Source organism: Xenopus tropicalis, chromosome 10, assembly GCF_000004195.4.
Source record: "Xenopus tropicalis strain Nigerian chromosome 10, UCB_Xtro_10.0, whole genome shotgun sequence".
NCBI lineage: Eukaryota > Metazoa > Chordata > Amphibia > Anura > Pipidae > Xenopus > Xenopus tropicalis.
In genome coordinates this window covers 38,588,733-38,732,911 of record NC_030686.2, presented here as the reverse complement: position 1 = coordinate 38,732,911, position 144,179 = coordinate 38,588,733, and the positions used below count along the sequence as shown (strand labels likewise).

The following is a 144,179-nucleotide window of genomic DNA, read 5'->3' as shown; positions in this document are numbered from 1 at the left end:
AAGGAAAATCGAAAAAATAACTTTAAATAAAAGATAGCAACTGATGTGCATTTCATTGAGTGAAATAAGTTTTTGAACCCCTACCAACCATTAAGAGTTCTGGCTCCCACAGAGTGGTTAGACACTTCTACTCAATTAGTCAACCTCATTAAGGACACCTGTCTTAACTAGTCACCTGTATAAAAGACACCTGTCCACAGAATCAATCAATCAAGCAGACTCCAAACTCTCCAACATGGGAAAGACCAAAGAGCTGCCCAAGGATGTCAGAGACAAAATTGTAGACCTGCACAAGGCTGGAATGGGCTACAAAACCATTAGCAAGAAGCTGGGAGAGAAGGTGACAACTGTTGGTGCGATTGTTCGAAAATGGAAGGAGCACAAAATGACCATCAATCGACCTCGCTCTGGGGCTCCACGCAAGATCTCACCTCGTGGGGTGTCAATGATTCTGAGAAAGGTGAAAAAGCATCCTAGAACTACACGGGAGGAGTTAGTTAATGACCTCAAATTAGCAGGGACCACAGTCACCAAGAAAACCATTGGAAACACATTACACCGCAATGGATTAAAATCCTGCAGGGCTCGCAAGGTCCCCCTGCTCAAGAAGGCACATGTGCAGGCCCGTCTGAAGTTTGCCAATGAACACCTGAATGATTCTGTGAGTGACTGGGAGAAGGTGCTGTGGTCTGATGAGACCAAAATAGAGCTCTTTGGCATTAACTCAACTCGCTGTGTTTGGAGGAAGAAAAATGCTGCCTATGACCCCCAAAACACCGTCCCCACCGTCAAGCATGGGGGTGGAAACATTTTGCTTTGGGGGTGTTTTTCTGCTAAGGGCACAGGACAACTTATTCGCATTAACGGGAAAATGGACGGAGCCATGTATCGTGAAATCCTGAACGACAACCTCCTTCCCTCTGCCAGGAAACTGAAAATGGGTCGTGGATGGGTGTTCCAGCACGACAATGACCCAAAACATACAGCAAAGGCAACAAAGGAGTGGCTCAAGAAGAAGCACATTAAGGTCATGGAGTGGCCTAGTCAGTCTCCGGACCTTAATCCAATAGAAAACCTATGGAGGGAGCTCAAGCTCAGAGTTGCACAGAGACAGAAACCTTAGGGATTTAGAGATGATCTGCAAAGAGGAGTGGGACCAACATTCCTCCTAAAATGTGCGCAAACTTGCTCATCAATTACAAGAAACGTTTGACCTCTGTGCTTGCAAACAAGGGTTTTTCCACTAAGTATTAAGTCTTTTTTTGTTAGAGGGTTCAAAAACTTATTTCACTCAATGAAATGCAAATCAGTTGCTATCTTTTATTTAAAGTTATTTTTTCGATTTTCCTTTTGATGTGCTATCTGCCACTGTTAAAATAAACCTACCATTGAAATGATACTGTTCTGAGACTTTTCATTTCTTTGTCATTGGACAAACTTACAAAATCAGTGAGGGGTCAAATAATTATTTCCTCCACTGTATATATATATAGCACCAACATCATTGGCTTCAAACACAAGAATCACGAAAATCAACTTGAGAAGAAGCAAAGCTGGCCATACAGATTGACATCTGGTGAAGTTGCCAATGGATCGGATCTCTGCCAATGGCCACCAATGTGCTAGGCCACATTCAGCTGATCTGACCTGGGTATAGCAAGCCTACCTGTTGGGTGAGGAGCACATAAGTGCACCAATATGGTCCTCATCCAACGTGAATTTTAAATCTGTTGGCTAAATATCTGGACAATTTTCAACCAAATATTGCCAAGGAGTGTTGCCAAGATGGAGTTCAGAGAGGAAGATCTATGGGTTCCTCCAACTTTTATAGACTAGGGAACTGGGAAGTAGCCATAATACAGAACAAGAGGCTATGCACACTATCAGCTTACAGGGGGCTTTATATGGTAGGAAATCTTGTTTTTATTCAACCAAAACTTGCCCCCAAGTCAGGAATTCAAAAATAACTCCCTGGTTTGGGGGCACTGAGAGCAACATCCAAGGGGTTGGGGAGCAACATGTTGCCCCTGAGCCACTGGTTGGGGATCACTGATGTAAAGGATATCTGCCAGCACAGTGTGAAAAGAGAGAATACTGTATCATTCTTCCCCTTTGAATAACACTCAGCATTTTGCTCTCAACTGTTTCTAAAAGCAGCAGGGGAAAGCACCCCCACACCTGATTAAGGCACCTCATTTCCATTTAGTGGCACATAAGAACCATTCTAATGACTAAATCTGGCTGCAGTTCTCAGAATGTTCTTTGGCACGCTGTCATTTATTAGCATAAACACGGCTTTTACATTCTACCATTCCTAAGTAGTACATCACTACGTTTCAAAAACAAGGACAGCCGAGCTTTCATTAATAATTACATATCAGAAGTAAGGAAAACAAAATGTTTGCTAAATATACATAATTACATTGAGGGCACAGTATGCTAATGGGCACAACGGGAAATGGCGAAGATGATAAATGAAGAAAGGAATGTTGGTTAAGGCTTAATGGGAAAGTACACCCTCTTTATACCACAAGGAGGCTTTATTTGTCATTTAACTTCCCAGTAAACAAAAAATAAGGACTAGGGTCGGACTGGGGGGTGCAGGGCCCACCAGGGCTGTCACCCCAGGGGCCCTGCAGGTGCTCCTGCCGGCTGCATCCCCCGCACCCCTTAACCCCCCCCCCCCCCACTGTAGCTGCTTTAATGCTCTGGGGCCCAGGCAACAATATAGTTAGTGAGTCCAACCAGGTCTGGACTGGGTTTAAGAATAGGCCCTGGCATTTCAAGTACCCAGAGGCCCAAACAGCCCCCCAGCCCAATAAATAGTGACTGTCTATGGCATCTTACAGCAGCCCCTCTGGCATTTGCCTGAACCCACAGATTGCCAGTCTGGGCCTGGGTCCTGGCATTCCAAGTACCCAGAGGCCCAAACAGCCCCCCAGCCCAATAAATAGTGAGTGTCTATGGCATCTTACAGCAGCCCCTCTGGCATTTGCCTGAACCCACAGATTGCCAGTCCGGGCCTGAGACCAACACACCCCCTGTAATAGGTGTATCAGTGGAGCTAGTTTTGCTGAACTGCACATAGTAAATGACAATAATATGATGGCTCTTATGGAAACACCAAGAATAAATCTGGGAGGCTGTTCCTCCTGAATTGCAGCTGCACAGGCTATGAGCTAACATATATATATATATATATATATAGCTTTCCCTGCTGAATTGTGCTTAGTACAGGGGAAATTTTCTCATTTATTTTCTTAATTATTCAGTTGCATCCTGATACAACAAAGCAAAAAAAACAACATAACAAATATACTCAGCATTAAACCTAACTGTATCCAGTGCAAATCCTTATAGTGCAGGGGGATCATTTCCCATACAGGGGGTGCGGCACAGCAGCTGTAGAAGATTGACCTGGTTGCATGCACAGGGAAGGCAAGTAAGTGGGGGGGCAAGGGGGTTCTCCCCACTCAATAGTCCCGTAAGGCTGACCATCACTTCTCTCCAACAGCCTTCTGTTTCTTTTGGCCAGGACCCTCTTCTCCTCCTGTTTCACAATGGCCACCCTTTTCTTATAATACACTTTAATAGTCATTGGTGCTGTTCTCTTCAGTGTCAGCAAAGGAGCACCTACGTCTCCCAGGAAGTCATTCTCACAAAATGTAAATAAAACAGTTAATTCCCACTATTTAGCGGGCTGAAAACAGGATGGGTGCCAAACCTGTAGCAGATATGTTAATTGAAGCAGGGATTTTCTTTGCTAAGCATGATGATTAATAGCCCTTTATCTAACTGTGTGCCAATGCTGTACATGATTTCCAAAACACTCTTTCAGGCATGTCATGGCTCATTTCCAGAGAGAAGGGTGCAAACAGCGTGCAGCCATCATGTTTTTTGCACCTTGTGCCATGGATGGACAAGAACCTGTGCTTTCTGTATGAATAAAGCTGCTTTTGCAAGTGTTTCCTACATGAGGGTCAGGCTGGGCTAGGTGTCCTTCTCCTTGTTCCCTAACGCAGGCCAGTGGGTGCAGTGTGCATAGGAGCCCTGTCCTTATGAGCCCTAAGGGGTGTGATTGTGCACCCCCTTGCACTTGCATCTGGGGCATCTGTAAATGAGGCCCATACCTAGGGACACAAAGATGAACATTCCCATGCCTTGTCCTTTTCAAAGTCTGTCAAAGGCAACACATTTCACATTCATATAAATGGGATTTGCCAGAAGTAGGGGTTCCCTGCAGGAACATGCCTTGGTAGCAACTGGGAAGGCTTAATAATAGTGGCAGTGACTGTTTGTGGCAGGAACAAAGGGTGGAAAGCAGTAACCAACCATCCCCTTCCCACCCACAAGCAACTTAGGAAAAGTATCTTTGGCTACACTTTTATTAAAAACTCCTTGAGAAAGAACCCACCTCAGCACATTTCAATTTTGCAATAAATCAGTCAGAAAGCAGCACTAATGTGCTGTCACCATAGGAGCACATCAGCATCAGTCACATTCAGTAAATATCAGGGTCTGGCACAAAAGGAATAACTCACAGTTCTGTAACATCAACATTACTAGGCCTACACCGTCTCTGTTCAACAAAAAGCCTCTTCAATTGGCAACTGATGTGGAAATGAAATCTAGTCATTCTTAGCCTACTTCACAAAAACTTCTTTGCAGCACAGGTGAAATGATCTGAAGATAGTTTTGCCAGAGATAGCGAGACGCATTTAGAAGCATCCATGAGAAGCTTTGATACAAAAGATTGTTTGCATCTCCCAGAAGAAGTTGTGAAGAGGCTGACTCACTGCAAGCGTGCCTTCATATTGCTCAGTGGTTTCCCTTTGTATAATAAGCAGATTCACTTTCCAAATAAAGTAACTTACTGTATAACTGGGCAAGCATAAAATATGTGGGATTCAACTTGCATCTAAATGACCCAGCCAAGGCTAAGGCTACTACCTATAAACACAGGCCTAGTCATAAGGTAGCCATACACTATAAGATCTGCTCATTTGTCGAGGTTGCCAAACGAGAAGATCATTCTACTGATTTGCTCACCTGGAACATCAAACCTGCCCGATAGACATCTGCCCAATTTTCTTCCTGTCATGATGCACTACTGCTGCCGAACCTGGCCACTACGTACAGTATTTGTTACACAACTGCAAGTAATTGGGTAAGCGCACTTTTACACGCACCAATTATTACAATGTTCAGTGTTTACTGTACTAAGGTTTTGTTTTCACTTTTACAAACCTGGAACTGATTTTGGCACACATATGGGATGTGTTGATGGACTATATTATGGACTATTTTTCACATCTAAGTGTGGGATGTTGTGGGACACATTGGGTTGTGTTGGTGGCTCTGCCCTATAATAGGCAGATACATAGCAAGCAGGGAATAAGGTTGTGTGTGAGATCAGCCATTTATACCTTCACCTGAAGAAGGGTCTTCACACCAAAATGTTGTGCACTTTCCCTTTTCTCTCAGATAAATGTGGATATAAGCCTTGTATTTTCCTCACTTGTGTTGCCCCCACGTTCCTAGTTTTGTTTGAGTTACATCCTCATTGTTGGTTCAATGACGTCTATGTCATCATGACACATTATATGATAATTCAAGCTCTTTCCCTGCTATATGTAGACATTTAAAGGCCACTGATGCCAATGTCCATTAGCAGGTCATTGGTCCCCTTCCCTACTGGTCACTCTTCCTGTGATTGGTGCACCTTGCTGATCAGTTCCCATTGCCTACCTTGCCTGCTAGCCCTGACCTGTTGCCTGAACATAACGCAGACACTTTGCATGATGGGAAGCTCCTGTGACAAGTTAAAGTCCTGGATCATTGCTGCTATTGAGATGCTGAAGCTTGAGGCTGGTGCAGTAAATACAGTATATAAATATAGCATTTTATCCATATTCATTTTTAAGGTTTAGTTCTTCTTTAACACTTGCTGTGCTGACTCCATGACTTTCTCCCTGCCTTCCCTTGTTCTAACCAGTGCAAACACCTGAAAACACTCATTTTTTCTGCCCATAGAGCTTTCTGTGTAGAACTATATGTTCCTTCCAAGATTTTTCTCGTAACCGTGCCTTAATACCGACATGCATACGAATGTTACAGCCTTTCCCATTACACCTGATCATTTCGTTCCTGAACATTAATATTCAGCCAACTGCTGTGACCTTTCAGATTGCCCATCTGTTCCACCAACCACCTTGCGGCGCCCATCTCAAATCAGCATCATGTTGCTTTTCATTAACAGCTCTTGTTTTACCTTGTGCCTCGGGATCAGGATTTCAGAATTGTTTTTTTCTGCAGAACCCACAGTAATTACCGAACCCAGCCTTAATAACTTAATAACAGGCGAGGAACAAATTGGTAACATAGTGCATAAAATCACAAAAACACAAAAGAGATTATTTGTCGACTTCTCTTTGGTGTGTGGCGGGGGGGGGGGGGGCACAGAACAGTTAATCCTTATTCTGTTTCTTACTTGGTATTAACAGGCTAATTGGCAAAGAATAGATATTTTGGTAGCTGCGGTTACTGAGACATGGTCACCAAAATGAAACGGAATGGGGGATTGGGTGGTGCCTGCTGCTTATAGGGACATATATACCTGCAAGAATGCTTTAGAAATGGTATGGTTTTATTTTTTATGAGGATAAACCAATATTTGCAAGAGCTTGAAGGCCACAGGATGAACATTCCCACTAAACATAATAATGAATACATGCAATCGGTAGCCTTTACCTACTAACGACCCTCAACCTTATCCAAAAGCCTCTAGGGGCAACGTATGCTTGAATGAACAGCTTGCAGGAAAATGACTGTACACTCGGCTGTGCAGAGAATAAACTATCCCAGAGATAATGACGGCAGCATAAAAAAGTCCATTAAAACATAAAAGGAGAGTTAATGACCTTATTTGCCCACAGTTTGATTCTAGTTAATTAAAGTGTTCACAGGCTTAAATGTGCACTTGTGACCTTATATACAGTCTGCTTATCTGCTCGTTGCAGTAATCAAGCTTTGCCCTATTGTACTTGAGGCGCAGAGGTTTTTTACCTAAAGGTTGAATATAGGATCACCTACTGAGCAATGTTATGGCACCTATGTCTTGCATTTACTGGCCAGCTGTTTGGTTGTACGGAGTAAAAATTACTATACTCTTTGGAGCATTTTTCCCTATCCTTCAGAAATGGCTGCCCTTATATACAGGTCCTTTTCAAAAAATTAGCATATTGTGATAAAGTTCATTATTTTCTGTAATGTACTGATAAACATTAGACTTTCATATATTTTAGATTCATTACACACAACTGAAGTAGTTCAAGCCTTTTCTTGTTTTAATATTGATGATTGTGGCATACAGCTCATGAAAACCCAAAATTCCTATCTCAAAAAATTAGCATATCATGAAAAGGTTCTCTAAACGAGCTATTAACCTAATCATCTGAATCAACAAATTAACTCTAAAAACCTGCAAAAGATTCCTGAGGCTTTTAAAAACTCCCAGCCTGGTTCATTACTCAAAACCGCAATCATGGGTAAGACTGCCGACCTGACTGCTGTCCAGAAGGCCATCATTGACATCCTCAAGCAAGAGGGTAAGACACAGAAAGAAATTTCTGAACAAATAGGCTGTTCTCAGAGTGCTGTATCAAGGCACCTCAGTGGGAAGTCTGTGGGAAGGAAAAAGTGTGGCAGAAAACGCTGCACAACGAGAAGAGGTGACTGGGCCCTGAGGAAGATTGTGGAGAAGGACCGATTCCTGACCTTTGGGGACCTGCGGAAGCAGTGGACTGAGTCTGGAGTAGAAACATCCAGAGCCACCGTGTACAGGCGTGTGCAGGAAATGGGCTACAGGTGCCGCATTCCCCAGGTCAAGCCACTTTTGAACCAGAAACAGCGGCAGAAGCGCCTGACCTGGGCTACAGAGAAGCAGCACTGGACTGTTGCTCAGTGGTCCAAAGTATGTCATTCGGAAATCAAGGTGCCAGAGTCTGGAGGAAGACTGGGGAGAGGGAAATGCCAAAATGCCTGAAGTCCAGTGTCAAGTACCCACAGTCAGTGATGGTCTGGGGTGCCATGTCAGCTGCTGGTGTTGGTCCACTGTGTTTTATCAAGGGCAGGGTCAATGCAGCTAGCTATCAGGAGATTTTGGAGCACTTCATGCTTCCATCTGCTGAAAAGCTTTATGGAGATGAAGATTTCATTTTTCAGCACGACCTGGCACCTGCTCACAGTGCCAAAACCACTGGTAAATGGTTTACTGACCATGGTATTACTGTGCTCAATTGGCCTGCCAACTCTCCTGACCTGAACCCCATAGAGAATCTGTGGGATATTGTGAAGAGAAAGTTGAGAGACACAAGACCCAACACTCTGGATGAGCTTAAGGCTGCTATTGAAGCATCCTGGGCCTCCATAACACCTGAGCAGTGCCACAGGCTGATTGCCTCCATGCCACGCCACACTGAAGCAGTCATTTCTGCAAAAGGATTCCCGACCAAGTATTGAGTGCATAACTGAACATAATTATTTGAAGGTTGACTTTTTTTGTATTAAAAACACTTTTTTTTTATTGGGCGGATGAAATATGCTAATTTTTTGAGATAGGAATTTTGGGTTTTCATGAGCTGTATGCCACAATCATCAATATTAAAACAAGAAAAGGCTTGAACTACTTCAGTTGTGTGTAATGAATCTAAAATATATGAAAGTCTAATGTTTATCAGTACATTACAGAAAATAATGAACTTTATCTCAATATGCTAATTTTTTGAAAAGGACCTGTAATAACAGTTATCATGAATTTTCTGTTTTCCATCAGGGCCTTATTTTCTATATAGGTACCTGAGCGTCCATACTTAGGGTGGCAGTTTTAGGGGGTAGCCTTTGGGTGCCTTTAGAAATAAAATAGTGTTATAAGAATTCCCCTAAGCCCACCATCAGACTCTTGTGGGTAATTTCTAAGGGGTGGGGGTTACCCCTATTCTTGATTGTATTGTTCATACAGTGATCAGCAAGGAGAGGGGTAGCCTTTGGGTGCCTTTAGAAATAAAATAGTGTTATAAGAATTCCCCTTAGCCTGGGGATATCTTTCTTCTTGATTGTATTGTACATACAGTGATCGGCGAGGAGAGTTCATAGGACAGCAGCAACTCAAATAAAGTGCAGCTTTACATGATAAATCCTTGCATTGACGGCCCCTGTTGGTAGCTTCCTGGTATTTTTTGCAAGCCTGGAGGTGATGGTGCCTCACAGGGCCTTTTTAATAAATAGATAAAAGGGGCATTTACCCAGGGCCCAACAAGATACGGGAACCCATTAGCGCACCTTTCATCAGGGATAACTTTTGGCATAATCATCCTGCAGAAATGGTAGGTAATGTATTTGGGTAATGTAGGTAATGTATTTGCTTTTTTTTCCTGTGGTATCACCATTTTGTATTTTTTCTGCTCCCAGGGCTGTTGGTCTAGGGTGGCACGCCTGAGCATCATGTCTACTTTAGCAAAGGCAGACCACTTCTTCACTGCCTGCCTTACTATATTAAAGCTTATCTGCCTAAGGGTAGCTCTATCACAGATATCATAAAATTTTGCCTAGGGCCCACTGGTACCTTGAAGCAGCCCTGGTGCCTCATTATAACATCTAAGACTCCTAGGGTTGCAACCTTTCTTCTATGTTCATACCGGCCTTCGGGATAAGGGAAAGGCAGGGACGTCACTTGCTGTATTAAGGTGACTTCCAATTATCTGGTTTAGTCCTGATTGTAGTGTCCATAACTGGGCTGACTGCCGCTTGGGGCTTCTATGCAATAGAATCTGTATGTGTCTTGTGTGGAGACAGAGAAGATATTTTCCCCTCTCAATACACCAGGATTCTGAGAATTTGCTGTAATCTCTACACATTGATATCCTGGGGGTCCCACCTGGAGACGTTTCTATGTATTACTGATTATTTCCTGTGACAAACACGATGCATTACAAACTAGGAATATTTATTGATCATATTATGGCCAAAGTGATGAATTGTATGACTTATCTGAGTTCACTAGAAACTCATCATCTTATAAATTACCTTATGGCAGTGTCTTATTTTCCAAGTTTATGTGCTAGTAATTGCACTGTCTAGTTAATTAATACATATAGTCAGTGAATGGATATATTAATATGCCCTGTTTTCATGGATTAGGTGCAATGTATGGCTTTGATGTAACCTGAATAAAATGTTATATCATTTGCAGGATCAGATTTAGCCAGTTTCTTGGGCCCCCTAGACTTAAAGGGACACTGCTGTTTGATTAATTACTGGGGCAAGACCCAAGGTAGCTTAGTGACCCCCCCTACAGACAGAGGGGAAGGTGAGGGGTACATACAGACTGAGGAACCACAGATGGACCCTGCCCAGACAGAGGGGAAGGTGAGGGGCACATACAGACTGAGGAACCACAGATGGACCTGCCCAGACAGAGGGGAAGGTGAGGGGCACATACAGACTGAGGAACCACAGAGGGACCCTGCCCAGACAGAGGGGAAGGTGAGGGGCACATACAGACTGAGGAACCACAGATGGACCCTGCCCAGACAGAGGGGAAGGTGAGGGGCACATACAGACTGAGGAACCACAGATGGACCCTGCCCAGACAGAGGGGAAGGTGAGGGGCACATACAGACTGAGGAACCACAGATGGACCTGCCCAGACAGAGGGGAAGGTGAGGGGCACATACAGACTGAGGAACCACAGATGGACCTGCCCAGACAGAGGGGAAGGTGAGGGGCACATACAGACTGAGGAACCACAGATGGACCCTGCCCAGACAGAGGGGAAGGTGAGGGGCACATACAGACTGAGGAACCACAGATGGACCTGCCCAGACAGAGGGGAAGGTGAGGGGCACATACAGACTGAGGAACCACAGAGGGACCCTGCCCAGACAGAGGGGAAGGTGAGGGGCACATACAGACTGAGGAACCACAGATGGACCCTGCCCAGACAGAGGGGAAGGTGAGGGGCACATACAGACTGAGGAACCACAGATGGACCCTGCCCAGACAGAGGGGAAGGTGAGGGGCACATACAGACTGAGGAACCACAGATGGACCCTGCCCAGACAGAGGGGAAGGTGAGGGGCACATACAGACTGAGGAACCACAGAGGGACCCTGCCCAGACAGAGGGGAAGGTGAGGGGCACATACAGACTGAGGAACCACAGATGGACCCTGCCCAGACAGAGGGGAAGGTGAGGGGCACATACAGACTGAGGAACCACAGATGGACCTGCCCAGACAGAGGGGAAGGTGAGGGGCACATACAGACTGAGGAACCACAGATGGACCCTGCCCAGACAGAGGGGAAGGTGAGGGGCACATACAGACTGAGGAACCACAGAGGGACCCTGCCCAGACAGAGGGGAAGGTGAGGGGCACATACAGACTGAGGAACCACAGATGGACCCTGCCCAGACAGAGGGGAAGGTGAGGGGCACATACAGACTGAGGAACCACAGAGGGACCCTGCCCAGACAGAGGGGAAGGTGAGGGGCACATACAGACTGAGGAACCACAGAGGGACCCTGCCCAGACAGAGGGGAAGGTGAGGGGTACATACAGACTGAGGAACCACAGATGGACCTGCCCAGACAGAGGGGAAGGTGAGGGGTACATACAGACTGAGGAACCACAGAGGGACCCTGCCCAGACAGAGGGGAAGGTGAGGGGCACATACAGACTGAGGAACCACAGATGGACCTGCCCTGCTAAATAAAAACGGGAGGGGGGGGGGTTGATGCCACATAGAATGGGACCCAAGATATTTATTAGTAAGCAACTCATTTCATCTTCCTCCACTAACCATTTATTTTCTTCCCTTCCCTACCACCGATAACACAATGCACATTTCTGTCCCTCTTTTTATATATTAATGTCGACTGAATGGGGAAAAATACATTTCCGGTGTATTTTCCGGTGTATACAGAAAACTGTATGTTAAATAGATACACATCATAAAGGGTTTGACATTAACTGCAGGAAAAGAAGTATTCGTGTGTAGCATGTGATGTAAGCAGATGCACGCATCAGTCAGTCATGAAATGGATATATGGAGCTAATGCACCCCCAGCCACATGGAACCAGCATCCGGGTAGCAATTTCCATCCATCTGAGGAGCTGGTGCTTTGTCTTCCCAGCGACTTTGTTATAGTGTGCCACAGCATGGGAGCTGCCTATAAAGGCACCCAATCTTCCCTAAATCACCGTTAGAGCAGTTTAATAGGCGGTTTGAGGCATGGAGTTTACAATATATAGCATTGTCCCCTCGTGATACCAACAACAATACACATTATAGTGTAATTTGTGCATCACGGACAGATGTAGCTGGCGTTGCACGGCAACGAGTACAATGGCGGGGAAATGTCTCCTAATGCCCTTTCCTACATTCGTTCTGATTATTATTCACAACCGAAAATATCTGTAATTATTTCTCTAATCAGCATTCCTGTTAAAATTATCATTGGAAATGAAATGGGCTTATTTCATCGATGATTAATGCTGATTTGTTTTGTTTTTATTTCTTCTGTCTTTTCTTTCTTTGCAGAGTTTTGGAAAGCGGAATGTTAATGCAGGGGCCCTGTCACATTTTCATACATTAGGGGTAGGGGTTTATAAAGAGACAATTAACCTGCCTGTATGCATATGCAATGTGGGGGGGAACCAATGTACCCATAGGAACTCATGCAGACATGAGGAGAACGTACACACTCCTTGCAGATAATGCCCTGGGCAGAATAGAACTCATGGACCCTACCTTCAGGGCCCTACTTTCAAGCCCAATGGGTCTCTTAAATAAAGGGGTGAAACCCTGCAGTGCTGCCTGCTCAAATATAAAGTGGGAAATAGCTGCTGCATTGTGAGAGAAAGCAAGCAGGCTTTTCAGACAAAGTTGGGCATCACAAGAGGACATTGGTGGATCAGGAAGCCCAAAGGGGTACCCTGAGTGGGATCAACATCTGTATCTGACATTTGACTCAAGGCTGGTGTCAAGGGGACAGTTCTAATTCATCATTGTCTTCTTTTATATCCTATTACATTACATAAAATAAATAAGCCCCTTTCTCTAGCTGACTGCTGCCTGTCTGCCTGACTAACGCCTGTAGCCCCTGAAGCGATTTTGGATGTTTTTTCATCAAGCCAATTGAAACAGAGTATCTAGTAGAGCAGTGATCCCCAACCAGTAGCTCGGGGGCAAAATGTTGCTCACTTGTGATGAGCGAATCTGTCCCGTTTCGCTTTCGCGAAAAAGATTTGAAAAGATTTCAAAATCCGTCAAAAGATTTGTGAGACGGAGAAAATGTTGCATGTCAAAAAAAATTGTCGCGCAGCTATTCTTTTGTCACGCGGCTATACTTTTGTCACCCGTGGCTATTCTTTCGTCACCCGCGGCTATTCTTTTGTCGCGCGGCTATCCTTTTGTTGCTCGTGGCTATTCTTTTGTTGTGCGGCTATTCTTTTGTGGCGCAGCTATCCTTTTGTTGCCCGTGGCTTTTCTTTTGTTGTGCGGCTATTCTTTTGATGCGGGGGACAATTTTTGGACGCACGGCGAATTTTTCTGCTGCAAATTATTTCATCTGTTTCGCGAAACAATCCGCCAATGGCGCAACGCAGAAATTTGCCGCGAATCCATGCCTGGCAAAACATTTCGCCCATCACTATTGCTCCCCAACACCTTGGATGTTGCTCTCAGTGCCCCCAAACCAGGGAGTTATTTTTGAATTCCTGACTTGGGGGCAAGTTTTGGTTGAATAAAAACAAGATTTCCTACCAAATAAAGCCCCTGTAAGTTGATAGGGTGCATAGAGACTGCCTAATAGCCAATCTTAGCCCTTATTTGGCTCCTCCATGAACTTTTATGGTGCTTGTGTTGCTCTCCAAGTCTTTTTATATTTGGCTGTGGCTCACGAGTAAGAAAGGTTGGGGATCCCTGCCGTAGATGTTCAGATGAGAACTTCTTTAAAATGATTTCCCTGGGTTTTTCTTGTCTAGTTTTGTCCTGTGCCAAAACTCTACAGTCATATCTCCTCTCTCTATCTCTTATGCTCAAAACAGCATTTGCCCTGTTTCTAAGCTACAGTCCTTTGTGACTCCCTCTACCAGAAGCTTCTTGGGAATCTTAACCAAGGCCCAACCTTTGATATACATGATACAGTCTGTGCCTCTAGTAAGTAGGCAGACACACACAGCCAGCCCAGGGACTGTTTATTGGGTTCGTGTTAAAGTGCACTTTAAGCACAGACGGAATCAGAACTCTCAAAAACGATATTTTCAATTTTGATCAGATACATTCTATATCTCCAGATTAAAATCCAGAAGAAAGAGATGTTGGATAAAGCAAATACCCTTATAAATAGCGTTTTGAATTTAAACATGACTATACAGAATCCCTAGAGGGATAAGTACAAAATCCAAGCGGAAAAGGATATAATATCTTATTAATATTCATGCATTTGTGTGTAATCCGTTGGCTTTTAATGGCTTTCCGAGATTATCTCAGAGAATCCACGAAAAAGAGATGCAAATCAGTTGTTGAAAAACTTTGTATCAAATTAAATATGAACATTCACTAATTACTATTCCATTTCAGCAGTTCCTTATGCAAAGGGTTTCTCCAATCAGAAGATTCCGTGCAATTTCCATCCTTCCATTGCCAATAGTCTGGCCTCTGAAAGAAAGGAAACAAGTTTGGAAGCTACAATCTCTGTTTATGTCTAAAGAGAAGAGGCAGCATCCCTGAGCCCAATGTGGAGCCCAATGTGGAGCCCAAAGTACGGTCACTGGTATCATGTTAGACCAGCTAAGGTATCCTGGATTTTCATGCCAAACACAATACGGTTAGCAGTGTAATCTTTTAAGACTCAGTGGTGGGCTCAGTGACAATGAGAAGAGCTCAACACGGGGACATAATAGCCTAAAAACAGCCAGGGCCGGAGTACGCATGCACGATACAGGGGGAGAGGGGTTTGCGTGTGCATGAGCGAACGGGGGGGGGGGGCGGGCCGCCTTGGGTCAAACTTGGATACGGAGCAGTGGGGAGAAGTCCCCCCATTGCTCTGTATGGATACAAAACTTTTTAGATTTTGGTGCGGCGGGGCCCCCAGGTTTCTACCACCCTAGGCCCGGGCCTTTGTGGCCTCTCCACAAATCCGGGCCTGGAAACAGCTTTGTGCATATACTGTAGAATTAACCTTGGGCCACTCAATATCTGCAGGAGCTCCCAGTGATAAAGAGGCTTTTACAGGGGACATAACCCTTCTATAACATTGTTCATCCACCCAAATGTTGCTGAAACAAAACCCCAGTATTCTGCATTATACTGTCATGGATTAGGGCTTGATTGGAGCTGTTTTCCAGCAAGGTGGAATCATAAAGAAACACTGTTTAATAAAACTTTTCCCAGGTTCTCCAGTGCGAGTGGCTGAATTGATGCCCAAGGATCCTCCAATGAGAATTCTGCCTGTTTTGTTTACAACTGAGGGCTAACTTGACACTAGTAGGGATGGTTGTCCTCTTTCATCTGGAAGTTTTGGATGTGAGCTAAATAATCATTTTTCTGGAAGGCTTATATGTCCTCTTTAAAGCTGAAAAAGTAGAGTAGGAGTGCCCAAACTTTACCAATGTGGGGTCAGGGTTTTGGGAAAGTCACATCAGGGTCAGTGCTATATTACCAAATAAACCTGTAATGTCATTGCATCAAACTGAGAGAAAACAGATAGTGTTGTATTGATGAACAACACACATTTCTAATGACTGTTTACTAATGAAAAGTTCACAGAAAGGTGGTACAGTAAAGCTGTTTTTGGACACTTCTTGGTCGTTGTGGTCTCCTGAGCACTGGCTCAAGAGCATAACCTAACTTTTGGGAAAGGGACACTTACTTTTAAAATAACATTACCAAGACCAGTCTGACCCTCTTAGGGGAGCATAGGGAAGTGGTGGGAGGCTTAGCTTGAAGTTACAGATACACCTGAAAGCCATTTAGTGTGAGGTTTGGGGGTGAATATACATTTGCTGTTATATTATTATTCTTGGAATAATATTATATTATTCTTGGAACTATGGCTGAATTTATGATACAAAGGTACCTGTACCCATTTCATGAGCTAAGGGCAGCCCTGACCAAAGACCCTCGAGGGGGCCCTGGCTAAAAATCTGACCTTCAAGACAGGTTTCAACTGGAAGAATCTAACAACTACTGCTCCAGAATGTCCATTGGAGAATTGTATATTGAAACCTCTCATACACAGAAGTACCTGAGGTGATTACTGTTATTGCTCTCCTATCCTTTGGAGTCAACTGCCTCTCCTACTTGCTCGTCCTATTAGTAAAAGTTACGTTCTATCTTTCATTAATAGAAGTCTTAGGACAAATTGTGGTCTCTTCCCTTTTTCGTTGCAAAAAACATTCTCAAAATACCCCAAATCACCTTCCATTTCCCCACTGCTCCCTATAAGAATACTGTAAAAAACATCAGCATAGGCAACTGATTCTCGTCTAATGCCCTACTAAGAACTTTCTGTCGGGTCAAGTAACATCCAGTTAAATACTGCACTCCAGTTGAACAGTGCATTGGTTCTTCCTTGGACTTATTTCCCTCCTCAATAGCTTTAATACATTATTAGAGAACGGGTTCCTTTGGTTCATGACTCTATTAAGAAGCCTTCTGTTTGTTAAGAGCTGCCTTGCCTTCAATTTCCAACCAGCCCCACACTCTCTGCTTTATATTGTGCAGCTTCCCAGAGGCAAGACCAGATTGTTTCATATTAGCTGCCATGAATCAAGGGCTGATTGAGATAATGCATCACAGAACTGGGATAAATGGAGCTGCCGCATTATTTGGAGCCTCTCCTGAACCTAAGATTTCAGAGCCATTTATTCTGTTGTTAAACCGTTAGAATGGGCCTGAAAGCTGCATCTTTTTCTACATCCCATAGAACACAAAATTGCACTTGTCAAGCATCTTAAAGAGCTTATTGTGCCCCTTTCATTCTTCGCAGATTGGCTTTGTAGGCAGGGGGTTATAATAGTGATGTACCAATGGACACTGGTGATAGACTGAGGTGATTACTGTTTGAACCCAATAAGGAGCAGAGTAAGCCAAGACCTGCGGCAATTTTCTCAATCTGCAGAACATGGAACTTTACTCCCTGCCCTTCATATAATAATTGAACCCCTGTGGACTTCCAAGTACCAAATTGCACCCTGAAGTCCTGGAAATTAGTGATGAGCGAATTTTTTTGCCAGGCATGGACTTGCAGCGAATTTCCGCATGTCGCCATTGGCAAATTGTTTTGTGAAACTTCCATGAAAATTTGCAGCGGAAAATTTTTATCGTGCAGAATTTTTTTTGTTGCTCGTCAAATTAGATGCGGTCGCATAAAAAATGGTCACGTCAAAAAAGAGTGCAGGCGCGTCAAAATTGGGCATGGTCACGTCAAAATTGGGCGCAGTCGCATCAAAATTGGGCGCAGTCGCGTCAAAAAAGCGCAGCCGACAAAAAAATATCCGCGGGCGACAAAAAAAAATTGCGCCACAAATGCCGTTTCCCAAATTTTCTTGCCATTTCGCAAATTTTATTGCGAAACGGGACAGATTCACTCATCACTACTGGAGATGACATTCCAATAAATAAATGTGTCCATATCATTTCAATTATTTTTTACAGCTGCTTTTTTTATTGTAAATACAGATCTAATTATCTTTCTAACAACTTTCTCAATGTCCTTCACCCCCACCAAGGTATCGCATTGATTTGAATCCAGTTCACATTCAGGTTGTTATTGAGTTGCCCCATTCGATATTCCCCAAAGGATGGGGTTGCAGCATTTTGCGCTCGGCCGCTTTTTATTTATTTTTTCTCTGTGTACACATCTAACGCTGTTTGTTTTCTGTAAAATCTATTTTCTTTTGTACCTTCACTGGGGAGAACAAGAGAGCTGGGCTAGGAAATGTATAATAGAAACTGCCAGTATAATAGTGACATTGATTTCATTTTAAGGTGTTACTGTTGTGGAATAAACATCAGATTTGTGTTTGCACATTGTCATGCCCTGACACATGTTGGGTGGGCAAGACTCATGCAAAAAACAATAGGTACTGTCTTCTCATTCTGCATACCATTATTTGTAGACTACATTATAAAACACTATCATATCTCTACTCATATCTCTCCTGGAATCTGTATATCTAAGGTATTCCAAAATCTCAGGCAACTGGCTAAACAGAATTCCTAGGAATAATCATAGTGGAAATATAGTTTCAAAATCCTCATTCTTGGCCCCTTTCTCTATATGAAAAATTATACTGTCATCCCTGAGCTGGATATGGCTTGCTCTTTGTGAAATGAAAAAGCAGTTAGTATGGAGTATGGAGTGCTTGGCCAAGGATCTTTGGCACCCAAGTCATGGATGGCTATCTGTATCCCCTTACCACTGTAATACCTGTCCTGTCGTACCTATGGATCCCTAGCTAAATTCCCCCAAAATGTACAAAATGAAATAAAATTGTGGGTGGATGAGCATTTAGTTGGGTTTATACTGTACATGGGTGGATGGATACCAATACAGTTTAGATGGATGAATGGGTGGATGAGCATTTAGTTGAGTGTATAGATGTGTGAAGGGATAGCATATGGTTTGGATGGATGAATGGGTGGATGAGCATTTAGTTGGGTGTATAGATGAGTGGGTGGATACCATACGGTTTGGATGGATGAGTGGGTGGATGAGCATTTAGTTGGGTGTATAGATGAGTGGGTGGATACCATACGGTTTGGATGGATGAGTGGGTGGATGAGCATTTAGTTGAGTGTATAGATGTGTGGGTGGATACCATACGGTTTGCATGGATGAGTGGGTGGATGAGCATTTAGTTGGGTGTATAGATGAGTGGGTGGATACCATACGGTTTGGATGGATGAGTGGGTGGATGAGCATTTAGTTGGGTGTATAGATGGGTGGGGGGATACCATACGGTTTGGATGGATGAGTGGGTGGATGAGCATTTAGTTGGGTGTATAGATGGGTGGGGGGATACCATACGGTTTGGATGGATGGATGAATAGGTGGATGAGTATTTAGTTGGGTGTATAGATGGGTGGGTGGATACCATACGGTTTGGATGGATGAGTGGGTGGATGAGCATTTTGTTGAGTGCATAGATGAGTGGGTGGATACCATACGGTTTGGATGGATGAGCATTTTGTTGAGTGTATAGATGTGTTGGGGGATATCATATGGTTTGGATGGATGAGTGGGTGGATGAGCATTTAGTTGGGTGTATAGATGAGTGGGTGGATACCATATGGTTTGGATGGATGTGTGGGTGGATGAGCATTTACTTGGGTGTGTATTGGGTGGGTGGATACCATACGGTTTGGATGGATGAGTTGGTGGATGAGCATTTAGTTGTGTGTGTAGATGGGTGGGTGGATACCATACGGTTTGGATGGATGAGTTGGTGGATGAGCATTTAGTTGTGTGTATAGATGGGTGGGTGGATACCATACGGTTTGGATGGATGAGTGGGTGGATGAGCATTTAGTTGGGTGTATAGATGTGTGGGTGGATACCATACGGTTTGGATGGATGAGTGGGTGGATGAGCATTTAGTTGGGTGTATAGATGTGTGGGTGGATACCATACGGTTTGGATGGATGAACATGTAGCTGGGTGGGTAAATAACAGCTAGTATTCGGCATGAATGGGAAGATGCATGTGTAGGCAGGTGAATGCATGGGTGGGGGCTAGCATTCAGTATTTATGCCATGGGGTGACTATATGAGTGTGTTATATATGTCTATGAATATAAATCCATGGCTGTGATGTTGGACGTAGGTTACTGGATATCTATATATTAATAAACAGATGAGAGGGTGAATAAAAATAACATGATGTAAGGGCTGCCAGACAGGGAACGAAACAGAACATTGGCAATACTTTATAGCTCATTCCCTTTTCACCCGGGGAGCTTTCAGCCTTCGATAAAGTCTGTTCTGGAAAACCCATTCAACGCCAGCAATGAGAATCAAAGTACAGCACCTTTGCGACCTTTCTAAGACAATTAGGCTGGTTATTCCGACCAGGAACACATACAAGTTACCAGCATGCCGCTGCCACCGCCGGCTCCGGGGAAGGAACACTTCTCTGCACTCAATCTGAATAGATGAGCCTATGGGGGGGAGGAATGGGAGGCCAAGCCATTTCAATACAATTACTCAGTAACAAACTCAAGTACATTGAATAAATCAAATAAAAAGGGTTGCACTCAAGCTTTCCCTAAGTGTATGTGCTACTGTATATTATATGGGCCATTCACAAAATGCCCGGATATGATAAATATGATATAATAGCGTGGGAGGCAGAAGCAGAACATTCTGATTAAGCGACATTTATCGTGGGAGCCCTTTTACTAAATCTGTAGAGAGGCCAGTTGTGTCTGCAGCGTTGGCTACCAAGCTCATTCTGTGGCTATAGATCTCTGCGCGTAACACATGGGTACCACCATGACACAATGAGGAATCATAGCCAGGCAGGTTCTATGAGCTGTCTCTTACTGACAGCTGCCCCCATACGGCAGAACTATTGACTTAACCCTTTAACTGCTGAATGCCAGCAATCATTTTCTTACATGCAGGTTGTACTAGCACTTACAGATGACTCAGATCTGACTCAGATCATCTGCCTGCCTTTGGAATACCCACCACGGTGTCTCCTATGTGTAATAAATGTGGGGATGATATTAGCAAATAGAACTTCTGGGTGCAAAAGAATCACTTTTAGGGTGGCATTTACATCCAATAGAAATTTTACCCAGTCCTCCAGATCCAGTGGCTGAATACAAGGATAAGAGTTCTGCTCTATGTACCCCTATGTACCCCCAAGTGTATTTCTGATACCCTATAGGCTAAAACTCACTGCTGGGGTATTACATTTCAGCCAGGGCAGTTGCTGATCAGCAGATAAATAGAACCCTTACTGGGGCTCCTCAGTGTAGAGCAGAAATTCTGATTAATCCCATACAAGTTGACCCACATAAAAGGCATTTTGAGCAAAGAGATCCTCTCCTCGGTTATATGAAAAGCATAACTAATCCTGGAAAACTACATATACAATGTATTTTGGTGATTAATACGCCTGATCCTTTTTAATATAGAGATCCAATAATCTCATTTTTAATATGTGATAAAGTCATACAGTGGCAACCAATATTACCATCCCATGACATAAAGATGCCTCAGTGTATCTGATCCATAGGGGTCCAGTCCCCATTGGACATCCATATATACCCAACGCCTTGTAGATTGTAAGCTCTTTTGGGCAGGGCTCTCTTCCCCTCTTGTATCGGTTATTGGTTGCTTTATATGTTACTCTGTATGTCCAATGTATGAAACCCACTTATTGTACAGCGCTGCGGGATATGTTGGCGCTTTATAAATACATGTTAATAATAATAATAACGTCCTAGGTGCAAGCATGCCATTATATAAGAACAGGAATATAAGGATATAGCAATACTTTGCATTTGGGCCTAAATGTTTCTTTATTGAGCATACACACAAATATAAATCATGACTTTTTAGGGACAAATTATTTGTTTAGGGACAAGCTGATATTGCCAAGATCACATTTGTGCTGCTGAACCAATGAGGCTGTAAATCAAACCACAGGGAAACAAATACAATACAGAGGGGTTAGTAAACTGAATTGTAACCAAGCCTATGCTATATTATGTTAATAGCTATCATAGAATGTGTTTATGGTGCAGAGGAGCTGTCACTTCTTTTGAAATTGCAATTTAATTAGTGTCTGCTGATGTAGCGCAGCTCCTCTCCCGGAGAACGTTGGAATGGAAGTCTGAAATTGCTGAGCCGCCTCAAAGCCGCAGAGGGCAGTTTAATTTGCTTAGGATTGATGGATGTGGAGACACTGCATGATACAGACCAATCCAATTTTAATATTGGGAATCATGCCGGTTTGAGAATGTGGCTCAGAAGCAAGAAACCATTGGAAGGTCTAAAGAAAGAAAGGATTCTGTCAATCCCTCTACTCGGCAGTTACAGTTGTGTGCCTGTGTATCTGCTTTACCTGCACAGTGCAATATAAGTACAGGTATGGGATCTCTTATCCAGAAACCTGTTATCCCGAAAGCTCCAAATTACGGAAAGCCCGTCTCCCATAGACTCCATTTTAATCAAATTCAGAATTTTAAAACTGATTTCCCTTTCTCTGTAGTAATAAAACAGTACCTGTACTTGATCCCAACTAAGATATAATGACCCCTTATTGGGGGCAGAACAGCCCTATTGGGTTTATTTAATGGTTAAATGATTCCCTTTTCTCTGTAATAATAAAACAGTACCTGTACTTGATCCCAACTAAGATATAATTACCCCTTATTGGGGGCAGAACAGCCCTATTGGGTTTATTTAATGGTTAAATGATTCCCTTTTCTCTGTAATAATAAAACAGTACCTGTACTTGATCCCAACTAAGATATAATTACCCCTTATTGGGGGCAGAACAGTCTTATTGGGTTTATTTAATGGTTAAATGATTCCCTTTTCTCTGTAATAATAAAACAGTACCTGTACTTGATCCCAACTAAGATATAATTACCCCTTATTGGGGGCAGAACAGCCCTATTGGGTTTATTTAATGGTTAAATGATTCCCTTTTCTCTGTAATAATAAAACAGTACCTGTACTTGATCCCAACTAAGATATAAATAATCCCTTATTGGGGGCAAAACAATCCTATTGGGTTTAATTAATGTTTTATTGATTTTTTAGTAGACTTAAGGTATGGAGATCCAAATTACGGAAAGACCCCTTATCCAGAATACCCTTGGTCCACAGGAATCTGGATAAGAGGTCCTATACCTGTATATAAAAAAACTGCCGTCCATTTGTTGATGATTGAAAGCTACAGTTTAATCCTGCAAATTATCTAGATCTAAAAGAATTATGTTTTCATGTGTTCAATACCAGTAAGATGGTGCTCAGTAGCTGATTGTTCCTAGCCATGGAAAAAGGTAGCCATTCCGGCCTCAACAAATCTGTAAGCTCATCTGAGAGCTGCAATTGGCCTCGCAGTCCGGGTTAGAGATACCCCATAAAGTCCTACGACCACAAGAGGCTGCCAGTATAAACATGATAATGTGTGGGGGCTATAAACTCTGGTCATACAAATTAATGGGGAAGTTGAGCATATGGCTCCCAAACAATATCATACAGTATCCTGTGCTCTTCCAATATAAGTCCTTCCCAATGTTCAACCCCAAATCCAAGGCAGACAGAAAATCCACATGCAAAGCCTTACAATTAGCCATTCTAAGATCAGGTCCTATTGCCCCCAAGGCCAGTGCTTGGCATGTCCCCTGAGCAAATCTAAGCTTATTTTATTATCAATAGGAATTGACGGCCAACAGTTTTCCAGACGGTCAGTCACTATTGAGTTATTGTCTGTGTTTTCTGTTTTTCTAACAAGTTGAAGAATTGTCACATAGAATGGTATTTGCTATTGTGTTTTTGCTTTGGAATATTAATTTTATGTCAAAATTCCATTATTAAAGTAGGTCCCTTATTACATAGATCCATAAATAGCCACATAGATATACAATAGATCATTAAACTGATTGAACTATAGGCCTCAGTCATGTGGCTCGCTATGCAGGCTGAGTTATACAGGGAACTCTGAGTATCACTCATGTATTATAAGGGATAATGTACCCCCTACTGTAAATGATAAGGATATTAGCAGTCACTGAGGGGTTCTGTGCCCATATAAAGGCACAAGGCTGCAGGCTGAGTTATACAGGGAACTCTGAGTATCACTCATGTATTATAAGGGATAATGTACCCCCTACTGTAAATGATAAGGATATTAGCAGTCACTGAGGGGTTCTGTGCCCATATAAAGGCACAAGGCTGCAGGCTGAGTTATACAGGGAACTCTGAGTATCACTCATGTATTATAAGGGATAATGTACCCCCTACTGTAAATGATAAGGATATTAGAAGTCACTGAGGGGTTCTGTGCCCATATAAAGGCACAAGGCTGAAGGCTGAGTTATACAGGGAACTCTGAGTATCACTCATGTATTATAAGGGGTAATGTACCCCCTACTGTAAATGATAAGGATATTAGAAGTCACTGAGGGGTTCTGTGCCCATATAAAGGCACAAGGCTGAAGGCTGAGTTATACAGGGAACTCTGAGTATCACTCATGTATTATAAGGGGTAATGTACCCCCTACTGTAAATGATAAGGATATTAGCAGTCACGCTGAGATGTTCTGTGACCACATAAAGGCACAAGGCATTCAAATTCAAGGGTATAATGATCCGCAATGTAGCTTACAAATCCATCTACTGCCACTTTTTGTGAAATCCAGTTGACAGACAGACAGATGCTGAGGTGAGCATAGAATTGTTTATTATTGCACATAGTATACTCACATTTAACAGGAGTTTTATGGACATTCCTACAAACATTTTAATATGAATGCACAATTTGCGGCAGTTTCCTGTGCACAACAATAGAGATGCGTTTATCAATCCACCAAAGGGTAAAAAGGAAAAGGGAATCGTCTGAAGGGCTCACTGTGCCACCCTAATTGCCCCGTCTCCCCCTGTAATGCCATATGGGGGCACTATATCTTTGTTTGCCTGAGATATTTAGCCTCTGGGACTTAAGCTGGCCATACACGCACCGATAATATCGTACAATATCGTTTCATACGCTATTCGGTGCGTGTATGGCAAGTCGGCGAGTCGACCAATATCGCAGGAGGCTGCTGATATCGGTCAACTCGCCAATCGGCCAGGTCAAAAGATTTTGATCAGGCGCCATAGAAGGCGCCTGAGCAAAATCTGCCGTCAGCGCTGAATCGACAGAAGGAGGTAGAAATCCTATTGTTTCTACCTCCTTATCTGCCGTTTCAGCCCTGAACAGTTAGTGGCCGATTGTACGATCGGAAATCGACACGTGTGTGGCCACCTTTAGTTGTGCCTTCCTGGAACAAACTGAGTTTCAGCAAAGCAATCCTATATCAGATTGTTGTGGAGGGGTTAAATCCCTGGGAAGAGTTGAATAGGCAGATCAGAAATTGTGTGGTTTAGGCTGATACAGGATGCCCCAATGTGCCAAGGATGTACCCAGTTATTAATGGGGACATTGACCTTCCATAGTAATGGTGCTCTACCCAAATGCTGCTGGACTACAAGTTCCAGAGTCCTGCAGCTTCAGCACCCATACATAGGGTTGCCACCTACACAATCTGCCCATGCAGGACTCTCAAGTCATAAGCCCTGCCCATAACATTCTCTGTCCTGCTCCTGTGCCCCCATCTACCCCCTCATCCTGCCTGGAGTTGCTTATGACTGAAGTTTGCAACCCTACCAATAAAAGTGGATTTGAAAGCAACACTGCGCAATAAAGCTTTCTCCAAGTCCTCCAGAGGTGAAACGGATGCAAGACCTCCAGTAAGATTCTATAACCTCTTTCTGGCTGTAATACAGACAAGTCCAGCTAGTAATAGGATAGAGCATGAATAGAGTCCCTTTATTAAGGCAGCAGAGCCTATAAAGGAGAATACTCCCAGCTATCTCTCCTGGTTGGAGCCAGAAAGCTGCTCTTCGTTCCCTGCATCCCAACTTCTCCAAAGGTTATGGTCCCTCTGGGGCAAGGTGACGTTACTGGGGGTATAATTCTCATTTGCTGGTTCCTATCCTCTTTCAATATAGGTTGGATTGGTAGGGTGTGCAAACAGTTTGGGGAAATACTGTATGTTATTCCATTCACATTGGTAACTTACTTTGGGTTCATGTATTACATTATTTTTAAAATTAGAGTCATTTATTAAAAGCCACAATGCTAACACCAGGGGGCACGTGTTTGCAGGGCCGTATTTACCATACCTAGGGTGGCAGATATAGGGGGCGGAAATACAAATACAAAAAAAAAAATCTCTCCTGCCACTGGGTAAATCTGGCTGTGGAGGAAGGGGAGGGGCTCCACATTCATATTACGTTACCTCCACATATGTACATTGCATAACCTCCATACTATACTGCCCAAAATACAGCATTACATGTAGTGCAATTTTGAGTGCAATCACCATTTTTCCCACAAAGCAGCATTTTCCCCAGAATTATGGCTGCCACAAAGGGGTGATGCTCTTGACACAATTGCGCTGCACCTACCGCAACTGTTTTTGCTTATTCGCCAAAAATCAAAGCCTGCCTGACGATATTTCTAGTGTTGGGTGTGTGAGTGACACGTGCACCCTATACCTTCAGTGCAACTGAACTGTGCTGATTGACGTGGGGCTTTAAGGAGGCCCCAGAGCTACCGTCTGGTCCAGAAGAGGTGGTAGCTCCAGGGTTTCCCTGTGCCAACAGGTGCAGCAGTGTCTGATTCGGAACAAAAAGCAAGTACAGAGCGGCACAGAGCGCAACTATAGGGAAGGGCAAGGTTTTGTGCACAATTGACTGCGGGGAAAAAGTACAGGAACCACTTGGAGTCCAGTGTAAAATAAAAAGTCATGATCCTTATGGAAAGATCTGGCATCAGAGGTTACATCTACAAATGCCATTAGGTTTTGTAATGTTACTATAAAAGGTGATGAAGAGTATATGTCAGTAAATGTTTACTTGTTATTCATACATTTGTCCTCAAATCCAGTGATAAAACAAAAATATATACAAAGATGTGTGTGAAATGTCATTTATTTGGCTTCCAATTCCATTAAAGATTGAGACTTGGGTTGGGAAAAGGCAGGGATAAAATAGAAATGATTCATCCTGTTCATGGAGAAAAAGAACTTGTATCCCTGTTCATGTACGCTAGTGATATGTGGCCACCTAGTGGCAGTCCCTTGAATCTTCTTGATCTTAAGGAACTCTTGTTCAATATAAAAAGATTCACTTTCTTAGTCAGGGATAACCAAATATATTCTTAGAATACACAAGAGCCATAAATATCCTAGAAATTATAAATGGTACTAAGTGATGTCATTTCTGTCACATGACTCACTGAAACTTGTGTATTATAATAAATAATGTACCCCCTGTTGTAAAACATGAGGATATTAGAAGTCGCCAGCAGAGTACCTTTACAGTATATGGTCATGGAACTCCTCTGTGACTTATAATATCCTTATATTTAACAAAATGGGGGTACTTTATTCACTATAATAAGATGCATAGTGATAGCGTTAGTTATATTCAGAGCTTACTGATATTATTTGCGTCACTCACTGAAACTATTAGCAAAACAAATCTACTCCTTGCTGTAAAGCAATAGGATAGACGATAGAGATTGTCACCTTAAAGCTCCCTAACCTGTATAAAGGAGCTCAACACATGGCCTTGTGCCTTTATATAGCTACAGAATCCCTCAGTGACTTCTTATATCCTTATGATTTACAGTAGGGGGTACATTATCCCTTATAATACATGAGTGATACTCAGAGTTCCCTGTATAACTCAGCCTGCAGCCTTGTGCCTTTATATGGTCACAGAACCCCTCAGTGACTGCTAATATCCTTATCATTTACAGTAGGGGGTACATTATCCCTTATAATACATGAGTGATACTCAGAGTTCCCTGTATAACTCAGCCTGCAGCCTTGTGCCTTTATATGGTCACAGAACCCCTCAGTGACTGCCAATATCCTTATCATTTACAGTAGGGGGTACATTATCCCTTATAATACATGAGTGATACTCAGAGTTCCCTGTATAACTCAGCCTGCAGCCTTGTGCCTTTATATGGTCACAGAACCCCTCAGTGACTGCCAATATCCTTATCATTTACAGTAGGGGGTACATTATCCCTTATAATACATGAGTGATACTCAGAGTTCCCTGTATAACTCAGCCTGCAGCCTTGTGCCTTTATATGGGCACAGAACCCCTCAGTGACTGCTAATATCCTTATCATTTACAGTAGGGGGTACATTATCCCTTATAATACATGAGTGATACTCAGAGTTCCCTGTATAACTCAGCCTGCAGCCTTGTGCCTTTATATGGTCACAGAACCCCTCAGTGACTGCTAATATCCTTATCATTTACAGTAGGGGGTACATTATCCCTTATAATACATGAGTGATACTCAGAGTTCCCTGTATAACTCAGCCTGCAGCCTTGTGCCTTTATATGGGCACAGAACCCCTCAGTGACTTCTAATATCCTTATCATTTACAGTAGGGGGTACATTATCCCTGATAATACATGAGTGATACTCAGAGTTCCCTGTATAACTCAGCCTGCAGCCTTGTGCCTTTATATGGGCACAGAACCCCTCAGTGACTTCTAATATCCTTATCATTTACAGTAGGGGGTACATTATCCCTTATGATATCCTAATATCCTTTAGAATTTACCCTAACCCATCCTGTCCTAAACTAAGTACCCATAATGTATTTGTAGTATTTAAACTCCAGTAAAAGTACTGAATACTGCAAAGAGAAGCTGGTTAATTGTCTGTCCTATGGGGCAAAGAATGGAAAAAGTGTTGGGGAGCAACACAAGCATGAAAAAGGTTCCTGGAGGGCCAATAAGAGCTGTAATTGGCTATTTAATAGGCCCCATGTGGACTGGCAGCCTACAGAAGGCTCTGTTTGGCTTTATACTTGGTTTTTATGCAACCAAAACTTACCAAAAATTCAAAATAAGCAACATCCAAGGGGTTGGGGAGAACCATGTTGCCCCTGAGCCAATGGTTGGGCATCACTGCATTAGGGATTCTTTACAAAACGGGGGGGGGGGGCACACTTAACAAGAGGGTCCAAAACTCAGATTTTTGTATCAATTTCAGCACTTTATTGGGAACTCTAAGCGCACAAATTGGCAGACACGTTCAACTAAGAGTGAAGCAAATACACTTTCACATTACACATCAGCTTTAGTTCCTTCATCCGTGAACCCTGATTTCATGGATGGAATTCATGTGGCTGTTGTCATAGTGGGTCTAATAAACAGTCCTTCCAGGTACAGGTATGGGACCCGTTATCCAGAATGCTCGAGACCTGGGGTTTTCCAGATAAGGGGTCTTTCCATAATTTGGATCTCCTACCTTAAGTCTGCTAAAAAAATTATTTAACCAGTAATTAAACCCAAAAGGACTGTTCTGCCCCCAAAAAGGGGTAATTATATCTTAGTTGGGATCAAGTACAGGTACTGTTTTATTATTACAGAGAAAAGGGAATCATTTAACCATGAAATAAACCCAATAGGGCTGTTCTGCCCCCAATAAGGGGTAATTATATCTTAGTTGGGATCAAGTACAGGTACTGTTTTATTATTACAGAGAAAAGGGAATCATTTAACCATGAAATAAACCCAATAGGGCTGTTCTGCCCCAATAAGGGGTAATTATATCTTAGTTGGGATCAAGTACAGGTACTGTTTTATTATTACAGAGAAAAGGGAATCATTTAACCATTAAATAAACCCAATAGGGCTGTTCTGCCCCCAATAAGGGGTAATTATATCTTAGTTGGGATCAAGTACAGGTACTGTTTTATTATTACAGAGAAAAGGGAATCATTTAACCATGAAATAAACCCAATAGGGCTGTTCTGCCCCCAATAAGGGGTAATTATATCTTAGTTGGGATCAAGTACAGGTACTGTTTTATTATTACAGAGAAAAGGGAATCATTTAACCATTAAATAAACCCAATAGGGCTGTTCTGCCCCAATAAGGGGTAATTATATCTTAGTTGGGATCAAGTACAGGTACTGTTTTATTATTACAGAGAAAAGGGAATCATTTAACCATGAAATAAACCCAATAGGGCTGTTCTGCCCCCAATAAGGGGTAATTATATCTTAGTTGGGATCAAGTACAGTACAGTTTTATTATTACAGAGAAAAGGGAATCATTTAACCATTAAATAAACCCAATAGGGCTGTTCTGCCCCAATAAGGGGTAATTATATCTTAGTTGGGATCAAGTACAGGTACTGTTTTATTATTACAGAGAAAAAGAAAATCATTTTTAAAAATGTGAATTATTTGCTTATAATGGAGTCTATGGGAGATGGCCTTTCCATAATGTGGAACTTTCTGGATAATAGGTTTCCGGATAAGGGGTTCCATACCTGTACCTCAAGAACAGGGATTTATAACTTTTTTTTCTTGTGGGAACCCAAAAAAAAAATCAGCAAACCACTGCTGCCACCCAATAATTGTTGTAGGATCCATTGTGCACCTCATTTTAGTATCATACGACAATAATTCACTGATGACGGCAATCACCAATACCCACATTAATAATGGGGTCCCATTTATAGGTCCCAGCCTAGCTATGAATCCCTGCTCTGCAAGTTAAAAACAATAGCAAAAAACAAGACGACTATGTACCTTGTGCTTCATCCAAAACCTTGCATTGTCCAAACAACATTTAGCAGTACCAATTCATCTGAAGTCCCTTTAAAGGGGCAGTACACTCTTTTGTTCAACATGAGTGCAACACATAGGGCTTGGGCTGAAAATATGTTTTGCCTAGCCCTTAATCATGAAGATTCTATGGTTTTTCAGGGAAACTGAAGCTACTCCATGTTTTGTCCTTGTTAGGCCAATCATTAGGTTCTTGGTGCCTTACAAGGTCCAAGGAAGTAGCTTAACTTCCCCTTCCTGAATCGTTTAGCTCAAAATGTATTTCATGATTGAAACAATAAGCAAAAAGTACATTTAGCACCTACCCGATTCCTCGCACTTGTGTTGAACAAGAGGGGTATACCGCCCCTTTAACAGAAAAAAAACATGCTTGAACTTACAGAATGCCCCTCCTCCTTTTCAGTCCTATTACCATTATCTATTACCTTTTTGCAAGGAGGGGGCCAAACATTCACAAATACACAAAAGCAGAAGACGCGGAAACTTTGAGTGGGGATTTTTCATTGTACACGTTTCACAGCCTGTGGGTATCTTTAAAGGAAAAATGTGCACTCCCCTTTAGGAAAAGAAAAAAAGCCTTTATCACATGCAGAATATAGCAGAAAAAGTCTATATTTAAGACATGGGGGTGACTGGCGTGTGTGTTTATGGATTTATAGAAATAAACGTGTAAACAAAATTCATTATGGGGCAGCCATTTTGAAAAAACAGGTGCAAATGAGCTCAGATAAGTTTAAAATGATATAAATGAGGGTAAAAGTGGGGCTTTTTTGTTTATACAATTTTTTTTAATTTATTCTGTTTTTTTATTGGTTATTGCCTAAAAGGGTGTCCCTTCCCCCACCCCACCTTTAAGTTTTTCCAAGGTCTAAGGGCATTTTAAACCTATGAGCGATAGTGCTAAATACCGCTCTTTATATAGCTGCACCCTGCCTTCAAAAATAACTGATCCATGAACATTTGATTCCTACAGCTAAATCCGGCACACACACACACACACAAAAAACAAATTGTCAGCAACGTCTCAAACTAAGAACAAAAAGCCAAAGCGTAAATGGATTTAAGGTCTCTCTGACGGGAACTTTTTCTCTTATCCGCGTGTAATGGTTCCATTTATGGAGCGCCTAACACATACGTACTTGTATCTTAAGAAAAAGAAATGATATATTTTCTCTTGAGTGCTCGCATTCACAGGTTACAAAAACAAAAATCCTTGTGTATTGTCAGTGATGTATGTCAACTCAACCCAATGTTTCTCTTTCCGAACAAGACCAGCTTAGCATCTGAGCGCGGTGGGAGGGCTCATTGCTTCCATACAACAGGCGAATAAGTAGCAGTGAAGATTAAATCAGTTGTCGATGACTTGCTGCCGCTTCGACGCCCATCATATAGATACTGACATGGCTTCTGACATCATCATGCGTGGTCTAGCAGAAAGGCTGCTTGTGAGAATCCATGGTTGGCATTCAATTCTTTCCTATAGAGGCAAAATTTAAAAGGAAGAATGGGTCATACGGATACCATTGGACAGTAGCAATGGACAGTAGTAGTTCCCAACCTTCCTAATGACTCTTTAATACACTTCCTCATGTTGTGGTGACCCCCAACCATAGAGGAGCGGCGTCTCGGTTCCTAAGACCATCAGAAATATGTGTTTTCCGATGGTCTTGGGCGACCCCTGTGAAAGGGTCGTTCGACCCACAGGTTAAGAACCACTGATTTATAAAGAGGTTCCCACTGCAGTGCAACTGATCTGGTATTTGATATTGAAAGGGGAGAATCTAGTCCATGAGTATCTCAGGAAACCAACGAAGTTCCATGGAGCACTTAGGATAGACAACCAACTGAAGGTATGTGATAGGGTGGCCACCAACACAGCAGACAAGTGTAGAATAAAAAAAAAAAACCTTGGTAGCTACAAGACCCCAACCATTTCTCATGAAACCAACGAGGTGTCTATGGTCACAAGGCATTAGATGCAAGTCAAGCAAAGTGGATGGACTGTTGAGGTGATGACAGCTCCCTGAGGACTTTTCCTTATACCAGAAAGATTCTCAGTGGCTACAAGACCCCAATCGTTTCTCATGAAACCAACAAGGTCTCTAAGGTCACAAGGCATTAGATGCAAGTCAAGCAAAGTGGATGGACTGTTGAGGTGATGGCAGCTCCCTGAGAACTATTCCTTATACCAGAAAGATCCTCAGTGGCTACAAGACCCCAATCATTTCTCATGAAACCAACGAGGTGTCTATGGTCACAAGGCATTAGATGCAAGTCAAGCAAAGTGGATGGACTGTTGAGGTGATGGCAGCTCCCTGAGAACTATTCCTTATACCAGAAAGATCCTCAGTGGCTACAAGACCCCAATCATTTCTCATGAAACCAACGAGGTGTCTATGGACACAAGGCATTATATTCAAGTCAAACACAGTGGATGGACTGTTGAGGTTGTGACAGCTCCCTGAGGACTTTTCCTTATACCAGAAAAACCCTTGGCGGTTACAAGTCCCCAATCATTTCTCATGAAACCAACAAGGTCTCTATGGTCACAAGGCATTAGATGCAAGTCAAACACAGTGGATGGACTGTTGAGGTGATGACAGCTCCCTGAGAACGATTCCTTATACCAGAAAGATCCTCAGTGGCTACAAGACCCCAGTCGTTTCTCATGAAACAAACAAGGTCTCTATAGTAACAAGGCATTAGATGCAAGTCAAACACAGTGGATGGATTGTTGAGGTGATGGCAGCTCCTTGAGGACTTTTCCTAATACCAGAAAAATCCTCAGTGCCTACAAGACCCCAATCGTTTCTCATGAAACCAACAAGGTCTCTATGGTCATAAGGCATTAGATGCAAGTCAAACACAGTGGATGGATTGTTGAGGTGATGACAGCTCCCAGAGGACTTTTCCTTATACCAGAAAAATCCTCAGTGGCTACAAGACCCCAATCATTTCTCATGAAATCAACAAGGTCTCCATGGTCATGTAGAGACTAGTAATGTAGAGACCCCAAGGACCAGAAACATCCTCAATGGCTACCAGATTCCAAATACATTATATATATATTTATATACTGTATATATCCAGCTAAATAAGCATCTGTCAAAGGAATGGTTGTTTATCCAATGAAATGAATAAAACTGTTTTAAATGGAAGCAATACTTACAGCTCGACTTCATGTCAGTAAATGTACAAATAAGATGGATAATCCAATATTCAATAAAATTACCATACAGATCATGATTGTATCAGGTCTCTGGAATAAAACAAAACAAAAAAAAATAGAGAACAAATTAGTTTCAAAGACACCCATTTACTGTCTTCACACATGAATATATATATTAGAGGGCCTAGGTCACTCCATTGTACTGGACAGAGTGGCAAAAATTGGGAGATGAGCAAGTTTTTCTGATTCTGGAGGTTTTGCCAAGGCGCAAGCTGTGGCTGCTATTTAAGAGGTGGGCCATTGGTGTGACCTAGTCACCATTCTGTTGCCCCTTACTTGCTAGTTATTACCCAAGTACAAGAACCAACATCTCTAGGCGCTAGGTGTGTAGCATCTTGACCCTGATGCAATCAGCTAAGCACAACTGCTTCTTTAGGAGACATTTTATTAATATATCCTATATATCATCAGCTTCAAAAAACTCACACATGCTTCGAACTCCAGACTGATAGCAGCAACAGTCGGTTGAACCAAATAAAAATTGTTGAGGAACCTTGTGTTTTCCCTGGTCAATGCAGCATCAATCATTGGTTTGGAATGTCCAACTCTGATGGTCCATTTTGATCAGCATTACAATACAAACCATCAAAAAGCCAGAATTAGTAATTGCTATCCGAATGAAAAAACATAAGGGCTGAATAATTTTCACTCGGACTAGATGTAGTCATGATATGGGGCCATGTCTGGCACTGTGATAAGTGGACATTTTAGGTGGGACAGGATGGTGAGATTCCTAATGTTTAAGGGGCTTCCTCAAAACTTTGCCTTTATATTTTCTGTCACTCACCTCCCCCTTAGAATGTTTTTGTCTGAACAGTGCGGGTAAAATAGCGAATAAAACTTCAACGACTGGAATTTTTTTCTCTACATACAAGGTAAAGTAGAAAGGGGTCAAAATATGGGGTAAGGGGCAAATGACTATGCTCAGTGTTCTTATTATATTAGATCCACTTGATGTCTCCCTTAGTATAAGACATTATTGGTGGGCGAATATTTCTGCCAGGCATGGATTCACAGCGAAATTTCGTATTTCACCATTGGCAAATTGTTTTACGAAACTTCAAAAAAGTCGCACAGTACTTGTGTTTCGTGAATTCTTTACCGTTCCGTGAATTGTTCCATAGTTTCTAGAATTTTTCAGCAAAGCTAAACAGAACAGATTGCCATTCGATCAGCTCTCAGCAAAGAGACCTCACAGCAAGTGATCCGGTGTCAGACTGCATATGAAACCCCTTACAAAACCTAATATGGTTGAGTTGTCCCACCAAAGTACCAATCAAAACCCAGGAGGCCACGTTTCAGTGGGTGCTTTGTCCACCCATATTGCCTTTTGTGTTTGGACCATGATCATTTACCCTTCCTGTGTGATGTTGGGGCATAAGAAAAGACAAAAACAGAAAAAAGGAATTAGACAAAACAGGATGAAGAGGACACTAATTCTGAAGGGCAGATCCCAAGTTTTTCTTGTAGTGTACCTATTCTGTAATATAGCCAGCATTGGCCTGGCCAGCGGGAGACTGGGAAAAAACCCAGTGGACGCCAGCCCTACTGGGCCCTGTGGACCCTGCCAGCCCAGCCTGCTCCAAAGCTGTGGCCCCTGCCGGCCTGTTCTTCCCACCTGTGTGTCTGCGCTCCCCCCTCTACCCATCTGGAACTGGTGGGGGCGTGGGGCGTAGGGCCGGGGTCCACCGGGTTTTTTCCCAGTCTCCCACTGGCCAGGCCAACTCTGGCTATATTACAGAATAGGTACACTACAAGAAAATCTGCCCTTCAGAATGAGTTTCCTCTTCATCCTGTTTTGTCTAATTCCTTTTTTCTGTTTTTGTCTTTTCTTATGCCCCAACATCTCACAGGAAGGGTAAATGATCATGCCCCTGGCACCCCAGTCTGACACTCTAGCACATCAAGGGAAATTCTGACTTCATGCAAAGAAGTCTATAGGGAGTTTGAGTAGTCTTGGGGCTTAAAATTCCCCAGGAGGTGCGCATTCAGCCCCAGTCTACCCTTATGTTTGTCGGAACAGTGGACCACTTATGTCTACATATTTACTGTAACTGTGTAATAAATACTGAGCAACCATGGAAATTCAGGTCAGAGGCCTCACCTCCTCAATCTCTTCCTCTGTATTTGTAACCGCTGCAACCTGGACTCCCTTTTTAACCAGACTTTTGGTTTCAGCCTTCAGCGACGCCTTAGACTCAGACTTTGCCACAGACTTTGGTTCAGGTTTTTGAGGGGCGGCTTTTGGTGCTGCCTTCGTCTCTGGTTTTGCCACAGCAGCTTTTGGTGCTGCCTTTTGTTCTGCTTTCTGCATTGCCTTAGGCTCAGGTTTTTGGACTGTTTTAGGCTCAGGCTTCTGGACTGACTTGGTCTCATAAATGTCACTTTTAGAGTCAGACTTGGAGAAGGTCTTTGACTGCATCTTCTCCTCCCTTCCTTCTGACTTGGGCTCATCATTTGGCTTTAACTGAGACTCTCTGCCTATCTCTGATCTCCTGGAGACTGCTTTTGCTTTTGCATCTTGGTCTTTTGAGGAAGATGGTGAAACCTCCTTGACTTGATCTTTTATATCTGGGGTTTTAGCTTCAGGAGTTGCTTTTGGCGATGGGAATGCATGCTCCTCATAATCCAGTGGAGGAGTCACTGGGGAGGTCCGAACAGCATAGCTATGATAGCCCTTATGGAACTCAATATCAGGATCAGGCACTTTGTTCATCAATTTCGTCTGGTTTCCCTTCCCTGGTATGTTGGACGGGGTAATGGATCGACTACTGGCACGGTTCTGATCTCCATTCCAGTTGCTGGGGCTCAGTCCCTTCTCTTTCTTGGAACTTTGTTTAGGCTTTTTGGCATCTGGAGGGGATTCAGCAGAGGTAGGTGAAGGGGTCCGTGCTGGGGAAACTTCACGTTTTGAAGATTGCTTCACATGAAGCAGGGGGCTTTCTGAAGGAGTTGCTTGTGGTTCTTGATGAGCTGGAGTTGTAGGTTCTTTGTGATCCATTTGTTCTGCGTTTTCTATAATCTCCTGAAGCAGCTTTCTCTTGATATACTCTGGCCCTGATTAGAAAATAAAGCTATTAATATTTTATATATTCACTATTAATTTCACAAATATTTCACTATTAATTTCTTAATAATCATTTAAATAAAATCTCAGATTTGGACAAAATGTTATATTCTAGGTAAAACTACAGTGATTATAGGTAAAACGAACAACGTTAAAAATCTGTATATGCATCTATCGAAATGTTGTGTTACATAACAGAGCCATAAAGCAGGGCAGGACTGCTGCTTACAATGGGTATCAGATAGGATCTGTGCCACTGTGACAGAATGCTCTGTTATACAGATAGCTAGAATCTCAGCCATAAAGCAGGGCAGGACTGCTGCTTACAATGGGGATCAGATAGGATCTGTGCCACTGTGACAGAATGCTCTGTTATACAGATAGCTAGAATCTCAGCCATAAAGCAGGGCAGGACTGCTGCTTACAATGGGTATCAGATAGGATCTGTGCCACTGTGACAGAATGCTCTGTTATACAGATAGCTAGAATCTCAGCCATAAAGCAGGGCAGGACTGCTGCTTACAATGGGTATCAGATAGGATCTGTGCCACTGTGACAGAATGCTCTGTTATACAGATAGCTAGAATCTCAGCCATAAAGCAGGGCAGGACTGCTGCTTACAATGGGGATCAGATAGGATCTGTGCCACTGTGACAGAATGCTCTGTTATACAGATAGCTAGAATCTCAGCCATAAAGCAGGGCAGGACTGCTGCTTACAATGGGGATCAGATAGGATCTGTGCCACTGTGACAGAATGCTCTGTTATACAGATAGCTAGAATCTCAGCCATAAAGCAGGGCAGGACTGCTGCTTACAATGGGGGGATCAGATAGGATCTGTGCCACTGTGACAGAATGCTCTGTTATACAGATAGCTAGAATCTCAGCCATAAAGCAGGGCAGGACTGCTGCTTACAATGGGGGGATCAGATAGGGATTTTTTTATTGGTATAAACTTAACAAATAATAAATCTTTCAAAACAAACAAAACAATGTACAACTATTTACAAACTGTAAGCAAAGAAATTAGCCATTTTGACTTGAAATTGCCTTTCCATTGCCCATGAAATAAAGCACTTGCATTCAATACATATCCCATTCCCCACACAAACCAAAAGAGGACAAACTGCAATTTCAAAAAAACAAAAACAACTTGCCGGCAGTAGCGCTGAGGTGATGGCGCCCATTCATAACATTCAAATGTACCTACAAGATTTCCCCCAGAAAAGCTGGTACAAACTGTCCTAATGGCAAGGAGAAGGACAAGGACACTCACAGATTGATATTTCTCCATTTTGAGGTATTTGAGGTGCAGCGTCTGATCTCCCTTTCCTTCAGGAAACCCAAATCGGCCACCACAGACTTCACTATAAGGTCAATAACAACATCCTCCTGGCCGAGTGATCTCCTACAGCGGGATTGCCATAGGTGGTACCTCATTACTGATATTATCATGTACATGGATCCTGCATCCAGGGGGTGTGGGACAGACAGGATCCCATAGGCCGCATTGGCATAAGAGAGCTGCCTAATGTGTGGTACTTTGAGAGTCTCTGCCAACTGAAACCGCACAGTCTTTGTCACAGGGCAATCAACCAGAAAATGTTCCTGGGTCTCATTGGTGGCGCAGCCCCACGGGCACTCTCTGTCTGCAAAGTTTAAATAGCTCAGATTGCCCCTGACAAAAAGCCTTCCCTGAAGGGCGAGCCAGTTTAGATCAAAGTATTTGGGGGGCACCCTTCTGTCATTGAGCCACCGGAGGCTCTGGGAAAGAATGTTCCCCACACAGTCTTTTAAGGCCAAGGGGACAATGAAATAGGTTCCCAGGATTCTCTGATAGATCTGCCTTCTCGCAACAGAACCCAGCTCCCCAATTCCAATGTCCCACTTTCTCAAAAGCTTCAGCCCCAACTCAAGATGCGGAGGGAGTTGTCTCCCGCGCACCCGGACTGTCTTCACGCTACCGCCAAGCACCCAATCTCCCACCAGAGGCAATACCCAACGCCTGACGCAACATTCCCACAGGGAATCAGTTCTTTGGCCCAGGCACCCAAAGTTGGACTTCAGGAAGATGGAGCCAAAGAAAGCCACTGGGCATAGCATGCCCAACCCTCCCTCTTTCCTCTGCAGGTAAGTGACACCCCTTTTTACTGGATTCAGCCTGCTCCCCCAGATTAACTGGAAGAACAGACTGTGGATCCGAGCATAGAGAGCTTCAGGCAGCGGATACACATAGGAAACAAACAGAAAGATAGGGACCAGGTAAGTCTTCACGAGCTTCACCCTTTCACTGTAGGACAGCCTCCACTGCTTCCATCGCTGTACTTTAGCATTCCCGGCATCCAACTTCTCTTCCCAGTTTTGCCTACAGTCATCTCCCTTCCCAAATTTGATTCCCAAGATTCTAATCTGAGTTGGGGCAACTGAGAATTCCCGGAGCGGAAAAGCCGGCTCCTCGTCTAATGACCAAAAAGCTTGAGACTTATCCATGTTGACCAGAGACCCGGAGGCCTCTGAGTAACTTCTGATCGTCTCGGACAGCACTCCCACATCCTCCGGACAAGAGACTGCTACCGTGACATCATCCGCGTAGGCTACTGACCTGAGGGGCTGGCTACAGGGAACAGAGAGACCCTTTATTCCACCCGCCTGCAAACGCCTTAAAAAAGGATCGATCGCAAAAACATACAGCAAAGGGCTTAAAGGGCACCCCTGTCTCACCCCGGCCCCGACCTCAAAGTTCTCACCTCGCCACCCATTGATAAGTGGAAAGCTTACGGCCCCTTTGTACAAAGCTGATAGCCACCTAATGAATGTTCCCGGGATGCCATACTTTGCCAAAACGGCCCACAGATACTCATGATCCACTCGATCAAAGGCCTTAGCCTGGTCCAGAGACAGGAAGTAGCACCCGATGTTTTGGACTTTGCATAGTTCCAAGGCTTCCCTTATAGTAAGGATCGCCTCGAATATGCTCCGCCCTTTCACCGTGCAGGACTGGACAGGAGATAATAAAGTGCCTGAAAACAAAATCAGTCTAGTAAAAAGTATCCGTGCGAGAAGCTTCCTATCAGTGTTGAGAAGGGCAATCGGCCTCCAGTTCTCAACCCGCTGCGGATCCTTACCTTTAGACAGCAAGATCAAGGAGGATTCTCTCATAGAGGGGGGCAAGATACCCCCTTCCAGGCAGTCTCTAAAGACCTCTACAAGAACCGGAGCCAGCTGGTCTTTAAATTTCTTATAAAATTCGGCTGTAAGGCCGTCCGGTCCTGGAGCCTTCTTTTTAGCAAGGCAATCAATGGCAGCTTTGACCTCGTCCTCCGTGATCTCAGCTGTCAAAGGCTCAAAGTCCAAATTGGTCACATCAGGCCCTGGGGTTGCCTCCAGGAAGGATGAAGTCCTCCCCTTATCCAAAGCCTTGGCCCGGAACAGAGAAGCGTAGAAGCCTTTCACAACCCCAAGGATGCCCTCCCTGGATGTCTGTAACTCACCCTTGGGGTCGATCAGACCGGTGATAAGCTTCCGCCCAACATTCTCCCGGCAGTTTAAAAAGGGGTCCGGAGAGCGAAAACTCCCATAATCCCTTTCCTGCACAAGAGATTTGTAGCGGCTGTACTGACATTCTCTGATCTGGGCTTTCAGCTGGGTGATCTTTGACCCCTCCACCCCATCCGAAATAGAGGACTCCAGCTTCTTTAAGAGAGTCAGGTACTTCTTATACCGATTACCCTCCCTGCGTACAGATAGCTTACGGAAGAAAGTCCGGAATGAGCGCTTGACATCCTCCCACCACGATGACACAGAGTCATAGAAATCAACCCTCCCGAACTGGTGCTGAAGAAGAGCCTCAAAAGACTTCCCTACTGACTCGCCCTCCAGGGAATCTGAGCTTAATCGCCACAGGCCCTTGCCCTTTGCTGGAACTGACAAGGTCCCCACCGTAAAGGAAAGTGTCAGGTGGTCTGAGTATTCAACCCCAACCTCTCTAACATCAGTAAATTCCTCACCCATCCTGACAAAAGCCATATCCAAGCGGCTACTCCTACCCCCGCACCTGTAAGTGTGCGTCGCTCTCCGGCCCTCCCAGGTGGCAACATCAACCAATCCAGCTTGCTGAACTAGTTGCTTAAAGAAAAAGCTTTCGGATTTCCCTAACCTTCCTGACCGATCTTCTGGTCTAAGGACTTGGTTGAAATCACCACCAAAGATGACAGAGAGCGACGTGTGCAAATAGGGTCTAATTTCAGCCAGCAGAGCCCTCCTGCCTGACATGGACTGTGGCCCATAGATATTAATAAGGCGAAATCGCCTGCCATTTAAGGTTACATCCAACAACAAACAACGCCCCACCTGAACCTCTAGGAGACGATGTACTCTAATATTGAGGCCACCTCGAAATAATATCGCTACTCCGCCACATGGCTCCTCCGCAATGGACCAAAAAGAAGGCCCATGTCGCCAGTCAGCCCTTGCCTTTCTCAGATCCGCCTGAGTAGTGAGACGGGTTTCCTGAAGGAAAAACACCTCAGCGTCTGAGTTAGCCAGACTTTCAAATGCCAAAAATCTGGCTCGCTGGGTTCTAACACTGCACACATTAGATGTTAAAAACCTAATTGGAGACACTGCCATCATGAACGTTTGTCATGGATTGTCCCTTCCTTCCTTTAGCTGAAGAACCAACTGCATCACCATAACGCTTCACCTGGGGACCTAAGTGCAGTTGCTCCTCATCACCATCACTAGCAGGGTTTTTAACCAGAGTTTGGGAATTTCTTGCAGTTCCCCCAGTACCTTTTTTTTTGACTGGTTGTTCACCTCCTTCCCTAGATCTTTTCTTTGAAGCCAGTTGAATGTCCATATCCTCCTGCTCAGATTCCCTTTGATTCACACTGGCTTCTTCTCTCTCCATCCTCTCCAACTCCTCTTGCTCTTCCCTCTCTGCCCTGTCACCCCAGGTCTCAGAATTACCATCTAGTACTGAGAATTTATTCCCAGTACTAATAGAGAAGGGATTTACTGCTGAGGGACCTTCTCCAGGATCTAATTGATGGGCATACTTTTTAGATTTTTTATTTTTTGTTTTTTTCCAACCATCCTCTGCCTCAACATCAACTGCCACCTTCCTTTCCCTTGTTCTGACTTCCTTCTCCGGTTTCTTTACACTTCTCTGAACATTTGTTGGCTGCCTAACTCTCTGTCTCCTGGGTGCGACCTCTTGCTGTACTTGCACTTTCTTTGGCTGCAGCTCCCCTTTCCCTTGTCCCTGCCCCCTTTTCCCTTGTCCCTGCCCCCCTTCCCTTTGTTCCTGCCCCCCCTTCCCTTGTCCCTGCCCCCCTTCCCTTTGTTCCTGCCCCCCCTTCCCTTGTCCCTGCCCCCCTTCCCTTTGTTCCTGCCCCCCTTCCCCTTGCCCCTGCTCCCCTTCCCCTTGCCCCTGCTCTCCATCCACTGGCTCCTGCTCTCCATCCACTGGCTCCTGCTCTCCATCCACTGGCTCCATTACCTTCCTCATCTCTCTGTCTATCTCAGGGAAGAGTCTGACTATGTTATGGTATGCCTCGGGACACCTCCTGTGGGAATGCCCCATTCTGTTGCACAGGTTGCACCTCACACGGTTACAGCTGTTTGCCTCGTGCCCCACACCATTACAGAGCGCACACCTTAGTACAGTACAGGCTTTTGCCAGATGATCTCTGGCCCCACACTTAAAGCACCTCCTGGGCTGGCCTACATAGAAACAAGTGCCCTTTTCCTTCCCTATAAAAAAAGAATTGGGCAGATGGGTGGGTACATTGCCTGTCACGTTAAGTTTAACCTGGGTGCGCCAACCACCGCCCCAGACATTATCCTCATCAAATATTTTTACCAAGGGAGACACAACTGTACATTGGCGCTGCAACCAGACCAAAATATCCTCCTGGGGAATTGCATCATTTTTCATCATTATAGTGATGTTCTTGGTCTCTGGCTTGGTCATTGGGATGACAATTAAATTCTCCCAGTCCGGGTGTCCTGCTCTTTTCTGCAAATTATAAATCCGCCAGAAATGGTCTAAAACCTCAGGCAACTTAAAGGTGATGTCGTACTCTGATTCTGTCTGGCCAATTACGGCTGACAAGTCATCTGAGGAAAATCCCATCCCATCCAATAGCACTTTGCGTACAAAGAACCGCCTTGGAGGGGCTCCCTCTTTATTGCCCTCCCACTTTACCTTAACCCAATTCTTTCTCTTAAAGGGATCATTATCAGAGAAATCAGGAACTGGGAAAAGCCGCCTTTTCTCCCAAAAATTTGTTGGATTTGCCTGGCCACCCACCTGCACTGACTCCACCTCTACTGCTTCTGAAGGACCTTGATCTACCTGACCCTGTCTAACTTCCGCCAATACATGAGCAGCACCGACACCCATAGCCCCTCCCACCTCCCCACCTTGAACCCCTCCACATTCCCTCTCCGTTCCTCCAGCACCTGGCACAGCCTCACTCACCCGCACATGCCCAACGGACACAGGGGCTTGCACTTCATTCACCCGCTCATGCCCACCTGACACAGAAGCTTGCACTTCATTCACCTCATTCACCCCACTCTCCACCCTCTCACTTGCTTTCACACAGGAAGAAGTGTTAGTTGGAGCAATGTCCATTTTCTCAGTTTGCAGATCTTCTTCTCTCGCTTCCGACACAGTTCCAACTGGATCACAAGTTCCTCCTCGTTGCGCTTTCCCACTGCCACTCTGGTGTATGGGATTTGCCATTACTTTGCCTTGTGCTTTAGGCAACTCTGGGAAATCCTGATCCGATAACAGTTCAAAAGTCTGGTCCTGCTTCCCAACATTAACTTTAAAGGTTTTTTCCTCCGATCTCTTCTTCTCCTGATCATCCACATCCTGCTGATTAAAGGCCATATTTTGCCAGTTGACCCTCCCCTGCCGTTTCTGCACTCTGGGGGGTAATGGCTTTACAAAATCCGCTTCGCTCTCAGATGACGCGGGGCTATTAGAGGTGCTCGCCTGATAAGGCTTTCTCAAAGCCGGTTTTGCTGCCGGTTTTGCTGCTGATTTTGCTGCCGGGCTGCGGACATTGGCTGCCATGTCTGCAAATCTCTGCCTGTTCTGGTAAACTTCCTTCCAGGGCCCGACCTCCTTATACAGCTCGGCAATCTGCTGTTCTATCCCAGCGAGCTCCTTGCCCAGTTCATCCCATTTGTTTTTATTAGTAGCATTCACTTTGCCTTCAGAAACTGCCATCCTGTTTGTAAAATATTTCAATGACAGCTGCACAGATTTCTTTCTGTTTTGTAAAGTAGCCAGTTCTTTCAAAGCATCAGCCACTCTTTCTGCAGTTATTGTTTCTTTAACTTCCCCTTTAAATCTTCCCTGCTTCTGGACAGCACCTTTACATGCAGCTCCTTTAATTGGCTTATGCACAATGCTGGTTCCAGGGCTCGCACCAGGGCTGCTGCCTTCTGAGCTCAGGGGAACTGGGGCAATGGTGGGAACTTCCTCCCCTCTCTCCTCTCCGCTGCTACAGGCGCCGGCTGCCCCATGGGCCGGAGATGTGGGTGTACCAGTGCCAGGACTGGCGGCTGCACCCGGGGCCCCACTCTCCTGGCAAGCCGGCTGGGATACACACACAGAAGAGTGGATTGCTGATTCCTCCCCCGCCCCCACATGGCCAACTGATTCCAGCTGAGCTGATGGAGAAGCTGCTGGGTTACAGGCCGGGGGTCCCTGCTGCTCACAGCTCTCACTCACACGCTGCTGGGGGGGATTCTGACAAAGGTTGGAATCACTTTGCGCAGTTTCATTATTATCAGTTTGTGTTACAGACACAGGTTTATTTACAGGCTCAGTCTCACTCACTGCCGGCAGCTCAGTAACAAACTCTGAATGAATTAAAGGCACAGTTTGTATTTCCATACCTTTGTGTTTGTGCTGCTTTATTTCTTCCTCAGATGCCAACTGTTGCTTCACTTGCTTTCCATCCACTTTTCCCTTTACCAAAGGATCAGCATTAGCCGCTCTAGGTGGGGTGATCTTTCCCTGGGGGGCCCCTCTGCGGGCTTCCACCTCCTGAGCACGGGCTGCTGCTGCATTTCTCTGCCTTTGCCTCCTGGTCTCTTCCACAGACTTCTCCACTTCCATCTCACTCTCGCTGCTGGTTTTCCCCCTAGGTGTTCTTGGGGTCCCAACAGACGATGATCTGAGTCTTGGCCTTGCACTTACAGCCACATGGCTAGGCCCCAAAGCCTGGGCCTCAGTTTTGCGGGCAGCCCGACCAGCCCTAGCAGGGCCTGGGCTTGCTCCAGACATCCACAGACCTCACTGAAACACGTCTGCTTACAATGGGGATCAGATAGGATCTGTGCCACTGTGACAGAATGCTCTGTTATACAGATAGCTAGAATCTCAGCCATAAAGCAGGGCAGGACTGCTGCTTACAATGGGGATCAGATAGGATCTGTGCCACTGTGACAGAATGCTCTGTTATACAGATAGCTAGAATCTCAGCCATAAAGCAGGGCAGGACTGCTGCTTACAATGGGGGGATCAGATAGGATCTGTGCCACTGTGACAGAATGCTCTGTTATACAGATAGCTAGAATCTCAGCCATAAAGCAGGGCAGGACTGCTGCTTACAATGGGGGGATCAGATAGGATCTGTGCCACTGTGACAGAATGCTCTGTTATACAGATAGCTAGAATCTCAGCCATAAAGCAGGGCAGGACTGCTGCTTACAATGGGGATCAGATAGGATCTGTGCCACTGTGACAGAATGCTCTGTTATACAGATAGCTAGAATCTCAGCCATAAAGCAGGGCAGGACTGCTGCTTACAATGGGGATCAGATAGGATCTGTGCCACTGTGACAGAATGCTCTGTTATACAGATAGCTAGAATCTCAGCCATAAAGCAGGGCAGGACTGCTGCTTACAATGGGGATCAGATAGGATCTGTGCCACTGTGACAGAATGCTCTGTTATACAGATAGCTAGAATCTCAGCCATAAAGCAGGGCAGGACTGCTGCTTACAATGGGGATCAGATAGGATCTGTGCCACTGTGACAGAATGCTCTGTTATACAGATAGCTAGAATCTCAGCCATAAAGCAGGGCAGGACTGCTGCTTACAATGGGGATCAGATAGGATCTGTGCCACTGTGACAGAATGCTCTGTTATACAGATAGCTAGAATCTCAGCCATAAAGCAGGGCAGGACTGCTGCTTACAATGGGGATCAGATAGGATCTGTGCCACTGTGACAGAATGCTCTGTTATACAGATAGCTAGAATCTCAGCCATAAAGCAGGGCAGGACTGCTGCTTACAATGGGGGGATCAGATAGGATCTGTGCCACTGTGACAGAATGCTCTGTTATACAGATAGCTAGAATCTCAGCCATAAAGCAGGGCAGGACTGCTGCTTACAATGGGGGGATCAGATAGGATCTGTGCCACTGTGACAGAATGCTCTGTTATACAGATAGCTAGAATCTCAGCCATAAAGCAGGGCAGGACTGCTGCTTACAATGGGGATCAGATAGGATCTGTGCCACTGTGACAGAATGCTCTGTTATACAGATAGCTAGAATTTCAGCCATAAAGCAGGGCAGGACTGCTGCTTACAATGGGGATCAGATAGGATCTGTGCCACTGTGACAGAATGCTCTGTTATACAGATAGCTAGAATCTCAGCCATAAAGCAGGGCAGGACTGCTGCTTACAATGGGGATCAGATAGGATCTGTGCCACTGTGACAGAATGCTCTGTTATACAGATAGCTAGAATCTCAGCCATAAAGCAGGGCAGGACTGCTGCTTACAATGGGGGGATCAGATAGGATCTGTGCCACTGTGACAGAATTCTCTGTTAAACAGATAGCTAGAATCTCAGCCATAAAGCAGGGCAGGACTGCTGCTTACAATGGGAGTTAGATAGGATCTGTGCCACTGTGACAGAATGCTCTGTTATACAGATAGCTAGAATCTCAGCCATAAAGCAGGGCAGGACTGCTGCTTACAATGGGTATCAGATAGGATCTGTGCCACTGTGACAGAATGCTCTGTTATACAGATAGCTAGAATCTCAGCCATAAAGCAGGGCAGGACTGCTGCTTACAATGGGGGGATCAGATAGGATCTGTGCCACTGTGACAGAATTCTCTGTTAAACAGATAGCTAGAATCTCAGCCATAAAGCAGGGCAGGACTGCTGCTTACAATGGGAGTTAGATAGGATTGCCTTTAACAGAAGTATTTTTCTTTGCATAGTAAAAGTTTTCTAAACCATAAAAAAAGACTAAAGTAAAAGAGCAAGAAAAAACTCCAACAGGGGAATACACAGGAGGCTAAAAGATATAATTGGGACTGTAATACCCATATCTTATCCTAATTATGTTTCCTATTGTTCATCAGTGGGAAAGCTGAGGAACAGTACTGTGGGAAGGCATCAATTTCAATTCTTATCCGATGCAACAGCTGAAAAGCCAGTGATTCCTATGCAGCAAACACAGGTTATTCTCCCATTTAGTGTGTCCCTTTGCTATTCTCTCACTGAGTACCTTAAGGCTGCACAGTTATTGCTTTATCTTATAACAATATACACATTATATATATATATATATGCGGGGGAAAGGGAAACTATCACTTTCTCTGCTGCTGCTGATAAAATTATAGCTGTGAGCAAAATCAGCAATAGAGAAAGCGCTACAACTAAATGTGCCGAGGCATCTCAGGTGAACGCCAAGCAGGAGAGAAACTTGGGGTAAAAAAGCTCTTTTTGCTTTATGCATTTTTTTCTGTGTTGACGGATAATTGGTCCGTAAACATAAAAGCTTAAATAATGCGGCTCAGGGATGTATTGAATCTCGTATCTAATCTGCCAAAACAATAGAGATAATTATCACTTTCTGTGCATACACTGTACATCCAGCCTCGCACATTGAAAAGATTTTGTCCTTTGAAAATATTAACCCAAAAAACCGTGTCTAATCTGGAGTTAATTAGATTAGTATTGGGAACATAATGTGCTGTTTCCTTTTTTTTTAAAAAAAAAGTAAAGCCACCACTTCCTTGAGGGAATAGAATTCTAGCTCTTAAGGCTGCCATACACGGGCCGATTCTAGCTGCCGATATGGGTCCCTTAGACCGATTCGGCAGCTAATTGGCCTGTGTATGGGCACTACCGACGGGCCTGCCCGACCCATATCTGGCCTGAAATCAGGCAGATTTCGATTGGGCAGGTTTAAAAATTTAGTCGGATCGGGGACCACATCGGCTCGTTGATGCAGCCCCCGAACCCACGGACACCTATACCCGTTGTACTAATTCAATCGTTTAGCCCCAAATGACCCAATTAGCCTCAATTAGCCCGATATCGCCCACCCGTAGGTGGGGATATCGGCGGAAGATCCACTCGCTTGGCGGCCTCGTGTTAGTGTGTTTGGCCACCTTTAGGGTGAAGACACACGGAGCTACTTTGTAGCAGCTACTTGTCATGCCTACTAAATGCCAGAAAACCCCCTGCCATAGAAAATACTGAGAATTGCCTCTGCTAAAACACACAGAGAGACAGTTATTAGTAAATGATCAGCATTGTCTATTTTTGTAGCTGTGACAAGTAGCTGCTACTAGTAGCTCTGTGTGTCTTTATCCAAACATTATAAGATTTGCTTGTTTGGCGCAGATCTTTGCCTGATGTGCCCATCAAGGGCCAAACGATAGGAGCGGCTGGAGCAAGGACCGCATGAATGAACTGATGTGGTTCCCCATCCGACTAAAAGATCAAACCTGCCCGATTAGTCGGGTAGCGCTGTAGGGGGTCTCTATACAAGGGTAGATAAGCTGCCGAATTGGTCTGAAGGACTCAAATCAGCAACTTAATTCTGCCAGTGTATGGCCATCTTAAGGGTTCTGACTGTCTCTATGGGCATTTCTTATCTTCCCATGCAGAAAGAAATGACTGGAATAATATCACATCAGGCAGAGATAAAGAAAATGCTTTCTGTATAAACAACCCCCACCCGAGTTCCTTTGCTGTGACTGTTTTGGCTGTCACATAAGCAAAAGAATAACCTTCACATACTATAATTATGTGTGTGTGTGTTGGTGTAGCTTCAGCAACATCTTCCCTGGTGCAATTCAGATGCAGCTCATTTGGGGAACAAACCTGGTTGGTAGAAGTCTGGAGAGAGCTCCCTTGCCATGGTTCTTGCTATGCCGGATTCACTATTGGCTGCTTGCGCTGCCTGCTCCGCTCCCTCTGCCTTGGCTTTCGCGTGAGTGGTCCTGTGGGGAAGGCAAAACCCAAAGGCAAACATTAAACCAAAGACTTTTGGGATCCATCGTGCCATTTCTGGCCTTAGATTTTGCCAGCCCTCGAGCTCAGAACAAGGTTGTAAAAAATGTTCTTTACAGATAATCCTACTATTCCAGAGAAAAATACAAGATACATAAGCAAGAACCACCAGATCTACATTGGGGTCCCTATGCACTAAATGAAACAAGCATGCCATTGGTAGGAATTAATTACAGGTTGCTTGGAACGCGTTGGGTCACACCTTGGGTGCCTAGATAGAATATAGAGCCCTATAAATAAATTAGGTATTAGAAAATGAGCCAAAGTGCACAGTGAAATCAAACTGATCATTTCCATTATAATTTCATATTTTTGTTGACCCAAGAAGATCCATTTGCAGAGTCTCGGGACAAGAATGTCCATGGTAGGAGAGGGGATTTTATTTAAGCCACTCTGGGTTCTGTTACCGGCCCTGAACGCTAATCTTGCTAAATTGTTGTAACTGGATCCTGGAAAAGTTTAGATTAAGATTCCTGACATTGCAAGACAAGGAGAAGAAGTGAGAGCTCTGGGAATAGCCTCCTCCGACACCAACTGCCTTTCATTTGTATAATGGGTTCATGCGTGTGTATGTCCCTGTAACGTACAGCTAATTGCCTTCAACCCACGGCAATGTCACGGAACATGGACTCACATTTAACCGGGATAGAAAGGAAACAAATTTCTGCTGACAGGTTAAATGAACTGGAATAAAGAGTGTCAGACTAGAACCCTTGGGCCCCCGCAGGAACTACCATCCAGGGCCCACAGTCAGAAAGATTAAATAGAATTCTATCAGCCATATACATTCTTTTTGGATAAAAATCTATTACATTTTTTAGGTGTTATATAGGCCAGGGGCTAGTGCCCTCTGGGGCAGACTTTGGGGAGGCCCCTGTGGGGTGACGGAGGTCCCTATAACTATAGCAGGGTGACTGTTACCCATTGTAAGCAGCAGTCCTGCCCTGCTTTATGGCTGAGATTCTAGCTATCTGTATAACAGAGCATTCTGTCACAGTGGCACAGATCCTATCTGATCCCCATTGTAAGCAGCAGTCCTGCCCTGCTTTATGGCTGAGATTCTAGCTATCTGTATAACAGAGCATTCTGTCACAGTGGCACAGACCCTATCTGATCCCCATTGTAAGCAGCAGTCCTGCCCTGCTTTATGGCTGAGATTCTAGCTATCTGTATAACAGAGCATTCTGTCACAGTGGCACAGATCCTATCTGATCCCCATTGTAAGCAGCAGTCCTGCCCTGCTTTATGGCTGAGATTCTAGCTATCTGTATAACAGAGCATTCTGTCACAGTGGCACAGATCCTATCTGATCCCCATTGTAAGCAGCAGTCCTGCCCTGCTTTATGGCTGAGATTCTAGCTATCTGTATAACAGAGCATTCTGTCACAGTGGCACAGATCCTATCTGATACCCATTGTAAGCAGCAGTCCTGCCCTGCTTTATGGCTGAGATTCTAGCTATCTGTATAACAGAGCATTCTGTCACAGTGGCACAGATCCTATCTGATACCCATTGTAAGCAGCAGTCCTGCCCTGCTTTATGGCTGAGATTCTAGCTATCTGTATAACAGAGCATTCTGTCACAGTGGCACAGATCCTATCTGATCCCCATTGTAAGCAGCAGTCCTGCCCTGCTTTATGGCTGAGATTCTAGCTATCTGTATAACAGAGCATTCTGTCACAGTGGCACAGATCCTATCTGATATCCATTGTAAGCAGCAGTCCTGCCCTGCTTTATGGCTGAGATTCTAGCTATCTGTATAACAGAGCATTCTGTCACAGTGACACAGATCCTATCTGATCCCCATTGTAACCAGCAGTCCTGCCCTGCTTTATATATGTAGCAATAACAAAATGCCAATCAGAAGTGCAAAAATGAACCTATATTTTTAAAACGGGCAATTAATTTAGATGTTTATTTTTACTGAGAGTGTATTTTCCCATTGACGACCAGAGAATATCATTACAGAGACTGGCAGTTAACCCAAGAAATGAATCCTTTGCCCTTTTAAAAGCTTCTGCTTCCGCCGTGACTGTAAAATGACTTTCTGCTATAGGATCTATAACAGCCTCCGAAATTACTGGGAATTACTTATGTCCTGAATATAATGAGCTCGTTTTAAATTTAACGAGGGCAGTAAAAAGCAGCCATTTGGGTGGGTGACTATGTATATATACCGGCAGCTGTCGCTCAGCCTTCCCGGGGGCTCCTCTGGCTGAAGGACAATGCAGAAATCTGCTGAGGTGAAAGCATCGAGTTTCGGCTGAAATATTTAGGTACCTCTGTGGATTATCGTAAGCGCTCGCTGGAACTCCGAGACCTCGGGCTGTTGCTGGACTTTGTGTTGACTAGTGACATTCCTCAAATACTGAAACCGTAGCCTCATCCTTAAATAACCCTCTATGGTCAATATGACGGCCCCTTCCTGTTCTGAAAGGGGGACATTTCCTGCAAATGATTCTGTAGGTTATGATGCAAACAGTGGCATTTTTTTGCAGTTGGCCTTTATATAGCACCAACATATTACAGAGATGACAAATCATTCCCATCAGTCCCTGCCCCAGTGGAGCTTACAATCTAAGGTCCCTATCACATTCCCATCAGTCCCTGTCCCAGTGAGCTTACAATCTAAGGTCCCTATCACATTCCCATCAGCCCCTGCCCCAGTGGAGCTTACAATCTAAGGTCCCTATCACATTCCCATCAGTCCCTGCCCCAGTGGAGCTTACAATCTAAGGTCCCTATCACATTCCCATCAGCCCCTGCCCCAGTGGAGCTTACAATCTAATGTCCCTATCCCATTCCCATCAGTCCCTGCCCCAGTGGAGCTTACAATCTAAGGTCCCTATCCAATTCCCATCAGTCCCTGCCCCAGTGGAGCTTACAATCTAAGGTCCCTATCCCATTCCCATCAGTCCCTGCCCCAGTGGAGCTTACAATCTAAGGTCCCTATCACATTCCCATCAGCCCCTGCCCCAGTGGAGCTTACAATCTAATGTCCCTATCCCATTCCCATCAGTCCCTGCCCCAGTGGAGCTTACAATCTAAGGTCCCTATCACATTCCCATCAGTCCCTGCCCCAGTGAGCTTACAGTCTAAGGTCCCTATCACATTCCCATCAGTCCCTGCCCCAGTGGAGCTTACAATCTAATGTCCCTATCCCATTCCCATCAGTCCCTGCCCCAGTGAGCTTACAGTCTAAGGTCCCTATCACATTCCCATCAGTCCCTGCCCCAGTGGAGCTTACAATCTAAGGTCCCTATCACATTCCCATCAGTCCCTGCCCCAGTGAGCTTACAATCTAAGGTCCCTATGCCATTCCCATCAGTCCCTGCCCCAGTGAGCTTACAATCTAAGGTCCCTATCCCATTCCCATCAGTCCCTGCCCCAGTGAGCTTACAATCTAAGGTCCCTATCCCATTCCCATCAGTCCCTGCCCCAGTGAGCTTACAATCTAAGGTCCCTATCACATTCCCATCAGCCCCTGCCCCAGTGGAGCTTACAATCTAAGGCCCCTATCCCATTCCCATCAGCCCCTGCCCCAGTGAGCTTACAATCTAAGGCCCCTATCCCATTCCCATCAGTCCCTGCCCCAGTGAGCTTACAATCTAAGATCCCTATCACATTCCCATCAGCCCCTGCCCCAGTGAAGCTTACACTCTAAGGTCCCTATCCCATTCCCATCAGTCCCTGCCCCAGTGGAGCTTACAATCTAAGGCCCCTATCCCATTCCCATCAGTCCCTGCCCCAGTGGAGCTTACAATCTAAGGTCCCTATCACATTCCCATCAGTCTCTGCCCCAATGGAGCTTACAATCTAAGGTCCCTATCACATTCCCATCAGTCCCTGCCCCAGTGAGCTTACAATCTAAGGTCCCTATCACATTCCCATCAGTCCCTGCCCCAGTGAGCTTACAATCTAAGGTTCCTATCACATTCCCATCAGCCCCTGCCCCAGTGAAGCTTACACTCTAAGGCCCCTATCCCATTCCCATCAGTCCCTGCCCCAGTGAGCTTACAATCTAAGATCCCTATCACATTCCCATCAGCCCCTGCCCCAGTGGAGCTTACACTCTAAGGTCCCTATCACATTCCCATCAGTCCCTACCTCAGTGGAGCTTACAATCTAAGGCCCCTATCATATACACACACATATCTCTAGCTACTTTGCTGATGGCCAACCAGAATGCCCAAAGTGCCCACTGGCTCTCCTGCACTTGCTCCTAGCCCTAAAGTGGCCATTACTTCACCAGCATTTGTGCTTAGCACTTCAGTGCCCTTAGCTCTCCTGCCCCCGAACCCAGGCCTTTAGCACCCATTAGCTTTCTTGCACTTTCAGCCCAAATGTAAGATTGTGCACTTTCCACCCTGCACTTTGTTCCTTGCCTTATCTTTGCCTCTTATGCTTGAACCATGTCATGCTTTCAGATTTCTACACTCAAAAATCTGCTTTTGATTTAAATTTGGGGGTTATTATTCCCATCAATCAAACTGCTGTGCTTGCAATACAAACAGGCGAGGTCTATGTGTAGGAAATATGGCGGCCATATTTTTGGTGGCAGTGCTGACTCATTGTGAAAACAATCATTGGAAATGAGTTAGTTGGCAAAGGGCATTTGTTACATGCTGTTACCAGCCGTGCCCCCTGGAATGCCTCTCTAATGCCTCTTATTGACAGCTGATCCTATTAATACTCCGACACCAAGAAGCACATGTTTCACATACCCCATCCGGCCTCTGCTCTGTTCAAATGGTCATGCAAAATAAGAGCAACACCTTATCCATTCATTTATGTAGGGTTTAAATATAAGTAACTTAATTAATAAGGATTCTTATATTTAGGGTCAAATTCTAGGGCGTTTTACCCAGCCCAGGGGGACAATGACTGATGAATGAATAATGGTTACAAACCTGGCAGCAGTACCGGGGGTAATAAAGCAAAACATTTAATTGCACTGGACCTGCAGGGAACGCTTAATATTGTCATCTTTAGAAATGGCTGAATATCGCACTCTAGTGGTAAAAAAAAGTATTTTTCCTGTTCTTTACAAGTAGACATTGCAGTTTCAGCTTTGGATACAGCTTCTTTACCCAAACTGAGGTATAACAGATCTATCTGAGATTCTTGGGCTGGACTTATAGACACAAACGGTCAGACTGACTAAACCCTGGTCATAAAGAATTTACCACTTCCACCATGAGAGATAAAGGTAACAGAGCAGCTAAAGATATTACCTCATGGAGGCCAGACCCTTGTCTTTCACATCTGCCTATTTTTTCCATTTTATTTTAAGAGTCTTGCCATGACCCAGACTGACCCACACGCATGGGGACATGCAGCACAGCCATAGAGGCCTGCAGTATGCATGATGCTAACAGCAACCAATCAGCAGTTAGCTTTTAATGATCTAGTCCATTTAGAAAACTGAAGGCAAATATATGATTAGTGGCTAGTGGATATAGGGTGATAGACACCTTGATCCTGCGTCCTGAGGGATTAAAGCCTTAACATAAAGATTTAGTTACGGCTGAAAAAAGATAACCCTATGAAGTCCAACATAACAAACCTATCCTGTGGAAGGCAAGGGTATAGCTATTCCTTCGTAAATTCAAAATGGCAATTGGATCAGACCCCTGAATCAATATTTTACTAACTGTATTAATACCAGCAGGCTTGTACTTCCTCACTAGCAGGAAGCAGCACAGTTCCTCCCTATACTAAAACCTATGTAATGTATCTGCCGGCACACTGAGCTACATGCTTTCTCTATGCCAAGGAATGAAGGAACCCTGAGCAGTCTACCAAGGTACTGGGCATTTATATGCAGACGTGAGTGCCCTATTGTACATTAGGTTACATCTCCCTTTGGCGAGTCACAGTCACAGACACCCCCTCCGGAATGCTGGCCTGCTCCGTTGTATTAGCCTAAGCCTTTATGGTCAGGGTTGGGTGGAACTTCTCCCTTGGCCAATGCCAGGGCCAAAGCTTGCTGTTTATTGTGCCCTAAAAATCTTTATAGGAGATAGTCTACAAGCATTAGTTATAGGAAATACATACTTCCAGCACCACCTACAACGTGTCCCCTACAGCAGGGGTCCCCAACCACTGGGCTGGGGACCAGTGCCGAACTGGGCCACCTCTGGTCCCAATTACCTGTGTTCTCAACTCCATGACAACAGCTATGCGAAGCCCAGGAAGCTTTCTACTGATTGTGAAAAGGACCAAAGTACCTAAAGCTCCATATTAAGTGTCAGGGGATGTCACCACTTAGGTGGGAGTATGAAGATCGAGTGGGCTGGGCGCATCTAGTTGCTGATTTTGTATTATGATGAGCTGTATTATACCTGCCACCCCTGGTCCTCGGAAAAATTGTCTTGTTTGAAACTGGTCCGTGGTGCAAAAAATATTGGAGACCACTGCCCTACAAGCTATTTGATGACAGTAAGTAAAGGTGGCCGCACACTGGCAGACCCACCCATTAGGCAAGATCCACAGACATACAGACCAGGGACAGTGATTGGATCATGTGGGGATCTGTTGGGACTGGGATCCATGGATTTTCCAGCCTTTCCAATTGATAGATAAGTGCATTGGGCTTATGTATAAAAACCCATGTATAAAAGCAGTCCCCCAGTTGTATGTATGTATGTATATCTTTATTTATAAAGCGCTACTTATGTACGCAGCGCTGTACAGTAGAATACATTAATACAAACAGGGGGTTATTAAGATAATAATAGATAAATACAAAGTATAACAATAAATACAAATAAATACAAGATAAATACAGTTGCAATAAGTTAAGAGTCAAAGACACAAGAGGATGGAGGTCCCTGCCCGTAGAGCTTACAATCTATATGCCCATGATGGTTATGGTTTATGGGTTCTTTGGCCCATGTGGTACACAGTTCCTGAAATAACAGGCTGCCTGAGGATATGATATCACTTTCATTCCACGTTCACCCTCGGGCCAAGTTCCTTATGTGCCCCTCATGCTTAGCACTTCCAATCTACATTACATGTGCCGGGCAGGCTTCTCTGGGGACGCTGCTGTGGGATATAAGTGACGTACAGAACGCTCTGCAGTCAGCACCTATTCCCTGCCTAAATATGGAAATGCAGAGCAATGGTTTTATCAGAGCTGCGGGAGAATGTGACAGCTGAAGCCGCCAGTTTGCTGCTCTTATCCTGAGCTCTGGCTAAAGGGAAAAGGAGCAGAGCAACATCCCATTGAGCAGGTATAGGCAGCCCAACCCCTGCAGATCTACAGCTGAGAGTTTGGCTACCAGGGGATGCTGGGATTAGGAGTTCAGCATCTGCTGGAGCGTAGAGCCCCTTCAGTGAAGAGACACTATCTCCATTTCCATTTACCTTACATTATGACCCCCCCCAAAGCAGACACAGAACATTAAGCTGGGCTATTGGATATCCTTATCCAAAAGTAGTCAGTTCATCTGGAACAGCCCCTTAAGTTTGCTCATAGCCTGTACAGTGAGATACCATAAAACTATGGCAGCATAGGGATTCCCCTGTACTAAGCACAATTCAGCAGGAACAGCCCCCTAAGTTTGCTCATAGCCTGTACAGAGAGATACCATAAAACTATGGCAGCATAGGGATTCCCCTGTACTAAGCACAATTCAGCAGGAACAGCCCCCTAAGTTTGCTCATAGCCTGTACAGAGAGATACCATAAAACTATGGCAGCATAGGGATTCCCCTGTACTAAGCACAATTCAGCAGGAACAGCCCCCTAAGTTTGCTCATAGCCTGTACAGAGAGATACCATAAAACTATGGCAGCATAGGGATTCCCCTGTACTAAGCACAATTCAGCAGGAACAGCCCCCTAAGTTTGCTCATAGCCTGTACAGAGAGATACCATAAAACTATGGCAGCATAGGGATTCCCCTGTACTAAGCACAATTCAGCAGGAACAGCCCCCTAAGTTTGCTCATAGCCTGTACAGAGAGATACCATAAAACTATGGCAGCATAGGGATTCCCCTGTACTAAGCACAGTTCAGCAGGAACAGCCCCTGGCCCCACCCCAACTGCTAATGTGGAACAGTCCAGAACTGCAGGCTCACAAAAGGTTGGAACATTCCATAATGTGAGTAGTGGGGGTTGCCTGATGACATGCTGTCTTGCTTGCTTGGTGTCATCTCTTCCCCAAATCTGACCTTTTCTCACATTGAATTTAGTAGTAATAATACCATTTGCCCATATGACCTTAGCCAGGGCTGGAGTTACCCATTACCCCATGGCCCACCCTGTCCCCCCTGATGTAACCTGCGTGTCTGCAATGCCGGCTTTGCATATTCTACCCGGCACCAGGACCAGATGAAAAGGCAAAGAGTTTGTCCTTGAGGTTGTGGACATACTGGAAATAGCAGTGACAAACTGGTATCCTCCCAGCACTCCTCAACCCTCCGAGTAATGGCTAATGCCCCTTTATATATGTATATATATATATTAACCCCCTTATGAGCTACAATCATATGTCTAGGTTTAGTAACCCATAGCAACCAATCATCAGATCGAATTCACAGGTTGCCTATCTGAAAGCAAAAATGATCGTTTGCTATGGGAATCTTGACCCGGTGACTATTATTACATATTATTACATTATATATATATTATAACATTATTCCTTGCCACTAGGGTTGCCACCTGGTCAGTACCAACCTAGCCAGTAAAATACCAGCCAGGGCCGGAGCTAGTGTTTACCAGCAATGAAGCTGCCATAAAATCTAAAATAACTTGTCCTCCGCTCCTGGTCCACCTCCAATCTGCCCCCCAACCCACCTCCAATCTGCCCCAGACCCACCTCCTATCCCCTCTCCCAGCTCCTTTTCTAGCCTATCCAGTTCACTATTGCCCCTTATATATGGCACACCAAAGTCATGCCTACCCCCATTTACGTCATAGCCCCACCCCTAATGTTATGGACCAGCCCCCTTGTGGCCCCGCCCCTGCTAGTAAAAAGACTGAGGAAGGTGGCAGCCCTAATTGCCACTTAGCAATTGCCACAGCCATTTTTGAAGGCAACTGTATCCCTAACAGTAATTTTTGCTGAGTGAGGACTGAATGTGGGTAAGGACTGACCAATGAAGCCGCAGCCAGCTGTCAGCAAGCATGCATGGCATTGTGGGAATTAAAGCCTTGGCTGGATTATGCTACACTATTTTAATAGTCAGGACCATGAGTGAATGCTAGGGACAGAGACAGCGATATACCGATTAAATATACCATTAGTAATCAGTGTATTTTGGAGCTATTGGATAAACTCAGCATGTTTGGGTTTACATCCCCTTTAGATATCAGAATTAGTATTCCCCATACCAGGCACAAATAAGCAATGCAATGTCAGGCTGTTGCATGCAAGGAATAGGCCCCTGCAGCTGCCTGGCGCGCCTGAAATAGCCCCGCTTTAATTGCCTCCTTTATATCACTCAGCGACAGGGACGTATGGAATGTCCAGAAATGGCAGGGAGCACATTTATCATGCTCGGGCCACCCTGCCTGGATCAAGGAGCCAACACAGTAGATAAGGGAAGATGGGATTGGGGGAGCTGAGTGATGCGCCAGAATAAGGATCTGGACTCTGCCTTGCACCTGATAACATTCCTCTGCCTCCCCTGGCTGGAGAGCTTCATAAATCAATTAGAATTTAGAATTCTCACTGGTTTTGTATTGGCCTATGCTGGCTATAACATGTTGCACAGGCTATGAGGGTGTTCCTGCTGAATTGTGCTTAGTACAGGGGAATCCCTATACTGCCATAGTTTTATGGTACCTCTCTGTACAGGCTATGAGCAAACTTAGGGGGCTGTTCCTGCTGAATTGTGCTTAGTACAGGGGAATCCCTATGCTGCCATAGTTTTATGGTATCTCTCTGTACAGGCTATGAGCAAACTTGGGGGGCTGTTCCTGCTGAATTGTGCTTAGTACAGGGGAATCCCTATGCTGCCATAGTTTTATGGTATCTCTCTGTACAGGCTATGAGCAAACTTAGGGGGCTGTTCCTGCTGAATTGTGCTTAGTACAGGGGAATCCCTATGCTGCCATAGTTTTATGGTCTTCCGACTTGTGTTTATAACAAAATAGGAGGCAGATGGTAAATGACAAGCATGCTTTTAGGCAGCTTTCTAGATAGACAGTGGCAGTTTATGAAAGGCAAAAACTATGAGCTGAGCCAGGAATATCATTAGAGAAGCTATGGCAAAAAAAAGGAAAAAAAATGATATATATCTATATACAGGTATGGGACCCCTTATCCAGGATATTCGGGACAAGGGGTATTCCGGATAAGGGGTCTTTCCATAATTTGGATCTTCATGCCTTAAGTCTACTAAAAAATCAATAAAATATGAATTAAACCCAATAGGATTGTTTTGCCTCCAATAAGGATTATTTATATCTTAGTTGGGATCAAATACAAAGCACTGTTTTATTTTTACAGAGAAAAAGGAAATCAATTTTAAAAATATGAATTATTCGATTAAAATGGAGTCTATGTGAGACAGGCTTTCCGTAATTCAGAGCTTTCTGGATATTGGGTTTCTGGATAAGGGATCCCTTACCTGTATATATATATATATATATATACAAATATACATTCAGCTTTTCCATCCATTTATTCCATCCATTAATTCCATAATGGTCCTTAAAAAGGACGTCATCTAAATTTTGGGACAAACAGCAGAGATTCCCTGAATGCAGCCATCAGGTCATTTAACCCTGGGAAAAGCTTCTTTTATTACCCAAGAGCCACAGAAGGCTGCTCCTGCAATCTGCTAAATGCCTCTCAGCTTCACCCCGACTGGTCACTTCTGCACGCTGGCACTGGGACTGGGCGGCACTTAGCAGCTCGTCACTCTGCCCAGACCCTGACACACCCCGGCATGCTTAGGTATCCGAGCACAAATACTCACAAATGCCAAATCACATACTTCAAATACAGTACATGTGGTCATCATTTGTACAGCATGAACTTATATCTGTATTTAGGCCCAAGGAGCGTATGTGCTACCCCGGCTATCCTGCCCTTGCAACTCTGGTCTCAGGTTGAAGTTCTACAGTAGATTAAGGCCCACAGATTGTATATACCTGAGCATTAAATTAATATATAACAATTATAATATTCTGTTTTTACTACAATTTTCCCTCGACAGGACCCTCTGATGTTCTCTGCAATTATATTCCTCTTGCACGGCTTGCCGTAGGTTCTATAAAGGCATATGAACTCAGCTTTCAGGTTCTGCCTAACAATAAATGTTCTTGTCTTCCCCAAAGTCTCCTTCTGTGAGTCTCATATTGCTCATATTGAGCAAAACATCTGGTGGTCCATGTTTGGGGCCCCCAGCTACATTTTTTTGACCGTTGAAACAGAAAACCAGTTTGGCGTAGAAAGCCCCACTGGCACATAATGTCATCAACCAACCATTAGTGTATAAGATAAAGGTCATCTTGGATCAATGTCATTTGACGATATACATCACAGCCTGGCCAAGAGGCATAGATGCCCAAGGCCACCCATTGCTAACCAATCATCCCCCCCATCACCTTCATGCCCCCTCAAACACCTGGTCTCCACAAGCCCTCCCAATCCTACATGCAGTGGGGATCTACAGGACCCATACAAAAATCGCACCCCCTACGAAGTTGTGTCCAAGGCATAAGGATATTCTCCATAACCCTTGTTCCAGCCCTGATCCACATGCATGACTAAACCTGATTGACTGGTCTGAAGGCAATCGGTTCTGTATCCCAAAACTGGCCTGTGAGTGGCAACCTGTCATCAACCAATCCCAACAGAATGGCTTGGTTACATGGCCTAGTTGACATGTTATGGTCATTGGAAGCAGTTCCAACCCCAGTGAAATCAGAAAGTATTGTTAGTATTCTAACATCTCTAGATGTTACTTACAGTCAACAACTGAGTCTGAATGAACCTACTGGAACCTGAATAATGATTCCTCCTTCCTACAGCATGTGGAGTTCCAATGTACATAGAACCCATGTAGCAACCATTGCTCCACTGCTGCCCCTATAAATGAGAGTTGGAATAGGGGGTCACATTTCTACACCAGTAGCTGCTACTTGGGAAAATGTTGACATGTTCATTCTGCAATTATCTTCATGTATTCCCATCTTCACTATCTTGTAACTCCATCCATCTTCCAGAAACCTTCTGTTGACCCTACGTTCCTCTCTAATTATTGCATCTGGCCGTACCCTCTCACCTCTAAACTTCTTGGGTGACTTGTTTATGAGTCATTTAAACTCCCACTTGACAGCTTCATTCTGTCGTTCACCTTTAAAAACCAGCTAAGTTGGCATTTCCAGAAGAGGACTCTTATATTACACTTGCTTAGCATGAGGAGCCCTCAGAATCAGTCACCAATCTTATTTTATTCTATACTTACTGGTAACTCCATAGTCTCACTGGAACCACAAAACTAGATGCATAATTAAGCTCTGACACCAGAACATTCTTATTGATCCTGGTGGGCCCTGTTACAACTGGACAGATGTCTCATCTAACCCAAACTGCACTCACTTTCTTGCAAGCCTCACACCCGGTCTAAATAAGAGCCATTGGGAGCTACAGGCTGTACTTTAACAAGGTATTGAGAGCCCCGGCATGGTTCCAATACATCATATCAGTAGCTCCCTACTCCAAAAGTAACTTGGCAGTTCCTACCTTCTCAGGAATTTAATGGGATTTGTTAACCTGGTTGTTGCCCAATGCAACATTAGTTTCTATACATGCCCCAACCGGTGGCCAACATGTAGCTCACCACCCCTTTTGATGTTGCTCCCAGGTGCCCATTTTTAAATGTCTGGCTTCACGGCCGCCATCAGGGGGGCACAGGGGGTACAGTTGTCCCGGGCCCGGGCGATTTTAACTTTTAAAGGGGGCCCGGCGGCGCTACAGTTTTCTTAGTAGCTCGGGCCCCCTTTAATCAATTCCGGGCCCTGTCATTGGTGGTCAGCGGGTGATCCTATTGGTCGCGCCCCGTGCGTACATGCACGTCAGTACGCACGGGGCGCAACCTTATAAAAGGGCCTGGCGTCTTTCGGCACTCAGAAGTGCAGTGCTGTCATGAATGAAGTACCTCACCAGAGGAGCCGAACGAGGAGCTAGGAACTAGGGTTGGGGCACTGCTGGCTACCAATGTACTAGGGGGGAGGCACTGCTGGCTACCAATGTATTAGGGGGGAGGCACTGCTGGCTACCAATGTACTAGGGTTGGGGCACTACTGGCTACCAATGTACTAGGGTTGGGGCACTGCTGGCTACCAATGTACTAGGGTTGGGGCACTGCTGGCTATCAATGTACTAGGGGGGAGGCACTGCTGGCTACCAATGTACTAGGGGGGAGGCACTGCTGGCTACCAATGTACTAGGGTTGGGGCACTACTGGCTACCAATGTACTAGGGTTGGGGCACTGCTGGCTACCAATGTACTAGGGTTGGGGCACTGCTGGCTACCAATGTACTAGGGGGGAGGCACTGCTGGCTACCAATGTACTAGGGGGGAGGCACTGCTGGCTACCAATGTACTAGGGTTGGGGCACTACTGGCTACCAATGTACTAGGGTTGGGGCACTGCTGGCTACCAATGTACTAGGGTTGGGGCACTGCTGGCTACCAATGTACTAGGGGGGAGGCACTGCTGGCTACCAATGTACTAGGGGGGAGGCACTGCTGGCTACCAATGTACTAGGGTTGGGGCACTACTGGCTACCAATGTACTAGGGTTGGGGCACTGCTGGCTACCAATGTACTAGGGTTGGGGCACTGCTGGCTACCAATGTACTAGGGGGGAGGCACTGCTGGCTACCAATGTACTAGGGTTGGGGCACTGCTGGCTACCAATGTACTAGGGTTGGGGCACTACTGGCTACCAATGTACTAGGGTTGGGGCACTGCTGGCTACCAATGTACTAGGGTTGGGGCACTGCTGGCTACCAATGTACTAGGGGGGAGGCACTGCTGGCTACCAATGTACTAGGGGGGAGGCACTGCTGGCTACCAATGTACTAGGGTTGGGGCACTACTGGCTACCAATGTACTAGGGGGGAGGCACTACTGGCTACCAATGTACTAGGGTTGGGGCACTGCTGGCTACCAATGTACTAGGGTTGGGGCACTGCTGGCTACCAATGTACTAGGGGGGAGGCACTGCTGGCTACCAATGTACTAGGGGGGAGGCACTGCTGGCTACCAATGTACTAGGGGGGAGGCACTGCTGGCTACCAATGTAGTAAGGGGGAGGCACTGCTGGCTACCAATGTACTAGGGGGGAGGCACTGCTGGCTACCAATGTACTAGGGTTGGGGCACTACTGGCTACCAATGTACTAGGGTTGGGGCACTGCTGGCTACCAATGTACTAGGGTTGGGGCACTGCTGGCTACCAATGTACTAGGGGGGAGGCACTGCTGGCTACCAATATACTAGGGGGGAGGCACTGCTGGCTACCAATGTACTAGGGGGGAGGCACTGCTGGCTACCAATGTAGTAGGGGGGAGGCACTGCTGGCTACCAATGTACTAGGGGGGAGGCACTGCTGGCTACCAATGTACTAGGGTTGGGGCACTACTGGCTACCAATGTACTAGGGGGGAGGCACTGCTGGCTACCAATGTACTAGGGTTGGGGCACTACTGGCTACCAATGTTCTAGGGGGGAGGCACTGCTGGCTACCAATGTACTAGGGGGGCCCTGCTGGCTACCAGTGTACAAGGGGGGCCCCTGCTGGCTACCAGTGTACAAGGGGGGCCCCTGCTGGCTACCAATGTACTAGGGGGGGGGCACTGCTGGCTACCAATGTACTAGGGGGGCCCTGCTGGCTACCAGTGTACAAGGGGGGCCCCTGCTGGCTACCAGTGTACAAGGGGGGGCCCTGCTGGCTACCAATGTACTAGGGGGGAGGCACTACTGGCTACCAATGTACTAGGGGGGAGGCACTGCTGGCTACCAATGTACTAGGGGGGAGGCACTGCTGGCTACCAATGTACTAGGGGGGAGGCACTGCTGGCTACCAATGTACTAGGGTTGGGGCACTGCTGGCTACCAATGTACTAGGGTTGGGGCACTGCTGGCTACTAATGTACTGGGGGGAGGCACTGCTGGCTACCAATGTACTAGGGTTAGGGCACTGCTGGCTACCAATGTACTAGGGGGGCACTGCTGGCTACCAATGTCTGTGAGTCCTTTGTACTGGTGGGAGGGGGGCCCAGAAAATTTTCTTGTGAGGGGCCCCGTGATTTCTGATGGCGGCCCTGTCTGGCTTGGAGGCAAGTTGTGGAAGCATAGAGATACAGTTTTACTCCAAGCAGAGCTTCTTCAGGATAGCAGTCCATATGGGAATACCAAATAACCAACACGTTTTACTCAGTGTGGCTCACAATTAAAAAAAAATGGGGATCACAGCTCCAAGTGCAGACCATTAAACAAACACCAATACGATAAATGTAGCAGTTAGTCACTTGGTCAGTAATTACACCCAGCATTAATGTGTGCTGTAGTTCCTCAGACTTTCATTTACATAACTCTCTCCTCTTTCATCTACTGTATATTGATAGCAGCTGTTTGTCCTTATTCACCTCTGACATGGGCTGCCCCACTTGGCTAATCATGCAGTGATCCTTTCTCTCATACCCAGAAAACCTTGCTCTGGAGAAAAGCTTTATGCCACGTTCCACAAGGGGAGATGTTGCAGAATGCTGTGGCCAGACAGCCGGCAAACAATGGATGCTTATATAAGTCTGAAACTGACAGCAGAATCAGTAACACGTTCATGGAAGCCCCTGAAGGGCAAAGAATTATACATTCACCTCTTAATCTTTCCTAGCTATGTCATGCTCAAAGATATCTCTCCCTACCTCTGAGGGGAAAAAATGCCGTACTGCCCAAATGTTGATCCTAGCTAACTACTCCCTAAACCCCTGTTTAAGTAAGGGAGATAAATCTGCCACTGAGCACCTTGATACCAAGTAACAGAGAACCAGAGTGACACAAGCCGGGGCTAAATTTGGAGCAGTGGTTCTGTCTGCGATACCCTATCCCTGTGCTGCTGTGTCCAGCACTCATCAATTTCAACTGTCAACCCCAATGTCCCTTGGTGCTTCCATTGACTTGAATGACACTTGCTGTGACTGCAGTAATCATAAATATTCAGTGTATCTTTATTAAAGCAAGTTCAGCAGAGATAAGTAACCTGGGAGCTCTCAGTTCTGCCCTTTGTACCGGCCTCTTGTACCTTGATGCGTCCCATTAAGCGCCATTGGCTGTCTTGCGTAAAACCACTTTTTTTTTCACTTGGTAATGCTATACCTTCATATCCGTGCACTTTGGGAAATGTGCTTGGAAAGTATTTGGAGATTAAATATAGACTATATTGTTACAAGCCCATTTCTTTTGAAACCACTGCCCCCATGAAGAGTAGTTATACAATGTACAAATAAATATACATGGCTCATAGAAGTGCCATTGCTGTATTATACTAAAGCAATGATCCCCAACCAGTGGCTCAGGAGTAACACGTTGCTCCCCAACCCCTTGCATGTTGCTCTCAGTGACCTCAAAGCAGGTGATTATTTTTGAATTCCTGGCTTTAAGGCACGTTTTGGGTGCAAAACCTCCTGTAGGCTGCCAGTCCACATAGGGGCTACCAAATAGCCAATCACAGCCCTTATTTGGCACCCCCAGGAACATTTTTAAGCTTGAGTTGCTCTCAAACTCTTCATTCAACGAAAGCATTCACTGAAGTGAATATATAAACTATATGTCCAAAAGTACGTTGCCCAACATCTCATTCCCAAACAAAGGGGATTAATATGAAGTTGCCCCTCTCTTTGCTGCTATAACTGCCCCTACTCTTCTGGGAAGGTTCTCACTAGATGTTGGAACATTGTTGGTGGAATTTGATTCCACTCAGCCACAAGAGCATTAGTGAAGTTGTGCACTGATGTTGGGTTGAAAGAGTTGCCAAGAGCTGGCATTCTAGGCCATTCCATTGCGTTAAGATCAGGGTTCTGTGCAGTCAAGTTCTTCCGTTTCCATCTCAGAAACCCATTCTGCATGGAGCTGGCTTTGTGCATGGGGGCATTATTGTGCCGAAACAAAAGCCTGCCCCAAGCTGTTCCAAAAAGCATGGGATTGTCAAGAATGTCATTCTATGATGTGGTGGCAGCAAAGCTGGTGGAGGTTTCCAATTTCAGTAATTGGAAGGGGTGTCCTTATACCTTATGCCAAATAGCTGCAATGTTTTTGATCTCCAGTCTTCCATTGAGCTCTGCCCATGGTTATACTACAGTGACTTCTGGTTTACATAGTTTGCAGAGTGCCAAGTTATGGATGCATAATCAGAGAATCTACTAGCAAGGTGGTACAACAGTGCAACATCATGAGGCTGTCTACTTTCTTATACAATAATTGCTGCCTTCAGGGGAGTTCCCTTATAAACTACCTGACCTCTCATTTTTGTTTTGCATGGCAATAACTATAGTTTGCTATTAACCAGTCAAAACAATTCCTTCCTACTTGCGAATTGGAGAATACGTTTTGGCCCTGTCCACGTGTAATGCCCCGGTTTAGCACTTTTTCCAGATGACAGTCCTGGCTTTAACTTACCAGACACAGAGCAGATCTTTATTGTGGAGCAAACAAGGCCTGCTTTTTATCAGAGGGTGCAATGCAATGTTCTGTTGCTATGTACCTCACACTCTCTCATAAAGTAATCCCACTAAGGAAATCTTCCATCTCAGCTAATGTTCCTTCTAATTTGTGCAACGCCGTGGGTGCAGTAATGAATCCTTTGAAGCCCCAGTCCCCCCTAAAAACACTGCAGTTTGTTGCAGGGAGAACTACCATGCAGAGGCCCCCGTCCCTGTCATTAACTGCCCCACAGTGTACCTGCTTTTTTGACTGACCCTCCCTGCCCCATAGAACCCATGAAGCCAGCAGGCATTGGGCCCACCAAAATGTCCCAGTCTGACCTGCATTTAGCCTGCTAGCCACTCACAAATACAGCAATTCTGGTGCAGGGCAGAGCACAAGGGTGCAGAAAACATGGGCATTTGACCATTTTGCACTTTGCACCCTGCTCTGCACTTTGTAACTGACCCCTAAAGTCGCCAAATTAACACATCGGGAAAAGACGGGTGATGCAGCCGCAAGGGACATAACTAGGCACCCAACAGACTGCTAGTATGCTTGTATAGGCAGAATGTATTCTGTCTTTCCATTTATCCATGTTGCTCTTTATACTGCACTGTTCCCTCTTCTGCTTCTTCCTTATGATTTTTTTCTCCAATCTGTTATCCTCATTTTTTCTTTTGATCTCATTCCCCCTCTTCATCTTCTCCTCATATCTGCCCCATTGCCTTCTGATCCCCACTTCTTCCATCTTACTTTTACTAAACCTCTACTGTTCTTACTTTCTCTCTCCACCTCTCATATTCTCTCTGCCTCTCTAATTTCATTTTTGCTCCCTCTCTCTCTCTCTGGTCCTTCTCTTAGATTATCTCCTTCTATCCCCTTTTCATGCGCACTCCATTAATCCCTGAAAGCAAGTAAAGTGACCCATCTTGGAGAGCACTGTGCTAGCTTCAACTCTATCAACATAACTTCTCCTGTCTTTGCACCTTTCCACACTTCCCCCTCTCCCCTCCACATATATGTTCTTCTTTCTGCCGTTCATTCTTTGCTACCCTGCCCTTCCCCAGTGCCCTTTGTGCCCCCCCCCCCAAATGCTTCAGTTGCATCACCATTTCTGTTCTCACCACTCCTTCGTTCAGATCCATAACATTGTGAAACAGAGTGTCTGTTCTACTTAATGGGTGGTCTTAGTGTTTGTTGGGTAACACAAATGTTTAGTTGCCTGTCAGAAGGAAGGATGTCCCTACAGTTAGCATCAGATTGTAATGTATTCTGATATTTGCATTTATAGACATGGGGGAAGCTACCATATTGTTCTCTTTAGACAGTTTGATGCTATTACATTGTATTTTCAGAAAGAACCATGGCAGTCAAACACCCCTAAGCTTTGGACATTGCTGCCCTTTGAAGAAAAGGCAAACATTCTCTTTATACAAATACAAATCTCTCTATACAAATACACATAAAAATGCTCTCCAAAGCTATAAACATGGTGAAAAATCTTTATCCTGGCCTTTGCGTTCCAAGCTATGCTGATGTTGTGAGTTCCACTATTCAGCAAGTAGAGAGAGTTTGGCAATATCTTCACTAACATTCTAAGCAGACTGAAAATCATTATAATTAGAGGAGTATCTGAATGATTCTAAGATTGAGAGATAAGATCTTACCTGGAAGCTGCAATTTCTGCCTTTTGCCTGGCGATTGCGCCTGCCCTCAATGCTCCTTCAATGCTACTATCAACCTTCTGCCTGATCTTCGCACTCTTCAGAGGAATTACCCGCTTTTTCATTCCTTTTATGAAAACATTGTTCCTGTACTTCCCTTCCTCTTTCTTTCCATCTGGAAACGTGGTACAACCGTAGCCGTGCCTCAGGTTGTCCAGCCATTCACCTTCATACTTCAGCCCGCTGGATCGTTCACTCACTCCAAACCCCGATCGTTTGTCGTTCTTCCACTCGCCCATGTAGACTTCAGTGGTGGTAGCATCAATATCTGACTCCACAGGTGGAAAGTCTTCTGATTCGGTGCCATCCCCAAAGCTCACAGTAGAGTTGGCATCACTTGCGGCTGAACTCACCCCACTTTCACTCTTCAAGAAGCTCAGCTTGCTCCTCTGAGAGGAAAGAGAAGTCTTTGACTCTGATTTTCTTAGCTTACCCAACAGAGATCCTCTTCGGAAAAGGCCCTTCTTCTGGCTCTTGAGGGCTTCAGTGTCTGCGTAGAGTGAGAGTGCAAAGCCCCCTCGATTGATGGTGGGAGCCACAATATTATCCGGAGAAACAGATATGTTGTCGTGTTGTACCAGTGTTCCATTGCTGTGCTCGCTACGTAGGGAAGTCAAGGAGGTGCGCAACGGTGATCGAACCACTGCCGCCATTCCGTAGGGAACGCTCTGTCGAACACCACATCCATGTCGCATACCATTTGTAAATTGTCCCTGGTATGTTCCTAAAGGGTGCAGGGAAAACTTAAATTAATACACATATAGTCATTAATTCTATATAGGCATCGTTAAACGCTTTTATATACCCTACATTTTCTCAGAGCCTGTAGAGAAGAATACCATAAGAATAATTCTGTAGGAACATTTCATGCAGGAGGAAACGTCACGCAACATCAGAATAAGAAGCGACGTGTATGCCTTCCTACCGACAATTCACTTTACTGCCGGTGGGAAGGTATTTTGGGGAGATTAGTAGTGATGAATAAATCTGTCCCGTTAAAATTTGAGAAACGGCAAGAAAATTCACGAAAAATCCGTGAAATGCATTTGTTGCATGATTTTTTGTCGCCCGCATCTTTTTTGTCGCCAGCGTCTTTTTTTGTCACCTGCGTCTAATTTTTTTTGTCACCCACGCTTTCTTTGACACAACCGCGCCTTTTTTTACCCAACTGCGCCCTTTTTTTTTACGCGACTGCACCTTTTTTGACGTGCGACAAGCAAAAAATCTGAGCGAATCTGTCCCGTTTCCCAATTCGCAAAACGGCGAAAAATTTGCAAAATGCATTTGTTGCATAATTTTTTTGTCGCCCGCGTCTTTTTTGTCGCCTGCGTCTAATTTTTTTTGTCGTCTGCGTCTAATTTTTTTTGCCGCCCGTGCTTTTTTTGACTCAACCGTGCCCTTTTTTGACGCGACTGCACCTTTTTAGACGTGTGACAAACACAAAATCCATGCAACAAATTTTTCCGCGGTGAATTTTCACAGAAGTTTCACGAAACAATTGCAAAATGCGGAAATTCTCTGCAAATCCATCCCTAGCGAAAAAAATCGCTCATCACTAGAGATTAGTCGTCCCACAGTTGCCAAGACTTAACCACAGGCGACTAATCTCCCCGTGGGCCATCACCCTTAAAGTGGACAGGACCATTCCCAACTTATATAGAATATAGAATAGCAACAGTGTTGGACCAACCCATGTGGCTAATTCAAGCACAGGAATTCTAAAAATGTGAAAGAACCAGCCAACTGCAATAGAAGCAGCAACAGAATATGTGTGAAATGCGCCTTTGCATTAAAGTTCATCTTGCTTGGGATATTTTCGTCAGTTTCAAATGCCACGTGAATAAATGGATGGCTTCAATGTCTGTGTGTAGAGAGGGGTTCCAAAAATAATTATTAGCTTTAATGAATCCTAAAGAGGAAAACCTCAACAGCTACAATTACCCTGTAGTGGAATCCCTCTTCCTAGTATCACATTTACCACCAACAATTCTCTATTTTAATGTACACCCCTCTCAAAAACCCCCCAAAATACTGAACATGTTTTCATGCACTAAACAAAAAGTTATGTAATTGGGCAAGCACCCTAGCGAAATGCAGAAATAATTCCTTTAGTCATCAAAGGGAGTAAACACTGCATTGGCAATTTGGGATTCCCCTATTAAGTCATAAATATTTCTGTTCTTGAAGTATCAGAAAGATTCCTGTTAGTAAAGCTCCAGAAACTTTCCCTATTGCTTTAGCCACGTTGCCAGCTCTCTGCCTTCTGTGTACAGCAGGGATCCCCAACCTTTCTTACTCGGGAGCCGCAGCCAAATGTAAAAAGACTTGGAAAGCAACACAAGCACCATAAAAGTTCATGGAGGAGCCAAATAAGGGCTGTGATTGGCTATTAGGGGCCTATATGCACACTATCAGCTTACAGGGGGCTTTATTTGGTAGGAAATCTTGTTTTTATTCAACCAAAACTTGCCCCCAAGTCAGGAATTCAAAAATAACTCCCTGGTTTGGAGGCACTGAGAGCAACATCCAAGGGGTTGGGGAGCAACATGTTGCCCCCGAGCCACTGGTTGGGGATCACGGGTGTATAGTATCTGGCACCATGCCTATTGAGCAGACTTGGACAACAGGACAGGAATGAAGGAGTGCAGAACAAATACTCAGAGTCTATATGGTCTTACACCTTCCTTACATTTTATGCTCCAAATATTTTGGAGTAGCTGCATATCATAGAAAATCATAATAATAAGGCACACTTAATCTAACTACCATGCCCTGTCCTTATTTACCTGAAGGCACAGACAAAGCCTAGAAAGCCCAAGCCTGGACCTAGGGTCACACAGAAAAGGTGGTATTTATATATATATATATATATATATATTATACCACTATACATAAATTATAACATTGCAGTGACCACTTTTGCCTCTATTGGGGCTGATCAGTGCAGCACGGGGTTTTCTGTTCAACCCATAATCAAAGCATTTTGGTTGAGGAGACACCATCCTTATTCGTACCTAGAAGGAATTACTCCTATAATTCCCATGTATGTGGAATAACCTGAATTGAATAGCCTATTGCTCTGGTTGTGCTTTAAAACCCAGTGCATAAGCTTCAGCCTTCATGGTATTCTATATAAATGGACATTTTAGGTACCTTTTCCCAGATCTGGGTAAGAGTGGTATCTTCAGTCAATGCTTATCTCCTGGATTTATAGACACATAAAGACAATTGAATAAAAAGCTGTCAATTTGTTTGGTATCCCCAACAGATAAAGCTGCTCACTTTTACACCAGGCTGGTGTTCCCCCTTGTTTCATTTTCCTGGGTGTCCCTTGGACATATGTAGTATAGTAAAGGTGGAACACATACTATGTGCATGCCAAGATATTGGCACAGCTCTCCATAATAAAGTACCCATGGTTGGATCTCCTGTCAAAAATCCATTGGGTAAAACGTAACAATGTTAAGTGGCCTATTGAAGAATCTCGCCAAACTGGAATATATATCAGTAAATATTGCCCTTTTCCTTGAGCCGCCATTTAGTGATGGGCTGTGTGCCCCCTCAGAGATCAGCTGACAGGAAATAATGCAGCTCTAATTGTAACAGGAAGTAGTGTGGAAGCAAAAGGCAGAACTCTGCCCATTCATTGGCTGATGGGGCCTGGCATGTATGTGTGCCTTGGCTTGTTTGTTTGTTAATTCTTAATTTTCTATTTAGGATTACCCAATGGCACATACTACTAAAAAAGTATATTTTTATGAAAATGGTTTATTTAGATGAAACATATGAGCTTGTTTCTGTTATTATAGAGACCTACATTGTTGGGGGTATAGTTTTCTTTCCAATCCAAAAATAATCTGCTAAAAACGCAATGTATTTCTCCCACCCCACTGCATTGCACCCCTGTGTCATAGAAAGCTTCTTGTGTCTGAAAACCTGCTTTCAGTAGTCAATGTCTTTATTAAACCTGAAAAGCCAATTAGTTCCTTTATTTATCCATTATAAAGGGACCATTCTGGCCTTTTTTAGGGGGTCCCATGTGTGTTCTGGAAGCAAATAAACCCTTTTCTCACTAATGTAGTAAAGGACAGTAATTAGAAAGTTCCATTCCAATTCCATAGAAATTTAGGTTAAAATAAGAATATTAAAGAATCAGTTGTAACCCTGTCTCCAGACGCCCCGTCCCCCTCTGTCCCTTACTGTAAAACTGAGCCCAATAAACGATACGACATTGGACACCGGTTTTATGCTGAAACGGCAGATTTCCGGTGAGCTGATAGCGTGAATAAGCCCTGTTGTGATTTGATAGCTGTGTTGACTGACTGCAAAGACTAAAGTTCATTTTTATGTCCGTGCATTTGCTATGGCAACGCCGCTTGTTGCTACGCCCCGGCAGACTCTGATTTTATATTCTAAATATGTTGCCCGGGGCAGAAGGAGCACTGACCCGCCTATAAATGATTGACGAGAACAATAAAACATACAGAATTATATGGGTCGGAGTTTTGGGCTGATAGGAATATTCGTTATTTTGCTTTCCCTATGTAAAAGCTATGACAATATTAGTGTATTTAGCTCTTTAATTAGAAGTTAAAACCTTTTTTTGAGGACACCAGCTGCCACTGTTGTGGCTATTATTACATCCCTGTTCCTAGATCTGGGGGTGACAGACAGAAGAGCTGACAGGGGCCTAATCCAAACAGGGAGGTAGGATTTTTGTGAAAAAAGAGGGGGTTCCTGCCAAAGATAGATCAATACAGGGGGTCTCGCCAGAAGGGCACCATTATTCCCGACGGTAATACTGTTTGTTGTGCATCAGAGGGCCAGCTGCCTGTGGGTATGGAATAAAACCCATCAGCCGAAGGAAAGGGGAATATTGCTCTGTCATTGTAGCCAATCAGATCCTGTGGAAACCACCTATGCACCAAATCCTATCCAAATGATTCATTAATTAATTAAATAAACTCTTTTTTCTATAGTAGCATTTAGCATAGTATAAGTGTAATTACCCACCCAACATCTAAATCAGGGATCCCCAACCTTTCTTACTCGTGAGCCACAGTCAAATGTAAAAAGACTTGGAGAGCAACACAAGCACCATAAAAGTTCATGGAGGAGCCAAATAAGGGCTGTGATTGGCTATTAGGCAGCCTCTATGCACCCTATCAGCTTACAGGGGCTTTATTTGGTAGGAAATCTTGTTTTTATTCAACCAAAACTTGCCCCCAAGTCAGGAATTCAAAAATAACTCCCTGGTTTGGGGGCACTGAGAGCAACACCCAAGGGGTTGGGGAGCAACATGTTCCCATGCCTCAGCAGAATGGTTACAGGTTCAGGAAATGATATTGTGTTGCTGATGCCAGCCTGTCCTACTGACACAATGGCAGATTAATAAACACTGGGTAATTACTGTATGCATCTGTAACATGTGGCAACCAATCACAGTTTTGCTTTCAATGCTCAACCTACAGCTGGCTAAAAAAAAGACAATCACTGATTTGATGGTTGCTACGAGTTACTGCCAATGTACAAATTTGCCCAGCGTTTATAAATGTCCTACAAACACTGTTATTAGTTACGTGCATATCTGGCACACCCAAGCCAGGTAGCCCAGCACCAAATATTATTCAGGGGCAATTTTTGTGGCAAAATTGCTGTCTGTATGTCAAGTTACATGCCCATCACAGTAGGTTTCACTTGCTTAGTTTAGAAGAGTTCAGGTATGGGACCTGTTATCCAGAAGGCTTGGGACCTAGGTAATTCAGATCTCTATACCTCAAGTCTACTGAAAAATGCCATGATGTTTCTGATAGTGATGAGCAAATCTGTCCCGTTTCACCAAAATATCGCAAAACTGCTGAAAAATTTGCGAAATGCTGAAAATTTCACAAAATCCATTGGTCAATGGGCGACATTTTTTTTTACACGTGACAAATATTACTTAGTGTGACAACTTTTTCTTATGTATGCAAGTTTTTTTCTCACTCCAAATACATTAAAGTCAATGGGCGTTTTTTTCTTGGTGAATTTTTTGTTGTGGCAAAATGCGGAAATTCACAGCGAATCTGTTTTTGAACTAAGGGCTTTTTGTCTGATTCTTTAATATCCCCATTAATGTACACAAGCAGCCCTCGGCTGTGCATGGTTTGCTGAGGGCGACAGTGTCAGACTGGGGGGTGCGGGGCCGGGCGGGGGAGACCGGCAGATCAGTGGAGGACCCTGCAGGATCGGGTCTGGGCCGGGTTTTTTCACGGTGCCCCGCTGGCCCAGTCCGACGTTGGTTGAACAGGTCAGAGGGGTGGAGGTCATAGTTTAGACGTCCTTGAATTTCATTAAATCTGGGGGCCCAGTCTCTCATCTAACCCTGCCCATGTAGCAAAGTAACAGGCTGATCCCTGGCTTAAACCCAGTCCCATGGCATGGGCACCAGTCCCAGATCTTACATAACCCGGAGAATCCAGCCTGCGCTGCGTACGAGCACTAATGTCAGATACCACTTCCCTCGCCCCTGTCTCCCATTTCTATTCCCTTTTCTCAGTAGGGTTTCCTTTCATTTTAACCTGTTCAGTAACTTATAGGATATATTATTCTTGGAAGAGTGTCTAACTATGAACAACAAATAGACATATAACGGTACGTTAGAGGTGCCATACTGATTTATGTAGATCGGAGGTTGACAATTTTTTTCAGTTCAAGCCCCACTTGAAGTTCCAACCTGTCATCACCCCTAAAATAAGTACAATTATATGACAATATTGGTCTATATAGGTGTATTTAGGAAAGGAAATACATATTCACTCCAACTCTCATCCTAGTTAACCTTCAAGCTGGGTTTTCAGGTGTATGGAGGAGATCAAATGGCCGTTCTCCCCAATTCACAGCTTACTGGCCTTCAGAAAGAGCTCCCTTAGCACTACTCCAAGGCCCCCCAGGGGGCAGCTGCACAGATTTGTAACCAGGGTCGGAGTGGGGGGTGCAGAGCCCACCGGGGGCTGCCACCCAGGGGCCCCGCACCCCCTAAGGTGTCCCCGCCAACCACCTGCCCGACATCCTCCCCTGAACGTGCAAGTGAAACGCATCAGGGGAGGACACCGGTGGCCGGAGGAGCAGTAACAGGGATCGAGTCTAGGGCCGGGTGGCCCAGTACAACCCTGTTTATATCCCGGCGGCCCAGTCCGACCCTGTTTATATCCCGGCGGCCCAGTCCGACCCTGTTTGTATCCCGGTGGCCCAGTACAACCCTGTTTATATCCCGGCGGCCCAGTCCGACCCTGTTTGTATCCCGGCGGCCCAGTCCGACCCTGTTTGTATCCCAGCAGCCCAGTCCGACCCTGTTTGTATCCCGGTGGCCCAGTACAACCCTGTTTGTATCCTGGCGGCCCAGTCCGACCCTGTTTGTATCCCGGCGGCCCAGTCCGACCCTGTTTGTATCCCGGTGGCCCAGTACAACCCTGTTTGTATCCTGGCGGCCCAGTCCGACCCTGTTTGTATCCTGACAGCCCAGTCCGACCCTGTTTGTATCCCGGCGGCCCAGTCCGACCCTGTTTGTATCCCGGCGGCCCAGTCCGACCCTGTTTGTATCCCGGCGGCCCAGTCCGACCCTGTTTGTATCCCAGCGGCCCAGTCCGATCCTGTTTGTATCCCGGCAGCTCAGTTCGACCCTGTTTGTATCCCAGCAGCCCAGTCCGACCCTGTTTGTATCCCGGCGGCCCAGTCCGACCCTGTTTGTATCCCGGCGGCCCAGTCCGACCCTGTTTGTATCCCGGCGGCCCAGTCCGACCCTGTTTGTATCCCGGCGGCCCAGTCCGACCCTGTTTGTATCCCAGCTGCCCAGTCCGACCCTGTTTGTATCCCGGCGGCCCAGTCCGACCCTGTTTGTATCCCAGCGGCCCAGTCCGACCCTGTTTGTATCCCGGCGGCCCAGTCCGACCCTGTTTGTATCCCGGCGGCCCAGTCCGACCCTGTTTGTATCCCGGTGGCCCAGTCCGACCCTGTTTGTATCCCGGCGGCCCAGTCCGACCCTGTTTGTATCCCGGTGGCCCAGTCCGACCCTGTTTGTATCCCAGCGGCCCAGTCCGACCCTGTTTGTATCCCAGCGGCCCAGTCCGACCCTGTTTGTTACCACTGCTCTAGATGAAATTTCATATAAACTCTGAATAAACAGTACTTACCTGTGGCCACATTATCAGGAAATGGCTACTTACCTTTTGAGCTAAACATCTCAGACAGAAGAGCACATTTATTTTACTCAATAGAAAATCTTATAAAAATGAATTGTCTGGCATAATCTCATAGCTCTGCTTACTCTGCCCATTATACCCATTCTCACTGCCATTAAGTAGGCAAATGAAGAGAGCTGACTCTGTGAAGGGATGATCTTATTCGGAGTGTGGGGCAGAAGAACCCCACTGGGCAGTTTCTCAACTGAGACTCACAAGGTGTGTGCAGACCACACAGGGTTAAGACTCAAATCACTCTACCCCACCGTGGCTCATAGGGGTGTTAAAGTCCAAACTGGAATCAGCCTATACCAGCCCAGAGCTTGCCCATTTCCTGCAGTGGCAAGGTTTGGGGCATTTGATCCTGGCTTTTGAGTGGGGAAAGAAACATAAATACCTACGTGTGACTAAAATGCTCCAATGTATAAAAAGTCCAAGGATAAGATGAAGGCTTATTGAAGACAAGCTTTCATGTCTTGTTATATGTCCTACTACTCCAGTTCTTTCCCTGGTTACTGCCCCAGTGCAAACTGTATTATTATTATTATATATAATCTCTATATAATCTCCCAGTCATGACACACTGAAGTAGCAAGTTGCACAATGAGTTCCTGCAAAACTCCCTTGAACTAATTACCAGTAATGTGCTAATGGGGCTAAGGTACAGTATGCCACTTACTTGTGCTGTCCTATTCACTGCCTGACATGCGGGGTAAATAAAACAGCATCATGGGGAAAAAACTGAAGCAGTGAAGTACAGACTGACAGTTGGTCACCTTTTGTATACACGAGTTGCCTGCTGTGAAGTAAACAAAGTGACCATAGTGTGCTTGTTCAGCTGCCATCTTGGTTAATGGGGATGGGAGCAAGCAGCAGGTCTGGGATTCAAAATAGGCCCTGGCATTCCAAGTGCCCAGAGGCCCAAACAGCCCCCCCCCCCCAGCCCAATAAATAGTGACTGTCTATGGCATCTTACAGCAGCCCCTCTGGCATTTGCCTGAACCCACAGATTGCCAGTCTGGGCCTGGGTCCTGGCATTCCAAGTGCCCAGAGGCCCAAACAGCCCCCCAGCCCAATAAATAGTGACTGTCTGTGGCACCTTACAGCAGCCCCTCTGGCATTTGCCTGAACCCACAGATTGACAGTCTGGACCTGACAAGTAGGAAATAATTCTCTAATGCCCAAATACAAACAAATCTTTTACTAATAATTGAAAAATTATGTAAATGTCTTATTATCGCCACCCAAATGTTTCCCAACCACAATTCCCAGCACAGATGAGCATATTGTCAGAGGGTACAGCAATAGTAGCAGGTAGCGCAGCCTGAAGGCTCATTCATAATAGTCATTTGGTCTCTTAGATACATCTTTCAGCCCAACTTGAAGGTCATTTAGGTTTGGTGAATGTGTATTTGCTGTCCTAGATGACTTTTGACTGATTAAGTAAGATTTTTCAATATCTATATTAATTTCATGAGCTAGGGGGAAATCAGGCCAAAGGTTTGACCTTCAAGGGGGGGCCTTATCAAAGGTTTGACCTTCATGGTGGGCCCAGGCCAAGGGTTGTACATTTTACAAGCAGGCTTGAACTGATAGTGAAGTTTGCTAAATACTGGTTAAGGTATGGTGAAAGCTGCAGTCCAACAGCATCAGGGTTGGTTTGTTAAAGGCAGTTACTATGATATTAAGCTCAAGAATGGTCACTAGTAACAGGGGCCTAAGGCATGAAATATAACAGTAATGGAATGAAATCTGGAAAGTTTGCACCAGGCCTAGTAACTCATGGCAACCAATAATAAATTGCTTTCTGACATGTGACCAGTAAATATTGCCTCCTGATATCAGTTAATGGACTTGGTGGAAACTCAGTCATCACTAATGTTGAGGAAGAGCATAAAAGAGTTATAAAGTTAGGGCTAAAAAGAAATAGGGACGGAAGGATGGAGCCCCAACTGATGGGGTGTGGAACTATATATATCCGGGGTATCAACTCCCTGCTCCACCCAACAACTTTTGCAGATGCAAAAGAAGGCGGAGAAATAGGTACACGGGGGGGGGGGGGGGAGGAAGAAGGATACACAGGAGGTAGGGAGTTAGGAACATGGGGGTGAGGGGGTGTGGGAAAGAGTTGGCAAGCACAACACAGGGTGGCAGGAGTGGGTTGGAAATATAGAGAGTATTCAGGGGGGTGGGTAAGGGTTGGAGGAAGGATACACAGCAAGTGGGTAGGAAGTTACGGATACACAGGAAATGGGTGGGGAGTTAGAAGAAGGATACACAACATAGGTACATGGGTACACTGTAGGGCACAGGGCATTAAGGCGCAGCTTTGCCAGCTGGTTGGGAAAGTTACAGGTGAGGCAGCAACACTAGGAGACAAATTAATTATACACAGAAACGGGTGGGAAGATAGAGGAGTTTACATACAAATTGATGGGGGGGGTTAAAGTAAAAATACACAAAATGGGGCAGGGATTTAAAACACACAAAAGTGTAAAAGGAGTTTGCAGTAGGAAACACAAGGCTGGGCAGAGGGATGGAAAATGGATTGGGACCAATAATTGGATCCCTGTGCTGTTAAGAGTGGGTCTGTATAACCCATTGTAATTAAGTGCATTCCACTGCCACAATAGATAACAGTATCTCAAACAAGGTCCATATTTAATTCTGGGTCACAAACCAGATGCAAAGGGCCCCCAGAGATGAAAGAAAAGGTTATGAAACTGATCTATGATTTAGAGAGATAAAGAAAGAAATACACTGGGGGGGGTGACGTGAGTATAGATAGATAGACCTATATAGTATTATATCTATAATGAAATCATTGCACATAGGCCTTATTATGGCATGTAGCCTACATGAGGCATTCCTTACCCCCGTCGGCATAGGTCTCTGTCCCATATCCATCTTGCAGGCCGTTGTTCCACGTCCCCTCGTACTTTGCCCCGCTGCTCATGCTCTGCCTAACTCCATAGCGACCCTTGAAGCCATGAGTCCACTCGCCTTTGTACACCCACCGTCCTTTGGTTTCGATGCCCAGTCCGTGCCTTTTCCCTTGGGACCAGTATCCTTCAAACGTGTTCCCGCTGGGCCAGGTGTAAATCCCTACAACTTCAAAGCCATAATTCCAGGAACCAGAGTATTCCCCTTGACCTTTCGGACCAGTACAGATCCCGTGCCCGTGGGCTTTGCCACCTTCCCACCCTCCGCAATAGGCTCCTCCATCGTCAAAATCAAATCTCCCCCCACTCATTCTGACGGCAATTTTTTTTTTTTAAAAAAAGCAAAAAATGATTTTTTTTTCTTTTTCAAATAAATTATAACATGAAAATTTCGCTCTTTACTCCACTGTCTCTGGGAGTTAAAAATTCCTGCTCAACAGAGAAAAATCTCACCCACCGGCGATCTATTTGGTGCCAATAAACTTATATAAATATCATTTAAAGCTCTCGATAGTTCAAAATAAATTACTTGGAAAAATACATTAAAGTTGCAGAAACCCTCCGGATTTTATCATTATTGGTTTTTTTTTTTTTCTTAATTATTTTTGTCTTTGCAAATTTTTTTTTCTAGATTTCAGCAGCAATTTCATAAGAAAAAACCCTCCAAATCTAATCTAATGAAGGGTTCCTGGGGGACGGTTAAGAGATGTCCCATTCAGAGAGAATAAATGACAGCCGGATCCCGGGGAGAGACAGACAGAGAGAGAGGTAAGTTTGGGCAGATTGGTTTCTTCTTCTTCTTTAGTTTACGTTGTATCGGAAAAGGGGTTAATTTTCTCTGCGGCCCTTCCATGCATTACTCTGCTTTTCCTTCTCATGGTTCCATGCTGGTATTTTGGATGAAAACCTTCCCTATGAGAAAGCCTTGCTTTGCCCCCTCCGGCAGAACACAACCGTCCCCCAGTGTGGCTGTGAAGGAAGGAGCTGTGTGAATGTTAAAACAGACCTAACAAGGCTATCGGATCCCAGCTGTTCCAAAAATAAAGTCCAATCCAAACACTCCTCTACAGGCTACTTCTCGGAGCAGCTAAAAAAAAAAATTCCCCTCTGAACTAGTAGAGGGACTGACTGGGAATGAACAGGGGGCTTAAAATAGAGCTGGTGGCTGATTGGGGGGTGTCTGAAAACTGCAGTTGGTCGGGCAGTTTATTTTACATATCAAATAATTATGTCATTGATGCCGTTCAGGATTCAATATACATCCTGGCATTTTAAGTATTCTGGGGCCTAAACAGCCCCCCCACTAGCCCAATAAATATTGAGTGTCTATGGCATCTTACAGCAGCCCCTCTGGCATTTGCCTGAACCCACAGATTGCCAGTCTAGGCCTGGGTCCTGGCATTTCAAGTACCCAGAGACCCAAACAGCCCCCCCAGCCCAATAAATAGTGACTGTCTATGGCATCTTACAGCAGCCCCTCTGGCATTTGCCTGAACCCACAGATTGCCAGTCTGGGCCTGGGTCCTGGCATTCCAAGTACCCAGAGGCACAAACAGCCCCCCCAGCCCAATAAATAGTGACTGTCTATGGCACCTTACAGCAGCCCCTCTGGCATTTGCCTGAACCCACAGATTGCCAGTCTGGGCCTGGGTCCTGGCATTCCAAGTACCCAGAGGCCCAAACAGCCCCCCCAGCCCAATAAATAGTGACTGTCTATGGCAGGGGTGCCAAACTCAATCACATAAGGGGGCCGAAATCTAAAATACAGGCTATTTCGCGGGCCAAATTTTTTATTAATATACAGGTATGGGATCCCTTATACGGAAACCCGATATCCAGAAAGTTCTGAATTACGGAAAGTCTGTCTTCCATAGACCCCATTTTAATCAAATAATTCAGATTTTGAAAATTGATTTCCTTTTTCTCTGTAAAAATAAAACAGCGATTTGTATTTGATCCCAACTAAGATATAATTAATCCTTACTGGATGTAAAATAATCCTATTGGGTTTAATTAATGTTTTATTGATTTCTTAGTAGACTTAAGGTATGGAGATCCAAATTACGGAAAGACCCCTTATCCGGAATACCCTTGGTCCTGAGCATTCTGGATAACAGGTCCTATACCTGTACTTAGTAAGATACTAAGGGGTATATTTATTACAATGTGTAAAAAGTGGAGTAAGACATTACCGGTGATGTTGTTCATAGCAGCCAATAGATGCTTTGCTAATGTTGAAATCTGATTACTGATTGGATGCCTTGGGCAACATTACTGGTAATGCTTCACTTTTTACACAGCATGATAAATATACCCCTTAGTCTTAGTTACTATGTGAGGAAAATGGAAATTGATCAGGCTGGATGGTCAGACACACTCACCAAGGGCCACATAAACAGCCAGGTGGGCCGCATTTGGCCCCCGGGCCTTGTGTTTGACATATATGGTCTATGGCATCTTACAGCAGCCCCTCTGGCATTTCCCAGAATCCCCAGTGCCGGCCTGCTTACATTGCTTGTTTAAGGTTAATTGCTCATGGGGCATTTTGTCCCCTTGAAACAGTGGTGATTAGAAGTGCCCCTGTCTGCCTGTTACTGCTTCTAATCCCAATAAATTGATAACGCTGTGCAAGACGGGCATAGGTTCCAGTGTTTTTCGCACGCTTGCCTCCTGTGCCCATCTTTGTGCTCCACAAAGGAACGAATAGACATGCACTTGCCCCCACCCCCCATGGTGTCTGGTAGCTCTGTATTCATGAAGGAGGCACATATATGTCCCCCATACTAGGCTGGAGCAGGGTGCTGAGGAACCCTACCCATACTGGGTGGCACATCAGAGAGGCTTCAGATGGGGGTTTTGCCTTCCTCTGGATCAACTAGCAGTTAGGCAGGTTATATATAGGCATTAAGGTTGCACTTGATATAAAAATATATCCTGTTTCCTGCATGAAAATTTTCTAATTAATGAGGAGTGGCACATTTATGCCATGGCTGGCCATGTTTATGCATGCTATCAGTTTAATTGTTATCCCCAGTTTAGAGCAAAAACTGGATTTACCGTATGCATCAGGAATTTTTTCACTCCTGATGATGGAAATGTGATAGGGACCTTAGATTGTAAACTCCACTGGGGCAGGGACTGATGGGAATGTGATAGGGACCTTAGATTGTAAGCTCCACTGGGGCAGGGACTGATGGGAATGTGATATGGACCTTAGATTGTAAGCTCCACTGGGGCAGGGACTGATGGGAATGGGATAGGGACCTTAGATTGTAAGCTCCACTGGGGCAGGGACTGATGGGAATGGGATAGGGACCTTAGATTGTAAGCTCCACTGGGGCAGGGACTGATGGGAATGGGATAGGGACCTTAGATTGTAAGCTCACTGGGGCAGGGACTGATGTGAATGTGATAGGGACCTTAGATTGTAAGCTCCACTGGGGCAGGGGCTGATGGGAATGTGATAGGGACCTTAGATTGTAAGCTCCACTGGGGCAGGGACTGATGGGAATGTGATAGGGACCTTAGATTGTAAGCTCCACTGGGGCAGGGACTGATGGGAATGTGATAGGGACCTTAGATTGTAAGCTCCACTGGGGCAGGGACTGATGGGAATGTGATAGGGACCTTAGATTGTAAGCTCCACTGGGGCAGGGACTGATGGGAATGTGATAGGGGCCTTAGATTGTAAGCTCCACTGGGGCAGGGACTGATGGGAATGTGATAGGGCCCTTAGATTGTAAGCTCCACTGGGGCAGGGACTGATGGGAATGTGATAGGGACCTTAGATTGTAAGCTCCACTGGGGCAGGGACTGATGGGAATGTGATAGGGACCTTAGATTGTAAGCTCACTGGGGCAGGGACTGATGGGAATGGGATAGGGACCTTAGATTGTAAGCTCCACTGGGGCAGGGACTGATGGGAATGTGATAGGGCCCTTAGATTGTAAGCTCCACTGGGGCAGGGACTGATGGGAATGTGATAGGGGCCTTAGATTGTAAGCTCACTGGGGCAGGGACTGATGGGAATGGGATAGGGACCTTAGATTGTAAGCTCACTGGGGCAGGGACTGATGGGAATGGGATAGGGACCTTAGATTGTAAGCTCACTGGGGCAGGGACTGATGGGAATGGGATAGGGACCTTAGATTGTAAGCTCCACTGGGGCAGGGACTGATGGGAATGTGATAGGGACCTTAGATTGTAAGCTCCACTGGGGCAGGGACTGATAGGAATGGGATAGGGACCTTAGATTGTAAGCTCCACTGGGGCAGGGACTGATGGGAATGGGATAGGGACCTTAGATTGTAAGCTCCACTGGGGCAGGGACTGATGGGAATGGGATAGGGACCTTAGACTGTAAGCTCCTATTATAGAAGTAAAACAGAGCTGATGGTATAGACCGGGGCCCCACCGGTACAAGCAGTGCTACACTAGCTGGTCAGTCCCACCCTATACCCTATGTTACTGCCCTCCAATAAATGTCCCCCAGGAGCGGCCATATGTTAATTGCAGGATTCCCTTTGCAGGATGTCCCTTTAAATAGAGACAAATGTGTAATGGAAAGGCTGGAGGGTTGCCTGGATGTTAGCAGATCCCTGTGCCGTTAGTCTGGAAGCTGCACTTAATGACTGCTGGGAAACATTGTCATGAGCCAGAGACAGCAGCGCAGCTGACAATCAGCTCTGTACTCGCCAGGAAATCAGTGACGTTACACATTCTGCCATTGCTGCCCGTCTGTGTCCCCGGCCCATCTGTGTCCCCGGCCCGTCTGTGTCCCCGGCCCGTCTGTGTCCCCGGCCCGTCTGTGTCCCCGGCCCGTCTGTGTCCCCGGCCCGTCTGTGTCCCCGGCCCGTCTGTGTCCCCAGATCAGCGGCTGCTCCCAGCATGGGGCACTCTCTGGGCTACGGGCAGGTGTTACCCTCACACACACGCTCTGCCACCCCATGGCTTTACAAGCGCCATTTACACAACTCACATTCCATTGCTTTCAGGGGAACTTCTGATTATTCCGATGCATGACTTGGGCTCAGAGTCACCCTGCTATAGTTCCAGGGGTACCCAGGGCACAAATAAGCACTCACCCCAAATCCCCCCCTAACTGGCCTTCAGGCTGGGCCCCCTTAGCCCATAACAAGGTTATGGAAAGGTTGGAAATACATGTTTGGGACTCGTTATCTGGAAATCCATTATCCAGAAAGTTCAGAATTACAGAAAAGCCATCTGCCATAGACTCCATTTTAATCAAATAATCCTTTCCCTTTTCTCTGTAATAATAAAACAGTACCTGTACTTGATCCCAACTAAGATATAATTACCCCTTATTGGGGGCAGAACAGTCCTATTGGGTTTATTTAATGGTTAAATGATTCCCTTTTCTCTGTAATAATAAAACAGTACCTGTACTTGATCCCAACTAAGATATAATTACCCCTTATTGGGGGCAGAACAGCCCTATTGGGTTTATTTAATGGTTAAATGATTCCCTTTTCTCTGTAATAATAAAACAGTACCTGTACTTGATCCCAACTAAGATATAATTACCCCTTATTGGGGGCAGAACAGCCCTATTGGGTTTATTTAATGGTTAAATGATTCCCTTTTCTCTGTAATAATAAAACAGTACCTGTACTTGATCCCAACTAAGATATAATTGATCCTTATTGGAGCCAAAACAATCCAATTGGGTTAAATTTCTGTTTAAATAATTTTTTAGTAGACTTAAGGTAGATCTGAATTATGGATAGACCCCTTATCCGAAAAACTCCATGTCCCTATCATTCTGGATAACAGGTCCCGTAACTGTATGAAGCTTTAACCCATTAAGTCTGAAACTACTGGAATGAGGCCTTACAGGGGGGCTCATTACCATGAATATCTGTATGTTGGAACAGGAATGGACCTCTGCCCAACTACAGGGAGGGGGGCTCATAATTCTAACCCCAAAGTTTATCAGTTTCATTAACCCCACAATGAGAAAATCCCCAGCAAGGCAGTAATTTAGGCCTAGTGCTGCCCTATGCACCTATATACGCCCCTATGTTGCGCACGTGAAATCACCTCCACAGAGCCCCCCCCCCCCAGCCACGTATTTCCATAGGAAATCCATTTCTAAATGCCTTATATATAAGTGCCTTATTGTAAATCCGCCCCTGAAGGCCGCGAGTTCCTTGGAGAAAGCTGTAAAATGCTCTGAGCAGATGTCGGGTTGCGTCGGTGGCGGAACACCTGCTCCCTTTCACGGCCTTGGGGGCATTATCCCCTCGGTTTTGCTTGTTCGACGCGTTCTTTAATCTAGTTGTGAAACCGGAGAGGGCCCAGATTACTTCAAAAGCAGCGGGAATGCAATGCGAGCGTATCGGTTACTGCGCTACAGCCTAAATTAGTGACTGGATTCCTCCGAGGCCTAAAAGCTTCCAGGCTCAACTGGGCACATACAGTCAGCAAAGGCACGACATCCCATAAATGTGCTTAAACGTGGCTAATGTTGGGCTGCTAAACCCTCCCCATCGCTGAGACGTTACTAGGTCCCACAGCAAATTCAATTCAAACACTGGTAATTAGACCTATTCTACCAAGATACATTGAATTTTCTCATTAATTAGGGCCCCACGGGGCCCCCTTCCTCTAGTTACCCCCCTTCTAAAAAAAAAAAAAAAAAAAAAGATATTAAAGTGAAAACATGGCTATTTAAACAAGAGTGATATTCTGAGACAATTTGCAATTGGTCTTCATTTTTTAATTATTTGTGGTTTTTGAATTATTTAGCTTCTTATTTAGCAGCTTTTCAGTTTGCATTTTCAGCAATCTGGTTGGTTGCCAGGGCCCCAAATTACCCTAGCAACCATTGGGCCAAACCAACTGATCCTACTTTGCACTATTGTATCACACTGCAGGTCTAAAAAGATCCTTCAATGCAGTCAAACCTGCCCAACGGATACCTGGACAATTTTTGTTCAGGCAGGAAGCCCCCCATACACGCAATAATCTGCCGACTTGATACGGAGGGGCTGAGTCAGCTTCTTATTTCAGCCCTGTACAAGGCCAGCTTTAGTCATTCCCTAAAATTAGCTGTGAGAGATTGTTGTTACAACATGGTCTCCCCCTTCTGGCTTGAGTAGGGTACTGCAACTAAAAGTAACGTACCATGGCAGCTTCCATGTCGCGAGGGAAAACAAGCTTCTACTGAAAAGCAGGTTCAGACTGCAGAACCAGGCCAAATAGTATCTGGGCTCAAGGAAATACTACTTGGGCCACTAATGTCATGTAACTTTAAAGGGATACGGTCATGATTTTTATGGGGTACTTATTTCTAAATTACACTGTTTATATAGAAAATAATTCATTCTGCCGTCGGCGACTAATCTCTCCAAAATGCCTTTCCACCGGCAACAACTTGAATCGCTGTTGGGAAGGCCTACCCATTGCTTCGGTTTTCTGAAGTTGCAGTTTCCTCCCGCAGGCAACTTTGTGCCACTTCACGATGCATAGGCCTTTCTACCAGCGATTCAAATTGTTGCCGGCGGAAAGGCATTTTGGAGAGATTAGCCGCCCGGGGTAGCAGAGATCTATCACAGGCAACAATCTCTCCATGGGACAGTAGCCTCAAAACTGCTTTCAAATAAGCTATTGTTTCTCCTACTCCCATGTAATTGGAGGAGTCATAAGCAGGACTTTTTAATATTGATTTCGATATCTACCACTTTTAGGGTGAAGACACACGGAGCTATTAGTAGCAGCTACTTGTCGTGGCTACTAAAATAGAAAATGCTGATCATTTACTGATAATTGTCTCTAAATGTGTCTTAGCAGAGCCAATTCTCAGTATGGTCTATGGCAGCGTATTTTCTGGCATTTAGTAGCCGTGACAAGTAGCTGCTTCTAGTAGCTCAGTGTGTCTTCACCCTTAGCAATACAGATATCTGGAAGCTGCTATCTTGCTCCCTTCCCATTGTTCTGATCGGCTACTGGGAGGGGGGTGATATCAATTAAACTTGCAGCGCAGCAGTAAAGTGTGACCAAAGTTTATCAGAGTACAGGTCACATGGCTGTGACACCCTGGGAAATGAAGAATATGGCTAGAGCCGTGTGAGATTTCAACATTAAATTAATTCATTAACTTGCCTTTCAAGCACAAATGTTTGAGTGCTCCCCCTGCATGGCAACGCAAGTTTATTGGTATTTTCGCAACCACGGGAGCGGACACCAGTGCCGTCATTCTCCTAAAAAGGAAGCCCTTTTGCAATCGCTGTAAACGGAGATTTCTCACTACACTCCAGGCAACGGTAAAAATACCATGGTGTAAACAAGCGGCGTCATAGAATAGATGATGCACATAGATTCGCACTGATGGGCCTGACCTACAGCTTGGGCTAGTGCTTTGTGCAGAACAGCTCCATTAGCCCAGACACAAAGCAGAATTAGAATGGCTTCCAAGAATGTGCTTTTATGATTACTCATAGGCCGAACATGCAACCTTGTGATTGAAACCATATGCGCCACAAGACAGTGCGGCCGAGGCTTGAATGAATTTATTAACACAGAGCGGTGAGCAGTTTTATCTTGCGGAAACAAAAAAGTAAAGTTTTGGTATAGTGGTCTGTAGGGGTCAGCAACTGACCAATAGCCATACCCTATGACGCAGCTGACCCCCCAAGCAACACCTCACTGATGTGCAAGCACTAAGGACGTCTCTGCTCGTCCAGAAGGAGCAGGCTGGGACCTACAGGTACTGATTTACAGTATGGAGATGTCAGCTGGTTGCTGTTGTATAGTCAAAAATGTAAACCAGCTTTAGACATGTACCGATCAGGCTTTAGCTAGCGGGGATATAGAATCCTGGTAATACTGTCCTACTGCACCCCTTAAGCTTTCTTAAGTAGGGGGCCCATATTTAATTACACATGTAAGTAGACTGGCCTTTATCAATCCTACATTTCAGCACTACATCAGCCATCTTGCTGTTGTCTAGTAAAGAAATTAACAGGCAGGAATTGCACTAGTTACCGACATGCTTTTAACCCAGTGATCCCCAACATGTTGCTCTCCAATCCCTTGGATGTTGCTCCCAGAGGCTTCAAAGCAGGTGCTTATTTTTGAATTTCTGGTTTTGGCTGCATAAAAACCATGAGTACTGCTAAACAGAGCCTCCCTTTGTCTATTAGTCCCCATAGGGTCTATCAAATAGCCAATCATAGCCCATATCTGGCACCCCAGAGACTTTTTTATGCTTGTGTTGCTCCCCAATCCTTTTTACATTTGAATGTGGCTTATGGGTAAAAAAAGATTGGGGACCCCTGCTTTAACCCTTGCTGGAATATGCCGGGATCTGTAGGCCAGCAAGCCCCTTTAAAAACCCTTTAGTGTGAAGACACACGGAGCCAACAGTAGCAGCTACTTGTCATGGCTACTAAAATAGAGATGATTATCAGTAAATGATCAGCATTGTCTATGTGTGTTTTAGCAGAGCCAATTGTCAGTATTGTCTATGGCAGGGTATTTACTGGAGTTCAGTAGCTTTGACAAGTAGCTGCTACTAAGTAGCTGTGTGTGTCTTCACCCTTAGCAACTCTGGTTTAGAGCGGTGCTCAGCATTTATAGCGTTAGGCGCAGTACAGAATGAACGCAAGGTGATTAGACCTTACATTTCAGCCAAGGCTGACCTTCCATAAGATGCAGAAATGCCACGGAAGCCCTTATTTTTGTATGCAAAGTTTATTTGGCAAACATGAATCCACTGCATTTGTATTTAACAAATCCAAAACAATTTCATCTTGTGGATGCAAAAAAAGGTATGTATGTATGAAACATTGCTGCCAGCGGGGAAACATTCTTACGTTTTTAAGTCAGTGGTTCTCGAATGCTCCAAATCCTAGTTCTATGTATAGAACACGGCATGTTTATCTAGCGTGACTAATGGTGATGTAACACTGCTAAGAACACAGGCATTCCTATTCCGTGCTCTTCCAATACTGCTCTGGAAAAACCATATCATTCCCCCACTATCCGGAGCCCTAGGGTAACTACTGCCGACTTCAACAACTAAAATCAGATCCCACCGGGGTGCAAGCTATAGGAAAAATCAATCAGTAAACTTATTTTTTTTCCACTACAACCCACCTTTACGTGATACAAGAACAAACGCCTGCATGCAACCTCCGCCACCAATCGAAGCAAGACATGGGTGGATAAGTCTTCATCCCACAGACTGAACACGGCTAAAGAACTGGGGTTTTGTATACAATGAACGCACATGAAACAGGGACGATTCATTTTCTTTCCATATTTACTTATAACTTATTTATACTTTTTTCTTTCCTCTTTATAGTGTTTCAATGCAGGTAACCCCCCCACCAAATCTGGATAGGGTTGTTTCTTTTGACATAAATATAAATCGACAAAAATGCTGGTATTTAAATTAGGAAATCTGTCACTCTTGCATTTAATGGCAAATGGAGACAAGAGGCTCGAGGCCAAGGAAGCTCCTGCAGCGACGCGGCGGTTAGATGGCACCCGCGCCTATTGGTTCAAGCAAGGGATTTTGAGGCCTATCAAGTGTACATCATTTCAGCCATGTGGGACATTTTCTTTGGAATATACAAGTAATATTCCATGTATCCTGCAAGGTCTTCTATAGTTACATCATCCACTGATGCTCTCGCTTGTTCTGAGCAAGAGCGTGGGGATCCGGAAGTGCCGTTAGCCGAAGGCTGAGTTCTGTTTTGCAAAGTCTGAGAGTGGTCCTCTTTAACTGTCTTCTCACACTCCGACAGCATGTCCCTTAAGCCAGAGAAAGAGTACACTTCCATGTTTTGCCAGCAGTTCTTGCACTGGCATTCCTTCTCATCGCAAGTGCATTCTGCAGCAGTGCCGAGTATGGATACAGACTGAAAATCTGAGGGCTGACTAGCCGTCAGACTTGCAGGAGAAGCCAATGAAATGGAAGCATTTTTTATGGTCTCTGAAGAGGTCTCCGAAGGAGAAGCTCCTGATGGCTCGAGATAAAATCTTCTGTACCCACCAACGTCAAGAGCAGTGCTGGCTGGATCACTGGTAGCTGTGCCGCCTACACTGCCACCCCCATCTTGGGTATCGCATAGGGTTTTGTGTTTTAGCTGGGAGCTAGTCGAGGCTTTTGCACTGCAGTGTGTAAACTTTGGAGGATGAAGGACAGGGGATTTGGAACGTCTTCTGCGAGGTGTTCTCACCGCTCCCCTTGTGGTTTTTCTAGATGATCTGCAACAGAAGAAAAAAATATCCATAAATACAAAGAATAAAGCACAGAATATATGGCTTTGTGCAGTCAAACACTAAACAGAGATTGGAGGATATTACAGGCCAAAGAGCCAGACTGGCTTATACAGGTGAAGGCAACACAGCACAGCTCCAATATGTCTCAATGCAGAGGCATTCCCCATTTCTTTGTTTTTCTTCTTTTACCTTCGTAACTTTTCTCTTTTTATAGCCCTTGTATTTTTCTATTTAATTTGTTTTCTTTTTACAACTCCCATTAACCGTTATTTTTTTTTTTTGCTATGTCCTTTTCTTTTCCTTTACCCAGACTGCCCTTCTGCTTACTAGCAGTACTAGGAGCATTTACTGCCTGGTACTATCTGCAGCTCATCTACACAGCAACTGGACAACAGCTTTTGCAGGTTATCCAACCACTGCCACTCTTAATCATTAAACTTAAACTTTTGTTATTAGTTGAGTTTAACTCAACAGAGAAATTACCCTAATGCTACTTGCTATACGGAGTGTAGGATATCAATACTGGTAACAAGCTAATATACTCACAACCTTACTGCTGTTTGTCTCGTCATATTAGTGCTCTTACCCATGCCAGCTTTCTTTTAGCGAGCCCAATATTTTCGGTTTGGTGTCTTCTAAAGAAGGTCGAACAGATGTCCTTGTAGTGCTCCCATTAGTAGCACAAAGGGACGCCGTGCACCTACAAAAAGAGACAAAACAAGTCACATACACACACGTCTTCATCCAAATACTCTTACAGGGCCTCAAAGATGGTTGTCCTGATGGGTGCAACATTTCTGGGTAGCTCACTGGTGAATTCCCCTATTACAAATAAAATATTGGGCTGGCTTAGTGTGCTGTGTTAATGCTGAATTTTAAAGTGCTTCACAACTGGGGTGGGAAAATGGTAACCTCTAAAGGTTCAACATGGTGATATACTTGGCTAAAAGGTCTTTTATCCCATTTGAGAGGTGAAAGGAAAATTTACTGACTGATATGGGAATCAGTAAGGGACAGAACCTATTGCTAGTAGGCTGTGGAGGTTCCACAATGGCATTTTTACAGAGGTCAGTACAGTGTAGGCCAATCCAACTTGAAGTCTGTGAGCAAAATGCAGCCCTGCAATGGATTTCTATATCCCAAGGCTGCCCCAGAGACTTCTCTGTGTGAAATTAACATTTATTTTCTACCTGGGCTTCAAATATAACTAAACACCCTTCTGCCGAGAGGTTACCAAATGGTTACTCACCCTTCAGCATCAACTCGCAGCTTTTTAAATGCACTCTGTAGGTTCTCCTCTTCCCCGTCTTTTGCTTCTGATTCCATTACTGAGCTATGCTGGCAGTAGGGAGATCAGGAGACTCACAAAAAACCTTAAGTAAAACACAAAACAAAGCCGTTATTTACAGACCATTTGTTCTACACCCCCGGAAACTTTATGAAGCTACAATGATTTCCATTCATACCCAGATACACCATCAATTAAACAAAATGTTGTATAAAGTTCTCAGTCGAGTTTTGATCTGATTTAAACTGTAAGATTTCAGGAAGGTTGAATTTGGTATTATTTTTAAAGGGGAACACAAGTCAGTATAATGTGGTGCTAGGTTAAGTGGAATCTTGGCAACAACATAGATTACTGCATGCAGTCACATTAAGGAATAATTTGAAAAAGAAGTGGCAGCCCTTGTGTTCTGTGGTGTGTTACATGAGCAGAGGGAGGCTCAAGAAGCAGAAAAGACAGAACCTGGGCCATAACTTAAGCTGCACAGAACGGAGATATCTGGTGATACAGCAGATCCATACACTGTAGTTACCTTTACTATAGCTACTTTGAGAATTACTTTCACTTTAAAAGAACAGTTAAGACCAACAATATAATGTACTGTTGTCCTGCACTGGTACAGCTGGGGTGTTTGCTACAGAAACCCTACTATAGTTTATATAAATACCCTGCTGTGTAGCCCCGGGGGCAGCCATTCCTGCACCGGTACAGCTGGGGTGTTTGCTACAGAAACCCTACTATAGTTTATATAAATACCCCGCTGTGTAGCCCCGGGGGCAGCCATTCCTGCACTGGTACAGCTGGGGTGTTTGCTACAGAAACCCTACTATAGTTTATATAAATACCCCGCTGTGTAGCCCCGGGGGCAGCCATTCCTGCACAGGTACAGCTGGGGTGTTTGCTACAGAAACCCTACTATAGTTTATATAAATACCCCGCTGTGTAGCCCCGGGGGCAGCCATTCCTGCACTGGTACAGCTGGGGTGTTTGCTACAGAAACCCTACTATAGTTTATATAAATACCCTGCGGGCAGCCATTCCTGCACCGGTACAGCTGGGGTGTTTGCTACAGAAACCCTACTATAGTTTATATAAATACCCTGCTGTGTAGCCCCGGGGGCAGCCATTCCTGCACTGGTACAGCTGGGGTGTTTGCTACAGAAACCCTACTATAGTTTATATAAATACCCCGCTGTGTAGCCCCGGGGGCAGCCATTCCTGCACTGGTACAGCTGGGGTGTTTGCTACAGAAACCCTACTATAGTTTATATAAATACCCTGCGGGCAGCCATTCCTGCACCGGTACAGCTGGGGTGTTTGCTACAGAAACCCTACTATAGTTTATATAAATACCCTGCTGTGTAGCCCCGGGGGCAGCCATTCCTGCACTGGTACAGCTGGGGTGTTTGCTACAGAAACCCTACTATAGTTTATATAAATACCCCGCTGTGTAGCCCCGGGGGCAGCCATTCAAGCTGGGAAAAAAGGAGAAAGGGCACAGGTTGCATAGCAGATAACAGGGAAGCTCTGTAGAATACAATAGCATTTTATCCGTTATCTGCTATGTTACCTGTGCCTTTTCTCTTTTAAATGGCTGCCCCTGTGGCAACATAGCAGCACTCTTTATATAAACTATAGTAGGGTTTCTGAGGCAAACATACCAGCAGTACATTATATTGGAATTACTTGGATACAAGTTTTGGCGTTACTGTTCCTGGTGCAGAGTTAGAGACGTTAAGCATTCACACCAAGGGAAACACCGCTGGGCCTCACCTGTTTATATAAGATGGCAGTGTTAACACCAGCAACATCCTGCTCTTCAGTCCCTTCCTCCCTGATCCTATTAATGAGGTCTGGCAGCATAATAGTATTTCATATTAACGCTCTGAGTGCTGTTACAGGAACTCACTAACACTACAGAGGGTTTAATAGGAGGTAATTAATGTAGGATTTGCTACAGACTGTGGGGAGGGTTCAAACCAAGGGGGATACAGAAACATTCCTTTTTCCTTTGCTACTAACTGAACAGTAAAGCTAAATAGTTACTGCTGGGTAAGCACTAACCACATTCCAGTGCCATAATGGATTGGATTGGGGCTTTTCTCTTTAAAGGACAAGTCCACCCAGAATATTTTTTTGCCTAATAAAAGAAAACCAAATTCTAAACAACTTTGCAATATACATTCATTACCAATTTGGTAATGAACAAATTCAACATGGTTTGAGTTAATTGTATATTTAATTCCTATTCAATGCAGTGTTTGTCTGTCCTTTTTTATTCTCTGCCCTGGGGGCTCTGACTCTGAAACAAAGTAACACAAGGCGGCAGCCTGACAGACCTGTCTCGCTGGAGGAGACTGACCTTTGCAACATTGTTCAGGAAGAAACAACCAGGAGTTGAGCAAATGCTGCTTTCAATAGCAATTACATTTACAAATAAGCACTGAATATGTTTCATAAATTCATATTGGAAAGGTGCTTAGAATTATGTTTTCTTTTATTTGGCAAAAACAAATTTTGTGGATGCATTACATGCACCGATTATCGTACGAAATGAGGGTTCATGAAGTTTTTACAAATAGAAAAACGCAGCCATATAGACGCTGACTGTGCATCTGAGCAGCTCTTTGCCGGAACAATTGCATAGTACATTAAATGGTTAGAATCAAAACAATGGAAACCCCAGCTACTGAGAATCCAGCATATTGCCATGTATCCTTATAAGACTACTATTCATCACTGAGTGTGCTCCTGTTACATATTGGCTCCTACCTTTTTATATACTGCTATATAACCCATGCACTCGACTGTAATTGTAAATTACGAACAATTTTAAAGTCTGAAAAACTATACAAATCCTTCTTTAGGGCCAAGGGTCCCTTGCAGACCAGAATGTGCCCAGTGTAAACAAAAAAAGACCAGCAACACCGGGATTTCTTGTGAAAAAAGTAAAAACGTGTATTTAAAATAGCATGAACAGCCGACGTAACGTTTCGGTCCCTCTGGACCTTTCTCAAGGCAACCATGCCTTGTTACACACATCTTTAGTAGCCAAAACCAGCAAACCAATAGGAAGTGACCTCAAGGTGAACTGCCAAAAAGTGCTTGAAGCCATAAAGCAAGTGAAAGTGCTGAAAAGTGCTGTAAAGTGTTCAGTGTTAAGTGACATCAGCATAGTAAAGTGGCTCAGTGTATACATGTATACACATATACATATATACACACACGACTATATTGCATCATATAAAAAATTATTATTAAACCAGGTTTTTTTATTTACTTTGCAAGACCTGTAAGTACAGTTTTATATGATGATATTATATATATATATATATATATATATATATATATACACACACACACCTACATTACACACACACACATACATTACATAATTCAGAAAGAATGGCAATCTTAGTCATTTTGTTTATATTCTTATTTAGGAGCTCTAGTAAGCATTTGTGTTGTCTTTGTGGCGGCAGCTAATTGTTTCAGCATAATAATTATGGTTCAGGCAATTTGTTTATATGGGTGGTGTCTATACAGCAGGCAAATCTCATTCCCACAGACAGCACTCCTGTAGTGCAAGGCCTCCTGCATAAGGGGTTTCCAGATAAAGAATTCCATTCCTTGTTTCTATAAGAGGGAAATGAATAGCAGCAGCTACGGAGTTAAACAGAGGGCTGTTCCTGCACCGACAACTCGCTGTGATAGAAAGGAAACACACAGCATTTCTGGGAATATATTATAAGGAAGTATCAGGAATGTTATGCAGAAGAAAGTTCAAAGTCTCATTGCTGAGATGTACCAATTAAATACAGTTTACATTTCTATTTTAAGAGACAATTTGAAAGCGCTCACCTTAGTGGTACTTTCCTCTCAGCCATATCATCTTTCCTGACTCATCTGGGCTCTATGGTAACAGGGATACGACTGGTGGTGTCAACGGTGACATCATAAGACACCGGCAAATCAGAGGAGAGTAAAAGTGGAAGCGTGCTATAGATACAATGTATCCATTGGCAGGGAGATGTATCGGGAGGGAAATGTATCAGTTTGCGAGTACAGGCAGAGCCATAATGCCTACATGATATTCAATTGCACGGACTTACAGTGGGAGGAAAAAGGCCAGTATATAGTAATGCTGCTATATAGTAAGGCTGCTATATAGTAAGGCTGCTACATAGTAAGGCTGCTACATAGTAAGGCTGCTACATAGTAAGGCTGCTACATAGTAAGGCTGCTACATAGTAAGGCTGCTACATAGTAAGGCTGCTACATAGTAAGGCTGCTACATAGTAAGGCTGCTACATAGTAAGGCTGCTACATAGTAAGGCTGCTACATAGTAAGGCTGCTATATAGTAGTGAATGCCAGGGTTAAAGACTAAAGCAGCTGCAGCTTCACAGAAAACCCCTCCGTGCTATGAAGCCGTAATAATACCCCAGCCCCTCGCTGCACATCACAAAGGATTTGTGCCTCCCTGAAAGAAAGCATTACTATCTAACATTCTAAAGGTCCCCACACACGTTTAGATTCGCTCGCTTGGTGAGATCGCCAAGCGAGCGGATCTTCACCCGATATCCCCCACCTACGGGTGGGCGATATCGGGGAGCGTTTAGGTAAAAAAAAACGCATCAACGAGCCGATGTGGTCCCGATCCGACTGAATTTTCTAACCTGGCCGATTGATATCTGGCCAATTTAGGTCAGATATCGGTCAGGCAGGCCCCTCGTTTCTGCCCCTACAGGGGACTGATATCGGCAGCTACTATTGGCCCGTGTATGGGGACCTTAAGAAGATTTCCCAAATACATTGATAACTCATTCTACTGCTTTCACATCTATCTGTAAATGTAACTGCAGCTGAGAGCAGCACCTGTCTGTCCCTTTCTGTGCCCTGTCCTGGTGCTTCTACATTTGGAAACAATGCAGCAGAAGGCAGCTGGTTAACAGGCAAGGCTTCTGCTACATTATGTCAAGAGAGGGAACCTGTGACAAATTAATTAATTAAGTTCTGAATGGACTAGTTTAAGGGTATATTCAGCCTTTAGTATATGGGGTCCAGGTGCTCAAACATCAGAAAACCTTCAGCCCACAGTAAAAAAAAAAAAAAAAAATCTCAAAAATGAGAAAAACAAGGCTGGCATTAGAGAAAACTGGACCAATTTACCACAAGTGTTGCAATTAAAACATGTTTGTTTTATTTAAAGAACTCAAATATAAACAGCCTGACGTTTTGTGCCTAAGGGTGAAGACACACGGAGCTTCTTAGTAGCAGCTACTTGTCACGGCTACTAAAAGCCAGAAAATCCCCTTTCCATAGACAATAGTGAGAATTGCCTCTGCTAAAACACACGTAGAGACAGTTATCAGTAAATGATCAGCATTGTCTGTTTTAGTAGCCACGACAAGTAGCTACTACTAGTAGCTCTGTGTGTCTTCACCCTACAACAGGCACTAAATCATAGGCTAAAGCTGGCCATACACGCACCGATACTATCGTACGAAACCTCGGCGAGTCGACCGATATCGCAGGAAGCTCGGACTCGCCGATCGGACCGGTTAAAAGATTTTGATCGGGTGCCATAGAAGGCGCCTGACCAAAATCTGCCCTCGGGGCTGAATCGGCAGAAGGAGGTAGAAATCCTATTGTTTCTACCTCCTTATCTGCCTGTTTCAGCCCTGACTGTGTGTGGCGGATCTGACGATATTTTGTGCGACTGATGGTCGCAAGAAACATCGCCAGATCACCACGTATGTGGCCATCTTAAAGAATCTTTTGAAACAATTGTATTTTACAATTGTATTGTATTTATTTGTAGATTGTAAGCTCTTTTGGGCAGGGCTCTCTTCACCTCTTGTATCGGTTATTGGTTGCTTTATATGTTACTCTGTATGTCCAATGTATGAAACCCACTTATTGTACAGCGCTGCGGGATATGTTGGCGCTTTATAAATAAATGCTAATAATAATAATCCACCATCCGGATAACATTTCTCAGAAAGGAGAATAGGTACATGTTACATAAATACACGGATGTTTAAAAAATTGCTTTTAAGAATTAATGTCATTTTTCAAGCAAATAGTGAAGGTAAAAAGCACATATAGCAAGGGCTCCATCCCAATATGTATAGAGGGTATATTTCTTACTCACTGACAGAGCTTTCAGCAGCAATGACACAGACAAATAGCTGAGAGTTCTCAATTAATGTATATTGGAAAGTTGCTTAGAATGACATTGTTTTTCAGTAGCCAAAGTTTTTAAGTTGCCTTTACAATAAATAAGAGACACTACACACGGTTACTGGCAAAAGCAGCTGAAAATGCTGCGGGCTTGGGTTTCATTCTGACAGCAATTATTCCCACATGCCTCTAAATGAAACTGAAGCTTTATAGCAGTTTAGAAGACAAAACGTCAGGCCCTCTGTGCTGGGAAATGAGCTGGGAAAAAAGCTAATAAAGAATTAAAGTTCAGCACACACTATGGGACACTCAAAGACAGTCCAATAGGGGTGGGACCTCTTCTATCCCAACAGAACCCACATGTCATGGAACATCTGATCCATCACTGGTTCATGATTAAAGGGGAACTATACCAAACTCACTAAATATTACTGTGTAAGAAAAGGTAAATTATTTTCAACCTGGTAAATGTCCTGACCCTAGCTCTGGCTGCCAGGGCTGTGTGCAGTTTAAGCCAATCTGGTGCTGAGTTTCTATGGGGATAAGGGATATATTTATTAACAATAGAGACAAACCTCACTGTTGCTGTTGCCTATAGCAACCAATTTAGCAATCAGATTTGATTGGTCAACTAAAAGTTAAGGTGCCATACACGGTGCAATCTGCTCCACTGCAGTGGCCAGGCACCCTGTCCCATACCATCACTGCACAATTCCAAGCCTGTAATGGGATAAATATCTACAGTAACTGCTAAGAAAACTTTAGCAAGGCAAAGGACACAAATATGTACTTTTATGGAAACTGCATATATGTAGAAAAATAATTCCCAGCACCGATAAGAAGCAAAATAACAATTAAACAGAAGCTTCAACTGAAAAACAGCAGAGCGGTCATGATTTATTATTGATTTTACTCGCATTTAGAGCAGAGAATGAGTCATAGTACAACGAAAGAACCTCTATCCGAAATAAAATGCCACAAGCATCTGATTGCTTACGCCACTACGGCTGGAGAGGCTTCTGTAGGAAACTATGATGTGCAAAAGGCATATAGTTAACACCCAGGCAAAAGGTGCCAGACCAGAGGTATAGGTAGAGAGGAAGCGGTCTAGACCAAGGCAGCAGCTTACTGGCCTGCGTATGACAGCCTCACAATGCCAGCTTTAGGATGGCAAAACCTGCATTTCCAAGAAAAATTTGCTGCAAGTAATTACACTATAGAAAAAAATGGGGATTCCTATGTGCATTTTGGACCTGCAAAACTTTGTGGGTAACTATAATCTCCCTGCGTTCCACTGCTCTGAAGTCTCTCTTGAAAAGGGTGCAAAAAGTTTGGGGAGAAAAACAAGATGTCTGAAAAAAGAAAGTTCAGAGAGTTTGTTTGGTGGAGGTGGGTCCAAGTTTGGCAAACTGGGTAAGGTTGTGCCGGATACTTCTTTAGTTTCCGGTTGGTGCAGGTTTAAACCGGTTGGTAAGAAGTTTTTTACTGGCAAATGCAAGACTTGGTGGGTCTGAAAAAATTCCTGAAATAGAAAAGTTTGTAGGGTGGAGGGGTGGGCCGTTCCAGAGTTTGTCAAGCTGGAGGGTGAAATTCAGGATGGGAAGGTATGGTACCTTGGGGTGGAAGTAGCTTAAGGAGATGGGTACCAGCAGTGGTGGAGGAGTTGGTTTGGGGAGTTGGATAAGGAGGGTTCCGGGGGAGGGGGGTTCAAGCTTCAGTAGCTGTATTAGGGTGTTATTTGGGAGGGGTCAAGAAGCTGCATAAGGATGGTGCCACTGTGGGACGTTTGATAAGGAGTATGCCAGGGGAGATTTTTGGGAGCTGGGTGCAAAGGGAGAAATATGGAAGTGAGTCGGTTAAAAATAGTATTATTGGGTCAGGCTGGGGAGCTGAATAAAACAGGTGCCGTTGGGAGAAGTTAGTAAGCTGGGTAAAAATGATGCCAATGGGAATATGTGCTAGTGTGGGGGAGGGGCTAAAAGAAGTTGTCAGTGGTTGGGGAGCTAGGTAAGGAGGGTGCCAGTGGGTAAGGAGGGTGCCAGTGGGTAAGGAGGGTGCCAGTGGGTAAGGAGGGTGTCAGTGGGTAAAGAGGGTGCCAGTGGGTAAGGGACTGGAAAGCTGGGTAAGGAGGGTGCCAGTGGGTAAGGGACTGGAAAGCTGGGTAAGGAGGGTGCCAGTGGGTAAGGGACTGGAAAGCTGGGTAAGGAGGGTGCCAGTGGGTAAGCAGGGTGCCAGTGGGTAGAGGGTGCCAGTGGGTAAAGAGGGTGCCAGTGGGTAAAGAGGGTGCCAGTGGGTAAAGAGGGTGCCAGTGGGTAAGGAGGGTGCCAGTGGGTAAGGAGGGTGCCAGTGGGTAAGCAGGGTGCCAGTGGGTAGAGGGTGCCAGTGGGTTGAGGGTGCTAGTGGGTAAGCAGGGTGCCAGTGGGTAGAGGGTGCTAGTGGGTAAGCAGGGTGCCAGTGGGTAGAGGGTGCCAGTGGGTAGAGGGTGCTAGTGGGTAGAGGGTGCCAGTGGGTAAGGAGGGTGCCAGTGGGTAGAGGGTGCCAGTGGGTAAGCAGGGTGCCAGTGTGTAAGCAGGGTGCCAGTGGGTAGAGGGTGCCAGTGGGTAGAGGGTGCCAGTGGGTAAGGAGGGTGCCAGTGGGTAGAGGGTGCCAGTGGGAGGGGCTGGAGAACTGAGTAGGCGGAAAGCTGAGTGCCAGTGACGGAGAGAGTTTGGGGAGCTGGGTGCTGGGGACATATACAGCGTGGGGTAAGGAGCCTGCCTGCCTGCCTGCCTGCCAGGAGAGCGGAGAAAGAAGACATTAAGATGGTATATGCCTTTCCTACAGCACCTCCAGTTGGTCAGCACCAGTCCCTCTCCAGTTGCCCTTATTACAGGCCACGGCACAAAAAACAACCCAAAACCAACAAGCCCTGCCCCCGCATCCCAATAGCCCCTCACTCACCATCCGAACTCTCTCCACTCAGAACTGAGCACTTGACAACAGAACCGCCACACGTTAAACACCTCCGAACAACACTCACTACGCGGTGACTCTGCAACCCCGCTCGGGGTGACGTCATCCGCCTACTACCATAGAGACTCCGCACGAAAACACTGGCTAGAGCGGCCTCCTGCTGCTACAGCGCCTGATCGGTTTGCGTACCACGCCTCGCATTGGCTGGAACGCAAGAGCTTTGGGCGCCATATTAATGTTTATGTTTGTACTTTGCTCTCAGGCACATAGTAGAAGTGTCAACACGCTGACTGGAAAGATATATTTATGCCCACATTAGCACAAATACCTTTACTAACACCCACTTACCAATAGTTCACTTAAAGAGAAAAGCAGCGTACTTGAAATTACGTAACTTTGCTCTGAATAGCTACCAGATCTCCAACACTGTGAATGCTGAGTGAGCAGCTGTATTGGAACTGGATGCTGACTTATTTTTTCCTGTTTAATAATGGGGTAAATAGTAGTCTCTATCATACCTCCCAACATTTTGAAAATGGAAAGAGGGACAAAAATAAATGTTGCGCGCAGCGAGGTGAATTTTTGTGACCACACCCCCTAAATCCCATTTGACTAAGTGCAGGTGATGCTCCTTAAGATTTCTGGGCTCTCTGCCAAAAGTTACTTTGGATTAAATTTGTATCTTTTTTAGGCTGATGCCACACGTGGCGTTTTTATGCTGCGTATTTTCTAATTCAGCGTCTGAAAAACGCCCGATATCATCATCCATAGAAATAACTTGAAAAGACGCAAAGCAAACCACACAAAGCGGAAATACGCTAGAAAACGCCTTAGCACGGATTTTTCAAGCGTTGGCCGAAATACGCCAGTATTTGCACAGCAAGCTATTCCTATGTATACACAAAGGCAGCTGCCAGACCTAGCGGAAATAGGCGGCGTTTTTACTATTTCGCACTATTAGCACCATGGAAACGGGATTTGCTACGTCACCAGTACTAGGCTGAAAAACGCCATAGTCAGGGGCTGTGTGGCTTGTGTGTAAAAACGCCACATGTGGCATCAGGCTTAGCTTCAGTGCAGAAAATCAAAGGGAAATTAGGGACTTTTCAGTAAGAATCCGGGACTGCGGGCTGAGCTGTTAAAATCGTGATTCGGGACAGTTGGGAGGTATGGTCTCTATTATTGCTGATTTTACACTTTTAGCTGGAAAAATGCAGATTTTCCTATTTGTTAAGCTTTCAAAATGTTAAAACACAAAAATGGGGAGGGGGGTGGGTACATATTTATCTGTGATATCCCCATTTTAGCTCTCCAGGTCTTACAGCCTGGGTTTGCTCTTGTACTGAGCCCTGACCCAGCTAATCACCAGGGTTGATCCCCAACATCAGCGCCCAACCTCACTCACTTGTAGTGGAATGGAAGGAAATCCCACAAACAATGCTCCAACATCTAGTGCAGGGATCCTCAACCTTTTTTACCCATGAGCCACATTCAAATGTAAAAAGAGTTGGGGAGCAACACAAGCATGAAAAAGATTCATGAGGTGCCAAATAAGGGCTGTGATTGGCTATTAGGCAGCCCCTATGCACACTGTTAGCCTAGAGGAGGCTCTTTTTGATGGTACAACTGTTTTTAAATAAGCACCTGTTTTGAGGATATTGGGAGCAACATGTTACTCAGGAGCTAATGGTTGGGGATCACTGCTCTAGTGGGAACCTTCCTGGCAGAGCTGGGGCTGTTATTGCAGCCAAGGGAGGGGCTATTTCATAATAATCCCCTTGTTTTGGGAATGAGATGTTGGGCAGACATACATTTGACCATAGTGTATATACAAGGCTGCTTGATGAACTTGGCATTATGTGAGCATGGTTCTCTTGTTTCCACACAAAATCAAAGATATCAGCACCCCCAGATTTCCTGGGGGCTACCCAGTTTTCAAACCCTCCCCCCACATTCCCATAACGACAGGCCATTTCCCCATTGTTTACAATTTCCCTTCAGTGTCCAATGTGAGCATGCACAATTTTTGCAGAGAGAAAGGGCTGGTCTGACATGATAGGCCACGTCCACATCAATAAGGCCATGTTTGTTTCCATCCTTCCACCCCAGATAAATTGCAGCAGGTCTCTGTGCACCATTGGGATGGTATAATAGCCTTTTAAAAACACTACTTTTCAAAACCCATAAAATGAGCCAAGCCTTTGTAGCAGAATAAAATTGTCTAAAACTGCCACTATCTCGAAAACCATTTAAAATAGAAAATGTGTGTAAATGGCATAATTTAGAAGAACACTCTGAATACATTTACACCATTTCAATTTTTTGGGCTTGGGCCACCCTGTAGAATTTTAAATATATCCTACAGAAAATGAGTATTGTAGATGAATATTTTTGCAAAAAAAGACCAACTGCAATATAGCTTAGTTATATCAGCAGTACAACTACCTCTTTAAATACTGATTACAGAACAGTAGGCCAGAGCTATCCACTTCTTTAGTTCTTGTTTCTTAGCCCAACCCAGATCCTGTCTCCTGTTACTGAGGTATAATGCCAAGACTACTGTCTTATATGGCACATTTCTAAATTAAGCAGATGATCTCCAACTTATCCTGCTGTGCAATCACCCTTGGTTATTTACTGAATGGAAAACTCATAAATCTAGTTCTGGTATCCAAATTTTTGTGTCTTGAGAGACTTCACTTCTTAAAGGGGTACACACTTCAATTAACTATGCCCTTGCTCTACTCAACTCAACCCAACTCCCAAGTAGGCAGCCTAAAGAAATGAAACCAGTTTCTGCAGAGTAAATCCTGCCTATTAGTGCTATATTAGCTGTCTTGCTATTATCTAACATAATAATGTGCAATTTTGGCCTGCTGATGTTTCCCTTGTAATCGAACATCAGAAGAACAAACTCAGTCCTCTTCAGGCTTCTGATGCTAAAAAAACAAATGTAATGCTTCCAGTGCTGATCCTATGAACAAATACCAATGAGCCATCTCCGTTATAGAAGGTTTAGTTCCCCTTAACAAGCATAGCCAGCTGGTGGCCTCTATTTATAAAAGTAGTACATCTGCATCTTTAGCGGTTAACTGTATGATTGGGGATCTTGGCGGCTGTATTTATAGTATAGCTAGCTGTCTCTGCCTTGGTTACTTGCTCTACCCAGAAAAATTTGCTTGTCTGGTGAGGTCCTTAAATTTTTGTCAACACAATGGGGCCGATTCATTAAAACACGAGTTCGAATCCCGAATGGGAAAAATTCGGATTGGATACGATAATTTCTGAAGATCGCAAATATCACGAAAATGCTTCCGATAAAATGGTATTACTCACGATCTGAAAGTCACAAAATTTTCGTACCGAACGATTGTAAACAACGGCAGAACCTTTCCAAATTTTTTGCGCAAGCGTACGAAAAAGTCGGGTGGGCGTACGAAAAAGTCGGCAAAAATGCGAACGCTCCAAGCATTCGTGTCTTAATAAATCTCCCCCAATGAGTAGGACAAAGTAGGCTGATCAAATTGTTTACACCCCCCGCTAACAATAGTATCACCCAGAGTTATCACATAGGTGGCCCATTTAGACATGTCAGCTGTAAACCAGAATGGCCCTTTGTAATAACCCTAGTCTTGATAATTGGTATCTGGTCAAACCCTAAACAGAGGATGGGTTAGAATAGTTTGCCAATGAGAAACAGAATCTTTTTATCTTTTTAAGGCCCCTATACAGTCTTATGGGTTTACTTTTTCAGATATTTCCACTTTCTTTTACATTACAGCACCTTTAAATGTCCTTATTGAACAATGGCACTTAATGAAGTCACAATTAAAATTACACCCAGTGTGTTAATCTTGTGAAACATCTTGACATACGAATGGCCTTGTAAATACAGATAGAGCCGTCTTACACCTGTCCTATGTTTTGAGACTTGGTTCCGATTTTCCAGGCAGTGGACCAGCTGGCAGAATGTCCTTCATTGGGAACATGCCCTCCGCACAGCGCATTTATTTTTCCATGATGGATTAGCAGCAGGGATTGACTTAGCAGTTTCCAGTGCAAGGATGGACACTTCTCTCCTTTACCATCTCATGAAGTTCACTGAAGTCTGATATGTGGCTCTGATCTCCTTGGAGATTAAAGTAAGAACCTTTAATAACACATGCTGGTATGAATTATGAAGGATAAATGAAAGTACTTGGGTAACTACTGAAAAAAAAGAGGCAACAAAACAACATATGATGACAAAAACACCGATGCATATATTTTTATGGCAGAAAAAAAATAGTTGGTCCATTTGGTCTGAATATGAAATAATGAAATTCTGTATCTATGCTATGTATATTGGAATTCCTTTACTGAATTGGTCTCTACCATACATGGTGGAAGGCTATTCCACGTATAGGACATCTGGCCTCCACAAGCCCAGAACTGCTATAGGAATGTAATGCAGTTCTTCCATGTAAAATTGTATGTTAAACAACATGCACCTCATATAGGCACCTTTTTTGGTGATATCTTTCTTTCAGACGTTGATGCCAAGATCCCCTTAGCCACTGTAACTCCTGATGCCTCAAGATGGGCATCTCCCTCACCCTAGTTTTGGCACAACACACTTCAATCACGAACCCTCTCACACAATCACAAACATGTCTTTGTCTAGCAACTGGGCCTCCCCAACATATTTTATACGTGGCTCTGAGCATAATGACGTATGGACTTTTTCAAGGAATCTGCTTAAATAGTAATTGTAAGGAGAACGGCCCCTGTAACTTGTTAGGAGCCTCTACTGTTTATTGCAAGGTCAATATTCTCAGTTTATGAGTAAACATACTGTATCTTCAATTGGTTAGAAAAAAACAGTAAGAAGGATAAAGTAACCCAAAATAAACCCTTTAAAGAGCCCTCTGAAGCTGCGGTGGCTCCTCTGACCACTCTACCATCACACATTAAAATGACTATATTTACTATACTAAGTCAGTAAGGAACCCATAGAAGTTTTAGAAGGTGTTCAACCAGTATACCCATATTGGTATAACTGTATGAGATGAGGCCGGATAAATCTGCCCCTGAGACTAATCTCTGACTGGTTTCATCCCACATGACCATCGACCTGTTGGTTCCACTGTTCCATAATAACGTTGTTACTTCCCACTTACTATGGCACATACGATGGATGTACTTTTAGTTTCAATCATTTTTATTGGGATTTTTTAAACATTATAGCCAAATAAAAGGCATTAAAATATTTTCAAACATTAATATTTACATTATGCAGAAAAATAATCTGCAGTACAAATAATAACAGCCGTTGAAAACTTATACATTCAGTATTGGTCAACATGTGATAAAATATGATATGATATAATTTAATATTGTTGCTTAAGGAATTTGTTATGTAAACGTATATTTATACGCATATACTAATCACGCGTTGAAAACGCGTAAGTTCAAACGTGCAAAACGCGTATAAACTGACACATCTCTAACTACAAAAAAAAATCACTAAAGCGTATTTTGGACTACGTAATCCAAATGGACTGCTGTCAATGTAGAGCTGAGCCTCCTAGGAAATGGGGGACTAAAACCGCCCTACTGAGATCCTAGGGGTCGCATCCATCTAAGGATTGATTGAACATAGTCAAGCTGTATCATTAAGAAATTTAGCTTCACCAAATATATAGAGCAATATTTTTACTATAATAAATTGATATATCCCAATAAGGAAGTATACATACAGTAAAAACTACAACTACACCTAAAACTACAACAATGAAGTTGTATTCAGTTGCTAAGAGTTAAGAACAGTACGCTCTCCTCATAAATTATTGTGTTATGCAGAGTACACAACTGGAAAAGTCTCCATCTCTGTGAGAGGGTTTATAGGATGTATTGGATTTATTAGATTTATGGGATTTATAACCTCTAATTAAGATCATTCAATCTATGATTAAGTGCCCATGTGCACGAAACGCGTCAGGCGTTGTGTTTTTAACAAGAAATGAATAAAAGTTGATGTTTTAAATACCTTGGCTGTTCGGTGTGCTGCAAAAGCTGTTTTCGTGATTGGACTGGTCTCTGCTCCCCAGGCTACGGGTTCGGGGCTTGAAGCACCCGGACCACACATCGACTTTGGTGAGATTTAAATTTATATATATATAAAAATTTCGTTTGGATTATACCTTGGCGGTACACGTGTTCAAGTGGCGGGCCCGGGGTTTATACACCCGGGCCAATAAATGATTTAGGTACAGTTACTGCATGTTTTTAATCTCTAATTTTGTATACTTTAGGTGTCACTGCCGCTATTTATTAGGTTTACTTAGTTATTTGGCATTTAGCCTTTATTTCTTTATTTTTCGTTATGGGATTTATAACCTCTAATTAAGATCATTCAATTTAGTATCTGGATATATCGAATGCCATAAACTTGATCTCACCAGAAAGGACTGTAAATTTCCTGATCTGATTGCCCAGGTTTTTTCTGCATTGAGATTAAACTCTACAGTTTTAAGAAAATCTTCAATTCAGCGATTTGACTGCTAGCTCCCATTCCTCTTGGTCTAAATCTAACTGTAAAGGTGGCCATACACGTGGCGATCTGACGATGTTTCGTACGACCATCGGTCGCACGAAACATCGTAAGATCCGCCACACACCATTCAGGGCTGAATCGGCAGGTAAGGAGGTAGAAACAATAGGATTTCTACCTCCTTCTGCCGATTCAGCTCTGAAGGGAGAATTTTGGTCAGGCGCCTTCTATGGCGCCCGATCAAAATTTTCAAATTGGTCCGATCGGCGAGTCGTCCGATATCAGCAGCTTCCTGCGATATCGGTCGACTCGCCGACATGCCATACACGCACCGATTATCGTACGAAACGAGGTTTCGTCCGATAATATCGGTGCGTGTATGGCCACCTTAAATATTCCTGCCATCTTGTCAACTGACACCTAGGAGGTTCTACTTTATCTGATAATAATGTCTTATAGAACAGGGATAGTCCTTTTTGAAATGTCTTTTCTGGTAGTAAAAGTTTAGTAACTTGGGAGGGTAGGAGTAGTGGGGTTGACGTATGGGTTTGTAAAAATTTCCGGATTTTGAAATATTTGTATTCTTCAGATTTAGGGATATTATATTGTTGGCTTAATTGTTCAAAAGATTTTAGTTCTGTATTTTGAAACAATGTATCTACTGTATCTAAGCCTAGGTCTATCCAATTACCTAAAGAGAGTTCTTTAATTACACTAGCTAACGTAGATAAGGGGACAGGTCGAGTGATAGCTAATGGATTGTTAGAGCTTGATTTGATTAGATCTTTCCATAATTTCAGGGTATTTGTTATCTTCATATTGGGTATTGATCTGTAAGTTTTCCATATGAATTTGGTTTCTAATAGGTTTTTATATGAGGAGAAAATTGTTTGATTCTCTTCCAACTCTATCCAGTGTTTAGTTCCATCCTCTGTCCAGATTACCCTAGACTGATCTAAAACTGTAGCTCTATAATAAAGCTCAATGTCAGGTACGCCAAAACCTAGGTTTGATGCATGTAGTGTTAGTATTCTATTTGAAAATCTTTGTGATTTATTCATTAAGACAAATTTATTGAGATGTTTTTGTAGGGAAGTAAATAATTTTTTGGGAACTTTTACTGGAAGATTTCTGAAGAGATACAATAGCTGGGGCAATACCATCATTTTGTAGGCAGCAGTCCTACCTAACCAAGAAAACTCGAGCTTGGAGAGAGCCTCTAGCTTGGTTTTGAGCCTGGAAATCCATGGCTTGTATTTGATTGACTTTTCAGACCAAAAGTAAGGGGAAGACTGTTTGAGCGACTGGATTGTATCCGAGTCCAAATTACAGGGTAGAATCACTGTTTTATTTTTATTGAGTTTATAATAGGAGATTTTTGAAAAGTTATTTAATTCTATTTCTAAATTTGGTAGTGATATTAAGGGATCTTGCAAATATAGTAAAATATCATCGGCATACATGGCTAGCTTTGTTTCTGCATCGCCATACGATGGATATACTTTGATACTTTTTGTCGTATGTAACTTATAACCCAGCAAGTATTTGTAAACCCAGCTGATCACTTCCCTTATCTTTTCAGCACTGGGGAAGGGAATAACAGAGGCACACAACACTGTTGCCTGCTGTTAGTGAATGAGGCCCAGTGTCCCTTATATCCCCTATTCATGTCTTTAATCACAGAGCTGTTTGCATCTCTTTTATTTTTAACCTTACTTTTACTTAGAGATGTAGTTAAATTTAGGGTTTGGCTAGAGATGTGACCAATCCCACCGGTTTTTGCAAGATACAGATTTGGAGAAATACTTAGAAACAGCAAAGACAAATCAAAGTAAAAGCAATTGTTTAATTATAGTATGAAGAGTACAGTAGGAAGAGAAGATCTACTGGACGAGTTCACCATCTTGGATATGTCCTTAGGGACAAATTGTGACAGTTCCATGGAACCTAATGGCAAAAGAAAGAAAATATATTAACAGAAATACAATAAATATGTAAAAAGAGTACAGAGACATAGAGGAATTTTACATTTATTCCCTGTTATGTATGGAGCTCTTCTGTTAACTCTGTTAGGGTATATTCTTATTTACAAGAAACAAGTCATTATTGGGCTGGGGTATTTAAACGTATACACAAATACATTCCCAACTATCTTTGATCTGGGGCTGGTCATACACTGTATGAGATAGCTATGTAGAATCAAACCCATAAACTATTGTTAATTTGTGTAGAATGATTAGAGATTCATTTAAAAAGCAGCAATAACATAACTGGCCCAGGCTTAAACTACAGCAGAATTACCTGTTGTTGGGGCACATGTCTATTTCATTTATTTCTTCCTAGATGTTAAGGTATTTCAGATCTTCTGTCTGCACTTGCGAGCTGGCATTACATGGGCCTTTGCCATTTCAGCTGTTACATTTTCTGTTCAGTCGCTGGATGGCTGACATAGAGCCCACATAAAACTTGTCATGCCAGCTCTCTATGGGGGCCAAGTGTTTTCTCCAAACCTCCTGTTAGCTGTGCTGTATGGCCTTGGCTTAACGTTCCCATAGTGAGGGTTTTTACAGTCTAGGTTTTTGTTTTCTTCTGTGCAGGACCCTCAGGCTCAGAGGTATTTTCAAATTTTCTTTTCTTTGGTGCATAACCCTCAGGCTCAGAGGTCTTTATGAAATTGCCACCACATGTCTGCTCATGCTCCCTGAACCAGCGTTCTCTGGAGGAGGGCGCAAGATTTTTTGCTCTTTTCACTACTTTTTGGCAGGGGCCATCGCATTCCCACCAATGCTTCTTTAATGCTTCAACTTCATCCCAAAATTGGTGTAGGATCTGAGCAAAGGACAAGAGAAAGAACATGTAGCCCAACTCGTATGTAATATATCTCTATATCCCTAATATCTATCACTTCCATTGTATTTCAGCATGAGTTGTATTATAATAAAGCACTTACCGTTATATTTGTGCCAAGAGCATCATTAAGGACTCCCATAACATACTGAAAATTGGGTCCATGATCGCCACCTTTGTCTTGTGTTTGTCTGGCACAAGTGAACACGTGAATCATCTCATGAAGGAGAGACTGCAAAGAGGGAAATCTTGTTATTAAATAGTATTTTTTATTTTAAAATAGTATAGAGGAGTGGGTTACTTATGCATGACTATAATTCTAATATCTATTAAAATCTACTCATTATTATAAACATAAAATAAACAAATCACTTACTTCCACCGTATCCTTTCTAGGCCGCAGTTCGAGGATGGGCTTGCTCAGGCGTATTCTGCATTCCAAGCAATTCCCATCCATATCTGTATAATGATAGGTGATACCAGCCGTTCTAGAAAATAAAACAAGATGCACATTTTAGGATGATCTGTACATTTGCTGTTGGGAGTAGAGATGATCCAAAGGCCTCATGTGACATTACCATAAATATTAATGCTTCTTTCTTTGGGCTTTAGTAAAAATAATCTTTATAACCTCCTACTAACAGACTTAGCTGCTCTCCAACCTGATACCAGCAGCTAGGATTGCCTCCCTTCTCCATTCTTATCATTCCCAGACTGCACTGGTTGCTCACCAGTGCCCTTCTTATCTATTATTGCTATACAAACTTCCCAACCTGTATTAAATGTTTATGGATCTGACAAATACACTTTATTGTATTTCTTATTGATTTTAAGAGATCTACATGTTTATTGGTTACTGCCCGTAGGCTGACGTTATTCCTGTATCAAACAACCCCCTCACGCTGAGTCCCAGACAGACAGAAGGAGCAACTGGTTGTACTGGGGCGAATAGTCTGGTTCTGGTATCAGTTAGGGACTTCCCTGAGCTGACCCCAGCATGAGTCTGTGGGAGGTAGTTACTGTATATTAATTTGTGGCCAAAGAGCTGATTCACATAAGAAGACACATGACCGATTATGGCAGTAATTTGAACCCTTGGCCATTACAGTTGGTGTTTAATAGCAACTTCCAACACCCTTTGCTGCACAGTTGATGTATCACGGGGTGCTGCCTGGGCCACAATCATTAGGCAATCATGAAAACATCAAAAACTGTGTAACTCACCGAGTCATCTTCCTGCTCCATTTGACATCAACCTCAGGCAGCATGCTGGAAAAGATGCGCTCATTGTACTCATTAAATAGTTCCTGGAGGTCTGGATTTGGGTCAAGAGTCTCCCAAATTGGGTCAGTAATAGAATGAAAACTATCTGAAGGCTGGTCAGTTTCAGAGGAATGTTCTGTGTCGAGAATAAAATGAGAAAAATCAGGATTATCTAAAATAGGAAAAATAGGGTCGCTCTGTTCGCTCATGATCGCAGCTGATCGCTAGCGTCACTTGCAAGGAACTGAAGTTGTTTACCAGTGAGAGGGCGATGATGCTGGCAGCTCAAATTGTGATGTCAAGTGCGCCATGGAAACCGTCATTGAGTCCCCTGGAGAAACTTGAAGTTCAAGGATGAGGCAGACAGCGCCATTGTGATATCACCAACTGTCTCCATACAAACGTCCGTTATGTTTTTCAGCAGAAACTTTCAGTTATTTAGCTGGCAATATATATGGACCTATGTTGCAATATAATGTTTCTCTGGACTGAGCTGTGCCTTCATAAATAAAGTTATATCAATATCACAAATTTACGTGTTTAGTAAGCCTGCAAATATTATTTAATAAGGTGCAATTGGGCCCCATCTTCACTCCTGCAATCCTAGCAGCAATCATTGCTATGTATCTGCATATAGCAGCATGCTGGGTTGTATTAGGCTATAGGGCCACTTTGCTTTGGGTTTTTTTTTTTGAAAAATAATATTTGTACAACTACAAAATAGCTATAGAGTAGGACTGCTACTGCCAATAGATATATTTTACCAGGCCCAATGCTGCCCAGAGACAGCCTAGTTGGGGTGGGCACATTACTGGTCAGAAAAAGCCATAGAGCTCAATGCATCAGAAAAGCCAACATTTATTCTCTCAGGAGTGGCTTTTGCCGCCTCCGGTAACTTGCTGAGTCGTGTGAGGCGTATCGCACCCCTGTACATACTAGACACACTAGATGTATTTGTATAAATGTATGTACAATATACTGAAGGCAGGTCTTTCGAAAAATGGATAGTTTTAGTTAAATCTATTTGTAGCTGGGCTTGGGCAGGGTTTTAAAGTGTTTGGAACCATCATTCATTTGCCTTTTCATATAAATAAATATATATGGAACAGGTCTTTGCACTTTTTGGGTTCAGGCATCCTTTTATAATCAAACACTGGCTTTTGCCCCACCCCATACATCATAATAATGTTACATATATACAAAATCATGGTCATAACAGTCACTCTCTTATAAGCTGCAGGGATATCAAAGATGCTAAGTGGCATTCACCTTTAAAATTCACTGTAATTGCCCATCAGCCTGGGCCCCTCCTGCTTTGGGGGAGCCAGCCCCAGAGTATTGGGACTACTGATATATAGTTTAGTTTCCTACCCATGTGGCTTGTTTGGCATGGACATTTGCATGACTCTAATGCCAAGTGAACACTGTAGGCAGTGTAAGAGCCCCATTTACACTGCTAGATGCTGATTATTGAATCCTCCATACAGTCGTGTAACCAATACAGAGGAAACCCGCAGTAGCAGGGAGGCCGGGCTACAGGGTCTGCTCTATTGTAGTCCCCTCTCCTGGTCTCTCTCTAGGGTAGCTGCCTTTGGCGGACAAAGGGGCGTGTGTGATGGCATTGGCACAGTGCGTCGCTGATGTCATCTTGTAAGCCGCCATCATCACACAATGGCGTTTTGTTATTGTGTAATAGTGAGCCGGGACAGGGGGTGAGGTAGGAAGGGACTGTTCATGCTGGGCCCCCTCGGAAATTTTTTTTGCCAGGTCGCTTTGTGTGAATAAGTTACGCTGCTGCCTCCATATCATTCCTGGCCTAATGTTCTGACAGCAAAAATTCTCTTGTTGTTTATGAACCAGCCAAATGTGACTCTACAAATCTAATATTGATTTTAAATCTTTTAATCACCCTTTGAAAAACAATTTTTTAAATTCACTTATAAAAATCACCCCATATTTCTATATGGAACCTGCCTAAGTGTTAGTTGGTCCAGAGGAAAAAAAAACCTTTTCGAGCCTCTTCAATTTGCCTCAGAGAGGGGGAAAATTTCCTTCCTTACTCCAAGATGGCAATCGGACCAGTCCCTGGATCAACTTGTACTAAGAGCTATCGCCCATAACCCTGTATTCCCTCACTTGTACTGAGAGCTATCTCCCCTACCCCTGTATTCCCTCAGGGGGACATTGCCACTAATCCCCGGCATGGCTCCCTGTTACTCTCCCCTGCACATTGCCCCTAATCCCCGGCATGGCTCCCTGTTACTCTCCCCTGCACATTGCCCCTAATCCCCGGCATGGCTCCCTGTTACTCTCCCCTGCACATTGCCACTAATCCCCGGCATGGCTCCCTGTTACTCTCCCCTGCACATTGCCCCTAATCCCCGGCATGGCTCCCTGTTACTCTCCCCTGCACATTGCCCCTAATCCCCGGCATGGCTCCCTGTTACTCTCCCTGCACATTGCCACTAATCCCCGGCATGGCTCCCTGTTACTCTCCCCTGCACATTGCCCCTAATCCCCGGCATGGCTCCCTGTTACTCTCCCCTGCACATTGCCACTAATCCCCGGCATGGCTCCCTGTTACTCTCCCCTGCACATTGCCCCTAATCCCCGGCATGGCTCCCTTTTACTCTCCCCTGCACATTGCCACTAATCCCCGGCATGGCTCCCTGTTACTCTCCCTGCACATTGCCCCTAATCCCCGGCATGGCTCCCTGTTACTCTCCCCTGCACATTGCCACTAATCCCCGGCATGGCTCCCTGTTACTCTCCCCTGCACATTGCCCCTAATCCCCGGCATGGCTCCCTGTTACTCTCCCCTGCACATTGCCACTAATCCCCGGCATGGCTCCCTGTTACTCTCCCCTGCACATTGCCCCTAATCCCCGGCATGGCTCCCTGTTACTCTCCCCTGCACATTGCCACTAATCCCCGGCATGGCTCCCTGTTACTCTCCCCTGCACATTGCCACTAATCCCCGGCATGGCTCCCTGTTACTCTCCCCTGCACATTGCCCCTAATCCCCGGCATGGCTCCCTGTTACTCTCCCCTGCACATTGCCACTAATCCCCGGCATGGCTCCCTTTTACTCTCCCCTGCACATTGCCACTAATCCCCGGCATGGCTCCCTGTTACTCTCCCCTGCACATTGCCACTAATCCCCGGCATGGCTCCCTGTTACTCTCCCCTGCACATTGCCACTAAGGGCTGTGGCACATGGGGAGATTAGTTGCTGCGTGACAAATCTCCCTTGTCGTGGGCGACTAATCTCCCGAAATGCCATCCCACCGGCTAAAATGTAAATCGCCGGTGGGTTGGCATATGCAGTGATCGTGGCGCCGCGTATGCCATCCCACCGGCGGTAGGATGGCATTTCGGGGAGATTAGTCGCCCACGACAAGGGAGATGTGTCCCCGTGTGCCACAGCCCTAACACCTGGAACCCCCTAACTGTCACTTTTACTTTTAATATGTACATTTTTCTTTCAACCTTATTTAAAAATTGCAAATATTTTAGTGCCAGATAATATTCTTACGAACACAACTATATAAGGGAATAAAGGTCAAACTATTTCTGAAATGCAAAATGTGTTCTTGTTTTCTTTCCTTTTCCTTTTTAATTTCCTACACACCTGTCCCTGTTTAATTAAAAAATACAAAACCCCCATTGCCACAGACCCATAAAATAATATAGTGGGGGATTGTGACTGTAGGTACAATGTTACACATAGGGGGGGCACTGGCATGTCCTACTCAGTGGCGGCGTTTGTGATGAGTAATTATATTCCGGGTATCTGCTCACGGTGCTTGCACGATCATGTGACCAACTGCAAGAGCAGCCTCCCCAGCTTCCCCCTCTCTTCTCTTGCATCCTCAGCTGTCATGGCGACTCCTAACAGTGTGACTCCCACCAACTGCAGCTGGTGGCCCATTTCGGCTCATGAGAATGATGCCGGCAATTCCAAAGAGCTTGAAGATAACCCGGAGTCTTTCAGCCCCAAATCCAAGGACACTCTTGTTTTGTATCACTGGACACAGTCGTTTAGCTCTCAAAAGGTATGTGCTTTTATTCTATGCAATGGGGGGGAGTCTGCTAACACACACAGAGGATGCTGTCAGTCTGTTTGCATAGTGGGGGGGGGACATCAGACAATAGAAATTGTAGAAATGGCATGTATGCAGTGATACTGAGCCTAGTAATGGAACTATTGTGTTGCCAGTCTGGGGGGGCGCTGAATGGGAAGGGGTTTAGTGTTTGCAATTCTTGTCATTGCCTTGTCCTGTTGCTGAGATTCTATCCCCATTGGAACTGTGCAGCTTGCGCGGCATCACGACTACACAATCCAAGGACACGGTGTTCCGACTCCCCAGCAAGGGCAGGTGGAATTGCAATGTGGTGCAGGAGGTATTGCTGTCCCCCCCATGGCATGCATTTGTGGAATAAGGGGGGTTCCGTACAGAAGTGTTTACATTCAGCTCATGATATCAGTAGGGGGTGCCCTGCAGTTGTGCTTGGAATGTACCTGATGAATCACAACTGACACTCCGTCTTTCTTTTATTTCCCACCCCCAGTGATTTTATTTATTTCATTTTCCCATAATTACTCATTATCACTCATTTGGAAACCCTGGCCTTTTTATGCTAGATTCCACCTCCCCCCTCATTGCTAAATGAAGCAGCATTTTTAACACAAGAGCAGCTTAACCAGCAGGGGATCACTTATTCTGCTGTACGGTGCCCATTTCTCTGGCTGGAAATGTCATTATTTATTAAAGCACATCCGGTACAGGGAGAATGTAATGGTGCAGATATCTTATAAAGACAACTCCATCCTCGCCAGCAGGGCCTTTGCTACTGTACTTCTTCCTAATGCATAAGCCTATATAGCCATTCGTATTACTATGGGGCTACAGTGCTCTTAAAGAGACATTACTGAACCTTTATTCTCATCTAGGGCTCAGAAAGAAATGTATGTATGTATAACTTTATTTATAAAGCGCCACAAGGGTACGCAGCGCTGTACAAGCTTACAAAAATACAAAATAACACACAGGGAGGACAAGTGATATAATAAATAAATACAATAAATATATATAAATGCACAGGGAATAAGTGCCATGAGGTATGAGACACAGTAGGAAGGAGGTCCCTGCCCCGTACAGCTTACAATCTAAGAAAGAAATCAGCTTCTAGCAGAGTAATGGTTGGCTGCATCGTCCACTCTGCTCTTAGAACTGACTTATTAACATGGGCCATTAAAGTGCAAAAGAAGAGCAATTTGCCCCTGCCAAGAGCAAAACTAGTTCCACCTGTAAACAATGCGCATGTTGCATGGGGGTCATTATACTGTAGGTGTTAAGGGTTCTCTTGCACAACCCCAACTTGCGTGCAATTTCACAGTCGCAACATGGGCACAACGGGAACACTAAATGCTATTTTCTGCCTATAATTGCCGACCATAATAGCAAATAACCAGCACTAGAAATTTAGTACTTGCCACCCATTAGAAATGCACCCATATACTGGCAAATTTAAGCCAACACTTATGATCTTTCAGACCAAGTTGGCAGCTTATCTGCCCATGTTGGACACGTTTGAAAATCTCGTCGGGCAAGGTCTGCATCAGCGCATTGACGCACTCCTCTCCTAATGGGCCTCTGTTATTATCTGATAGTTTGCCCGGAGGCAAGTGATCAGACCAGCCTAATTTGGCCCAGGATGTGGGTGGCAAAATTGGGCAAAGATCCTCTTGTTCAGTGACCTCACCAAAGAAGTGTATCTTGTATATGGTGTTGTATTGGTTTATCCATCATCTGTATATCTGGGCAAGTGATTGGTTTATATAGGTTGCCAATGCAGCTAGGCCAACAGGAAATTTCAAACCTTTCCTACTAAATATCAGCTTGTACACATGGCCTTGGTTTGATCATGCCAATGGTTGATTGGCTAATGTAGAAAGGGAGTATAAACCAAAAGAAGCTTTGTGGGGCATCAATATAAGTCTATGGCCAGCCTGCCTGAGAGACAATGGCCACTTAACTAATTCTAAATATGCAAACTCAGCGGTTACAACCTAACAGAAGGGTGAGCATATAGAATGAAATATAATATACATTCAGCTGTTAATATATCCATAGGGGCATGATTACGAAATGCAGGGAACAGGCTCATTTACAAATTGTCTACAAACCATTAGACAGCAGAATTCTGAAATGCATCATCATACGGACAGACTTCATCCGTGGCAGTGAGCCAGTTTATATCTAGAAGGTTTCAAGGCTGATAAAAGATGTTACAAATCGCCCGGGGTCCGCAGGCCTTTCCATTAGCTCACTTCATTGGGAAAATAAAATGTAATAAAAATTGTGTTAACGTTCCATTTCTGTGCATCGAGGGACATTATCCTTAACTGAGTGTGATGCAGGGAACAGCAGCAGCCAACGGTCATATTTCCTTGGCTCAGGGCATGTGATTGGACAGACAATCTTGCCCAATCATATGTTAGCAATTTACGCTACAGACAAATGGCACAACCCGGTTTGAGCTTGTGTGGGATATAAAAGAGAGAAGAGTTTTGCAGCGGCTCTGCAAAATGTGCTGTAAAACATGTAATCCAATGTCTTTTTAAAGGGGAACATAGGAAAGAGGGGATGTAGTATATGATTTGGCAACACAAAGCAATTCCTCCCACAGACCGACAGTAAAAAGTTTGCTTGAAAGTCATTCTAGGAAATAGGGCAGTACCATGTACAGTGGCGCCAGAGGAGATGGGGGCCTGCACCCAGTAAGCATCCCTTATAATACAGGATTGATACTCAAGTCCCTGTGCCTTTATATGGTCACAGAACCCCTGTGACTTCTAATATCCTTATCATTTACAGTAGGGGGTACATTATCCCTTATAATACATGAGTGATACTCGGTGTTCCCTGTATAACTCAGCCTGCAGCCTTGTTCCTTTATATGGTCACAGAACCCCTCAGTGACTGCTAATATCCTTATCATTTACAGTAGGGGGTACATTATCCCTTATAATACATGAGTGATACTCAGAGTTCCCTGTATAACTCAGCCTGCAGCCTTGTGCCTTTATATGGGCACAGAACCCCTCAGTGACTGCTAATATCCTTATCATTTACAGTAGGGGGTACATTATCCCTTATAATACATGAGTGATACTCAGAGTTCCCTGTATAACTCAGCCTGCAGCCTTGTGCCTTTATATGGGCACAGAACCCCTCAGTGACTGCTAATATCCTTATAATTTACAGTAGGGGGTACATTATCCCTTATAATACATGAGTGATACTCAGAGTTCCCTGTATAACTCAGCCTGCAGCCTTGTGCCTTTATATGGGCACAGAACCCCTCAGTGACTGCTAATATCCTTATCATTTACAGTAGGGGGTACATTATCCCTTATAATACATGAGTGATACTCAGAGTTCCCTGTATAACTCAGCCTGCAGCCTTGTTCCTTTATATGGGCACAGAACCCCTCAGTGACTGCTAATATCCTTATCATTTACAGTAGGGGGTACATTATCCCTTATAATACATGAGTGATACTCAGAGTTCCCTGTATAACTCAGCCTGCAGCCTTGTTCCTTTATATGGGCACAGAACCCCTCAGTGACTGCTAATATCCTTATCATTTACAGTAGGGGGTACATTATCCCTTATAATACATGAGTGATACTCAGAGTTCCCTGTATAACTCAGCCTGCAGCCTTGTGCCTTTATATGGGCACAGAACCCCTCAGTGACTGCTAATATCCTTATCATTTACAGTAGGGGGTACATTATCCCTTATAATACATGAGTGATACTCAGAGGTCCCTGTATAACTCAGCCTGCAGCCAGCGCCGGATTTGTGATACGGACGCCCCGAGGCCGCCCCCGTTTTCGCCCCCGCCTCCCCCTGTGCGCATGCGCGAACCACCCCCCCCTCCCCGCAGCGAGCGCATGTGCATACATTTATACATACATATATTCAGCCCTTTTTATACGTGTAATTAAAAATTGTAAAAATGAAATGTTCAGAGCAACAGTGACAATATTGATCAATAATTAACGAGGCTTTTTCAGTTGAAATAATCCTTGGTCTTTTTCTTTCTCTAAGAATTGATCAGCCACACATGCCATTGTGCCCTTGGGGACAGATTATTACCAACCCAAAAAAGACAACTTGGTTAATGAATCATACTCTCATGTCTGTAGCATTGCTCTCCGGGGGCAAAGCACCATTGATTTTTTTTTTTTTCAATCACGGGCAAGTAAAACATAATTAACTTAAAAGGGGCATAATCTTGGCTAATGCTGCTACAAAAAAAACTCCTATATAATCAGTGCTGGGGTCTGTAGTCCATGGGATGGATTTATAAAGCAAGTGTGCCCCCATATCTCTAGGGCTAGTGACTTATTTAGTGCAATAAGATCCTCCAATCAGAATCCTGCCTGCTTCTTGTACATCTGGATCAATTTCTTTTTCATCATGGGATCATCGCTGGGGGGCATGAAACATAATTCCTCTTAATGTGAACCCCTAAGCATCATTTTTTCCTCCCTTCTGGTGTCTAATATAATAATATAATGCCTAATATAACAAGTCAGATGTGCACAGTATTCTCCCTATGTTAGATTCCTGTAACATGGAGAGGTGGTTGCTAGTGTAATTAAAGTGCAATTGACCATTCAGCTGTTTGCACCATACCAAAAGCTAATTTAATATGGACTATCTCTTTAAGTGTTGAGAAGAAAATTAGTACCATATTGAGTCCCGCTGCGTTACTGTTTCTGTCTGCCCTAGCATGAAGTACGTTGAGTTATTCTGCTAAGTCACAGCTATTAGTGGTGCCACTGCAGAAACCTGAAGTGCTTGCACTGCTGAAGGGCATAACACAGGGGACGTAAGGGCACCCAGTCCCTTCTACTGTAATGCATTCTATTCAGTGAGTTTGCTTGGTAATTAGTGTATGCAAGAAGATCTTCCAATGAGAATCCAGCATGCCCTTTGTATAGCTAGTTTGCTGTTCTAGAACCATTAAATATATTTTCATAGCTCTGAACACCTTAAAAGTTCTATATATGCCCTCCTGAAGCAGGACTACAGTGTAATGTCAGCAAGCTGAGACTGGCAAGAAATCTCCCTATGTTAGATAACAGCAAGATGGCTGGCCTAGCTTTAGTAGCCAGAATTGGTGAATCCTCTTGCATTTATTAAACCATCTGGGCATAAAATTGCGTCCGACAGATGGAATAACCCCGCCTGACATCACTGCGCAGTAAGAAGCTTCATCACGTGATGACGTTGCGTGATGATGTCAGAGTTTTTGTGAGATGACATCAGTGAAGCACGGTGGTGATGTCATCATACGCACCGGTTTGTCCGTGTTTAAAACACGGCATAGGTGAACCTTATAGAGAAAGCAGACAGGGGGCCCGGACTGCAGAGTCTGTTAGGAAACCCCCCCTCCACAGCTGCTCTCCTACCTGTGGACAGGGAGCAGGGAATGTGGAGGGGGGGATACGGGGAGTCGGCCATGCACTGGGGGGGGGCTTGGCGCCAACTAGTTACTGCCTCTTTTGCTGAATTGTGTGCCAGTGCTCCTAGAGCCATTATAAGGCCTTGGTGGGCCCTGGGCAAAGATCCAACTGGCAGGTCCCTATAATCCTGCCTTGCCCATTTTTTGGCCACACCCCTAAATATCACAACCATTTTATCAAAAAATTACCCAGACATGTGAGCATAATTACTACAGAATATAGATAATGAGTAGCCAAGTTTTGTCTGTCCTTGGCCTTGTATTCCACACTATCTTGAATTTTCTCCAAACAGAAGAGGCAGCAAAGGCAACAGGAATTAATATTAATATATTTTTTATATATATATATATAAGATATGTGCATACACATTACATAGTTCATCATTTATATTAGTAACTGACCCAATGGAGATCACAATGCCACACCCATACATGTTGTGCCTCCATTAAAGGGGGTTGTTCACCTTGAATTAACTTTTAGTATAATGTAGAGAGTAATATTCTGAGACAATTTGCAATTGATTGTTATTTCACTTTTTGATTGGCAGGTTTGGAGTTTTAGCAGCTATCTGGTTGCTAGGGTTCAAATGACCTTAGTAACCAGGATGTGGTTTGAATGAGTGACTGGTTTATGAATAGGAGAGGACCTGAATAGAAAAATAAGCTATACAAGTATCAGTAACAATCAAACAGTATTTTGCCTGCTCTTTTGGGATAAATCCAGTGGACATGGAAGGAACCCATGGAGACACAGGCAGGACCTCACCACTGCGAGGCAGCAACTCAAACTGCTGTTTTGTTCTATTCCAGATACGACTGGTGATAGCCGAGAAGGGATTCCCGTGTGATGAGCGGGATGTCAGCTTGCCACTCACAGAGCACAAAGAGCCTTGGTTCATGCGCCTCAACCTCGGAGAAGAAGTGCCTGTGGTCATCCATGGGGACAACATTATTAGTGACTATAACCAAATCATTGATTACATTGAAAACAATTTTGTGGGAGGTAAGTGGTATACGTTGCACCATCATTGCCATTGAGACTTTAACATTAAAATCAAGAGCAGTGGCCCACAAAGCATTGGCCTTTTGGGGGGACCAAAGGAGATGTTGGGGTTGGCTTAGCCTGTAGGACAGTAGAGTGAGGTTTGAGAAGAGTTTCCAAGATGCTCCTAGAAATTTCCCCTTGGAACCATGGCTGAATGGCTGATAAAGTTATTATTTCCTCTATGTGTAACCTCGTAGTTAGTTAAAAGGGCCCCTGAACAAATATTGGACCACAAAGGTGAACTTGAAACCAAATAGATAAAAATACATTTGAGAACTGAAGTTTGGAATTGGACTGGAGACCTGAAATCTGTGGATCTCCAACAAGCAGAAAATAGGGTAGAAGCTTTTTGCCAGGGCTCCATTAGTGTAACAGTCATTAAGCCACAGTTCCAAGAATATCTAGGGCAGCGTATAAGTGTTCACCCCAAATCTCCGTTCAAGATGGGCTTCCAAGTTTAGAGAGCAAGTACCCAAATCTCTCCTGACTTGGAGTTAAATTGAGCCATATCAGTATATGTGTTGGGCTTGCTTTACTGACTTTTTTGGTCAGTATCTGTATTTAATCTGTATTTATATGTATTGTACGGGGTGCTTGGATCTGTTATTAGGAAACCCATTATCCATAAAGCTCCAAACTACGGGAGGGCCATCTCCAAGTGATGAGAAAAACTCGACCCGCACCCGACCCTAACCCGCCCACTCCCAGTCCTAACCCGGATTCTCACCTCTATTTATAAACCTGAACCCGCCCCGTAATGACATCACAAAAGGGGTGGGGCATGCCGGGTGCGCATCTATAAATTCACAAGCCGGAAGAGGAAGCCGGCAGTGCTGGGTCACGGGCAGAGAGGGGGCAAGTGGAAGAGCTCAACCTGAACCCGCCCACAACCTGCAAGTGATGTGCAGAGGTCGACCCACACATCACTACCATTACCCTTAGGGGCTGATTTACTAAGACACGATTTCGAATTCGAATTGGAAAAATTCCGATTGGAAACGAACGTTTTGCGACTTTTTCGGTAATTTTGCGATTTTTTCGTATCTTTTGCGATTTTTTCGGCGTCTTTACGATTTTTGCGTAAAAACGAGAGTTTTCCGTAGCAATTACGAAAATTGCGCAAAGTCGCGATTTTTTCGTAGCGTTAACACTTAAAAGGCGCAAGTTTTAACGCTACGAAAAAATTGCGACTTTGCGCAACTTTCGTTATGGCTACGAAAAACTCGCGTTTTTACGCAAAAATCGGAAAGACGCCGAAAAAATCGCAAAAGATACGAAAAAAATCACAAAATTACCGATCATTACGAAAAAAACGCAATCGGACGCATTCGGCCCGTTCGTGGGTTAGTAAATGTGCCCCATAGACTCCATTTTAATCAAATAATTCAAATTTATTCAAAATTAAAATGAATTTCCTTTTTCTCAGTTACAATAAAACAGTACTTTGTACTTGACCCAACTAAGATATAATTACCCCTTATTGGGGGCAGAACAGCCCTATTGGGTTTATTTAATGGTTAAATGATTCCCTTTTCTCTGTAATAATAAAACAGTACCTGTACTTGATCCCAACTAAGATATAATTACCCCTTATTGGGGCAGAACAGCCCTATTGGGTTTATTTAATGGTTAAATGATTCCCTTTTCTCTGTAATAATAAAACAGTACCTGTACTTGATCCCGACTAAAATATAATGAATCCTTACTGGAGGCAAAACAGGGTTTAATTAATGTTTTTTTAGTCGAGTATAGAAATCCAAATTACAGAAACCCCCTTATCTGGAAAACACCAGGTCCCGAGCAATTTGGATAACGGGTCTTATATCTGTACTTTGGAAGCTGCCTCCTTTAGAGGTCATTTTTCAGCAATTAAAAACATTTTTGGAAAGTTAGAACCTAATATTATTAACAGAACAATGTATGCGCTTGGATCAGCTGCTGGGCTAATGCAGTGCTTTTGTTCTATTAGAACTATTGTTTATTCAGTTTAGCTAAAGTGCTCTACAGCAAGAGAACATTGGCTCGCTCTAATTATATCCTGCCATTCTAAACAGTTCCCAGTCGGATTCATAATGGTAACCTTTTGGGGAGATATTTATGGGCCAGCAAATGAGTTCTAAATGTGTCTCTAGATAAAAGGTTTAGTACAAAGTCACGTGGAGTTGCATAAAACTCTGGGGGGGATTCTGATAACATTAATAGACTTTTAGTTCATATACCATACAACTTCCAGATTGCCCAGAAAGTCAGTGTGTGATGTAGTGGCACCTGTGTTGGCAATAAAGGGTAAGGCATAAATAGCTTATTCCAATAATTAGAAGGGCTAGGCTTGGCCACATAATGTACATCAGTGGGTATCTAATATAGTGAGATTAATGCCAATGTTACTTTGTAATTAAACATTAGAAGGATGGATATAGTAGTTTGACAATGACCATATAAAACCAAGGAGAGAGTATAAATAACAGAGCAAGCAGAATTCCCACTCGAGGGGCTCTGGGGCAATTTGGGTGGAGCAACACAGTGAGCCATTTGGGTGGAGCAACACTGTGATCCATTTGGGTGAAGCAACACTGTGATCCATTTGGGTGGAGCAACACTGTGAGCCATTTGGGTGGAGCAACGCAGTGAGCCATTTGGGTGGAGCAACACTGTGAGCCATTTGGGTGGAGCAACACTGTGAGCCATTTGGGTGGAGCAACACTGTGAGCCATTTGGGTGGAGCAACGCAGTGAGCCATTTGGGTGGAGCAACGCAGTGAGCCATTTGGGTGGAGCAACACTGTGATCCATTTGGGTGAAGCAACACTGTGATCCATTTGGGTGAAGCAACACTGTGATCCATTTGGGTGGAGCAACACTGTGAGCCATTTGGGTGGAGCAACGCAGTGAGCCATTTGGGTGGAGCAACGCAGTGATCCATTTGGGTGAAGCAACACTGTGAGCCATTTGGGTGGAGCAACGCAGTGAGCCATTTGGGTGGAGCAACACTGTGATCCATTTGGGTGAAGCAACACTGTGATCCATTTGGGTGGAGCAACACTGTGAGCCATTTGGGTGGAGCAACACAGTGAACCATTTGGGTGGAGCAACACTGTGATCCATTTGGGTGGAGCAACACTGTGATCCATTTGGGTGGAGCAACACTGTGATCCATTTGGGTGAAGCAACACTGTGATCCATTTGGGTGGAGCAACACTGTGATCCATTTGGGTGGAGCAACACTGTGATCCATTTGGGTGGAGCAACACTGTGATCCATTTGGGTGGAGCAACACAGTGATCCATTTGGGTGGAGCAACACTGTGATCCATTTGGGTGGAGCAACACTGTGATCCATTTGGGTGGAGCAACACAGTGAACCATTTGGGTGGAGCAACACTGTGATCCATTTGGGTGGAGCAACACTGTGATCCATTTGGGTGGAGCAACACTGTGATCCATTTGGGTGGAGCAACACTGAGCCATTTGGGTGGAGCAACACTGTGATCCATTTGGGTGGAGCAACACAGTGAGCCATTTGGGTGGAGCAACACTGTGATCCATTTGGGTGGAGCAACACTGTGAGCCATTTGGGTGGAGCGACACAGTGAGCCATTTGGGTGGAGCAACACAGTGAGCCATTTAGATGGAGCGACACAGTGAGCCATTTGGGTGGAGCAACACAGTGAGCCATTTGGGTGGAGCGACACAGTGAGCCATTTAGGTGGAGCAACACAGTGAGCCATTTGGGTGGAGCAACACAGTGAGCCATTTGGGTGGAGCAACACAGTGAGCCATTTAGGTGGACCATCTTCTCAAATTCTAGCTCAGAATTTACAAATCCCAAAAATCCTTTTAAAACCCTTGGTGGATAGAAAACCTGAAGAGTGGGAGAGGAATTTGTAGGAATGGTTTAGGTATGGGATCTATTATCTGGAATGCTTGGGACCTGGCAATTTCTGTGAAGCACCAATGTCTTAAGGATAATAAGATATAATACCATTTACTGTGTATATAGGATTGTTTGCAATTGATATGGATATATGGCAGTTACCTACAGTCTATTGCAAATCAGTCATAAATTAAGAATTGTTTGTTTAACTAGGACCCTATAGGAAACTGCATTGGCATATTTCTGAGCTTTTTGGGTACTGAGTTCCCAGACAAAAGATACCATGCCAAGACCAGGCGTAAGGTACAGTTGTCCATGTAGCACTTTAAGTGCCTTATCATTTGCCCACACTTTAGATAGTTGTTGCTTTTTATTGTGTACTGAACCTTTATATACATTGCACCCTGATGCACACCTATGGTTACTGCCCTGACAGACACAGACAGTTTGTGCCCATATTTCTGCCTGTTCAGAGCTGTAACAGAATAATCCTGGCTATAAATCTGAGTATGAAAACCATGTGTAATTTGATTTTCTATTGATATATTAGACACAACGTACAGGAGGAGGTAGAAGATCTATAACTTTCCTGTCCCAAGGCCAATCTACTCAGTCAATAGCTTTGCCAGGGGTTGGCTGGTTTTGTGACCAATGTCCGCTGCATTTTAATCAGTGGCTCGGATCAGTGTTTATGCAGCAGAATTATAAATATACATTTCCCCAGTGGGAGTGCATTGATTAACCTAAAGGACAGACTAAGGCACTTGGGCATATCATTGCATGTTTATAATCTGTCCTTGGCACAACAGCATTGGATGGTACATACAGCACATCTGTTACATTTACAGCACTCATCTGTTTGGAATTGCTCTTTACAGACATCTAGGCAGACAATTTCTGGAACAATAAGATTCCAGGTATGGGACCCGTTATCCAGATATAGGGCTTTCTGCATAAGGGGTCTTTCTGTAATTTAACTATTAAATAAACCCAATAGGCCTGTTCTGCCCCCAATAAGGGGTAATTATATCTTAGTTGGGATCAAGTACAGGTACTGTTTTATTATTACAGAGAAAAGGGAATCATTTAACCATTAAATAAACCCAATAGGGCTGTTCTGCCCCAATAAGGGGTAATTATATCTTAGTTGGGATCAATTACAGGTACTGTTTTATTATTACAGAGAAAAGGGAATCATTTAACCATTAAATAAACCCAATAGGACTGTTCTGCCCCCAATAAGGGGTAATTATATCTTAGTTGGGATCAATTACAGGTACTGTTTTATTATTACAGAGAAAAGGGAATCATTTAACCATTAAATAAACCCAATAGGGCTGTTCTGCCCCAATAAGGGGTAATTATATCTTAGTTGGAATCAATTACAGGTACTGTTTTATTATTACAGAGAAAAGGGAATCATTTAACCATTAAATAAACCCAATAGGACTGTTCTGCCCCCAATAAGGGGTAATTATATCTTAGTTGGGATCAAGTACAGGTACTGTTTTATTATTACAGAGAAAAGGGAATCATTTAACCATTAAATAAACCCAATAGGGCTGTTCTGCCCCCAATAAGGGGTAATTATATCTTAGTTGGGATCAAGTACAGGTACTGTTTTATTATTACAGAGAAAAGGGAATCATTTAACCATTAAATAAACCCAATAGGGCTGTTCTGCCCCCAATAAGGGGTAATTATATCTTAGTTGGGATCAAGTACAGGTACTGTTTTATTATTACAGAGAAAAGGGAATCATTTAACCATTAAATAAACCCAATAGGGCTGTTCTGCCCCCAATAAGGGGTAATTATATCTTAGTTGGGATCAAGTACAGGTACTGTTTTATTATTACAGAGAAAAGGGAATCATTTAACCATTAAATAAACCCAATAGGGCTGTTCTGCCCCCAATAAGGGGTAATTATATCTTAGTTGGGATCAAGTACAGGTACTGTTTTATTATTACAGAGAAAAGGGAATCATTTAACCATTAAATAAACCCAATAGGGCTGTTCTGCCCCCAATAAGGGGTAATTATATCTTAGTTGGGATCAAGTACAGGTACTGTTTTATTATTACAGAGAAAAGGGAATCATTTAACCATTAAATAAACCCAATAGGATTGTTTTGCATCCAATAAGAGTTAATTATATCTTAGTTGGGATCAAGTACAGGAACTCTCACTGGTTACTCTATACCCTACGTCCCAATTGCTCTCCCTCTTAGAATGTAAGCTCTTGCGAGCAGGGCCCTCCCCATATTGTCTCCTAGCAGTATCAAATGTAACTGTGGATCATTTTTTATGAAACGTTTGTCTGTATATATTAACTGTTTGGTCTTGTATTTGTAACTCTTTACTCTGTAAAGTTGTAACAATGGTACAACTTTTGACAAATGTATCCCCCCAGAGGATAGAGCGCTTCCGTATGCTTATTTTAATTTCTTTGCTATTTTTCTTGTGGCAATCCAATTATGTCATTTATCTGCTTCCATGGCTTTTGATTTGGGGATCAAATTTTCTCTGAATTAGGGCTCTGGCACATGGGGAGATTAGTCGCCCGCAACTTGCAACTGGCAACTTGCATGATTTCACTGAAATCGGTGGGATGGCAATCTGGGAAGATTAGTCGCCCACGAACAGGGAGTTTTGTCGCGCCCGACTAATCTCCCCGTGTGCCAGAGCCCTTAGGGAAAGCCCATCTGTCATAGATTCCATTTTATAATTAATCCTTACTGGATGCAAAACAATCCTAATGGGATAGAGATCCAAATTACAGAAAGACCCCTAATCCAGTTATCTCCAGGTCCCGTTCATTCTGGATAAAAGGTCCCATACCTGTATTGTCTTATAGCAGTGTAGCAACGTATTATAGCAGGGAGAACGCAAATCAGAAAAGGAAGAAATATATGTTTTAGCTGGACAATGTGGGAAATGGACCTGATCAACTGATTATGAAACAAGGGGTTTCTGGATAAAAGATCCCATTTCCAAACTAATTTTTGGTTTCAGGCCTATTTTAGTTCAGGCAGTATTAATCATAGCAGTAAAATATTGCCAATGTTCTGACTAATTGATGAAGAAAGTAAAGTGTTTGGTCTTTTGCATGTTGGCAAGGTAATCGGTGGCAGCTTGCTTTATGCTGGCAGGGCCACTTATGGGAGATTTGTTGGTTTGCAGAAAGCCTGGTGTAGTTGTGCCATTTATTTATATTTGACAACAGATAGAACCCAACATTCATCCATGATTCATTTATTAGATCCCATGGAGAGCCCCGGTAGAGCCACTGGCAGTGGAGCACAGCAATACATGAGAGCCCAATGAGCCCAGATGAGGTATTGCTTAAGGAACAGGCTGCTGACTTGGTGAAAAAAAGGTCAAGCCATGGAGCCAAAGTTTGCCTAATAAGATTATGTTATCTCTAGTAAAAATATACACACTGAATAACTGCAATATATTATTTAATACAGGCATCAACATACTGACATAGTTCAAGAATGGTGTTTCCAATGCATTATGAACTTCCCTATAATTTTCCAGGTTGAGTAAAATTTGACTCAATTTTGTAATTTGGGAATAAGTGCACCTTTATTTGGTGCTTTTTAGGTGCTCGGAGCTAGAAAAAAATGATTCAGTAACGACTGTATGACCCCAAGAGATTTAGCCAGAGCAGACGAGATCCTCTTGCTTCAGTTGGACCAGTGGCACCGAAGCACTTGGAAAAGGTTTTATTGCACAGTGTTGCTTTAAGAATCCATCTCAATAGCTATTAAACTCCAGTTCCTTGAGTGGAGCAGCTTTACTGTGGAATGTATATAATCCCTTAAAAATGAAGTCTACTTGCTCCCAGCAGACATATTTCAGGTGAAAATAAGTGTTGATAGCTTTGTCTCTTATTATTATTATTATTATTATTATTATTATTATTATTATTATTATTATTATTAACATTTATTTATAAAGCGCCAACATATCCCGCAGCGCTGTACAATAAGTGGGTTACATACATTGGACATACAGAGTAATATATAAAGCAACCAATAACCGATACAAGAGGTGAAGAGAGCCCTGCCCAAAAGAGCTTACAATCTACAGGATTATAAAGCCACTTGTGCTCCTCTGTGGTTATCTTGTACTGCACAAAGTTCATGATTTAAGCTTAAGTTGACAAACAATTTTCTAAGCCTTGATGTTCGATCCCTTGGAAACTAAGTTATAAGCTGCAGGTTGTAGTAACCCTTTTTTTCAATTCTAATTCCAGAACTTATCCCTAAATTGATACCAGAAACTGAGACCATTTTCCACTCTAGAGTCCTCCAATACAGAGAAATCTTGGACAAGCTGCCAATGGATGCCTACACACACGGATGCATCCTCCACCCGGAGCTCACTACGGATTCCATGATCCCAAAGTACGCCACCGCTGAGATCCGCCGTAAGTGGCCATGTTAGCCGGCTGCCTTTATCTAAGTCAGCAAGTGAGAAGGACGGCCTTTTAAAGTCATGTTGCCAGGTATCCATAACACAGAAGGTCCACGACAATTCCAAATAGAAACATATGGGCCAAGATAAATTGAACAGATTTAATATCTAAGAACCTTATACAAGTTACTCTGGTAGAGCTAAAATTAAACACAAAAATAGATTAATATAGTATAGGCTGTCTGATATTTAACTCTGTATGTCTGTATATGTCCATACAATGCCATACACAGAAGGACCCATCTTTTGTAGAGGAGATCTATGACTAATTTGGTCTTATAGACCTCAGGCCAACAGTCATATCCACTTGGGGGTCTGTGCAGACCACATTCACGGTCCTATGTGATCTTAGGATGGGCCCATTGTCAGGCAATGTCTTACTGTGTATGGGGTACACCTTATTGCTCGAAACATCTCAAGACTTACAGGGGTGGTTCACCTTTTAGGTAACTTTTACCTAAGCAACTTTTCAATTGGTTTTCATTTTTATTTTTTTTTTTTATAGTTTTTGAATTATTTGCCCTCCTCTTATGACTCAAATGTCTTCAAATAGGGGTCACGGAAATAAAATTATTCTGTGAGGCTACAATTTTATTGGTATTGTTATAACTGATATCCTATTTTCTATTCAGATCATCCGCTAATCATATACCAGGCTCTTATTCAAACCACTTCCTGGTTGATAAGGTAATTTGGACTCTAGCAACCAGATAAATTGCTGAAACTCCAAACTGGAGAGTTGTTGAACAAAAACTGAAATAAATAAAAAACCACAGATTTACTCTGGTGTTCATGGCACTCTAGACTACATCTTTATCTACCTACATCTTCTTCCACATCATGTCAGTGCAGATATAGATATTATAGGCAATATAGATATTTTTCACCATGTTCCAGTGATCCTGATGCTCCATCCAACTAAACCACAACCCTTCTCTAATAATTGGAGATTTCCCTCTTACTTGTACAATAAAGGGGGCCTAAAGGATCGAATCTTAAAGATTTCAAGATTTCAGCTTACAGGGGCTTTATTTGGTAGGAAATCTTGTTTTTATTCAACCAAAACTTGCCCCCAAGTCAGGAATTAAAAAATAACTCCCTGGTTTGGGGGCACTGAGAGCAACACCCAAGGGGTTGGGGAGCAACATGTTGCCCCTGAGCCACTGGTTGGGGATCACTGTTCAGCATTATATTAAAAGTTAATTCAAAGGTGAACAACCCCTTAATGATAAATCTTTGAGTTACTAAGGACAACAAGTACTTTTTATGTTTATCCACTATTGTATCCCTGCCTTATGCTTCTGTACTAACTGCCAAGCACATATCCTCAAGCGTATAGCATTTTTCCACAGGAATTTTGGCCCTTATTGGTACTGCACTGAAAACCATGAATGTATTGATGATATCAGTATAATGTGAGGGCTCACAAACCTTTTACCATCACTGAACATAAGAAGTAGACCAGCTGTTCTAGAAAAGGGTGTGGAAGTTTCCAAGGTGGATTCTGTAAGTTTTACATGTATCTCTTGATCACCTTGCAGGACATTTGGCCAACGCCAGCACAGAACTGACAAAACTTGATCACGAGGAGCCTCAACTTATGGAGCCATATCTCTCCAAACAGAAGAAGCTCATGGTAAGAAAGCTGGTCTGTTTATTATATTGAAAAGCATGATGCTACACCTAGAATCACCTAGCAGCACCTAGAATCACCTAGAATCACCTAGCAGCACTTAGAATTTCTAGCGGCTCTCTTGGATGAGCGCGGTTACAGCGCAACCCTCTTTCTACAGTGTGTCTTTGTGGAGGAGGAAAGGTTATAGGTATCTGAACTTCAGCTCATTTACTTTATAAAGTAACTAGGCAGCAGTGATTCTTATTCACTGTTAATCAAAGATTTATTGAACAGTAGCAAAGGTACATCCCAAATACAAGAAGTATTTATGGTGCAATTGGATATTACTCACACAAGTGCCTGCACCAAGTACACCTGAATGTCTCAATGGGTGCCCCAAAGGGGTGGCACTAAGATTTCCCAGACTCCTACCCACTTGAGTCACCTCGGCACCTTGGTGGGGCACAAAACTGCTCTTACTAGCTAGTCTGTATCTGTCTCCCAACTCCTACAGTATATTATATTTCCCCACACAACACAGAAACCCCTTAGATATCTATCACTGTAATCTGTTCCTTCAAAAAGTATGAATAAATACCATTGTTATATGCTGAAATCCACTTTCTCTCTATATAAATGTATGTATGTATATCTTTATTTATAAAGCGCTACTTATATTCGCAGCGCTGTACAGTAGAATAAAAAAATGATATATAAGAAAGGAAAACGTAGTAAATAACTGGATTTTCTTTCAGGCTAAGATATTGGAACATGATAATGTGAACTACTTGACCAAGATTCTAATACAGCTATCAATGGTTCTAGACCAAATTGAAGCAGAGCTGGAAAAAAGAAAACTTGAATATGAAGGTATGCTACAAAGATACTGTATTGTGCATAGGTCTTACTATATCTGTCAAGAGGTTTGGGATCCTCAGTAAAAATTCATATTTTCAAAGGTGTTCAGTCACATTGCTGGGGGGGTATTCAGTGCTAAGAAAACGGTTTAATGCACTAATCAAATGAACAGGGAGCCAGGAGTCCACTGAGCAAGCAGGAATCTCATTGGTGGGTGCTCTTGAATGAAGCAGAGAACTTGGAAAGCTAGAAAACTATTATTCAACATATTGCACCTTGGATGCTGTAGTCCAAAAACCTTAAAGCAATACTGTCATGGGAAAACAAGTTCTTCAAAACCCATCAGTTAATAGAGCTTCTCCAGCAGAATCCTGCATTGTAATCCGGTTTTCAAAAACACAAACAGATTTTTTTTTATATTTAATTTTGAAATGTCACATGGGGCTAGCCATATTCTTCATTTCCCAGGGTGCCACAGCCATGTGACCTGTGCTCTGATAAACTTCAGTCACACTTTACTGCTGCGCTGCAAGTTGGAGTGATATCCCCCCTCTCCCAGCAGCCGATCAGCAGAACAATGGGAAAGGGAGCAAGATAGCAGCTCCCAGTAGGTATCAGAATAGCACTCAATAGTAAGAAATCCAAGTCCGGCTTGGGACTCCCCCAGTTACATGGGAGTAGGAGAAACAATAGGTTAGCTGAAAGCAGTTCTAATGTGTAGCGCTGGCTCCTTCTGAAAGCTCAGACATATGTTGGTTCAAGAATACAATTCTAAATTATTTGCTATGTAAACAGTGTCATTTAAGGTGGCCACACACGTGGCAATCTGATGAATGATATTATCGGTGCGTGTAAGGCCAGCTTTAGAAATACAAAGTACCCCATAAAAATCAGCTAGTATTTGACATCACTTTCTTATTATTATTTTGCTTCTCTAGGTCAGAAATGTGAACTTTGGCTTTGCGGCCACATCTTTACCTTAGCTGATGTTCTGCTGGGAGCCACACTACATCGGCTCAAGTTCCTAGGACTTTCCAAAAAATACTGGGAAGACGGAAGCCGACCGAACCTCCAGTTGTTCTTCGACAGAATACAGAAGCGATACGCATTCCGCAAAGTACTGGGAGACATCCACACGACCCTGCTGTCAGCCGTCTTGCCCAACGCCTTCCGACTAGTCAAACGGAAACCACCGTCTTTCTTCGGGGCCTCATTCCTTATGGGGTCACTGGGAGGAATGGGATATTTTGCTTACTGGTACTTAAAGAAAAAATACATGTAACGACTTACCATTGGTGTTAGTTTGACGTCTCTGTGCTATATGTGGTATTATCGAGCCTAGTAACAGTATAAGAAATCTCAAAAAAAAAAAGTCACCATGATTCCAATGATCCTTACTGCTAATATTAACATTCCATATTAGGAAACCAATAGAACAAGAGCCAAGAGGTGGAAAGCGTTGTTGATAGGTCCTTCCCGTAATAATAGGTCTAAGATTCCACCGAATTCGAATGACTAAACGTGTTTACTCTCTACGCTCCGGGTCCATTTAAGGACGACCAAATACAAGCCATTGCTCTCTCCAACACGGTTTTTATTTCCGCTGTATATTTTTTTAAAAGTATGAGCACAGGAAAAAAACAAAAAAATAACCATTGACTCCTTCAACTATATTAGCGATGATGGAATATTTCATTTGGTTTTGGGGAAGAGGATAATTTTTTGTGTATTATTGCATTGATATGTGTGATTTTTTTATTTTTCTTTATTTTTCATTAAATCAAATATTTTTTAATTGAGCTGTTTTTAGAATGTATGTATTTTTGTTAATTACCCCCCCCCCCCTTACGATGCCTTTGGAACAGTCTCCTGTTATCAAAATGATTGTGACCATTTGTCTGATATGGAAACAATTCTCTCTTTTTATTCATTTATTTGTTCGTCCGCACACACTCATAATTTCACAGGGTTCAACACTTTCTTGTGCCTTTTTGTATGTCAGAAACAAACGAAAAAAATGATGAAGCTCTGAGCCAAGAAAGTATTACAGATCTTCAATAAAACTTTGGTGAGAAACCATTATGTATAGGTATTTCAAGTTATTCTAAAACTAATGTTTATATCAGGGTTCCTCCGACTGAGGCCCCAGTGCCCCCAAAGTGATTACCAAAGGCATTCGGTCATTTAACTGATCCACAAACAAGGAATGTTTTTTAACTGACATATGTATCTCATATATTCTAGAACAGGGGTGGCCAGACTCGGTCCAGTCGCGATTGACCGGACCGACGCGGAATGCGGAAGTGTGGAGTGCATGCGTATGTATGCGACACAGCATACGTACGCATTCACGGAGCACTTCCGCGTCCCCGGCTTGATCCCGGTCCACCAGGAATCCTCGGGGGATCGACTGGTGGACCGCGTTCGACGTATTGCCCACCCCTGTTCTAGAAGAACCAAATATCTGTATTTCCTAAAGGAGAAGGAAAGTCATTTTGGCATGTTACTGCCAATAGATTCACCACATTAGTACCACCTAGAACGCTATATTTATTCAGCAGAAAGCTTTACCATACCTGAGTAAAGAGCCCTAGAAGCTCCCTCCGTTTGTTTAAGACAACAACTGCCATTTTAGCTTGGTCTTCCTAGCTTCCTGCTGTAGCTCTAGCCATTGTAGCTCAGATTACACATTCCTAAGGGAGGGGGGAGTGAGTTTTATGAGCAGGAGAAGGGAGAGAGGAGAGAACTGCGCAGACTCCTGGAATGAAGGATTTTTCTGAGAGATATAGAAAGAGTCAGATACCCTAAGAACATGTTTACAAAAAAGGAGACAAGAAATCCTGTGTTTCTTTTGATACAGCAAGGAAGGCCTGTGGATGTGGCATAGGGTTGTTTAATTGCAATCAATCTGCAATCAGGTCTGTGGCAGACCATAAATCAAACACATGGGTGGAAAATTGTTTTGGCTTCAGAAATCCTGAGACTGCAAGTATTATTGAGTGATTAAAAATCATAAAAACAAGGTACTTATAAGTGGCTACACAGCTATTATGGCAGGGGTCAAACACGTGGCCCTACAGCCAGTGAAAACTCCAAGGGCAACCCAATGCATATCAGTCAGGGCAGGGTTGCCAAAGACACACAAATACACCAGATATCAGAGTGCATACGCACAAAGGCACGTGTCGGCCACCCTATTTCCTTGCTCCTAGCATGCACTGGGCTTGCTTCCCCCCTTTATATACAACTGAAGGGCTTGGGATGTTCTGTTCATGATAACAACTCTGTGCAAAAGTCTATATTGTACTTGGTGATGTTCTTTGTTACTAGGGCTAGAGAACCTAAAAACTAGCCTTGGGGCTTGAGCAACCATAAAGGAAATCCCGAGTGAGTTTTCTAATCCACACTGGGTTTTGGTCCCCAATACTCTGGCAACTGGCAACAGGATTTTGTAAAAAGTCAACTCTTTTATGATTGCTCAAGCTCAATCATAAATAGGCACTTAGATATATGTATTGTATATTCATATGTAATGTCATTTCAGAAATGTCTGTGGCACAGGTATGTGCAGCTGCCATGAAGTGTCAGTTTGGCAGGCTAGAGAAGGGTTTGTGCCTATTCCATTCCTGCCCCCTGGCCCCCAGTATGTTTGCAATACAATGATGCCCTCTGAAGGCAAATAAAAGGGTTGGTAACACCCTGAAATATCCCCTACACATTTATGCATAATGTACACATTCACATTCTCTTTGTAGGGCTTGCTGGCCCCATTCAAATGGGTTGTTCACCTTTGAGTTAACTTTAATATGATGTAGAGCGTAATATTCTGAGACAATTTGCAATTGGGCTTTGTTTATTTATTATTTGTTTTTTTGTAATGATTTCCCTTTTTGTTCAGCGGCTCTCCAGTGTGGGATTGGTTGCTAGGGTCACAAACCCAGTTTTTCTACCAGCCAGCACTATATTCTCCCATCTCCCAATCAGAGGAGAAGCATCAATAATGCCTGACAGTGCTGGCTTGACTGTTATCCCTACTCATCTCTCTATGCTATACAGCAGGAAGATGGCTGACTTAGTACTAGGAGGGTCCTTATTGTACAATCCTCTCGCCTGTGTAATTAAGTTTGTCCCGCCTACCTCTGCAACAAAACGATAATGAACTCATCCATATCTTGTTATCCAATAAGACAAAAATAATTAATTGAGCACAATTTATAAACTCTTTAATGTATGACTTGTACAAACCAATCCAGGCACAGAATTTCCGAACAGCTGTATTATCTATGCTTCTATAAAGCAGACGTCTCCATATAAGTTAATGGCCAATGAGCAATAGGAATTATAACCTTACAGAATACTGAATAAACCAATGTATTCCTTAATGGTGACATACTCCGATGCTCCCTGGTAACACTGTAGCGTTTAGCACCAAACTACTTATATTATGGCAGCTCCGGGACATCCAACCTTTTTGTCACTTATCTACAAATACAGGCTGTTGATTAAAATAAATAATCAGGTTAATTTATATTAAATTATCTATACAAAAGGAGCACAGACCAATGATGTTATTAAAACAATCTTTCAGTTTGGTCCATCTCCGTGAGGTGTTGAGCCAGATCTGATGGTCATTTGGCTCCTAGGCCAAAAATCTCAGAACAGTGGCCTATGCAGCCCTACATAATCTCGCATCTTTGGACTGACAGGGATTTCCATCAGCCTAAGAATAATCACCCTGCACAAACCATAGCTCCGGTAGTCCGGCTGGTTAGAATAGTAAAAGTTTAAGATGATAGGTGCCCAGTAAGTACAAATATCTGTCCCACCCTCCATTAGGAACACTGTTCCAGCACTTTGCCCAATGACTGTGTGTAATGCCCTTATTTAAGGAGCGGTTATCTTTGGCAATACAAGCTTTGTACAGTTACAACCCCAGTGTCCCATCCTTGAATTCAGCTAACAGGGACAATAGATGATTTTGCTTTGCAACATCAGGGATAAGGAAGGTAACCTACTCACGCTGGTATCTATGAGTGCAGGGAATAGGTTATAACTGGCACACTGGGCCTGGAAACCCAGCCTAAGCAAAGCTGTACAGTGTTTTGCTCCCCGGGTATCTCCAGTCAAAAAAAGCCCTCTCGAACCCTAGTCGATTTTAATGGCAATTGCTTGGGCATACGGGTGCACTCACGGGCATGAGATTGTACATGCAAAGGCTGGCACGGCCTCATATGTAGTGTAATGTGCAGATAGCTATACTGATAAAGGTTATTTGTAGTGTTTATAAAAACAGCAGGTAATGTTCTCCCATGCAGGCACCCTTAGCTTTGAGAGATAAAATAAAAGTAGTGTTTGGGTATAACAGACAATTCTATACATTACACTGGTAAAAGGGTTTTTTATGGGTCCTCCCCAGTAGCAATATGGCTGAAAATCAGGCAGATATCCGTCGGGCAGGTTTCAAAGAAGACCTGCGGGTTCCTTTGATTTCCTCATCTGCCGGTGAACTAGCCGACTGGTGCCTCTGCAAATAAAATTTTCAAAACCTGACCGATAGGGAAATGGCATTCTTGGCTTTTGGGGCTTTCTGGATAATAGGTTTCCAGCTGATAGATCCCATCCTTGTACCAAGTTTTTTTTTCCTTCCACTGTCCTTTATCATAGGCCTAATATTGTCCTGGAGCAGAGAGTGGAATTATGCATTTTTTTTACTTTCTAATAACCGTTATCTGTTAACCCAGCTATAGACTGAGTAGCCTCAAAGTAAAACGGAATCCTGTTCAGGTTCATAAACCCCCGCAATGAAATGTGTGGCTGTAACTACCGTCAGAATGGCTTTAAATCAGAGGATTCCCCTGACAATTGGCAATATAGATTTTTTTTCCGTTTCATGGCCTTGGAAATACTGAAAAAAAGATATTACCCAGGCGTGCCGCTGAAGTGAGCAACACAAATCAAAGCAAGCTGAACAAATAACTGTCACTAAAGGCTGGGCCAACTCGGGCTGATCTGGCCCCTGGACTAATGGTCGCCTATGCCGGCCTATAAACTGTATCAATGCAGTTCACACCCATTGAGATTTTGAAGCCTTCGTGACAGATATCTGGACGATTATTAGCCAGACAGCTATTGGGGAGGCAGCTGGGGAGGGCCCATACATTGGCAGATAAGCTGCCAACTCAGTGTGAAGGGGATGAATCAACAAATTAAAAATGCCTGTGTACGACCAGCTTAACAGTGATTTAAGATTACAACCCTCATGTTGCTGGACTACAGATCCCAGCATACTGTACTCCATCCAAATACAATGGAGAATCTGGATTGAGTAACTCTGACACAGCAGGTATATATTCCCCATTAATCAGAGTGGGCCATTGCTCCTAGTCATTTATAATCCTATGCAGGATAAAACCCTGCACAATGTCAGTTATGTCATGAATCCAAAAAAAAAAAAAAAAGGTTATCTTAAAACTTTATACAAATGGCATAAAATATTGTTCTTCCTCCTTTTGTTCTATAGATAAGGCCAATAATTACAACGGATATTAAAAATAATTTATAGGCTGTAGTACTTGTACCCAAGTTAATTTTTGTAGATCGGTTCCTTGCCACTATGGCTGGCGCTGGCTGGGGGTAACCCAGGGGAAATTGGCTTTAGGTACCACCATCTATACGTTATGTACCATGCCAGGATGCCAAAGGCTGTACCGATAACTTTTTGGAAGATGTTGTGAAAATAAACGGCGGTGCACAAAAACATCCACACCCATATTATAACCAGGATGCTCAGGGCAGCAAACTGGGCATTAATGGCCATTCTGTGCCAGTGTCTCTCAAAGCGAATATTGGGGATAATGGACGTTTCTTCCAAAATGAGCAATATGCAATATGAAAGCAGAAAGCAGTGTCCCGATATATCAAAGCCGTGCCAATATCCGCCGTGAAGCCGGCATTCTCTCCTGTCTTGGTGTTCTTTGGGGTCCGACATGGCCTCGGACTCGTAGCAGCTGCCAGTGATGTCCTCGATGTACAGGAAAAGATTGGTGCAGAGGTACCAGATTAACGTGCTGACCAGCAGGGAGCTCAGCCGTCGCAGAACTTTGGTTGTGCTTCTAGTGAGTTTATAATTAGTTAGTGCAATGAAAGGGAGAAGCAGCCACAATGTCCAACCCCAGGAAAATTTGACAAAATACCTGAAACCAAGAGGAAAAAACAAGTTATTTGTCTTGGTGCTTCTTATATGTACCCCTAGCAAGTACCATTATATGATTTCTCCATGAAAAAAATATTGCTTTGTGCAATTCACATTCCAGTACAGCAGGGATCCCCAACCTTTCCTACTTATGAGCCACAGTCAAATGTAAAAAGACATGGAGAGCAACACAAGCACCATAAAAGTTCATGGGGGAGCCAAATAAGGGCTAAAATTGGCTATTAAGGGCCTTCTATGCACACTATCAGCTTACAGGGGCTTTATTTGGTAGGAAATCTTGTTTTTATTCAACCAAAACTTGCCCCCAAGTCAGGAATTCAAAAATAACTCCCTGGTTTGGGGGCACTGAGAGCAACACCCAAGGGGTTGGGGAGCAACATGCTGCCCCTGAGCCACTGGTTGGGGATCACTGCAGTAGAGGTTCAGCCAGAAAATGTCTCTCCATACACTACAGGGGGGCAGTGATAATTTTGGAGACCCCGTGGGTTGCATTTCCTTTCAGTTGACCAAACCATTTATCAGCAAATCATGTGGCTTCTCTGAACGGAACAAGTTAGCAGTAAGGAAAAAGATTCCTATAGCCACCCTTGAAGTAGAAATTTCTAAAAGCCCCCCCCCCCCACTATTTTGACCAAAGTCTCTCATTTACTGGTAATACTTGTAGACACGGGGACACTGGCAGGTGAATGACACGCACAAAGGAATTAAAAAAATAAAGGAATTAAATAGGTGGCCGTGACCCATTTTTGAGCCTGCTACAGGTTGCACCTTTTTGCCTACCTGAGTCCATACTTTGTAACCCTGCATCTATTGTCCCCTTGGCAGTAGCACTAATGTGCCCATCTAAGCAATGGCAGGTAAGCAACAAGTAAATATTATTTATGTATGTATTTATTATGTAACGCTGCCGGTTTCGTCATCTCTAGAGCCAAGAACTGTGACTAAGGCTTTCAGGCCTAAGGTGGCTACCATTCTCCCATTAGGCCACCTTGATAAAAGCCCCGCCTTCAAACACCAGACCAATCCAGTGCCATCCCTGGTTTCATATGCAACTTACACATTCAGCACATTCCTCTTGTTGTTCCAATAGGAGTCCGGCAGGGGCGACAGTTCCTTTAGCAGTGACCCACCCAGTACTATACAAGCCAACAATACAGGGCAATGGCGGCGAAAGGCCTCATTGAGGAATCTTCTCTGGAACATCTGAGCACAGTTCTCCAGCCGCTCCATGCTGATCATCGGCCTTATGGCAGAACAACTGTTCCCTCTCCCACCTGTCACTGCCGACTGTATAAGCTGAAGGACCTACACCGATCGCGGGAAAGGACACCGAGCAGTCATGTGACTTCACTTCCTCCAGTCATGGGCAGGCATCATGTGTAGCAGCGACTTGACTTTACTGCCCACCCCTCACTTACTTCTCAGGAGTCTAAAATCTGAAATGGAAAAATAACACTGAGTTAAACTGCATCCACCTAGAATTCATGGCATCACAATCTTAAGACATTATGCTGAGATCCCTTAGTAAATAAACCCCCATCAATAGATTCCCAAATTGCTGAGGATCAATAATCTCCAGCTTCTGAACCAATATGTTAAAAATCTGTCAGCATATTTTTTAAATAATGTATAATGCTCAAAATGATGTCTACTTTCCAAAAAGCTCAAGTTGTGTTTGGGTGGAGTTCCCCTTTAAATAAGGGACACCTACGAACCTCAAGCACATCCCTGAAGGATTTATTACAATGTAATCTGGCTTTTATCAAGGGGGGGGGGGGCTGTGCTGCTTCTCGCTATTTTGGTTATGAGGCTATCTGACCCTAGCAACAGGCACCTGTCAGAATGACACAAGGTCAGAAGAGGCAGATAAGCAGTAAATCATTAATAATACAATGAGACACTCTGCTTCCTGTTACAAGACGACCAATTGCAAATAGGCACGCAGAATTTACAAGCTACTAAAACATAATTTACCCTTTATAAATGGTAACTAAGCTGCATGAATCCGTATCAGTGGCACACACTACTATTGGGTTAATGTTATTTATTTGTAGCAGACTTAAGGTCTACCAAATGTCCCATGCCCCGAGTCTTCAGATAATGGATCCTATACCTGTATGGTGGTGCTGCAGGCTACACTTGTTCTCAGTCTGCCAATTCTTTGTCTGTACAGCAGAGCCCCCCGGGACTGCCCAGTAAGAAAACCCACCCTATGTATTTCTATTCTTTTGTTAGATACCCCTACTATGTACTGTGCCCCCAGTCACAACCCCTCTCCCACCCCCCCAAAGAAGCTTAACCCCTTCACTTCCCAGCTGCTACACCCGAAACGGACACCATGCTCTCAACTGCGGTACAGTAACGACTGCCGAGTCACACGTTGGGATCCCTCAAAGGGACTCTCTCCCAAACACAAACAAATGTCACATTCTGATTTCCTTTCCTCACATTAACCCCTTTGCTCCCCTGTAAACACAGCTTGGTGCCACCTACTTACTGTGCCGGCTGCCACGTTAGGGGCGGGGCTTTATAGAATGACCTTCCCTGCAGCCTGTACCATGTGATCGGATGATCCCAATAGTATGACCCCCCCCCCCCCCCCCCCCCCCCGTCAGTCACATATTGTGTTGTCTATGTGCCATGTGCTAAATCTGTCCCGGCATTTTAGCAACTGTATTAGTGGAATATGTTGGCGCTTTATAAATAAATGTTAATAATAATAATAATAATAATAATAAAATGTAATGTAGACTAGCATGGGGATAAAAACAGCACAGACCCATAGAATTAATACAGCAGCTAACTACAACTCCCAGAATGCACTGATAACCTCAGATTAACTGGGCTTAGGGTAGGGTGTGTCCCAGTCAATAGAAAGCAAATCTGTTGCTAAACTACAACTCCCAGAATTCCCTGAGAGCCTTTGGCTGCTGGTTGGACAGCTTTGCCTATAAGCTGACACGTGTATCCGTTGCTGCCCACCAATTGCACAAGTCTATTGCCCTCGGCCGACAGGGTCCAATATTTAACCCTTCACTTGACATTGAGTAGAGGAAGGTCTGCCCTTTACCTACTCCCTGCTGGTTCCAGAAGCTCAGCTCTAGCAGATACGTTCCAGGGTGGGGATTTTGAAAAAGGCCAGGGTGTACCGTCCTCCTCTTCTGATTGGACGAAGATACCATGTGAGCCGCCAGGCAAGGTTGTGTGTGCGAGTCCCTGCTTCTCACACAAGCTTTAGCTGCAAGCCAGGGTTTACCGTTTACTCTTCTGATTGGACGAAGATACCATGTGAGCCGCCAGACAAGGTTGTGTGTGCGAGTCCCTGCCTCTCACACAAGCTTAGCTGCAAGTGTAGTGATTAGCAAGTTAAAGGGCCAGTAATCAAACAAACACTATATCCAAGAGTTACAGACACAAGACATTTATTCCAGACGTGTCAAACAAATCCTAATAATGCTGCATGGCTGCTAGGCACTCAGTGCAGTCAGCAGCATAATTACACTGCTAAATAGCAATGTAAGAGATGGCAGCTTTATGTGTTAAACATCAGATATCTGAATGTGGA

At 44.0% G+C, this 144,179-nt stretch overlaps 4 protein-coding genes across 8 annotated transcripts; 1 reads left to right on the top strand and 3 right to left on the bottom strand.

Moving 5' to 3' along the window:
- Nucleotides 1-31,264: 31,264 nt before the first annotated feature.
- Nucleotides 31,265-80,718, bottom strand: jph2 (junctophilin 2). Its single transcript, XM_002933186.5, has 6 exons — nucleotides 79,600-80,718; nucleotides 68,450-69,230; nucleotides 48,922-49,040; nucleotides 35,797-36,749; nucleotides 33,633-33,722; nucleotides 31,265-31,940 (listed from the first exon to the last, which is right to left on the bottom strand). Exons 1-5 carry the CDS (start codon nucleotides 79,976-79,978, stop codon nucleotides 33,642-33,644), a joined length of 2,313 nt encoding a protein of 770 aa, XP_002933232.1. The 5' UTR covers nucleotides 79,979-80,718; the 3' UTR covers nucleotides 31,265-31,940; nucleotides 33,633-33,641.
- Nucleotides 80,719-89,362: 8,644 nt separating this feature from the next.
- Nucleotides 89,363-101,388, bottom strand: oser1 (oxidative stress responsive serine-rich 1). Its single transcript, NM_203586.2, is given in 4 exon segments — nucleotides 89,363-90,902; nucleotides 91,504-91,617; nucleotides 92,167-92,290; nucleotides 101,328-101,388. Coding segments are annotated over 3 exon segments (876 nt in total). The 5' UTR covers nucleotides 92,244-92,290; nucleotides 101,328-101,388; the 3' UTR covers nucleotides 89,363-90,217.
- A 14,449-nt stretch (nucleotides 101,389-115,837) lies between these two features.
- On the top strand, nucleotides 115,838-134,773 carry gdap1l1 (ganglioside induced differentiation associated protein 1-like 1). Its single transcript, NM_001078771.1, is given in 6 exon segments — nucleotides 115,838-116,036; nucleotides 122,337-122,529; nucleotides 130,708-130,881; nucleotides 132,470-132,564; nucleotides 133,299-133,413; nucleotides 134,340-134,773. Coding segments are annotated over 6 exon segments (1,095 nt in total). The 5' UTR covers nucleotides 115,838-115,862; the 3' UTR covers nucleotides 134,684-134,773.
- Nucleotides 134,774-135,159: 386 nt separating this feature from the next.
- On the bottom strand, nucleotides 135,160-143,833 carry fitm2 (fat storage-inducing transmembrane protein 2). 5 transcript variants are annotated; one of them, NM_001097185.1, is given in 3 exon segments: nucleotides 135,160-139,983; nucleotides 139,986-140,594; nucleotides 141,672-142,052. In NM_001097185.1, coding segments are annotated over 2 exon segments (782 nt in total). In that variant the 5' UTR covers nucleotides 141,845-142,052; the 3' UTR covers nucleotides 135,160-139,983.
- Between the last annotated feature and the right edge of the window lie 346 nt (nucleotides 143,834-144,179).

Bases quoted from the DNA above. Each gene is read 5' to 3' on its own strand.
- jph2 (XM_002933186.5), bottom strand. From the start codon at position 79,978: ATGAGTGGGGGGAGATTTGATTTTGACGATGGAGGAGCCTATTGCGGA. The intron at 49,041-68,449 runs GTAAGATCTTAT...CCTTCCCCACAG, and splicing joins GCAGAAATTGCAGCTTCCAG to GACCACTCACGCGAAAGCCA. The intron at 33,723-35,796 runs GTGAGGCCTCTG...GTTTTATTCCAG, and splicing joins CAGAGGAAGAGATTGAGGAG to AGACCTGATACAATCATGAT.
- fitm2 (XM_012971481.3), bottom strand. From the start codon at position 141,853: ATGATCAGCATGGAGCGGCTGGAGAACTGTGCTCAGATGTTCCAGAGA. The intron at 140,595-141,671 runs GTAAGTTGCATA...TCTTGGTTTCAG, and splicing joins AAGAGGAATGTGCTGAATGT to GTATTTTGTCAAATTTTCCT.